Source organism: Pseudophryne corroboree, chromosome 6 (genome assembly GCF_028390025.1).
Source record: "Pseudophryne corroboree isolate aPseCor3 chromosome 6, aPseCor3.hap2, whole genome shotgun sequence".
NCBI lineage: Eukaryota > Metazoa > Chordata > Amphibia > Anura > Myobatrachidae > Pseudophryne > Pseudophryne corroboree.
The window spans coordinates 813746330-813890508 of record NC_086449.1 but is presented as its reverse complement, the minus strand read 5'-3'; the positions used below and the strand labels follow the sequence as shown (position 1 = coordinate 813890508).

The following is a 144179-nucleotide window of genomic DNA, read 5'->3' as shown; positions in this document are numbered from 1 at the left end:
TGTTTCATTCGAGTCAGTTCTCTGGAGGCATTACGGATGTTTCCCAGGTGTTCCAATATTCTCTCCTTCAATTTGCGTGTGGTCATGCCTACATACTTTAAATTACACTCACAGGTTATGCAATAGATCACAGCCTGCGTATTGCAGTTAAAAAAATGTGGTAACTTGACCACCTGGCCATACCTGTCAATGACCGTGTTGGTTTGCAGGATCTGGGGGCATGATTTACATTGTCCGCAGGGGAAAGAACCTGTGATAGAAGGTTTTTTGGTGTTTGAGGTAATCAAATGGCTGTGCACTAGGTGGTCTTTCATATTTTTTGATCTGCGCCAGCTCATTTGTAATGGGGAATCAAAAAGAGGTGCCAGATCTGGGTCCAGCTGTAAGATGGAAAGATGTCTGGTTATAGCTCCTTTCAGCTTTCTCCATTCGGGACAGAAAGTGCCAATGAAGCGAATAGTGTCCTCATGTTCAGTGCTCTTGCTTTTCTTTCCAAAAATCAGGTTCTCTCTCTTGGTTGCTGCAGTGGCACTATATGCCCGTTTAAGTGAGCGTTTGCTATATCCTCTGTCCAAGAGGCGGTTAGTGAGTTCCAAACTCTTGGTTTTGAAGATTGAGTCTTCTGAGCAATTACGTCTCAGGCGTAGATATTCTCCTTTAGGGATGTTTTCCACGGTGGGCGGAAAATGTGAGCTTGTTTGGTGAAGGAGACTGTTGGTTGCAGTCTCCTTGCGAAATAATTCAGTTTCCAGGAAGCCTGCATTGGATTTGTAGATACTGAGGTCTAAGAATGGTACCCTTTCTGAACTGATGAAATGTGTCAGAGTGATGTTAAGGTCATTTTTATTAAGGATCTGAATGAACTCCATAAGCAGGCCCTTATCTCCATTCCAAATTAAGAAGACATCATCGATGTATCTCAACCACAGTATTACATGTGTGGTATATTTTTCATTCCAAGTGTTGAAAACGTGGAAGTGCTCCCACCACCCTAAGAAAAGATTTGCATATGTTGGTGCACATGCTGCACCCATTGCAGTTCCCCTAATTTGTAAGAAAAATTGATCTTGAAATACAAAATAATTTTTGGAGAGAACAAAAGTGAGTAACTGCAAAAGAAAATCAGAGAAGTCATTGGTGCCAATTTGATCCAGAAAGAATTTCACTGCCGTCAGGCCTTGATGATGGTTAATACTGGAATAAAGGGCCTCAACATCTAAAGTTACCAAAAGAAAATCATTCTCAAAATGGATGTCGTGAATTTTTCGCAGTAGGTCGGCAGTGTCTTGTAGGTAAGATGGTAGGTCAAGGACAAAGTCACGTAGGTGTAAGTCCAAAAAACGACTCGGCTGCTCCAAAATACCTCCATTACCCGACATTATTGGTCTGCCTGGTGGCTGCTGGGTGTCCTTATGAATCTTGGGCAGAAGATAAAAGGTGGGAGTTTTGGGATTCTGGACAGTCAGATATGCTGCTTCTTGTTTTGTGATAGTTCCTTGTGTGACAGTCTCTTGTATCAAAGAGGTGTAAGCTGTCTGGAACCTTTTTGTAGGGTCATTGAGAAGTTTTTTATAACATAGGGGGTTGAACAATTGTCTATGTGCTTCCGTGATATACATTTGTAGCGGCCAAAGGACAATGTTACCACCTTTGTCCGAAGGTTTTATAATCACGTCGCGCCATGTTTCCATCTCACGTAATGCTTTTCTTTCTTTGAAATTGAGATTTCTAGATGGGTATTGATGGGCCGTTTTAATTTGGACGTAAATGTCGTCAAATTCTTTTGACACCCTGTTAAGAAAAACCCTAATTTCCGGGCTGGTGTTGTCAGGTGGAAAAAATGAGGACTTGGGTTTACATTTGGGTCGACAGGGAATGTTATCCTCTATGTTTGATTCCAATAGAAAGTCCTCCAGGGTTTGGACTGCTTGAAGGTCGTCTGGGGACAAATCGGTGCTGCTATTACTATCTTGTCTTGCATGGTGTTTTGCAAAAAACTTTTTTAAAAGAAGTTTCCTGCCAAATAATCTAAGATCTTTCTCCCAGGAAAATCTGTTAAACGATCTAGAGGGTAAAAAAGAAAGGCCTTTGGCCAAAACATCCATGTGCACAGGGGAAAGGGGTCTATCAGATAGGTTGATAACCTGTAAATAGGGAGAAGTCAGTTGGGTTACCGCAACGTCTTCCTCTGACGGGCCGGATACCGGGCGGTCTTCGATGTATCCCAATCTGGGTTGCGTCTATCGCCTCTTCTTTCCCCCCCGCCGGGTTTTCCTTGATTTTTGACCCGACCTCTTTGTTTCGAACTCTGATCTAAAAAACGTGGAGAAAAATCTCCTTCTCCCTGATTATATTTGGAGTTGTCGGAAGTCTCACTAGATGAATCCCCACTGTTGGAGGATTCGAATTCTGAAAAAGTCGGGTCGTCCCTCTGTCTTCGATTCCTGCTCGGGAGTATGGGATTCCACCTGAAAATATCCCCACGTGAGAAATCTCGTTTGTCCCTGATAAATTTATTCCGCTTCCGATCTACTATGGTCTGTTCATACAGTTTTAATTCTTTTTGGTGTTTCTCAAAAGCTGTCTGAAAAGACAAATCTTTTTCCCAAATTTCAAAATTATGACCCAAATCATCTATTTCTTTTTCCACTTGATCTATGAGTAGTGTGTCATGTTTGACTAAAAGATGTAATAATTCGTGTGAGCACTTCAGGAGTGCTGCCTCCCACTCGGTCTTCAAATTCTCCGTAGCAATATGTACCATCAGTTTAAACCTCATCATTCCCCCATCTAAGATGGCGTCCGTTATCTCGCGATTTCTCAAGCACCATTAGTCCTCCGTCGTCATAGCTTTTTTAACTCCGTCTCCTAGCAACCGCGCACACGAGCGGTAACTACATTTGTCATTTAACACTCCCGGATTGGCTCATTTGACTTCTTGCTGCTACAAAAAGCCCACTCCCCAGACCGGACCATACGGAACCCGGAAGTGAACAAGCCTAAGGGCGAAACGCGTTTTCCGCATTCCGCAAGGGGTCTCGTCGACACAGCTTCATCCTGGCATCAGCCTTACATACCACCTTGATCTCCTTGGCTCTCTCATCTCATTGGTGAAACCGTAAGCCCCACCATCTTGTGGCTGCATGCCACGGATGGTAACCCTCTCTGTAAACGTAGGCAGAAGTGCCTTGATTATCTCACATTAAGTGTGTATTACAGTGTTGTTAAGGGGTCCCGATAGCATACTAAACATACAGCACCCTCTATTTATTTACCTGAGGTTAAGCTGAAATGTCAAATGATTTGAATAGCAAATGTATAAAATCAGCATATACCTTTCATATCTGTGTGATATTTAGGATTTGATGATCTTCTATTCTTTATTTATTTATTGCTTTCCCGCAACTGACATACGCCAATATGTCAATAACCGCATCCTATCTATAGGGATTTCTTTTCCCCTTTTCGGTATATGTCTCTCCTGTTGTGTGCATTATGAAATTCACTGATTTAAAGCTTCTATTATCTAATTAAGAATCTAATGCATCTGCAACTGTTGTGAGTCTTTTCCATTTTCCATCTGATATCCATTACAGAGAATTATTCCTCTTGGATAAATCACAACATGTGCGGCAGTCAGGGGGTTTTTTGATTGCAAATAACAGTGCCAATACTGACCATTGAATTATCCTATGATCACTAACCTCGTGGACTCTCATTCACGATTCCCGTAACATTGCACCACGCGAGTGGGAATTTTGGGATCGGGTCTAACGTGGAAAGCAGATCCACACATTTTCACTATTCCTTTTTCTATCCCTTTTCTGTCGGTCTTTCTAAATTTCATTACTCCTATATAGGTGCACTCTCATTGGTGTACACATAAAAATTCTCTACTACCATACCACGCTGCCAGCGCCCGATCTCGTCTGATCTTGGAAGCTAAACAGCGTTGGGCCAGGTCAGTATCAGGAAAGGAGACTGCCTGCGAATACCTGGTGTTGTAGAGCAGGAATTTCCGAACTTATGTGATAATAACACCAACAGCAGTATCACCACTAATTCTATTCAATAATCCCCTTATTTCAGTTTTTTCAGTTTTTACACTAACTTCAGGATGTCTATTATTTCCTGGTTAGTATTTCTTCAAATCATAACATTTGTATGCTAATTATGTGTATCATCCCTAGAGGTGTGACTTCTGATCATTACTCTAGTCACCTATAGCCAAGGAGCTCAGCTTCATATATAATTGTGTCTTGACCATCCTGTGGTTCCATCAATACAGAAATCCTGTACTGGTCAGGGGAATGGGGGTATGACCAACCCATGTCTATAACCCTTCCAAATACTCTTTACCTTAAAGAGACCAGAACAATTTCATTTTATTAAAAAAAGATACTTTCTAATTTGTATCTATAAGGATAGATTTCCGGGAAGAACCTTTTTGTTATAATAATGCTAATAAAAGTTATGTTTTAAATATTCCTTCAAAATTGTTATAATAACCTACTTTTTCTACAAGAGTGCGCCCACACAAGAGCCTTCCTTTTCCTTCCAATTTCTCGAGAAGCGTAAACTTGCCAATATGCCATTTATGACACGGAGTGGCAAGGAACGGCTGAGGCCCTGGCCTATTTTCATGGCTAGAAAAAAGAAAAGACTTAAGCTGGCAAAAGCACAGCAAAGAACTAAGCGTTCTTCTAAATCACAAATCCCCAAGGAGAGTCCAATTGTGTCGGTTGCGATGCCTGATCTTCCCAACACTGGACGGGAAGAGGTGGCGCCTCCCACCATTTGCACGCCCCCTGCAAGTGCTGGAAGGAGCACCCGCAGTCCAGTTCCTGATAGTCAAATTGAAGATGTCACTGTTGAAGTACACCAGGATGAGGATATGGGTGTTGCTGGCGCTGAGGAGGAAATTGACAAGGAGGATTCTGATGGTGAGGTGGTTTGTTTAAGTCAGGCACCCGGGGAGACACCTATTGTCCGTGGGACGAATATGGCCATTGACATGCCTGGTCAAATTACAATAAAAAAATCACCTCTTCGGTGTGGAATTATTTCAACAGAAATGCAGACAACTGGTGTCAAGCCGTGTGTTGCCTTTGTCAAGCTGTAATAAGTAGGGGTAAGGACGTTAACCACCTAGGAACATCTTCCCTTATACGTCACCTGGAGCGAATTCATCAGAAGTCATTCACAAGTTCAAACACTTTGGGTGACAGAGGAAGCAGTCCACTGACCACTAAATCCCTTCCTCTTGTAACCAAGCTCCGGCAAACCACACCACCAACTCCCTCAGTGTCAATTTCCTCCTTAGACAGGAAAGCCAATAGTCCTGCAGGCCATGTCACTGGCAAGTCTGATGAGTCCTCTCCTGCCTGGGATTTCTCTGATGCATCCTTGAGTGTAACACCTACAGCTGCTGGTGCTGCTGTTGTTGTTGCTGGGAGTCGATCGTCATCCCAGAGGGGAAGTCTGAAGACCACTTGTACTACTACCAGTAAGCAATTGACTGTCCAACAGTCCTTTGCGAGGAAGATGAAATATCAGAGCAGTCATCCTGCTGCAAAGCGGATAACTCAGGCCTTGGCAGCCGGGGTAGTGTTAAATGTGTTTCCGGTATCCACCGTTTATTCACAGGAAACTAGAGAATTGCTTGAGGTACTGTGTTCTCAGTACCAAATACCATCTAGGTTCCATTTCTCTAGGCAGGCGATACCAAGAATGTACACAGACCTCAGAAAAAGAGTCACCAGTGTCCTAAAAAATGCAGTTGTACCCAATGTCCACTTAACCACGGACATGTGGACAAGGGGAGCAGGGCAGACACAGGACTATATGACTGTGACAGCCCACTGGGTAGATGTATTGACTCCCGCAGCAAGAACAGCAGCAGCGGCACCAGTAGCAGCATCTCGCAAACGCCAACTCATTCCTAGGCAGGCTACGCTTTGTATCACTGCTTTCCATAAGAAGCACACAGCTGACAACCTCTTACGGAAACTAAGGGCTCTCCTGGGGATATGTGACATCGGACAACGCCACCAATATTGTGCGTGCATTACATGTGGGCAAATTCCAGCACGTCCCATGTTTTACACATACATTGAATTTGGTGGTGCAGAATTATTTAAAAAACGACAGGGGCGTGCAAGAGATGCTGTCGGTGGCCCGAAGAATTGCGGGCCACTTTCGGCATTCAGCCACCGCGTGCCGAAGACTGGAGCACCAGCAAACACTCCTGAACCTGCCCTGCCATCATCTCAAGCAAGAGGTGGTAACGAGGTGGAATTCAACCCTCTATATGCTTCAGAGGATGGAGGAGCAGCAAAAGGCCATTCAAGCCTATACAGCTACCTACGATATAGGCAAAGGAGGGGGAATGCACCTGACTCAAGCGCAGTGGAGAATGATTTCAACGTTGTGCAAAGTTCTGCAACCCTTTGAACTTGCCACAAGTGAAGTCAGTTCAGACACTGCCAGCCTGAGTCAGGTCATTCCCCTCATCAGGCTTTTGCAGAAGAAGCTGGAGGGATTGAAGGTGGAGCTAAAACAGAGCGATTCCGCTAGGCATGTGGGACTTGTGGATGGAGCCCTTAATTCGCTTAACCAGGATTCACGGGTGGTCAATCTGTTGAAATCAGAGCACTACATTTTGGCCACCGTGCTCAATACTAGATTTAAAACCTACGTTGTATCTCTCTTTCTGGCAGACACAAGTCTGCAGAGGTTCAAAGACCTGCTGGTGAGAAAATTGTCAAGTCAAGCGGAACGTGACCCGTCAACAGCTCCTCCTTCACATTCTCCCGCAACTGGGGCTGCGAGGAAAAGGCTAAGAATTCCGAGCCCACCCGCTGGCGGTGATGCAGGGCAGTCTGGAGCGAGTGCTGACATCTGGTCCGGACTGAAGGACCTGCCAACGATTACTGACATGTCGTCTACTGTCACTGCATATGATTCTGTCACCATTGAAAGAATGGTGGAGGATTATATGAGTGACCGCATCCAAGTAGGCACGTCAGACAGTCCGTACGTATACTGGCAGGAAAAAGAGGCAATTTGGAGGCCCTTGCACAAACTGGCTTAATTTTACCTAAGTTGCCCCCTCTCCAATGTGTACTCCGAAAGAGTGTTTAGTGCAGCCGCTCACCTTGTCAGCAATCGGCGTACAAGGTTACTTCCAGAAAATGTGGAGAAGATGATGTTCATCAAAATGAATTATAATCAATGCCTACGTGAAGACATTCACCAGCAATTGCCTCCAGAAAGTACACAGGGATCTGAGATGGTGGATTCCAGTGGGGACGAATTAATAATCTGTGAGGAGGGGGATGTACACAGTGAAAGGGGTGAGGAATCGGAGGATCAGGAGGAGGTGGACATCTTGCCTCTGTAGAGCAAGTTTGTGCAAGGAGAGATTGATTGCTTCTTTTTTGGTGGGGGCCCAAACCAACCAGTCATTTCAGTCACAGTCGTGTGGCAGACCCTGTTGCTGAAATTATGGGTTTGTTAAAGTGTGCATGTCATGTTTATACAACATAAGGGTGGGTGGGAGGGCCCAAGGACAATTCCATCTTGCACCTCTTTTTTCTTTCATTTATCTTTGCATCATGTGCTGTTTGGGGACTATTTTTTGAAGTGCCATCCTGTCTGACACTGTAGTGCCACTCCTAGATGGGACAATTCTTTGTGTCGGCCACTAGGGTCGCTTAGCTTAGCCATCCAGCGACCTTGGTGCACCTCTTTTTTTCTTTGCATCATGTGCTGTTTGGGGACTATTTTTTAAATCTGCCATCCTGTCTGACATTGCAGTGCCACTCCTAGATGGGCCAAGTGTTTGTGTCAGCCACTTGGGTCGCTTAGCTTAGTCACACAGCTACCTCATTGCACCTCTTTTTTTCTTTGCATCATGTGCTGTTTGGGGAATTTTTTTTTAAATCTGCCATCCTGTCTGACACTGCAGTGCCACTCCTAGATGGGCCAGGTGTTTGTGTCGGCCACTTGGGTCACTTAGCTTAGTCACACAGCGACCTTGGTGCACCTCTTTTTTTCTTTGCATCATGTGCTGTTTGGGGACTATTTTTTGAAGTGCTATCGTGTCTGACACTGCAGTGCCACTCCTAGATGGGCTAGGTGTTTGTAATGGCCACTTGGGTCGCTTAGCTTAGTCATCCAGCGACCTCGGTGCAAATTTTAGGACTAAAAGTAATATTGTGAGGTGTTCAGAATAGACTGGAAATGAGTGGAAATTATGGTTATTTAGGATAATAATACTATGGGATCAAAATGACCCCCAAATTCTATGATTTAAGCTGTTTTTGAGGGTTTTTTGTAAAAAAACACCCGAATCCAAATCACACCCGAATGCGACAAAAAAATTTTCAGGGAGGTTTTGCCAAAACGCGTCCGAATCCAAAACACGGCCGCGGAACCGAATCCAAAACCAAAACACAAAACCCGAAAAAGTGCACATCTCTAATATGGAGGTGTCAGTAAACAGTGCATCCTCCACAGACTGCCTCCAATATTTAGTCTGTTGTTCAGACTCAGAATTTCTTTGCAAGCATTGACATATTCTTTTGCAAGATTCTCACCCACTCCGGCTCCTTCTGAGAGGGAAGGGCCATCACATTACCCTCTTGTGCATCTAAAATGGGTTCTTCCTGGGAAGAACCCTCCCCAATGTCTGACATGTTACACACTTGTGTACACACACACACACACACACACACACACACACACACACACACGGGAGCTATTGGGGACAGACCCACACTAAAGTCTGTCAGAGAGACACAGAGGGATTTCCCAGTCCACACACTGCACCTTATTGTGAATTGTGGAAATATTACCCACTTACAGTGCATATACCAATAATAGTCCCACTCACCTAATTATAATAAACACTCTCTGCCCCTTCTATATCATGTACTTGTATATATTGATAAAGCTAAATATTTATCTTATATAAAACCCTTTAAGAGGTCTAAGAACACTGTACGCTATTTACGTATGGAGTACCGTAAGGGTACGCACGTTGCGTAACAATCGCTTAGCCGTAGTCGAGACGCTCAAGCGTCACGTTCGCTCACGGCCAAGAGATCACAGGCAGGCACGCTATTGGCTGCCGACTAACGTAATGGTTCGCTATAGCGTAGCGGACGCTCGGGACCACGAGGAGATCACCAGCGGCGCAGACGCTCACAATGTTAAACCTTTATATCTAAACCATCAACAATGTATTATGCAGTAAAACCTTAGTGTAGTGATAGGGTGTAAATGCAACACAGTATAACCTTATTAACTCTAAAGCTGTTCGAGCGTCACCGACGCTCTGAGAATACTTAACACTATAAGAAATACACAGATACCGTGCTTTAGGGTCTAACGCCTTATATGAATGTTATTACTTGCAAAAAGAGTAATACAGTACAAGTCACACACTACAGTATAACATAGACTAACTAACCAGATAACTACACAGGAAATACAATACAATACAATTACGTTTAAGGGAAAATAAGAGAGAAAGAGGAGAAGGGAGAGAGAGAGAGAGATGGCTCACAATAACAATAAAGACAATATGATTGCGGAGAAAACTTACGCACAAAGGGAAACGATCGCATGCGCCTCTGGATATCCAGCTCCCGATTATCAGCAATGAGAACCGTTGAAGAGAGTGAGCTGGATACCATCGGCTTGTCTATTTATGCCCCACACACAATACAATTCAATGGTCCCTACAATCTCATTGTTCATTGGACACAGGAATTCGTCTTCGCATTATAACAAAAGGTCATAGGTTGATTCATACAGGTGGGCTTTGTCTACTTCCAACTGCTCAGGTGGGTGGGAAACTAGGTTTCCCGCCGCATGGCTAAGTAAGTGCAAATAATAGTAAATGGACATAAACTTCTTATGTCCATAACTATTCGCACGAGCGATTAATCCGCTTCAAACCAACACCGGAATATTGCTAATTAAATACTCTTCCGATGGATACTAAACACCACTGTATGACCCCTGTTGGACCCTTCGTATTAAACAAAGAGGGATCTCTTTGTCCAGGAACATGCTACATTAACTAAACTCCCAGAATCTATCAAAGGGACCATGATCTACAAAATACATTATATAGTTAAAATGTGTAACGATTGAGTCGCACGCTACGAACACATAAACTCTACCGTAAATACGCATACCGTGCACCTGCGGGTGCACGTAACAGCGGGTATGCGCACGCACGGGAGAGCGCACGCATGCGCAGCGCGGACATGTATGAGGTGCAAATATGGCAGTGTGCATAGTGATATTTTTCTGACTTTGACAGTATATATATATATATATATATGTACTTGTATCATCGTTGTCATGAGGAGAAACAGCGTTCAGGAGCTTCACACTGGAGTTCCTGCAAGAGAAAATGGCACCCAGTGAGTGTTCTGGCAAGTCTGAGGAGAAGCCCCGCCCTTCAGCCCCAACAATGTAATATTTATACTGGCTGGGGATGGCACATCAGCGGCTGTACATGTATGTACCCTTTTTGTCAGTGAGAGTAAGGTTTTAAAACATGCCCTCAGAGCGCCCCCCCCCCCCCCCGCGCTCTGCACCCTTGTGCTGAGAGACATGGCGTGCAGCGTCCCGCCGCTGCGCGTGTACCTGTATGCCGCCAACGATGACCGGAGGATCCCCTCTCTGCAGGACTCCGGTAATATACTCACCAGCCTTCTGACTTCCCCTACACACACAATTGCCAACCTTACACATAATGCCCACAGTAGTGCTCCTTACATGCAGTGCCACCAGTATATTGCCAGATACACGTAATACCCCCAGCAGTGCCAGATACTTGTAATGCCTCCAGCAGTGCCAGATACACGTAATACCCCCCGCAGTGCCAGATACACTGTAATGCCCCCAGTAAAACCAGATACATGTAATGCCCCAAGCAATGCCAGTTACTCGTAATGCCCCAAGTAATGCCAGTTACACATAATACATGAAATAAATAAGAACCAATTGGGCCATCTAGTCTGCTCCTTTTTTACCATATTTTTACCTCAAACCTTATTTGATCCTTATTTCTTTGTATAGATATCCTTATGTCTATCCCATGCATGCTTAAATAGCTGTACTATCTTAGCCTCTAACACCTCTGATTGGAGGCTATTCCACTTGTCTACTACTCTTTCTGTGAAGTAATTTTTCCTCAAACTTCCTCTGAACCTCCCCCCTCCAGTTTCAGTGCATGTCCTCATGTTCTAATACTTCTCTTCATTTGAAGAATAATTCTCTCCTGGACTTTGTTAAAACCCTTGATATATTTGAAAGTTTCTATCAAATATATCAAGGGTTTTAACAAAGTCTAGGAGTGGACTTTTCATCCAGCAGTGCCAGATACACGTAATGCCCCATGTAATGCCAGTTACACTTAATGCCCCCTGTAATGCCCAAGTACACGTAATGCCCCCTGTAGTGCCAGATACACGTAATGCTCCAGCAATGCCAGATACACGTATTGCCCAAAGTAGAGTCAGTTACACATAATCCCCCAGCAGTGCCAGATACATGTAATGCCTCCTGTAATGCCAGATACACGTAATGCCCCCTGTAATGCCAGATACACGTAATGCCCCAGCAGTGCCAGATACACATAATGCCCCCTGTAATGCCAGTTACACATAATGCCCCATGTAGTGCCAGATACACGTAATCCTCCAGCAGTGGCAGATACATTTAGTACCCAGCCCTGCCAGATACACGTAATGCCCCCAGTAATGCAAGTTACATGTAATTCTCCAGCAGTGCCAGATACACGTAATGCCAGTTACACGTAATGCCCCCTGTAATGCCAGTTGTATGTTATGCCCCCTGTAGTGCCAGATACCTTTAATCCTCCAGCAGTGCCAGATACATGTAATACCCAAAGTAGTGCCAGTTACACGTAATCTCCCAGTAGTGCCAGATACCTGTAATGCCCCCTGTAATTCCAGATATACGTAATGACCCCTGTAATGCCAGTTACATGTAATGCCCCCTTTAATGCCAGTTACACATAATTCTCCCAATAGTGCCAGATACAGGTAATGTCCAATGTAGTGCCAGTTACATGTAATGCCCCCTGTAATGCCACATACTCATAATGCCCCATGTAATGCCAATTACGCATAATGTCCCCCTTAATGCCAGTTACACACAATGCCCCCTATAGTGCCAGATACAGGTAATGCCCAAAGTAGTGCCAGTTACATGTAACGCTACCAGCAGTGCCAACTACACATAATCCCTCAGCAGTGCCAGACACACGTTATGCCCCGTTATGCCAGTTACACATAATGCCTCCTGTAATGCCACCTGTAGTGCCAAAAACACGCAATCCTCCAGCAGCGCCAGATACATGTAATTTCCAAAGTAGTGTCAGTTACACGTAATCTCCGAGCAGTGCCAGATACATGTAATGCCAGATAGACGTAATGCCCCCTGTAATGCCAGTTACATGTAATGCCCCCCTTAATGCCAGTTACACATAATGCCCCCTATAGTGACAGATACAGGTAATGCCGCCAGTAATGCCATTTACATGTCATGCTACCAGCAGTGCCAACTACACATAATCCCCCAGCAGTGCCAGATACATGTAATGCCCCTGTAATGCCAGTTACACATAATGCCGCCTGTAATGCCAGTTACACGTAATGTCCCCTGTAGTGCCAAATACATGCAATCCTCCAGCAGTGCCAGATACATGTAATGCCGAAAGTAGTGTCAGTTACACGTATTCTCCCAGCTGTGCTAGATACTTGTAATGCCAGATAGACGTAATGCCCCATGTAATGCCAGTTACACATAATACCCCCTATAGTTCCAGATACAGGCAATGCCCAAAGTAGTGCCAGATACACGTAATGCCCAATGTAGTGCCAGTTACATGTAATGCCCCCTGTAATGCCAGATACACATAATGCCCCCTGTAATGCCAGTTACACATAATGCCCCCCTTAATGCCAGTTACACATAATGCCTACTATAGTGCCAGATACAGGCAATGCCCAAAGTAGTGCCAGATACACGTAATGCCCAATGTAGTACCAGTTACATGTAATGCCCCCTGTAATGCCAGTTACACATTATACCCCCCTCAATGCCAGTTACACATAATGCCCCCTACAGTGCCAGATAAAGGCAATGCTCAAAGTAGTGCTAATTACATGTAATGCCCCAGTAATGCCAGTTACATGTAATGCTCACAGCAGTGACAATTACACATAATCCCCCAGCAGTGCCAGATACATGTATTGCCCCCTGTAATGCCAGATCCACATAATGCCCCAGTAGTGCCAGATACACATAATGTCCCCTGTAATGCCAGTTACACGTAGTGCCAGATGCATCTAATTCTCCAGCAGTGCCAGATACACATAGTCCCCCAGCCCTGCCAGATACACATAATGCCCCCAATAAACTCCTGTTACACGTAATCCTTCAGCAGTGCCAGATACACATAATGCCCCCTGTAATGGCAGTTACATGTAATGCTCCCTGTAGTGCCAGGTACACATAATCACCCAGCAGTGCCAGATACACATAATACCCAAAGTAGTGCCAGTTACATGTAATCTCCCAGCAGTGCCAGATACATGTAATGCCCCTATAGTGCCAGGTACATGTAATACCCCCTTTAATGCCAGTTACATATAATACCCCCTATAGTTCCAGATACAGGCAATGCCCAAAGTAGTGCCAGATACACGTAATGCCCAATGTAGTGCCAGTTACATGTAATGCCCCCTGTAATGCCAGATACACATAATGCCCCCTGTAATGCCAGTTACACATAATGCCCCCCTTAATGCCAGTTACACATAATGCCTACTATAGTGCCAGATACAGGCAATGCCCAAAGTAGTGCCAGATACACGTAATGCCCAATGTAGTACCAGTTACATGTAATGCCCCCTGTAATGCCAGTTACACATTATACCCCCCTCAATGCCAGTTACACATAATGCCCCCTACAGTGCCAGATAAAGGCAATGCTCAAAGTAGTGCTAATTACATGTAATGCCCCAGTAATGCCAGTTACATGTAATGCTCACAGCAGTGACAATTACACATAATCCCCCAGCAGTGCCAGATACATGTATTGCCCCCTGTAATGCCAGATCCACGTAATGCCCCAGTAGTGCCAGATACACATAATGTCCCCTGTAATGCCAGTTACACGTAGTGCCAGATGCATCTAATTCTCCAGCAGTGCCAGATACACATAGTCCCCCAGCCCTGCCAGATACACATAATGCCCCCAATAAACTCCTGTTACACGTAATCCTTCAGCAGTGCCAGATACACATAATGCCCCCTGTAATGGCAGTTACATGTAATGCTCCCTGTAGTGCCAGGTACACATAATCACCCAGCAGTGCCAGATACACATAATACCCAAAGTAGTGCCAGTTACATGTAATCTCCCAGCAGTGCCAGATACATGTAATGCCCCTATAGTGCCAGGTACATGTAATACCCCCTTTAATGCCAGTTACATATAATACCCCCTATAATGCCAGATACAGGTAATGCCCAAAGTAGTGCCAGTTACACTAATCCCCAAGCAGTGCCAGATGCACTTAATGCCCACTGTAATGCCAGTTACATGTAATGTTATTATTATTACATTTTATTTATAAGACGCCACAACTGTCTCACAGCACCGTACAAAGGCCCTCATTCCGAGTTGTTCGCTCGGTGTTTTTCATCACATCGCAGTGAGAATCCGCTTAGTGCGCATGCGCAATGTTCGCACTGCGACTGCGCCAAGTAATTTTACAATGTAGAAAGTATTTGTACTCACGGCTTTTTCATCGCTCCGGCGATCGCATTGTGATTGACAGGAAATGGGTGTTACTGGGCGGAAACACAGCGTTTTATGGGCGTGTGACTGAAAACGCTACCGTTTCCGGAAAAAACGCAGGAGTGGCCGGAGAAACGGTGGGAGTGCCTGGGCGAACGCTGGGTGTGTTTATGACGTCAACCAGGACCGACAAGCACTGAACTGATCGCACAGGCAGAGTAAGTCTGAAGCTACTCTAAAACTGCTAAGTAGTTTGTAATCGCAATATTGCGAATACATCGGTCGCACATTTAAGAAGCTAAGATACACTCCCAGTAGGCGTAGGCTTAGCGTGTGTAACTCTGCTACATTCGCCTTGCGAGCGAACAACTCGGAATGAGGGCCAAAGGACAGTACAGGGAGACAAAACTTAGCATTAGAGTAAATAAATAACATTGAAGGAAAAGAGTGCTGGCCCTTTAAGGGCTTCGGGCAGCCCAACTACCCTCGGCGTGATCTATTCTCGAGATCGTCGACCTTATTAAGAAGCTGGTAATGGGATTTCTGAAAAAAGGCGCACTGTTCCTTTAAATCAGCAACGTCATGAAAAGTCTCCCCAAGGCGCTGTTCATTAGCCTGCACCCATTTGGAAAGCTGTTTAAATTGTGATTTAATGTCATGCACTGCCTGCGTGACTTTGGCAGCATGAGATTCCATAATAGGGTTGATGGAGTCTTGAATTGCTTTTACCATATCAGAGTATGTAATGGGGCCCTCAGTCTGCTCTGTAGTCTTATTAGACTTCTGTGTAGAGGGGGCAGCATGTACAGGGAGAACTGTGTTCATAGAGGAGTCAGAGGAGGAATGTAACTCACGATCTGTGTGCACTTGCTGCTGCTGCGGCTGTATCAGCTGTCCGGCGGCCATCTTGGAATCCCCTTTCGTTTTTGCAGAACGTTTTTTAAGGGGCTTAGCCGCTTCTGGGGCGGCCAGGAAGCGCTCCATTGAGTGCCAGAGGTGTTCCCACAGGCAGGTGAGGGGTCCGGGAGCGGGCTGTATCGCTATGTGCAGCGTGAGGGCTAGCGCGGGCTGGGGCGGCACACGGAGCTCACACTGCTGCTGCTGCACGCATCGGCGCCGTACCCGGAAGGCCGGACATGCACACTTTAACAAACCCATCATTTCAGCGACAGGGTCTGCCACACAACTGTGACTGAAATGACGGGTTGGTTTGGGCCCCCACCAAAAAAGAAGTAATCAATCTCTCCTTGCACAAACTGGCTCTACAGAGGCAAGATGTCCACCTCATCATCATCCTCCGATATATCACCATGTACATCCCGCTCCTCACAGATTATCAATTCGTCCCCACTGGAATCCACCATCTCAGCTCCCTGTGTACTTTGTGGAGGCAATTGCTGCTGGTGAATGTCTCCACTGAGGAATTGATTATAATTCATTTTAATGAACATCATCTTCTCCACATTTTCTGGAAGTAACCTCGTACGCCGATTGCTGACAAGGTGAGCGGCTGCACTAAACACTCTTTCGGAGTACACACTGGAGGGTGGGCAACTTAGGTAAAATAAAGCCAGTTTCTGCAAGGGCCTCCAAATTGCCTCTTTTTCCTGCCAGTATACGTACAGACTGTCTGACGTGCCTACTTGGATGCGGTCACTCATATAATCCTCCACCATTCTTTCAATGGTGACAGAATCATATGCAGTGACAGTAGACGACATGTCAGTTATCGTTGGCAGGTCCTTCAGTCCGGACCAGATGTCAGCACTCGCTCCAGACTGCCCTGCATCACCGCCAGCGGGTGGGCTCGGTATTCTTAGCCTTTTCCTCGCACCCACAGTTGCGGGAGAATGTGAAGGAGGAGCTGTTGACGGGTCACGTTCCGCTTGACTTGACAATTTTCTCACCAGCAGGTCTGTGAACCTCTGCAGGAAAGAGAGATACAACGTAGGTTTTAAATCTAGGATCGAGCACGGTGGCCAAAATGTAGTGCTCTGATTTCAACAGATTGTAAGCGAATTAAGGGCTCCATCCACAAGTCCCACATGCCTAGCGGAATCGCTCTGTTTTAGCTCCTCCTTCAATGTCTCCAGCTTCTTCTGCAAAAGCCTGATGAGGGGAATGACCTGACTCAGGCTGGCAGTGTCTGAACTGACTTCACGTGTGGCAAGTTCAAAGGGTTGCAGAACCTTGCACAACGTTGAAATCATTCTCCACTGCGCTTGAGTCAGGTGCATTCCCCCTCCTTTGCCTATATCGTAGGCAGATGTATAGGCTTGAATGGCCTTTTGCTGCTCCTCCATCCTCTGAAGCATATAGAGGGTTGAATACCACCTCGTTACCACCTCTTGCTTCAGATGATGGCAGGGCAGGTTCAGGAGTGTTTGCTGGTGCTCCAGTCTTCGGCACGCGGTGGCTGAATGCCGAAAGTGTCCCGCAATTCTTCAGGCCACCAACAGCATCTCTTGCACGCCCCTGTCATTTTTTAAATAATTCTGCACCACCAAATTCAATGTATGTGCAAAACATGGGACGTGCTGGAATTTGCCCAGTTGTAATGCACGCACAATATTGGTGGCGTTGTCCGATGTCACAAATCCCCAGGAGAGTCCATTTGGGGTAAGCCATTCTGCGATGATGTTCCTCAGTTTCCATAAGAGGTTGTCAGCTGTGTGCCTCTTCTGTAAAGCGGTGATACAAAGCGTAGCCTGCCTAGGAACGAGTTGGCGTTTGTGAGATGCTGCTACTGGTGCCACCGCTGCTGTTCTTGCTGCGGGAGGCAATACATCTACCCAGTGGGCTGTCACAGTCATATAGTCCTGAGTCTGCCCTGCTCCACTTGTCCACATGACCGTGGTTAAGTGGACATTGGGTACAACTGCATTTTTTAGGACACTGGTGACTCTTTTTCTGAGGTCTGTGTACATTTTCGGTATCGCCTGCCTAGAGAAATGGAACCTAGATGGTATTTGGTACCAGGGACACAGTATCTCAGTAAAGTCTGTAGTTGCCTGTGAATTAACGATGGATACCGGAAACACATTTCTCACCGCCCAGGCTGCCAAGGCTTGAGTTATCCGCTTTGCAGCAGGATAACTGCTGTGATATTTCATCTTCCTCGCAAAGGACTGTTGGACAGTCAATTGCTTACTGGAAGTAGTACAAGTGGGCTTACGACTTCCCCTCTGGGATGACGATCGACTCCCAGCAGCAACAACAGCAGCTCCAGCAGCAGTAGGCGTTACACTCAAGGATGCATTTGAGGAATCCCAGGCAGGAGAGGACTCATCAGACTTGACAGTGACATGGCCTGCAGGACTATTGGCTTTCCTGTCTAAGGAGGAAATTGACACTGAGGGAGTTAGTGGTGTGGTGTGCAGGAGCTTAGTTACAAGGGGAAGGGATTTAGTGGTCAGTGGACTGCTTCCTCTGTCATCCAAAGTTTTTGAACTTGTCACTGACTTATGATGAATGCGCTGCAGGTGACGTATAAGGGAGGATGTTCCGAGGTGGTTAACGTCCTTACCCCTACTTATTACAGCTTGACAAAGGCAACACACGGCTTGACACCAGTTGTCCGCATTTCTGTTAAAATAATTCCACACCGAAGAGGTTATTTTTTTTGTAATTTGACCAGGCATGTCAATGGCCATATTCATCCCACAGCCAACAGGTGTCTCCCCGGGTGCCTGACTTAAACAAACCACCTCACCATCAGAATCCTCCTTGTCAATTTCCTCCTCAGCGCCAGCAACACCCATATCCTCATCCTGGTGTACTTCAACAGTGACATCTTCAATTTGACTATCAGGAACTGGACTGCGGGTGCTCCTTCCAGCACTTGCAGGGGGCGTGCAAATGGTGGAAGGCGCCACCTCTTCCCGTCCAGTGTTGGGAAGGTCAGGCATCCCAACCGACACAATTGGACTCTCCTTGGGGATTTGTGATTTAGAAGAACGCACAGTTCTTTGCTGTGCTTTTGCCAGTTTAAGTCTTTTCATTTTTCTAGCGAGAGGATGAGTGCTTCCATCCTCTTGTGAAGCTGAACCACTAGCCATGAACATAGGCCAGGGCCTCAGCCGTTCCTTGCCACTCCGTGTCGTAAATGGCATATTGGCAAGTTGACGCTTCTCCTCAGACGCTTTTAATTTTGATTTTTGGGTCATTTTACTAAACTTTTGTGTTTTGAAGTTTACATGCTCTCTACTATGACATTGGGCATCGACCTTGGCAGACGATGTTGATGGCATTTCATCATCTCGGCCATGACTAGTGGCTGCACCTTCAGCACGAGGTGGAAGTGGATCTTGATCCTTTCCTATTTTACCCTCCACATTTTTGTTCTCCATTTTTTAATGTGTGGAATTATATGCCAGTATCAATAGCTATTGCCTACTACTATATATACTGCGCACAACTGAAATGCACCACAGGTATGGTTGGATAGTATACTTGACGACACAGAGGTAGGTAGAGCAGTGGCCTACTGTACCGTACTGTTATATATTATATACTGGTGGTCAGCAAACTGTGCAAAACTGAAATGCACCACAGGTATGGATGGATAGTATACTTGACGACACAGAGGTAGGTAGAGCATTGGCCTACTGTACCGTAATGCTATATATTATATACTGGTGGTCAGCAAACTGTGCAAAACTTAAATGCACCACAGGTATGGATGGATAGTATACTTGACGACACAGAGGTAGGTAGAGCAGTGGCCTACTGTACCGTACTGCTATATATTATATACTGGTAGTCAGAAAACTTAAATGCACCACAGGTATGGATGGATAGTATACTTGACGACACAGAGGTAGGTAGAGCAGTGGCCTACTGTACCGTACTGCTATATATTATATACTGGTGATCAGCAAACTGTGCAAAACTTAAATGCACCACAGGTATGGATGGATAGTATACTTGACGACACAGAGGTAGGTAGAGCAGTGGCCTACTGTACCGTACTGCTATATATTATATACTGGTGATCAGCAAACTGTGCAAATCTTAAATGCACCACAGGTATGGATGGATAGTATACTTGACGACACAGAGGTAGGTAGAGCAGTGGCCTTCTGTACCGTACTCCTATATATTATATACTGGTGGTCAGCAAAATTATGCACTGTACTCCTACTATATACTACAATGCAGCACAGATATGGAGCGTTTTTCAGGCAGAGAACGTATAATACTGGTGGTCACTGGTCAGCAAAACTCTGCACTGTACTCCTCCTATATAATACTGCTGGTCCCCAGTCCCCACAATAAAGCAGTGTGAGCACAGATATATGCAGCACACTGAGCACAGATATGGAGCGTTTTTCAGTCAGACAACGTATACTGGTGGTCACTGGTCAGCAAAACTCTGCACTGTACTCCTCCTATATAATACTGCTGGTCCCCAGTCCCCACAATAAAGCAGTGTGAGCACAGATATATGCAGTACACTGAACACAGATATGGAGCGTTTTTCAGGCAGACAACGTATAATACTGGTGGTCACTGGTCAGCAAAACTCTGCACTGTACTCCTCCTATAATACTGCTGGTCCCCAGAATAAAGATATGCAGCCCCCTGAAACAAAGTGAGAGGACGCCAGCCACGTCCTCTCACTATCATTTCCAATGCATGAGTGAAAAATGGCGGCGACGCGTGGCTCCTTATATAGAATCCGAATCTCGCGAAAATCCGACAGCGGGATGATGATGTTCGGGCGCACTCGGCATAACCGAGCCATACGGGAGAATCTGAGTATGCCTCGGACCCGTGTAAAATGGGTGAAGTTTGGGGGGGTTCGGTTTCCGAGGAACCGAACCCGCTCATCTCTAGCAGATTTACATACAAATGCAGAGATTAGAGGGAAAAGTGCTGCGTTTCCTCAGGCACCGGCCCTGATCTTCTTACAGCTGGCTGCGAGTGATGTTTACACAGTGAAGGGGAGGGATGGGGGCTACTCGCTATGTCCTAAGTGCAGAGTGTTCAGTAAGTTCCTGATGGCTCACAGAAACAAGATGGCGCTGAATGAAGGTTCTTATGTTGTTCTACTGTAAATGATGGGCATAAGATGCCAGTGATCAGCTTTGTCACGTACGCCCCAGAGAGGGTGGGTGTCTGTTAGTGATGAGCGCCGGAAATTTTTCGGGTTTTGTGTTTTGCTTTTGGGTTCGGTTTCGCGGCCGTGTTTTGGGTTCGAACGCGTTTTGGCAAAACCTCACCGATTTTTTTTTTGTCGGATTCGGGTGTGTTTTGGATTCGGGTGTTTTTTTCAAAAAACCCTAAAAAATAGCTTAAAACATTGAATTTGGGGGTCATTTTGATCCCATAGTATTATTAACCTCAATAGCCATAATTAACACTCATTTTCAGTCTATTCTGAACACCTTACATCTCACAATATTGGCCCTCATTCCGAGTTGTTCGCTCGGAGTTTTTCATCGCATCGCAGTGAAATTCCGCTTACAGCGCATGCGCAATGTTCGCACTGCGACTGCGCCAAGTAACTTTACTAAGAAGTTTGTATTTTTACTCACGGTGTTTTCATCGCTCCGGCGATCGTAATGTGATTGACAGGAAATGGGTGTTACTGGGCGGAAACACGGCGTTTTATGGGCGTGTGGCTGAAAACGCTACCGTTTCCGGAAAAAACGCAGGCGTGTCCGGAGAAACGGTGGGAGTGCTTGGCCGAACGCTGGGTGTGTTTATGACGTCAGCCGGGACCGAAAAGCACTGAACTGATCGCACAGGCAGAGTAAGTCTGAAGCTACTCAAAAACTGCTAACTCGTTTGTGATCGCAATATTGCGCATACATCGGTCGCACATTTAAGAAGTTTAGATTCACTCCCAGTAGGCGTAGGCTTAGCGTGTGTAACTCTGCTAAAATCGCCTTGCGAGCGAACAACTCGGAATGAGGGCCATTATTTTTAGTCCTAAAATTTGCACCGAGGTCGCTGGATGACTAAGCTCAGAGACCCTGGTGGCCGACACAAACACCTGGCCCATCTAAGAGTGGCACTGCAGTGTCACGCAGGCTGGCCCTTCAAAAAACACTCCCCAAACAGCACATGACGCAAAGAAAAAAAGAGGCGCAATGAGGTAGCTGTGTGAGTAAGCTAAGCGACCATAGTGGCCGACACAAACACCTGGCCCATCTAGGAGTGGCACTGCAGTGTCACGCAGGCTGGCCCTTCAAAAAAGACTCCCCAAACAGCACATGATGCAAAGAAAAAAAGAGACGCAATGAGGTAGCTGTGTGAGTAAGCTAAGCGACCCTAGTGGCCGACACAAACACCTGGCCCATCTAGGAGTGGCATTGCAGTGTCACGCAGGCTGGCCCTTCAAAAAACACTCCCCAAACAGCACATGACGCAAAGAAAAAAAGAGGCGCAATGAGGTAGCTGTGTGAGTAAGCTAAGCGACCCTAGTGGCCGACACAAACACCTGGCCCATCTAGGAGTGGCACTGCAGTGTCGCGCAGGCTGGCCTTCAAAAAAGACTCCCCAAACAGCACATGACGCAAAGAAAAAAAGAGGCGCAATGAGGTAGCTGTGTGAGTAAGCTAAGCGACCCTAGTGGCCGACACAAAAACCTGGCCCACCTAGGAGTGTCACTGCAGTGTCACGCAGGATGGCCCTTCAAAAAACACTCCCCAAACAGCACATGACGCAAAGAAAAAAAGAGGCGCAATGGGGTAGCTGTGTGAGTAAGCTAAGCGACCCTAGTGGCCGACACAAACACCTGGCCCATCTAGGAGTGGCACTGCAGTGTCACGCAGGCTGGCCCTTCAAAAAAGACTCCCCAAACAGCACATGATGCAAAGAAAAAAAGAGGCGCAATGAGGTAGCTGTGTGAGTAAGCTAAGCGACCCTAGTGGCCGACACAAACACCTGGCCCATCTAGGAGTGGCACTGCAGTGTCACGCAGGCTGGCCCTTCAAAAAAGACTCCCCAAACAGCACATGACGCAAAGAAAAAAAGAGGCGCAATGAGGTAGCTGTGTGAGTAAGCTAAGCGACCCTAGTGGCCGACACAAACACCTGGCCCATCTAGGAGTGGCACTGCAGTGTCACGCAGGCTGGCCCTTCAAAAAAGACTCCCCAAACAGCACATGACGCAAAGAAAAATTAAAGAAAAAAGAGGTGCAAGATGGAATTGTCCTTGGTCCCTCCCACCCACCCTTATGTTGTATAAACAGGACATGCACACTTTAACCAACCCATCATTTCAGTGACAGGGTCTGCCACACGACTGTGACTGAAATGACGGGTTGGTTTGGACCCCCACCAAAAAAGAAGCAATTAATCTCTCCTTGCACAAACTGGCTCTACAGAGGCAAGATGTCCACCTCATCATCATCATCCGATATATCACCGTGTACATCCCCCTCCTCACAGATTATCAATTCGTCCCCACTGAAATCCACCATCTCAGCTCCCTGTGTACTTTGTGGAGGCAATTGCTGCTGGTCAATGTCTCCACGGAGGAATTGATTATAATTCATTTTAATGAACATCATCTTCTCCACATTTTCTGGATGTAACCTTGTACGCCGATTGCTGACAAGGTGAGCGGCGGCACTAAACACTCTTTCGGAGTACACACTTGTGGGAGGACAACTTAGGTAGAATAAAGCCAGTTTGTGCAAGGGCCTCCAAATTGCCTCTTTTTCCTGCCAGTATAAGTACGGACTGTCTGATGTGCCTACTTGGATGCGGTCACTCATATAATCCTCCACCATTCTTTCAATGGGGAGAGAATCATATGCAGTGACAGTAGACGACATGTCCGTAATCGTTGTCAGGTCCTTCAGTCCGGACCAGATGTCAGCATCAGCAGTCGCTCCAGACTGCCCCGCATCACCGCCAGCGGGTGGGCTCGGAATTCTGAGCCTTTTCCTCGCACCCCCAGTTGCGGGAGAATGTGAAGGAGGAGATGTTGACAGGTCGCGTTCCGCTTGACTTGACAATTTTCTCACCAGCAGGTCTTTGAACCCCAGCAGACTTGTGTGTGCCGGAAAGAGAGATCCAAGGTAGGTTTTAAATCTAGGATCGAGCACGGTGGCCAAAATGTAGTGCTCTGATTTCAACAGATTGACCACCGGTGAATCCTTGTTAAGCGAATTAAGGGCTCCATCCACAAGTCCCACATGCCTAGCGGAATCGCTCAGTGTTAGCTCCTCCTTCAATGTCTCCAGCTTCTTCTGCAAAAGCCTGATGAGGGGAGTGACCTGACTCAGGCTGGCAGTGTCTGAACTGACTTCACGTGTGGCAAGTTCAAAATGTTGCAGAACCTTGCACAACGTTGAAATCATTCTCCACTGCGCTTGAGACAGGTGCATTCCACCTCCTATATCGTGCTCAGTTGTATAGGCTTGAAAGGCCTTTTGCTGCTCCTCCAACCTCTGAAGCATATAGAGGGTTGAATTCCACCTCGTTACCACCTCCTGCTTCAGATGATGGCAGGGCAGGTTCAGGCGTTTTTGATGGTGCTCCAGTCTTCTGTACGTGGTGCCTGTACGCCGAAAGTGTCCCGCAATTCTTCTGGCCACCGACAGCATCTCTTGCACGCCCCTGTCGTTTTTTAAATAATTCTGCACCACCAAATTCAAGGTATGTGCAAAACATGGGACGTGCTGGAATTTGCCCAGATTTAATGCACACACAATATTGCTGGCGTTGTCCGATGCCACAAATCCAATTGGGGTAAGCCATTCTGCGATGATCTTCCTCAGTTGCCGTAAGAGGTTTTCAGCTGTGTGCGTATTCTGGAAAGCGGTGATACAAAGCGTAGCCTGCCTAGGAAAGAGTTGGCGTTTGCGAGATGCTGCTACTGGTGCCGCCGCTGCTGTTCTTGTGGCGGGAGTCCATACATCTACCCAGTGGGCTGTCACAGTCTTATAGTCCTGAGCCTGCCCTGCTCCACTTGTCCACATGTCCGTGGTTAAATGGACATTGGGTACAGCTGCATTTTTTAGGACACTGGTGACTCTTTTCTGAGGTCTGTGTACATTTTCGGTATCGCCTGCCTAGAGAAATGGAACCTAGATGGTATTTGGTACCAGGGACACAGTACCTCCAACAAGTCTCTAGTTGGCTCTGCAGTAATGATGGATACCGGAACCACGTTTCTCACCACCCAGGATGCCAAGGCCTCAGTTATCCGCTTTGCAGCAGGATGACTGCTGTGATATTTCATCTTCCTCGCAAAGGACTGTTGGACAGTCAATTGCTTGGTGGAAGTAGTAAAAGTGGTCTTACGACTTCCCCTCTGGGATGACCATCGACTCCCAGCAGCAACAACAGCAGCGCCAGCAGCAGTAGGCGTTACACGCAATGATGCATCGGAGGAATCCCAGGCAGGAGAGGACTCGTCAGAATTGCCAGTGACATGGCCTGCAGGACTATTGGCATTCCTGGGGAAGGAGGAAATTGACACTGAGGGAGTTGGTGTGGTGGTTTGCGTGAGCTTGGTTACAAGAGGAAGGGATTTACTGGTCAGTTGACTGCTTCCGCTGTCGCCCAAAGTTTTTGAACTTGTCACTGACTTATTATGAATGCGCTGCAGGTGACGTATAAGGGAGGATGTTCCGAGGTGGTTAACGTCCTTACCCCTACTTATTACAGCTTGATAAAGGCAACACACGGCTTGACACCTGTTGTCCGCATTTCTGTTGAAATACTTCCACACCGAAGAGCTGATTTTTTTGGTATTTTCACCAGGCATGTCAATGGCCATATTCCTCCCACGGACAACAGGTGTCTCCCCGGGTGCCTGACTTAAACAAACCACCTCACCATCAGAATCCTCCTGGTCAATTTCCTCCCCAGCGCCAGCAACACCCATATCCTCCTCATCCTGGTGTACTTCAACACTGACATCTTCAATCTGACTATCAGGAACTGGACTGCGTGTGCTCCTTCCAGCACTTGCAGGGGGTGTGCAAATGGTGGAAGGCGCATGCTCTTCACGTCCAGTGTTGGGAAGGTCAGGCATCGCAACCGACACAATTGGACTCTCCTTGTGGATTTGGGATTTCGAAGAACGCACAGTTCTTTGCTGTGCTTTTGCCAGCTTGAATCGTTTCATTTTTCTAGCGAGAGGCTGAGTCCTTCCATTCTCATGTGAAGCTGAACCACTAGCCATGAACATAGGCCAGGGCCTCAGCCGTTCCTTGCCACTCCGTGTGGTAAATGGCATATTGGCAAGTTTACGCTTCTCCTCCGACAATTTTCTTTTAGATTTTGGAGTCCTTTTTTTACTGATATTTGGTGTTTTGGATTTTACATGCTCTGTACTAAGACATTGGGCATCGGCCTTGGCAGAAGACGTTGATGGCATTTCATCGTCTCGGCCATGACTAGTGGCAGCAGCTTCAGCACGAGGTGGAAGTGGATCTTGATCTTTCCCTATTTTTGGAACCTCAACATTTTTGTTCTCCATATTTTAATAGGCACAACTAAAAAGCACCTCAGGTAAACAATGGAGATGGATGGATACTAGTATACTTATGGATGGACGAGCGACTGCCGACACAGAGGTAGCTACAGCCGTGGACTACCGTACTGTGTCTGCTGCTAATATAGACTGGATGATAAGATAATGAGATAAAATTAAAATATATATATATAATATCACTAGTACTGCAGCCGGACAGGTATATATATTTATTATGTAATGACGGACCTGCTGGACACTGTCAGCTCAGCACTGCAGACTCCTAAAGTAAGCTACTAGTATGTATCAAGAAGAAAGAAAAAAAAAACACGGGTAGGTGGTATACAATTATGGATGGACGAGCGACTGCCGACACAGAGGTAGCTACAGCCGTGGACTACCGTACTGTGTCTGCTGATAATATAGACTGGATGATAATGAGATGAAATTAATATATATATATATATATATAATATCACTAGTACTGCAGCCGGACAGGTATATATATTTATTATGTAATGACGGACCTGCTGGACACTGTCAGCTCAGCACCGCAGACTCCTAAAGTAAGCTACTAGTATGTATCAAGAAGAAAGAAAAAAAAAACCACGGGTAGGTGGTATACAATTATGGATGGACGAGCGACTGCCGACACAGAGGTAGCTACAGCCGTGGACTACAGTACTGTGTCTGCTGCTAATATAGACTGGATGATAATGAGATGAAATTAATATATATATATATATATAATATCACTAGTACTGCAGCCGGACAGGTATATATATTTATTATGTAATGACGGACCTGCTGGACACTGTCAGCTCAGCACCGCAGACTCCTAAAGTAAGCTACTAGTATGTATCAAGAAGAAAGAAAAAAAAAAAAACACGGGTAGGTGGTATACAATTATGGATGGACGAGCGACTGCCGACACAGAGGTAGCTACAGCCGTGGACTACCGTACTGTGTCTGCTGCTAATATAGACTGGATGATATTGAGATGAAATTATTAAATATATATATAATATCACTAGTACTGCAGCCGGACAGGTATATATATTTATTATGTAATGACGGACCTGCTGGACACTGTCAGCTCAGCACCGCAGACTCCTAAAGTAAGCTACTAGTATGTATCAAGAAGAAGAAAAAAAAACCACGGGTAGGTGGTATACAATTATGGATGGACGAGCGACTGCCGACACAGAGGTAGCTACAGCCGTGGACTACCGTACTGTGTCGGCTGCTAATATAGACTGGATGATAATGAGATGAAATGAATATATATATATATATATATATATAATATCACTAGTACTGCAGCCGGACAGGTATATATATTTATTATGTAATGACGGACCTGCTGGACACTGTCAGCTCAGCACCGCAGACTCCTAAAGTAAGCTACTAGTATGTATCAAGAAGAAGAAAAAAAAACACGGGTAGGTGGTATACAATTATGGATGGACGAGCGACTGCCGACACAGAGGTAGCTACAGCCGTGGACTACCGTACTGTGTCTGCTGCTAATATAGACTGGATGATAATGAGATAAAATTAAAATATATATATAATATCACTAGTACTGCAGCCGGACAGGTATATATTTAATTATTTATTATGTATGACGGACCTGCTGGACACTGTCAGCAGAATGCGTTTATAAAAACACCACACGACGAGTGTTTAACTTTTTCAGGCAGACAATCACAATATACTGGTGGTCAGCAGACAATCACAATATACTGGTGGTCAGTGGTCACTGGTCAGTCACACTGGCAGTGGCACTCTGGCAGCAAAAGTGTGCACTGTACTTAAAATATGTACTCCTGCTCTCTAACTGCTCCCCAGTCTCCCCCACAAGTCAGATATACAGTCACACTATCAGCAAGTAGTAGTACTCCTCCTAATGCTCCCCAAAATTACTAAATAGTGTCTCTAACTCTCTACTCTAGTCTCTTCTCTATAAACGGAGAGGACGCCAGCCACGTCCTCTCCCTATCAATCTCAATGCACGTGTGAAAATGGCGGCGACGCGCGGCTCCTTATATAGAATCCGAGTCTCCCGATAGAATCCGAGCCTCGCGAGAATCCGACAGCGGGATGATGACGTTCGGGCGCGCTCGGGTTAACCGAGCAAGGCGGGAGGATCCGAGCCTGCTCGGCCCCGTGTAAAAAAAGCTGAAGTTCGGGCGGGTTCGGATTCCGAGGAACCGAACCCGCTCATCACTAGTGTCTGTATGGGAGAGGGGGGCTGTTTGTGACTGTAATGTAAACAATATGGAGACAATGTAGAAAGGAGCTTCTGTCCATTTGCGTATATGGTGACACTCCAGAATAAAGCACACACAAGCATGGAGCGGCGCTGAGTCCAGGGGCACCCCCATGACACTACTTAGTCCAACTAATTGAGGACCCAACTAGGTACAATGCAATCTTAGACCTGGTATTAACAAACAATGGGGATTTGGTATCAGGTATTATAGTAGGGGAACCCATAGGAAACAGCGACCACAATATGGTCACATTCAATATCAGTTTCTACAAACAGCCCTATACTGGCTCAACTAGGACTTTAAACTTTAGCAAAGCAAATTTTGAAAAGATGAGAGTATTTTTCAGGGATATTGAATGGGAAGGTTTGTTTTTAGGAAAAAATACTACGGAGAAATGGGAGGTACTAAAATTCCTGCTAGCTAAAAATACACTCAAATATATTCTTATGAGTAGCAAAAAAAGGAATAAAAATCATAAACCGATGTGGCTTAACAAAAAGATTAAGGAATTTATGGGCAAGAAAAGGCGAGCATTTAAAAAATACAAATCTGACGGGGAAGCAGAGTCATTTCAGCACTATAAGGAATGTAACAAAATTTGTAAAAAGGAAATAAGAGCGGCTAAAGTAGAAACTGAAAAACTAGTAGCAAAGGAAAGCAAAGCGAATCCCAAAAAATTATTTAAATACATTTATAGCAAGAGATTAAAGAAGGAGTGTATAGGCCCTTTAAAAGACAAGTTGGGAGTCTTAAGCAAAAATGATAATGACATAGCGGACACACTAAATTAGTTTTTTTCAACAGTATTCACTAGAGAGGACCCAATTCAGGGACTGACACACAATCTCAATAATGAGAATATCACACTGATAGGTACTTACTTAAGCGAGGAAGTAGTCTGTGACTGATTAAAACATGTAAAGATTAATAAATCACCAGGGCCCGATGGTATTCATCCAAGGGTTCTAATGGAGCTTCACTCTGAACTGGCAAAACCGCTATCTTTGATCTTTGAGGATTCAGTTATATCAGGTATGGTTTCCAAAGACTGGCATATAGCGGAAGTAGTGCCTATTGTTACGATTCCTGTACTCCAGACTGGAGAAGATCTTATGGCAGAGATCTGAGTACAGGAATGAAATACAGGTTGTGGGAGCTGGAGAGCCTAGTAACCCCTGGCGCCCTAACTCCGTTGTCTCGCCCGTGTTATCAGAAATCCCCTGCGAGACTATGGTTGCTTGAGCCCATGGCAGCCGCGTTCGAAGGGCGGATTATGTCTGCCCAACCCCGATGCCCCCGCAGGTCTTAATGGGAGACAAGGGGAAGTCCGAGACAGGGTGATAACAAGGGGCCCTCTGACTAAGCAACCAAGCCAGGGATTACAAGCTAACTAAACTAAATCAAAAGGTATGTGCGGACTAGCCGCCAGGGAAAAGGACAACCAAAGATCCACGGATCCGACACTCCTATCCGGCACCGCTGGACACCAGAGTGGATCTTGTGGAAGCGGAATCCTCCGCAAAGCTCCAGAACTCAAAATAAACACAATAATAAATAGTAGCGGACAAGCCGCAACACACGGCTGCGCCGCGACTCACGAACGCCACCAGATGTTAAAGGTGCTCGATCAGACTCCAGGAACAGATGGTAACTTCCGAGTACAGGATCACTGAGAACAGGAACAAACGAACAGACCGGGACTGGGAACTCTCTCTGCAGCAGAATCAGGCAAACAGGAAGCTATCACCGGCGTCTGTGAGGAGTCCTGGGAGTGCTTTTAACAGAGAGTCTTCCAATCAGCTGTTTGGAGGCTGATTGGATTAAATGCCATGCAGCTGACAAGCTGCATGGCCAGGGAAACAGATGAGTGATAATTACAACATGCCGTGCAGCTGCATGCTACACAGCCAGGAAACCAGTGATGATATAAACTTAGACCCAGCAACGGGGAACACGATCCGACAGTGGCGTCCCCGTTGCTAGGCGCCGGCCGCACTGACGAGCGGACCCTCGGCGCCTAACAGTACCCCCCCCTTGAGGAGGGGTCAAGGAACCCTTAAATCCGGGTTTCTGAGGAAATTCTTGAAAAAATGCCCTTTTGAGCCTTGGGGCATGAAGGTCCTCATCTAGGACCCACGACCTTTCCTCAGGACCATAACCTCTCCAATGCACCAAAAAATAAAGCCGACCCCGGGACAACTTGGAATCGAGAACCTTCTCAACCACGAACTCCTGCTGACCCTGTACATTAACTGGTGATCTCCCCTGAGGTTTTTTACGAGGAAATCTGCTAGATGAAACATATGGTTTGAGCAAAGAGCAATGGAAGGTATTTCCGATCCGTAACGTTTTTGGTAGCTGTAACCGGAAAGCAACTGGATTGACTTTTTTGATAATGAGAAATGGTCCAATAAATCTAGGACCCAATCTGGCTGAGGTTTGTCGAAGTTTGATATTGCGAGTCGACAGCCACACCCTGTCTCCTACTCTAAAAGTGCACGGCCGCCGGAACCTGTCCGAAAAATCTTTTTCCCTGAAAGCTGCTTTTCTGAGAGCTATGTGCACTTTTTTCCAAATAAGTTTAAGATGAGAGGTCAGGGCCAGAGAGGAGACAGAGGAATGTTGGAAAAATGAATTAGCTCTGGGGTGAAAACCAAAAACTGCAAAAAATGGAGACACATTGGTGGAGGAATGACAGGCATTATTATAAGCAAACTCTGCCAATGGAAGAAACTCAGACCAGTCATTTTGGAGTTTGGCCGAGTACAAACGCAAATATTGTTTTAAGGATTGGTTCACTCGCTCAGTCTGTCCATTTGATTGTGGATGATAACCGGAGGTTAAAGATAATTTCATTTTTAACGAATCACAAAAAGACTTCCAAAACTGTGCAATGAATTGTGGACCCCTGTCAGAAACAATATCAGTGGGTAACCCATGGAGTCTGAAAACATGACGGAGGAACAAGACTGCCAATCCCTGGGCAGATGGCAATCGGGGAAGACCAATAAAATGAGCCATCTTACTAAAACGGTCCACTACCACCCATATGACTGTGCATCCAGCTGACAGAGGGAGATCCACCACAAAATCCATGGAGATATGCGACCATGGTCTAAGGGGAACATTCAATGGCATAAGTTGACCAATAGGCAAAGAACGGGGAACTTTATGCTGTGCACAGACCTGACACGAAACAACAAACTCTTTAATGTCTTTAGAAAGACCAGGCCACCACACTGAGCGGGATACCAATTCAAAAGTTTTAGCGACTCCCAGATGCCCTGCAACTTTGCTATCATGAAATTCCTCCAAAACAGTTGCTCTCAAAAACTCAGGAACAAAAAGACGGCCAGCAGGAGTATTTCCCGGAGCTTGATGTTGAAGCAGCTTCAATTGAGAAAAAACATCCTGTGTGAGACCTGCCTGAATGACTGAAGGCGGAAGTATGAGAGTAACCGGACTGTTGTCTTGAACGGGAAGAAAACTGCGTGAGAGGGCATCTGCCTTGGTATTCTTGGAACCAGGTCTGAAGGTGATAATGAATTTGAAACGAGTGAAAAATAAAGCCCAATGAGCCTGTCGGGCATTCAGTCGCTTAGCTGATTCAATGTATTGAAGATTTTTGTGATCCGTCAAAACAGAAATGGTATGGGTCGCTCCTTCAAGCCAATGTCTCCACTCCTCAAAAGCCCATTTAATAGCCAGCAACTCCCGATTACCAACATCGTAGTTGGATTCAGCAGATGAGAATTTCCTGGACATAAAGGCACAAGGATGTAACTCAAGGGAATCTGGATCCTTCTGAGAAAGGATAGCCCCTACACCAACCTCCGAGGCATCTACCTCAACGATGAAAGGCAATTCTGGGTTGGGATGTCTAAGGACAGGGGCTGAGACAAAGGCTTGTTTCAAGGCCTGAAAAGATACTTTAGCTTCACATGACCAATTGGTAGGATCTGCTCCCTTCTTAGTGAGTGCCACAATGGGAGCAACTATGTCAGAGAAAGAGTGAATAAACCTTCTATAGTAGTTTGCAAACCCTAAAAAGCGCTGAATTGCTTTTAAGTTGGTGGGTTGCGCCCAACTCAGGATGGCTTGGAGCTTCTTAGGTTCCATTCGGAATCCCCGAGGGGAAATAATGTACCCTAAAAAGGATACCTCCGTGACGTGAAATTCACACTTCTCCGGTTTGGCATACAAGTGATTTTCACGTAATTTCTTAAGTACCTGACGCACCTGGTTAACATGTTGTTCTATAGAGTCAGAATAAATCAAAATGTCGTCTAAATAGACCACAACGAATCTTCCCAGAAACTCACGGAGCACATCATTAATGAGATCCTGAAAGACTGCCGGAGCGTTAGATAGGCCGAATGGCATGACCAGATACTCATAGTGACCTGATTGAGTACTGAATGCCGTTTTCCACTCATCCCCTGATCTGATTCTAATGAGATTATATGCTCCTCTCAGGTCAATCTTAGAAAAAATAACAGCCGAACGTAGCTGATCAAAGAGGACAGAGATCAGAGGCAGAGGGTAAGTATTCTTTACTGAGATTTTATTCAGGGCTCGAAAGTCAATGCAGGGTCTGAGGGAACCATCCTTCTTCTCTACGAAGAAAAAACCTGCACTTAAAGGGGATTTAGATGGCCTGATAAACCCTTTCTCAAGACTTTCTTTCACATACTCATTCATGGCCACAGTTTCAGGACCAGACAATGCATATAACCTTCCTTTAGGCAACGTGGCACCAGGAATTAACTCAATGGTACAATCATAAGGCCTATGGGGAGGCAAAATATCCGCATTGCCCTTGGAAAACACATCCAAAAAATCTTGGTATTCTCCAGGAATATGTGCGGACCTGGCAGCAGCTACTCGGATAGGAAGTGTAATACATTCTTTATCACAGATGGTACTCCATTGTAGGATCTCCCCAGACTGCCAATCTATGATGGGATTATGAAAGGCCAGCCAAGGGTGACCCAGAACCACAGGAACTGCTGGACAATGGGTAAGAAAAAACTCAATCTTTTCAGAATGTAGAGCTCCCACCGAGAGCAAAACAGGAGGTGTACATAGAGAAATAACCCCATTGGATAAGGGACTCCCATCTAAACCATGCATGGTGATACACCTACTTAAGGTTAACTGAGGAATACCTAAGGCCTTGGCCCATGTTAAGTCCATAAAGTTTCCTGCAGCTCCACTGTCCACAAAAGCAGAGACCGAGGAACAGAGGCTGTCATAAGAAACTTTAGCAGGAACCAATAGTGAATTATTTGAGGAGATGAGCTGTAGACCAAAGTGAACCCCCTCACTATTCACTTGGTCAGAAAGTTTCCCGACTTGTTTGGGCAACTACGGGCAAAATGTCCCTTACCTCCGCAGTACAAACACAGACCAGAATTTTGCCTCCTGGTTCTTTCTTCCGGAGACAATTTGGAGAGACCAATCTGCATAGGCTCCTCCATGTCTACCGGAACGGAAGAAACACAGGGAAAAGAAACTACAGATGCCCCTTTCTCAGTCCTCCGCTCTCTGAGCCTACGATCTATTTTAATAGAGAGCTCCATGAGTTTATCAAGGTTCTCAGGAGCGGGATACTGAAGGAGGCTGTCTTTTATAGATTCAGATAAGCCGAGGCGAAACTGACTGCGCAGGGCAGGATCATTCCAGCCACAGTCGTTCGACCAACGGCGAAACTCTGTACAATAATTCTCTGCAGGATTCCTACCCTGTCTTAGAGCACGCAACTGACTTTCTGCGGATGCCTCTCTATCAGGGTCGTCATACAATAGCCCTAAAGATTTCAAAAAGGCGTCTACAGACGATAAGGCCGGATCGTCTGTCTTTAAACCAAAAGCCCAGGTCTGAGGATCCCCCTGAAGCAGAGAAATTATAATTCCAACCCGCTGAGCCTCCGTACCTGAGGAAACTGGTCTTAAACGAAAATACAGTTTACAAGACTCTTTAAAATTAAAAAACTGTTTTCTATCCCCAGAAAAACGGTCAGGCAGATGCATTTTTGGTTCAGGGATGACCCTCGGGGAAGTCCGTAACAGATCTTCCTGTGAGCTTACCCGGAGGGACAAATCCTGAACCATCTGGGTAAGTTCCTGAATCTGACTAACCAAAAACTGGCCAGGATTTGGCCCAACACCGGTGGGATTCATGAGGCCGACAAAATTCTCCCAACTGGATAAGTGAAAAAATTAACTCCTGTTGAAAATTTTTTTCTTTTGTCTGGCCGGTGATAATGTTACGATTCCTGTACTCCAGACTGGAGAAGATCTTATGGCAGAGATCTGAGTACAGGAATGAAATACAGGTTGTGGGAGCTGGAGAGCCTAGTAACCCCTGGCGCCCTAACTCCGTTGTCTCGCCCGTGTTATCAGAAATCCCCTGCGAGACTATGGTTGCTTGAGCCCATGGCAGCCGCGTTCGAAGGGCGGATTATGTCTGCCCAACCCCGATGCCCCCGCAGGTCTTAATGGGAGACAAGGGGAAGTCCGAGACAGGGTGATAACAAGGGGCCCTCTGACTAAGCAACCAAGCCAGGGATTACAAGCTAACTAAACTAAATCAAAAGGTATGTGCGGACTAGCCGCCAGGGAAAAGGACAACCAAAGATCCACGGATCCGACACTCCTATCCGGCACCGCTGGACACCAGAGTGGATCTTGTGGAAGCGGAATCCTCCGCAAAGCTCCAGAACTCAAAATAAACACAATAATAAATAGTAGCGGACAAGCCGCAACACACGGCTGCGCCGCGACTCACGAACGCCACCAGATGTTAAAGGTGCTCGATCAGACTCCAGGAACAGATGGTAACTTCCGAGTACAGGATCACTGAGAACAGGAACAAACGAACAGACCGGGACTGGGAACTCTCTCTGCAGCAGAATCAGGCAAACAGGAAGCTATCACCGGCGTCTGTGAGGAGTCCTGGGAGTGCTTTTAACAGAGAGTCTTCCAATCAGCTGTTTGGAGGCTGATTGGATTAAATGCCATGCAGCTGACAAGCTGCATGGCCAGGGAAACAGATGAGTGATAATTACAACATGCCGTGCAGCTGCATGCTACACAGCCAGGAAACCAGTGATGATATAAACTTAGACCCAGCAACGGGGAACACGATCCGACAGTGGCGTCCCCGTTGCTAGGCGCCGGCCGCACTGACGAGCGGACCCTCGGCGCCTAACACCTATAATCAAAAAGGGAAGTAAAGCTGAACCAGGTAATTATAAACCAGTTAGTCTAACATCTATCGTGGGGAAAGTATTGGAAGGTATTCTAAGAGATAGTATTCAGAAGTTCCTTGAAACCAATAAGGTCATTAAAAGAAATCAACATGGGTTTATGAAGGACAGATCCTGTCAAACCAACTTACTTGGCTTTTATGAAACAGTAAGCGCAAACCTAGATCAGGGTAAAGACGTGGATGTAATCTTTTTAGACTTTGCCAAAGCGTTCGATACTGTACCACACATGAGACTTATCTACAAGCTACAAGAATCAGGGCTAGGAAGCACAATATGCACTTGGGTCAAAAACTGGTTAGATAATAGGAAGCAGCGCGTTGTGGTTAATGGATCTTTTTCAACTTGGACTGAAGTGCTAAGTGGTGTGCCGCAAGGCTCAGTATTAGGACCGCTATTGTTCAATATTTTCATTAACGACCTAACAGAAGGTCTAGAGAGCATGGTGTCAATTTTTGCAGATTATTCCAAATTGTGTAAGGCTATAAATACAAAGGAGGATGCCAAGTCTCTTCAGAACGACTTAGTTAAATTAGAAGCATGGGCAGCCAAATGGAGAATGCGCTTCAACATAGACAAGTGTAAGGTAATGCACTGTGGTAACAAGAACAAAAATTACACCTACCTACTAAATGGGGTAAAATTAGGGGATTCTGTACTGGAAAAGGACTTAGGTGTCCTCATAGATAGCAAGCTAAGCAGTAGTACCCAAAGTAGGACTGCAGCAAAGAAGGCTAATAAGATATTAGCATGCATAAAACGGGGTATTGATGCTAGGGACGAGAGTATTATACTCCCGTTATATAAATCACTAGTGAGGCCACACCTTGAATACTGTGTACAATTCTGGGCACCGTACTACAAAAAGGATATCCTGGAGCTTGAAAAGGTACAGAGGAGGGCGACCAAACTAATTAAGGGCATGGAGACGATGGAATACAAGGAAAGGCTTGAAATACTAGGCATGTTTACCTTGGAAAAGCGGAGACTAAGAGGGGAAATGATCAACATCTACAAATATATAAGGGGACAATACACAGAGCTTGCGCGGGACCTGTTTTTGGTTAGATCAACGCAGAGGACTCGTGGACACTCGCTCAGGTTAGAGTAGAGGAGATTCTGCACAATACGGCGTAAAGGCTTTTTCACGGTAAGGACAATACGTGTTTTGAATTCCCTGCCCGAGGGAGTTGTAATGGCGGAATCTGTCAACACCTTTAAGAATGGGTTAGATAAATTCCTAATGGATAAGGATATCCAGGGGTATGGTGCATAGTCAAGCACTATAGTTACTATAAATAGGGATAAAATGCAACGGCTGACAGCAGCATCAGTCAGAAATTTTAGTCATATCATCATGCATCGGAGACCACAAATAGGTTGAACTCGATGGACAATTGTCTTTTTTCAACCTCAGATACTATGTTACTATGTATGACGCTGGAGAGATAGAGGCTGCAGAATGCTGAAGAGGGGGCACGGGAACCTCTGTTGTATGATGATGACATTGGCTGTGTCAAAGTCAGAAAAATGTCTCAATGCACGTTGCCATATTTGCACCGCACACTGGTCCGTGCTGCGCATGCGTACGCTCTCCCGTGGAAGCGCATACCCGCAAACGCGTGCACTCGCACGCGCAGTATGCGCATTTACGGTAGAGTTTATGTGATCGTAGCGTGCGACTCATTAGTTACAAATGTTCACAATTAATGTAGTTTATAGATCATGATCCCTTTGATAGTTTCTGTAAGTTTGGTTAAAGTACAATGTCCCAGAGCTGAGGAATCCCTCTTTGCATCGTACGAAGGGTCTAACAGGAATCATACTGCAGTGTTTGGTACCCATCGGAAGAGTATTTAATTAGCAATATTCCGGTGTTGGTTTGGAGCGTATTAATCGCTCGTGCGAATAGTTATGGACATAAGAAGTTTATGTCCATTTCTATTAATCACACATACTCAGGTATGCGGCGGGAAACCCAGTTTCCCACCCACCTGAGCTGTTGGAAATCGTCACAGCCCACCTGTATGAATCACCCTATGACCTTTTGTTATGATGCAGGGCCGAATTCCTTCGGCCAATGGACAATGGGATTGTAGGACCAGGAGATTGCATTGTGTGTGGAGCATAAATAGGCAGGCCGACCACATCCAGCTCTCACTCTCTCATCAACGGTTATCTGCTGATAATCGGGAGCTGGATATCGAGGCGCTGGCGATCATACCCTTTGTGCGTAAGTTCTCTCCATAATCATTGTCTTTCTGCGAGCCAATCTCTCTCTCTCTCTCTCTCTATCTCTCTCTCTCCTCTTTTCTCTTAAATACCTTATAGTATTATAGTATTGTATTGTATTTCATTTAGGTCAGCGTAGCATTGTCTTATTGTATTTATTGTTTAGTTCTGTGGTTAGGAGGTCTCTGTTATATTGTAGTGTATCATATGTACTGTTATCCCCTTTTACAAGTATATTAGACATAATACAGTTAATAGGCTTTGGAAACCTAAACCAGTATCAGTGTATTTACTATAGTGTTAAGTGTTCACTTGAGCGTCGGTGACGCTCAAACAGCTTTGTAGGTAGTCAGGTTACACAAGGTTGCATTTACACCCTGTACTCACATTAAGGTATTCTGTGTGTTTCATCGGTATAAGGTTTAATATCAAGGTATAGTGTTGTGAGCGTCTGCACCGCTGGTGACCTCCTCGTGGTCTCTAGCGTATGCTACGTTACAGCGAATCTTTCCCCTAGACATAACCAATAACGTGTCCTGTGATCACTGGGCCGTGAGCGAACGTGACGCTTGAGCGTCTCGCCTACGGCTGAGCGATCGTTACGCAAATAGCGTATCATTACGGTATTTCTTAAGTAAACAGCGTACAGTGTTCTTAGCTTCATAAGGGTTGTTTATACGACAAAGGAATTTAGCATTGTCAATTGCGGGCTCGTCCGGTCCTTTTCACATCTGCACTAGGTAGATCAGCAGACATTATCCCCCAGCAAAAGGGTGGGAGGTTGTCTCGCAGTTGCTGACGGGATAAGCGTCTGCTTCGCTTAGATAAAGAGTGCTGAAGGAACCCGGTAACCGGAAGTAAGAACAAAACGCTTGTGTCTTTTTAAAACTGTTTATTTTTCTTTTGTCTTGCGTACGCATACATACCTGCATTTCTTTTCACTTGTGTATTTCATTTTTTCGTATATCACTATTCCTGTTTGCCAAATTTTATAGTTGATAGAAAGTGCTAAAAAGAGATTTGCTGTTATTTAATAGTAGAGGTGATAGTTAAAGTATAGAACAAACACACGGTTTGTCTGAGATACAAGGCAGTCAGTGTGGATTGCGGTAGATGATCAGGGATCACCTACATTGATAAATAAATATATTGTGTTACGGTGGATCCTTTGCATTGCGTACACGTGTCGCTAACAAAGACTAGCGTACGCAATCCAAAAGGCAGACGCACGCAGCGTACATTACGCAACGTAGCGTCCGGTTACGCTCACGTAGCTCAAGTCACGAAAAAGTTGAATTAGCGCAAAGCGATAATTAGCGCAAGGCGATAATTAACGCACAGCGGTAGATAACGCGAAGCGGAAAATAACGCAAATCTATTTTTGGAAAAAATCTGAAATTTAGTTTAACAGATCCTGCTCCTAATTGGTAACACTCTTGGCCTGAAGACAATTTCTGCGCAGAAATAGATATAGAAACAAAGTGTACATGTGTTGAGTGAGTGTGTTTTGTATACAAAAGTTTATATAACTTTAAGGTGGAACCAAAAGGAAAGCCGGGTACTCGTCAAGGGACATACGTGTAAGTGACATATACGGTGGCCAGGGAGGCATCCCTGGTTAAATAATATTTGAGCATTAGAGTATAGCGGACCATAAGGTAACAAGACCAGGAGGTCATAAGGTAACAAGACCAGGAGGTCGTAAGGTAAAAGGTCCGCTATAAAAGTCCAGTGGCACAACGCCTGGGGTGTTGGTGCAGAACCCATATAGGCCATAAGCTCTTGCTGAAGGAATCGCGGCCGGAAACATCGATTCCATTGGTCTTTCAGTACATGACAAGTAGTGCTCGTGTACTGAACGATTGGACCGCACGTAATTGTGTGCAGTAGTTAGTGATCTGACCTAATACCATTAGAGTAAAGTGGTCACAAACGCTATTTGTACATTCTGACGTGATTTGTGTAATTTTTTATTTTTGGAAGGGAAGTTCGCTGGTCACTCAGGAACTATCTAACAACCCCACCTTTACTGGAAAGAGTAAGTGTCCTGCGGGTAACCCTCATATGTTCCAGTAAACTGAAGGTTCCATAGGGGCCCTGTATCGAGTACGCCAGCACCACGTCGGTGTGATCAGGTCGTATTGGTCGAGGTGGGCGAGTGAGTGGGGTACTCGGTAAACCGCCACCGCCGGCCTACTGTGGAGTAATTTGGTTGTCTGAAAAGGCTTGCTGAAAACCTTGATACAGAAAATCCAAGGAGGACTAAGCAACACCTACAGACTATGGGGGCCAGTTGCTCAGGTAGGGGGCGATCAACCCTGGTTCAGGTTGATTCTGTGAACCGACCAGTTGGGTCGGCACGATATGTAATGTGTGAAAAATATGGAATTCACACCGAATCTTTATGTGATGAATGGGAGAGAATGACTGTACAAGACAGGGACAAATTCCCAAGAATAGGTAGCTTCAGTCCAGAAGTGTTACAAAATTTAAGGAGGAGGATATGTCTCGTAAAATCTGCAAAGAGACGAATTCAGCATCATGATTATTTACAGTTATGGCACCAGGAAGGTGAGATACAGAGAGGTTTGGCTCTGGCGGCAGGATCTGGGGCAGTCAGGAAGTTGATTGCCACAGCTCCTCCCCCACCATACATTGCAGGAGAGAAGTTGATTGCGGAGAGAAACGCACTGGGTTGTAAAACACAAACTCTTAGTAACACTGTGAATGTTAATGATGTTAACCAAATAACTCATGCAAGTATTAACCCGTGCAAGATGTACCCTGTTTTGAACCTTCCTCAGGAGTGTGATCAAGAAGACGATTCAGCAACAATTTCAGCTCTCTCTCTTGCAGCCACCATAGCAGAGACCACAGTAGGCACAGCGACACCCACGAGATTAGTGAAAGCCCCTAGCGGAGGGATAGGTGAGGTCGTGTCAACGGGTAAGTACGGCACCATGCACTACACTGAAACAATTGTACCACAACAAGCTGTAGAATCTACACAGGAAGAGGCTGTTAGAATTGCTCCTGTAAGGGTAATAGCAGTTCCCAATGGAAAAACAGATGTGTCTGGAGCCACTCCCATAAGGAACATTGCCATGTACACTCCATTTTCCAGAATGGAATTAAGAACAATAGTGTCCGAATTTCCTGACCCCAGGAAGGATTTAGTTGCTAGCCAAAAATACATCAGGGATTTAGGTAACACGGTAGAACCCAACAACAAGGATTGGCAGATACTGCTAAGAGCTTGTTTACCTTCCAATGTTGATGCAACTCAGTTTTTAGCTGATTGTGCATTGGATAAAGATGTACCGCTTACAGACGTGTACAACAAGGATAATGTAAAAAGGATAAATTTACAGCTAAAAGAGTATTTCCCAGCCGTTGTTAAATGGAATAAAATATTTTCCATTAAGCAAAAGGAGTCCGAAACGGCAACAGAATATTTTCACCGGGCACTATTAGAAATGGCAAAGTACACTGGTATAGAAGACATTAAGACCAACCCAAACCATCGAGAAGTAGCAGTATCTGTACTGATGGATGGTTTGAAAGAAACATTAAAAGCTAGGGTACAGACCACGCAGCCATGTTGGCGAGGTCTGTCAGTGTCCACCTTGAGAGAGGCTGCTATTGATCACGACAGAAACATCACTAGGCACAGGGAATCGCAAAGTGATAAGTTGATGTCCGTAAGTATACAGGCGCTGACCACAAGGCAGCCTGCGTATGTACCACCGAATCCTGTGGGTAAGGCAAGTGTAATAACATGTTTTTCTTGTAACAGACCGGGACACTTTGCACGAGAATGTAGAACAAAGAATGTACAAAGATCTTTTCAGCCCCCTAGACAACAACACAACACACGACATTGGGAGCAGGGTCCACAGAGGCGGAGTTTTGAGCCACATACAGGGGAAACAAAAAGATATCCCCCGAACAGAGATTGGCATGCCTCTGGTAGTTCCCAGCTAACTCCCTCACAAGTAGTTGCTGCCAGCGGGATTCAGGGAGGTCAGCATACCCAATAGGGGTGTGGCCATACCTGTAATCTGCAGCCAGTTAAGTTGATTGCTAGTCTTGGAAACGAACCAGAAATTGCAATCAATGTAGCTGGTAAAACTTTAAACTTTCTTGTAGACACAGGGGCGGCCAAGTCAGTGATAAATTCGACAGTGGGCATGAGAACCACTGGTAGGACAATTCCAGCCATGGGAGTAACAGGAGTAGTCCAGCACTACCCGGTTAGCAAACCAGCCGAGATTACAATAGGGCCTTTGCATACCAAGCATTCCTTTTTGCTGGCTGCATCTGCACCAACTAATCTCCTGGGAAGAGACTTACTATGTAAAATGGGTTGCGTCATTTATTGTACTCCTGAAGGTGTATTCTTGGACATCCCTGAGAATCACGCTCAGGAAGTACGAGACATGTTAGACTCCCCATCAAAATTAATGTCACACACCATTATGACAAATAGGAACCCATCCCAGGTAGAAGAGATGACATCTCAGATACCAGAGTCGCTTTGGACAAAAGATGGACAGGACACTGGATTAATGGCAAACGTAGCTCCAGTAGTTGTGCAAGTAAAAGATGGTAGGATAGCTCCAAAAATCCCACAGTATCCTCTGAAGCCAGAGGTGGAGTTAGGAGTTTTTCCCGTAATAGAGCGCTTGCTACAACAGGGCGTTCTAGTAAGAACGTCCAGCACCGCAAATAGTCCCATCTTCCCTGTTAAAAAGAGTGGGGGGAGGGGTTACAGACTAGTGCAGGATCTAAGGGGGATTAACAAAATAGTTGAGAGTCAGTTCCCCGTAGTGCCTAATCCAGCTGTCATCCTAATGCAAATTCCTCCCACTGCCAAATTTTTCACTGTTATTGACCTCTGCTCCGCTTTCTTTTCGGTACCTCTGCACCCTGACAGCCAATATTTGTTTGCATTCACATACAGAGGAGTCCAATACACGTGGACTCGGTTACCCCAAGGTTTCATAGATAGTCCAAGTATATTTTCTCAGGCTTTGCGTGATTGTTTACAGTCTTTCCAACCAGACAGTGGATCAGTATTGATACAGTACGTGGGTGATCTACTACTGTGTTCTGATTCATTGGAGGCATCCCTGAAGGATACGAAACAGCTCCTGTTTCATCTTTCAGACACAGGTCACAAGGTCTCCAAAGACAAGTTGCAATTATGCCAAGCTAAGGTAAAATACTTGGGACACTGTCTAACACAAGGACTGAGACACCTGACCGCTGATAGAATCCAAGCCATTAGAGACATGACACTGCCACAAACCCAGCAACAGATCAGGACGTTTTTAGGAATGTGTGGGTATTGCCGTAATTGGATCCCAGGGTTTTCCATATTGGCGCTACCTTTGCAGGAAATGGTCTCCTCAAACAAACCTGATCGGATTTCGCATACAGACGAATCCGAAACAGCATTTGAGAGACTCAAACAGTGCCTAACGCAGGCACCAGCACTAGGTATGCCAGACTATGGGAAACCCTTTGAACTATACGGAACAGAAAGTGCTGGGTGCGCAGCAGGTGTACTAACACAAAAACACGGTGATGCCAGCAGGCCAATTGCATACTACAGCGCTCAGCTAGACACGGTAGCGCGATCCCTCCCCACATGCTTGCGTAGCGTTGCGGCGATAGCATTGCTAGTGACAAAAAGCGAAGATGTCGTGCTAGGCCACAACCTCACAATCCATACACCACATGCGGTATCGGCCTTATTGAATTCTGCCCAAACCAGACATGTCTCATCAGCAAGGTTTACGAGATGGGAATTGGCATTAATGGCCCCAGTAAACATCACCATAAGGAGATGCAGCGCATTAAACCCTGCAACATTTCTCCCAGGTGTGCCTGGACAGGCACAAAGGGTGGGAGGTGAGAGTGATGGGGAAGGAGGATTTAATGCAAAGGAAGATACACATGATTGTATGGAATATTTGACCCAAAATTTTTCCGCAAGGCCTGACATCAGTGACAATCCACTAGAAAATGCAGAACTCACGTTCTACACGGACGGTAGTTGTCACAGACAGACAGACTCGGGAGACTTGTGTACTGGATACGCAGTCGTAGATGACCAAGACACCATAGAAGCGGAACCGCTAGGCCCACCTCACTCAGCCCAGGTTGCTGAACTGGTCGCCCTAACCAGAGCATGTGAATTGGCTAAGGGTAAGTCTGCCAATATCTACACCGATTCTAGATACGCGTTCGGGGTAGTCCATGATTTCGGAGCGCTATGGCGTCTCAGAAATTTCATGACGGCAGCTGGTACACCGATAGCGCATGCAGCTCACATAAAAAGGCTTCTAACAGCGATACAGGAACCCGACAGAGTGGCTGTTATCAAATGTAAAGCACATACATATAGTCAAGACCCAGTATCCCTTGGTAACAGCCGAGCAGACGAAGCTGCAAAGCTTGCAGCTGCTACCCCCATACGGACAGACACCACACAACTGATGGTATTTAATACCATCAACACACAAAAGTTGTGTGAAATGCAGAATTTGTGTTCCACTCAGGAGAAGGCAGTCTGGAAGGCAAAGGGATATGGCCAGGAGTCCTCAGGGCTCTGGACGGATGGACATGGTAAACCAGTGGCCCCCAGGGCATACCTTCCGTGTCTGGCTGAAGCAGCTCACGGGCTGACTCATCTAGGCAAGGAGGGGATGTGCAAATTGGTAAGAGCATACTGGTGCGCCCCAGGATTCTCCTCTCATGCTAGTAAAAGAGCAATGTCATGCCTTACCTGTCTGAGAAAGAATATTGGAAAAGCAATACCTACAGAACCATCCCATATCCCACCTGCCGGCGGCCCTTTCCAAGTAATACAAATTGACTTCATTCAATTACCCCCATGTAGAAATTTGAAATATGTACTTGTTTGTATAGATGTTTTCTCGAATTGGGTTGAGGCTTTTCCAGCAGCTACAAATACCGCTATGTTTACAGCTAAGAAAATTGTGCAGGAATTTGTATGTAGATATGGTATCCCTAGAATCATTGAAAGTGATAGGGGTACCCATTTTACAGGTGATGTCTTTCAAGGAATGTGTAAGTTGATGGGAATTGATAGTAAGCTGCACACTCCGTACCGTCCACAGGCGAGTGCGAAGGTCGAAAGAGTGAACAGCACTATTAAAAATAAATTGAGTAAAGTAATGGCAGAGACAGGATTGACGTGGCCAGAAGCTTTACCCATTGTTTTGTATAGCATCAGAACCACTCCCAGGTCCCCTCTTAATCTGTCTCCTTTTGAAATTCTGTTTGGTCGACAACCGCATGTCATAATTAACCCTCAGGATGATTTGAAATGTAACAATGAAGTAACTGTAAAGTACTTAATTAATATGAGTAAGCAGTTGAGGAATCAAAATGATAATCTGAAGTTGGTGATTCCTGATTTACCAGATAGTAATTGTCATGACATTGAACCTGGGGATTATGTAATGATACGAAATTTTCTACGCTCAGGTTGTCTTATTGATAGATGGGAAGGACCATACCAGGTCTTATTGACTAGCACCACAGCATTGAAGGTTGCTGAGAGAGAGACTTGGGTCCATTCGTCCCACTGCAAGAAGGTTGCTGATCCAGAGAAGTCCCGTGATAAGGAACAGACGGTAGAGGTTGTATCACTGGAGTGTCTGTTCCAGGAGGACTGAGGCGGCACCTGAGCCTTGAAGACCGGAAGCAGTTGTCGACTCCCCTCTCCCTTTTATTGTTTTTCTCCACTTCCCATCCCCTCTCCCTTAAAATTTCTGTTTCCCCCTTCTCAATCTTCTCCATTTCCTCCTCAAAGATGGACTTGCCCAAAGAGACTGTGATCCGGATTTTGATGTTGACCATGATGTTGACCAGAGCAGTCTATTCCGGCGAGAGTACCATAGAGGTCGAGAGAGGTTCTGGAATGGGTTCCGATTATGATGATGGAGGCGTAGTTTTCCAAGATCAACCAATCCAACAAGCAAAGGCGAGTATCAGAAAACGATCCGATAGAAGAAATTGTGATGGATTGTTAGCTGAGGAAAATTGTATCTGTAGGCTCTGTGATAATCTGGTTGAAGATGGATGCATAAAGAAATGCCAATCTAGTTTTAATATCCATATAGACCGGCATCCATTGAGTGACTATCACTCTCTAGTGGGTAACGTATTAAACCAAACAGATTGTTGGGTATGCTCTCAAGTACCTCAGGGTCACAGTAAATCAGGGCTAGTACCATTTCCTTTAACGTTAGGGGAGGTACTTGAGCTAAGTGGTGGGAGACCGGTGGACCGGAGGTTTAACATCTCCAGCCCTCCTAGTTTGAAGCTCCACCAATACCATGTGGATAGGTCCCTCATATGTTTTAACATCTCCAATCCCAGAAAACCGGGAAATTGGGAAGTGTCATGGAGCAACCTTACCATGACCTTTTCACACAGAGCAGATAGAATGCCTACAGATACAGAGCTCGTACGCCACATAGCCAGTAGAGGAAAATCTTTCCGGTATCGATATACCTTAGGAAATAGGATTACTAAAGTTGGAGAGGTATCACCAGGATACTGTGCACATATCGTACAAACCGATACGTGCATTAGGCAGATGGAAGAATTAGGGTCAGGAGATTTCACCTGGAAGGTTTGTAACATGGTCATGTCCTTCTCCGTCCCATATGTTCTCCCCGATGATGCATATTTCATATGCGGGAGAAAGGCGTACAAGTGGCTTGCCCCAAACTCTGAAGGATTGTGTTATATTGGAAAAGTATTGCCTGAAGTGATGACTGTTACACATGACAAAATGAAGGACATACACCGTGGTGCCCAAGCTCCTTATACTCACACTCACTACGAGCACCTTGTTAAAAGACAACTGTCAGAAAGGTTAGAGCATCCGGCCTCTGATCTTATCCATGAATCCACCGGGATTCAGGTTCTGGTAGCGTTAGATTTCACTCGTACCGCTCGAGGAGTGATGAATTATAGATACATTTCCGCACTCGCCAATTTGTTAGATAATATCACTGAAATGTATGATGACACGTTTAGATACACTGGAAGAGAACTTCAAGCTTACAAAACAGAACTAGTTCAGCATAGGATGGTTCTTAATTATCTTACAGCAGTAACAGGCGGATATTGTGTTACATTGGCAACACAGTACGGCATAAAGTGTTGCACGTATATCACAAATAGCACCGAGGATCCGGTAGAGGTCATAGACCAAAAGATGGACGATATTCTCCAACTAAAGTGGGAATTTCGTCAAAAACACAATCTCACCCTTGCTGCTGTAGGTAATGAGCTGACTGGTTGGGTGTCATGGTTGAACCCGCGAAATTGGTTCTCCGGTTTAGGAGATTGGGCTCAAGGAGTCATAATGGATGTTGGAAAGTTTCTACTATGTATCTTGGGTGTCGTTATATCGATTGGATTGATATTTAGATGCGGGCAGGCTTTAATGAGGTGCAAACAAAGTACAAAAGTGATGAGCTTGAGGAGTGAGGAAACTGTAATTAACCTGGATTTGATTTATGACCCAATGCTAGAAACCATGACGTAATGATGTAATGAGTATACGGTCCGTCTTTCACCCATTTCTATGTTTTCCTCCGAGGTACAAAGACCCACGTAGACGAAGGATTTGATGAGCCAAGGGGCCGACAACGGAAAGATGGAAAGAAGAAGAGCAGACGACCTGATATACAAGATTTTGATGGACAATGCCATGGGTACCCCAGTTTCCCTAGGAACTTTAAAATCACGCAAGCCCAACAGTTTTTGTAAATCCATGGACGTTGTTTGCTTTACTCACGATTTATGAGCAAAAGCACAAAGAAGAAGACTCCGATCAACCGACACCAATCAAGACCTCAATCGACGAACGTACATTAACCTGACATAGGATATCATTGCATTTCCCATAAGTGTTCTTTATCTTCATCTCTGCAACCCTCAGGTAATAACACACATAGTCGATAGGGAATACAGGCACAGATAGCAGCAACCACATACCCCCCCAATTCATGTATCATCAACTAAAATGTGCATCCCCATTGTGTTACAACCACAGCCGAAATGAGCTCGGTAGAGTTTGACAGCCCATCCACAGACCTGTACCACAGGATAAGAAGGAATTCAAATGTATACTTCGCAATACCTCGAAGCTTGATTTACCACACGTACGGCACGATGATACATGACCCTCCAAACATGGACTCATACACACATGCTTCTGCTTTCTCACTAGGTCATACCCTCTTCACACCTTCTCCTCTCTCCTCCCCTACCCAACCATGGAAATCAATTAACCCCTGACTTACATTTTTCTCCTTAAATGTTTTGTGGCAGTTATTATTGACTGCCAAAGGGTGGACTGTCAAAGTCAGAAAAATGTCTCAATGCACGTTGCCATATTTGCACCGCACACTGGTCCGTGCTGCGCATGCGTACGCTCTCCCGTGGAAGCGCATACCCGCAAACGCGTGCACTCGCACGCGCAGTATGCGCATTTACGGTAGAGTTTATGTGATCGTAGCGTGCGACTCATTAGTTACAAATGTTCACAATTAATGTAGTTTATAGATCATGATCCCTTTGATAGTTTCTGTAAGTTTGGTTAAAGTACAATGTCCCAGAGCTGAGGAATCCCTCTTTGCATCGTACGAAGGGTCTAACAGGAATCATACTGCAGTGTTTGGTACCCATCGGAAGAGTATTTAATTAGCAATATTCCGGTGTTGGTTTGGAGCGTATTAATCGCTCGTGCGAATAGTTATGGACATAAGAAGTTTATGTCCATTTCTATTAATCACACATACTCAGGTATGCGGCGGGAAACCCAGTTTCCCACCCACCTGAGCTGTTGGAAATCGTCACAGCCCACCTGTATGAATCACCCTATGACCTTTTGTTATGATGCAGGGCCGAATTCCTTCGGCCAATGGACAATGGGATTGTAGGACCAGGAGATTGCATTGTGTGTGGAGCATAAATAGGCAGGCCGACCACATCCAGCTCTCACTCTCTCATCAACGGTTATCTGCTGATAATCGGGAGCTGGATATCGAGGCGCTGGCGATCATACCCTTTGTGCGTAAGTTCTCTCCATAATCATTGTCTTTCTGCGAGCCAATCTCTCTCTCTCTCTCTCTCTATCTCTCTCTCTCCTCTTTTCTCTTAAATACCTTATAGTATTATAGTATTGTATTGTATTTCATTTAGGTCAGCGTAGCATTGTCTTATTGTATTTATTGTTTAGTTCTGTGGTTAGGAGGTCTCTGTTATATTGTAGTGTATCATATGTACTGTTATCCCCTTTTACAAGTATATTAGACATAATACAGTTAATAGGCTTTGGAAACCTAAACCAGTATCAGTGTATTTACTATAGTGTTAAGTGTTCACTTGAGCGTCGGTGACGCTCAAACAGCTTTGTAGGTAGTCAGGTTACACAAGGTTGCATTTACACCCTGTACTCACATTAAGGTATTCTGTGTGTTTCATCGGTATAAGGTTTAATATCAAGGTATAGTGTTGTGAGCGTCTGCACCGCTGGTGACCTCCTCGTGGTCTCTAGCGTATGCTACGTTACAGCGAATCTTTCCCCTAGACATAACCAATAACGTGTCCTGTGATCACTGGGCCGTGAGCGAACGTGACGCTTGAGCGTCTCGCCTACGGCTGAGCGATCGTTACGCAAATAGCGTATCATTACGGTATTTCTTAAGTAAACAGCGTACAGTGTTCTTAGCTTCATAAGGGTTGTTTATACGACAAAGGAATTTAGCATTGTCAGCTGTATTCCTATTTCCTACACGAACAGGCATCATCCGTACCATGTGATTTCCTGCATGAATAGTGAATACTGACTGAAGATGCTGTCTGACCAGGCGAGAAACAATTTATTCGGATGTTCCTTGTTGCAGAGAGACCACCATATAGGTAAGGTGTGTTTTTATTCGGTATAGGTTGAGTCTCTTATATACAAAAATCCAACATTTGCCTGGTTCAGTACTTAGTTTCATGCAAAAAAGTATAAAAAATATTGCATAACGTGACCTTCAGGCTGTGTGTATAAGGTGTGTGAAGCATAAATTAATTTCATGTACATAAACTTTGTTTCAGGCACAAAATAATTAAAAGTATTGTATAAAATAACCATCAGGCTGTGTGTACAGTATAAGGTGTATGTGTAGCATTAGTTAATTTTGTGTATGTACATAAACCTTGTTTCAGGCACAAAATGCTTAAACATATCTCATTATAGGTGTGCCAAAGGTACTTTTCACCCTTTGTTCTGCTTGGTCCAGAACCATCCCTGCCTAGACCATAAGGTATAATGTATGAACATCTATGTTCCAGCCGCTCAGGTTAGGTAGCATCTCAGAAGTTCAACAGCTGCCATCTGCATTAAGTTTAACAAGGATGCATCTCTCGGAGTTACCCTTAATTCCTTACTTTTGTGATAACTAGACTCAGGTAGAGCCGGCCCTGTTTGGTGTTAGTAAACTCACTGAGGACTAGGCGCGACTAGATGGGCAGCAGGGCCGTAACTACGTGTGTGCCAAGGGGGCTTGGCACACAGCGCAGTTGCCCTGGGGGCGCACGGCCAGCGGCATGTAATGAGTCAAATTGACTCATTACATGCCGCCTCTGTGACTGCGCCGTGCGCCGCGCTGGAGGAGAGAAGACAGGAGCGCCGGGCAGCGGAGGAGGAGGGAGGGGGAGCAGAGAGCCGCAGCAGCGCTATTTGATTGGTAGTAAGCGCTGCTGCAGCATCCCCCTCTCCTTCTGTATTGGCTGCCTGGCGCTGCTGTGGATGCATCCCAGCATCCACAGCAGCGCCAGGCAGCCAATACAGAAGGAGAGGGGGATGCTGCAGCAGCGCTTACTACCAATCAAATAGCGCTGCTGCGGCTCTCTGCTCCCCCCTCCCCCCTCCTCCTTCTCAACTGACTTCACACTGCACGGAGAGGAAGCTGCACGAGGAGCCTGTCAGCGGGGAGAAGGTAAGTATGTCTCTCTCTCTCTCTCTCTCTCTCTCTCTCTCTAAAAAGGGGTCCCATCTGCTGCAATGTGTAAAAAGGGGTCCCATCTGCCGCAATGTGTAAAAAGGGGTCCCGTCTGCCGCAATGTGTAAAAAGGGGGACTGGCTGCCGCAATGCGTAAAAAGGGGTCCCGTCTGCCGCAATGTGTAAAAAGGGGGACTGGCTGCCGCAATGCGTAAAAAGGGGTCCCATCTGCCGCAATGCGTAAAAAGGGGTCCCATCTGCCGCAATGCGTAAAAAGGGGTCCCGTCTGCCGCAATGTGTAAAAAGTGGTCCCGGCTGCCGCAATGTGTAAAAAGTGGTCCCGGCTGCCGCAATGTGTAAAAAGTGGTCACGGCTGCCGCAATGTGTAAAAAGTGGTCCTGGCTGCCGCAATGTGTAAAAAGTGGTCCTGGCTGCCGCAATGTGTAAAAAGTGGTCCTGGCTGCCGCAATGTGTAAAAAGGGGTCTGGCTGCCGCAATGTGTAAAAAGGGGTCCTGGCTGCCGCAATGTGTAAAAAGGGGGACTGGCTGCCGTAATGTGTAAAAAGGGGTCCTGGCTGCCGCAATGTGTAAAAAGTGGGACTGGCTGCCGCAATGTGTAAAAAGGGGGACTGGCTGCCGTAATGTGTAAAAAGGGGTCCTGGCTGCCGCAATGTGTAAAAAGGGGGACTGGCTGCCGCAATGTGTAAAAAGGGGGACTGGCTGCCGCAATGTGTAAAAAGGGGGACGCTGTCTATTGTAATGTATAAAAGGGGCTCTACCTGGTGTAGTGGCGCTACTGTGCAGCGTAATTTGAATAATGGAGACTACTGTGCACCGTAGTGTGAATTGCTATTATTTTGTTGCCACGCCCCTTCCCGTGAAGCCACGCCCCTATATATTTTTCGCGCGCCTACGGCGCGCACTGTGCCTGTCTTGTACGGGGGGGGGGGGGGGGGCGCCAATGTCAGTTCTTGCACACAGCGCTAAAATGCCTAGTTACGGCACTGATGGGCAATTTAATGTGACTGAAGCAACGACAGAGGACACATCTGTATATACCTTAGCCCTGCCTCACTGCTGTCAGTCAGAGTTTCCCATTGTGCTAGTTGGTCTGCTGCGATCCTGCAAACATAATGTTGCCTTTGACTTCTATTAAATGCGACGCTTCCTTGTGTTCCTTGCTATGTATGTTAGTCCATAGCTGTTTTGTCTCCTCCATGGTGGTGGCCATTTTGTCGAGGATATTTTTATACAGTTATGCCCTAGCCCACAACTGCAGAGGCAGGCCCAATCTCTGATCGGGCCCAGGGCAACAGTCCCGGCAGCCCCTCCCCCTTCCCCCCTGATGGGCGGCTCTGCTCCCCCCTATCTGTCTCTCTCTCTTATTCATCTCAGTCTCCCACCCTTTCTCCTCTTGGCTCTCTTTCTCTCTACCCCACACTCTCTGTCTCTCCTTCTCTTCCTTTCCCTCTTCCCCCAACTCTGTCTCTATTCCTCTTTTTTCCCATTCCTACTCTTTTTTTCTCTCCCCTTCTTTTATCTCTCTCTCACAGTGTAAGTGTTTTCTCACTGGGTCGGCTGCCAGGGCCAGATTGGGAAATAAAAGTGGCCCTGGAAAAATTTCTAGAAGTGGACTTATGTGGGTGGCACCAAATCACCTGTAGGCGGAACCAAAGTAGGTGGGATTATTACATCAAAAAATAATGGTAGGCGGAGTTACACCATCAAAAGGCAAATCAAGTGACAGTAGTTGAACCTAACACAAAAAAAGTTTAGAAAGTATTGTGTTGTATCAAAAGTAGGTTCCCATACAAATAGCTCATGTGACCGATGAGTATGCTGTGTACTATCGATAACAATCAATTCCTCGGACTGGAGTAGGTGGTGTTTAATTTAGAGATGAGCGGGTACGGTTCCTCGGGATCCGAACCCCCCCAAACTTCACCCATTTTACACGGTTCCGAGGCAGACTCGAATCTTCCCGTCTTGCTCAGTTAACCCGAGCGCGCCCGAACGTCATCATCCCGCTGTTGTATTCTCGCCAGATTCGTATTCTATATAAGGAGCCGCGCATCACCGCCATTTTCACTCATGCATTGGAGATGATAGGGAGAGGACGTGCAGCGTTCTCTCAGTTGTGTTCAGTGTGCTGCAAATATCTGTGCTCAGTGTGCTGCAAATATCTGTGCTCAGTGTGCTAAAAAATATCTACGTTCTCTGCCTGAAAAACGCTCCATATCTGTGCTCAGTGTGCTGCAAATATCGCTTTATTGTGGGGACTGGGGACCACCAGTATTATATAGTAGGAGGACAGTGCAGAGTTTTGCTGACCAGTAACCACCAGTTTTATACGTTCTCTGCCTGAAAAACGCTCCATATCTGTGCTGCATTGTAGTATATAGTAGGAGTACACAGAATTTTGCTGACCAGTGACCACCAGTATTATATCAGTACGGTACAGTAGTCCACTGCTCTACCTACCTCTGTGTCGTCAAGTATATTATCCATCCATACCTGTGGTGCATTTTAGTTGTTGTGCGCAGTATATATAGTAGGAGGACAGTTCATTATTTTGCTGATCACCAGTATATAATATATAGCAGTACGGTACAGTAGGCCACTGCTCTACCAACCTCTGTGTCGTCAAGTATACTATGCATCCATATCTGTGGTGCATTTTAGTTGTTGTGCGCAGTATATATAGTAGGAGGACAGTGCATCATTTTGCTGACCACCAGTATATAATATATAGCAGTACGGTACAGTAGGCCACTGCTCTACCTACCTCTGTGTCGTCAAGTATACTATCCATCCATACCTGTGGTGCATTTTAGTTGTGAGCAGTATATATAGTAGGAGTACAGTGCATAATTTTGCTGACCACCAGTATATAATATATAGCAGTACGGTACAGTAGGCCATTGCTATTGATATATTACTGGCATATAATTCCACACATTAAAAAATGGAGAACAAAAATGTGGAGGGTAAAATAGGGAAAGATCAAGATCCACTTCCACCTCGTGCTGAAGCTGCTGCCACTAGTCATGGCTGAGACGATTAAATGCCATCAACGTCGTCTGCCAAGGCCAATGCCCAATGTCATAAGAGAGAGCATGTAAAATCCAAAAAACAAAAGTTCATTAAAATTACCCAAAAATCTAAATTAAAAGCGTGTGATGAGAAGAGTAAATTGCCAATATGCCATTTACACACGGAGTGGCAAGGAACGGCTGAGGCCCTGTCCTATGTTCATGGCTAGTGGTTCAGCTTCACATGAGGATGGAAGCACTCATCCTCTCGCTAGAAAAATGAAAAATCTTAAACTGGCAAAAGCACAGCAAAGAACTGTGCGTTCTTCTAAAACACAAATCCCCAAGGAGAGTCCAATTGTGTCGGTTGCGATGCCTGACCTTCCCAACACTGGACAGGAAGAGGTGGCGCCTTCCACCATTTGCACGCCCCCTGCAAGTGCTGGAAGGAGCACCCGCAGTCCAGTTCCTGATAGTCAAATTGAAGATGTCACTGTTGAAGTACACCAGGATGAGGATATGGGCGTTGCTGGCGCTGAGGAGGAAATTGACAAGGAGGATTCTGATGGTGAGGTGGTTTGTTTAAGTCAGGCACCCGGGGAGACACATGTTGTCCGTGGGACGAATATGGCCATTGACATGCCTGGTCAAATTACAAAAAAAAATCACCTCTTCGGTGTGGAATTATTTTATCAGAAATGCGGACAACAGGTGTCAAGCCATGTGTTGCCTTTGTCAAGCTGTAATAAGTAGGGGTAAGGACGTTAACCACCTCGGAACATCCTCCCTTATACGTCACCTGGAGCGCATTCATCAGAAGTCATTGACAAGTTCAAAAACTTTGGGTGACAGCGGAAGCAGTCCACTGACAACTAAATCCCTTCCTCTTGTAACCAAGCTCTTGTAAACCACACCACCAACTCCCTCAGTGTCAATTTCCTCCTTAGACAGGAAAGCCAATAGTCCTGCAGGCCATGTCACTGTCAAGTCTGACGAGTCCTCTCCTGCCTGGGATTCCTCCGATGCATCCTTGAGTGTAATGCCTACTGCTGCTGGCGCTGCTGTTGTTGCTGCTGGGAGTCGATCGTCATCCCAGAGGGGAAGTCGGAAGACCACTTGTACTACTTCCAGTAAGCAATTGACTGTCCAACAGTCCTTTGCGAGGAAGATAAAATATCACAGCAGTCATCCTGCTGCAAAACGGATAACTCAGGTCTTGGCAGCTTCGGTGGTGTTAAACGTGTGTCCGATTTCCAGTGTTAATTCACAGGGAACTAGAGAATTGCTTGAGGTAGTGTGTCCCCGGTACCAAATACCATCTAGGTTCCATTTCTCTAGGCAGGCGATACAGAGAATGTACACAGACCTCAGAAAAAGAGTCACCAGTGTCCTAAAAAATGCAGTTGTACCCAATGTCCACTTAACCACGGACAAGTGGAGCAGGGCAGACTCAGGACTATATGACTGTGACAGCCCACTGGGTAGATGTACGCACCAGTAGCAGCATCTCGCAAACGCCAACTCGTTCCTAGGCAGGCTACGCTTTGTATCATCGCTTTCCATAAGAGGCACACAACTGACAACCTCTTACAGAAACTGAGGAACATCATCGCAGAATAGCTTACCCCAATTGGACTCTCCTGGGGATTTGTGATATCGGACAATGCCACCAATATTGTGCGTGCATTACATTTGGGCAAATTCCAGCATGTCCCATTGTGGCCGGAGAGGCTCCAGCCCACGTGGAAAATGGCCGCCGCAGCACTGAAGGGGTTAACCCCTAGTGCCGACGCCATTATCTGGACAATGGGCGCTTGGCGTCACTGTTAAACATACTTACGGCGCTGGCCGCGGACTGTTTAAAAGTTTGTTTAATGTGCTCTATGCACAATTGCAGGAATGCATGTTTAACTGTATCTATTTTATATTCAAGATATGGTCAGCTGTATCTTAAGGGGGGAAATTGCACTTACTATAGATGTCTGAATAATCATCTCCTGTCAGTAGGAAGTGGCATGCTAATGGCCCTGTCCTAGCAGAGAGGTGTGAATGACAATACTTTTTGATGTGTAAATTCCTTAGAGAGAGGTGCTAATCACGGGGAATCTGGGCTTGCCTGGAGATGTGAATGGTTCAGAAACATTTGTATTTTGAAGCTATGTGATAAATTTATCAATAGTGAATGTTAATCTGATACCAAACGTTGTCTGGTGACAGGAAGGAGGATATTGTTTTATTGCACTTATATCCTTGTAAAATGTAATTTATTTATATTTTGTGCGATAACCTGATTGGTTGGAGAAAACAGGGAGGACATGACCCCCCTGTGAGACTGTGTGGAAAACTGACATAAAAAGGAGACTTGCGTGCCTCCAAAGTTGGATTGAATTGTACCATCTTATTCTGCTGGAACATCTGATTGTATGCTGTTGCCCCTAGCAATAGGAAGGAGCCTTTTTAAAGGTTATTACTTTGAGCAAATAAACATCATTGCCTCAAGAAGACTGCTTCATCTTGTGACCTACAGGGTTAGGCCAAACCTAGCCCCGTCCTCCGGTTGTCCAGGGAAGCACCTAACGTCTCCAAGTTCCGCCTTCCGCCAGCTACCGGTAGAGGCCTAGCAAGTGGCTAGTGGGGATTCGTCGACACCACACAGGTGTGGTAAAGCAGTGCGTCGGCACATACAGAGCAGAACCGTGTTTCCAAACGCCACGGCAGGTTAGGAGTTTGGTGGTGGCAGCATAAACCCGCCCACAGCGCAGTGGGTGGAGTCAGTAACAGGCGGTTACTGACGGTACGCGGGAATCCCCTATATGGTCAGGCCTCGTGTGACTTGACCTTCCAATCTGTGCGCAGCCAACGGGATGCGAAAGCGGCGAGCGCTTTCGTACGGGACCGTCCTGTCACAGAAATTGGTGGCATAGCGGTGGGATATTCCCAGGCGGCTTTTCATCACCCGATTGGAGAAGCCGAGTTACTCAGGAGAGGAGTAACTGCAGCGCAGGAGAACGCACAAGATGGCGGAATTCAGTGGAATGTCTAAGGATGATCTGGAGATCGTGTGCCAGGAGAAAGGTGTGGATATCCCTTTCAACGCATCCAGAAGCGTCATGAAGGCGGCTCTCATGAGCTTGGAGGAGTCCCATCGGGTGGAGGTGGAAAGCACTGACGGCGTCAGCATCGCAGAGGACGGCCCAACAGTGGACCTTTGTAAGGAACCGATGAGAACCACAAGCCCCGCCCTCTCTCACAGCTGCAATGTTTCTCAGCAATCCCTAGCAGGGCCACGATCCCAACGTCCCAGGGGGGGTGGCCCGGATACCCTAGCAGATCGGTTAGCGGAATTGGGGGAAAGGGCAACGGAGCAAGAACGCTTGATCATCATCCAGATGTGGCGTGATGAGCGGGCACCACAGGCCGTGGTACCCCGTGAGCCGTTGTCAGCTGTTGTACACAGATCAGGACGTATTCAGTTTGCCAAGTTTGCAGACAGTGATGGGGACATTGATGGACATTTGCAAGTTTTTGAAAGGACTTGTAAACTACACGATCTACCCAAGTCAGAGTGGGTGAGACACCTTGTGCCCACTCTGCATGGAGAGGCCTTGGAGGCCTATCGAGGAGTGGCCACGGAGGACTGTTTGGGATTACGACGAAGTCGCGAAGGCCCTCCTGCAGCGATTCTTCATCACTCCAGAGTCTTACAGGAAGAAGTTCAGAGACTTGCCCAAGAATCCTAGCAGCACCCATGAGCAGTTCGCCCCCCAGCTGCAGCAGTACGTGGTGAAGTGGGTGAAGGATTCTGAAGCCACTACATGGGACGCACTGATTGACCTGATCTGCAGGGAGCAGTTCTACCGCAGGTGCGCCCCAGAAGTGAAGGAGTGGGTGCTAGATCGGGAGCCACCCAGCTTAAAGATGGCTGCCCAGTTAGCAGACAAGTATGTGGCAATTCGGCCACAGGGGCAGAAGCGCCCAGCCAGCAGCCAGCTCCAAAAGACTGTACCACCAAGGGGACCCTCCTCTTCAGCTCATCACCCCCAAAGACAAGCATCTTCCAACCCGGGTGCTCTTGGCCAGCAACCGCACCGCAGCGTCCCTGCAACTGATCAGAGATCATCGGTGCCACGACTGGAGAAGAAGTGCTATGGCTGTGGGAAAATCGGACATCTGAGGATGAACTGTCCTGCATCCCAAGCACCCCAGACTCGTGCCCCAAATCCGGGTGCTGGAGCCCGGCTCGCTTGTTTGGCGAGAGGAGATGAGCCTACAGAGACTGTTCCCCCTCCAGTCAGTCCGATGGAGTGTGGCGAGAGACAGGTGCACTCTGCGGAGAGAATCACCTGCATGGCCAAACAGCCCCTACACAACATGTGTGTCAGGTCTCTGGATTTGTCTGTCCCCGGCGGGGGTGCTAGTGGGTCAGTGTTGGTGCGATGTACAAAGCGGGGAGGCAATGTGAAAGTCCGGCGCATAAGCGCTGATGTTTATTATACAGGAATCACAGAGTAGATGGTATAGCAGTGAATGACAAACTGAAACCAGGCAATAAAGTAACAGTGATTGGTATTGAATCCAAAACAACTGAAAAGTCTCTTGCAACAGAAATATAAAGTGACTTGATGCTGAATGTGAATGTAAAACTTGTAAAACACACAGTCTCTGTATAACAAAGTCCTTATGGCCACACTAGGCCCAAGCAGGAGACAGTCTCTTTGCAATGAGATGATATACTTGCAGAGATGCACAGATGGTATGCAATTAGCAGTGCACAGGTAATAATGAATGCAACACCTGAGGAGAGTCTCTTACTGCTTGATGAGCTGATAACTGGCTGTGGATGAAGTCTGAAGAAAACAGGAGAGCTGCAGTGAGATGAGATGACAGGAGGTAACCACGGGGAATCGCTGGAAACAGGAACACAGGAGTCCGGAGAACAAGGCACACCGAATGTGACTCGTTGTCTGAGGCAATGTGAGTGAGCCACGGACTGGGAGTTATACCCATGGCTCTGCAGTGATTGGTCACTGAACTCTGGGTGGAGACATAGTGCTGGATTGCACACCTGGGTCAGCTGAGTGCAGGAGTCATGGCAACGACCTCACAGGCAGGACACCGGCACACAGCAGAATGCACATAGGACCGGACTCAGGGGTACTCAGCAAGGCGGAAGATGACGCTTGCGGTCCATACACACCTGCAGCCGCACCTGGGGCCATGACCTCCGGAGGCCCACACACCAGCGCACTGGTAGGTGAGACGTAGCAGAGCGCCGATTCCTGACAGTACCCCCTCCTTTATGGGTGGGCACCGAACACCCACGAGGCTTGGCAGGGAAGAGTCTGTGGAAGGTTTGGACCAACCGTGGAGCATGGACATCCATGGCGTTAACCCAACTTCTCTCTTCAGGACCATATCTAGACCAGTCAATCAGGTATTGCAAATGACCATAACGATGTCGAGAGTCTAAGATCCTTTCCACCTCGTATTCCACGCCCCGATGAGTTTGTACTTTTGGAGCTGCTGGAAGCGTTCTCTGGAAACGATTGAGAATTAGTGGTCTGAGGAGAGAAATATGGAATGAGTTGGGAATTTTCAAAAAAGCAGGCAGTTTTAACTTATAGGCCACTGGATTTATAACACTTTCCACCGGGAATGGCCCAATGAACCGTGGAGCAAATTTCATTGATGGAACTCTGAGACGGAGATTTCGGGTAGATAACCAGACTTTGTCGCCCGGTTTTAAACTAGGAACTGCTCGTCTCTTTCGATCCGCAAACATTTTATACCGTTGAGAAACCTTTTTAAGAGATAAATGAATCTTCTTCCAAATTTGAGCGAACCGCTGAAGAGCAGAAGCAGCCGCAGGCACATCTATGACGGGTAACTCTTGGAAATCAGGTACTCTAGGATGCTGTCCATAAACTGTGAAAAAAGGAGTTGTATCTGTAGAAGTATGATAACGAAAATTATGAGCAAACTCTGCCCTGGGCAATAATTCTACCCAGTCATCCTGTGAAGAAGAGATATACAGTCTCAAATAGGTCTCAAGCTCTTGATTTACCCTCTCTGTCTGCCCATTTGTTTGAGGGTGATAGGCCGTAGAGAATTTTTGTTTTACTTGTAGCGCAGAACACAGAGCCCTCCAGAACTTGGCCACAAATTGTACACCTCGGTCAGATATAATTTCTGTTGGAAGACCATGTAACCTAAATATTTCGTGACAAAACAACTGTGCCAATTTTGGAGCAGAGGGTAACCCCATGAGTGGAATGAAGTGCGCCATTTTTGAAAATCTATCGACTACTACCCAGATGGTGTCATACCCTTTAGATGGAGGGAGATCTGAAATAAAATCCATCGATAGGTGAGACCAAGGGCGCTTGGGAATGGAATTGGGTAACAATTGGCCTGCGGGAGCTTGACGAGAAACTTTATGCTGAGCACATTTGGGACATGAAGCTATAAATTCTTGGATATCTATTTTCATTTGAGGCCACCAATACGTTTGGGACAGGAACTTGAAAGTCTTGAGAACCCCAGGGTGACCATTAAATTTGGACGTATGAGCCCAGGACAGGAGATTTGAACGAAGCTCTGGAGAGACAAACATCTTGCCTGGAGGTGGAACTTGCGACACCCCTGTAGCTGCGAAAACCACAGGATTTAATACTGGTCGAGCAGCCTGTTCGGAAGATTCCTCATTTGAGCTCATAGAGCGAGACAAAGCATCTGCTTTAACGTTTTGTGAGCCAGGCCTAAACATTAACTTAAAGTCAAAACGGGAAAAGAATAGGGCCCACCTTGCTTGCCGAGGATTCAGGCACTGCGCAGCTTTCAGGTAAAGAAGGTTCTTGTGATCCGTGTAGATGGTAATAGGAAATCTCGTACCCTCTAGCAAATACCTCCATTCTTCAAGGGCCAATTTGATTGCCAACAGCTCCTGGTCACCGATGGTATAGTTAATTTCAGCGGGTGAGAACCTACGAGAGAAAAACCCACAGGGGTGAGTCTTACCATCAGCGCCCACCTGGGACAGGACTGCGCCCACGCCAACCGTTGAGGCATCTACTTCCAGGATGAAGGCCTTATTGACATCCGGCTGTTGTAACACAGGAGCTGAAATAAAAGCTTGTTTTATTTTATGAAAAGCAGACAGTGCAGCGTCAGACCATTGGGAAGGATTCCCCCCTTTCCGGGTAAGGCAGGTGATTGGAGCTATTAACGTAGAGAAGCCTTTCATAAACTTTCTGTAGTAATTAGCAAAGCCTATGAAACGTTGAACTGACTTGAGTGTTGTTGGAAGAGCCCAGCTCTCTATAGCTTCCAGTTTAGCTGGGTCCATTTGAAGATCTGTTCCGGAAATAATGTATCCCAAGAAAGATATTGAAGAAGCTTCAAATATGCATTTGGACAGCTTGCCATACAGATGATTCTGTCGAAGACGTCGAAGAACCTCTTTTACTTGTTGGCGATGAGAAACTAAATCACGAGAGAATATCAAGATGTCATCGAGGTAAACTACCACACATTTATACAGGAGATCTCTGAATACTTCGTTGACAAAGTTTTGAAACACGGCCGGGGCGTTACTCAAGCCGAAGGGCATCACTAGATATTCATAGTGGCCGTCACGAGTATTGAAGGCGGTTTTCCACTCATCACCACTTCGAATCCTGATAAGATTATAAGCCCCGCGAAGATCCAGTTTCGTGAAGATGGACGCACCTCTAACTCTGTGGAACAACTCTGTGATGAGAGGTAACGGGTAGCTATTTTTAATCGTGATGTCATTTAAACCCCGATAATCGATACAGGGACGAAGTCCTCCATCTTTCTTCTTGACGAAGAAGAATCCAGCACCAGCTGGGGAAGAGGATGGACGGATGAATCCTTTCTGTAAATTTTCTTTAATGTATACACTCATTGCTTGGGTCTCTGGAACTGAAAGAGGGTATGTACGCCCTCTAGGCGGCTTGCTCCCTGGAACCAAATCAATGGGACAATCCCACTCTCGATGGGGAGGCAAGACATCGGCTGCTTTCTCACTGAAGACGTCAGTGAATTCCTGATAGGCCTCCGGAAGGCCAGACTGAGACTTTATAATTGAAGACTTGATTGGAAATACTTGAGCCAGACATGACTGATGACAAGAGGAACTCCATGCTGTTAACTGTAACGTAGCCCAGTCAAATTGTGGATTGTGCAATTGAAGCCAAGGCATACCCAGTACGATCTCATAGCCAGCTTTAGGTATAACCAGGAACTCAATAAGCTCGGAATGCAGGAAACCTACTCCCAGAACCACTGGCTTGGTTTGCTGAATGATGGAACCTTCAGGAATACGGCTTCCGTCCACGGCAGTGAGATATACTGGACGACACAGTTTAGACACTGGGAGATGAAGTCTATCCACTGCAGCTTGTGTGATAAAATTCCCAGCAGCACCACAATCCACTAAGGCGGACAGAGACTGGAGTCCATCTGGCATTTCCAAAGTGACAGGTAATATAAGGTCTTAAAAAGAAGGAGCTTTATTCAAGGTCCCTAACTTGACTCCTCCTCTACAAGTTAGGACCTGGCGTTTTCCCGACCGAGCAGGACAGGAAGCAATCAGATGACCAGCAGCAGCACAATAGAGACACAGTCTTTCCTTTAATCTTCTGGACCGCTCCTCAGGTGTTAAACGAAACTTGTTTACCTGCATGGGTTCATCAGCAATAATAGGTAGAGACTGTACAGGAGGCATAGCTCGGTGCTTGCGAAGATCACTTCGAGAGCGTTCACAGGCTCGCTCGCGTAAACGTAGATCCAACTTGACGCATAGGGAAATCAGGGCTTCCAGTTGCTCTGGTAAGTCTCGGGTAGTCAACTCATCCTTTATGCGGTCAGAGAGACCATGCCAGAAGGCGGCAACCAATGCCTGGTTGTTCCACTTCACCTCTGATGCCAATGTCTGGAACTGGATAACGTACTGACCCACAGTACGTGTTCCCTGGCGGATCTGAAGGAGGTCTGAAGAAGCAGAGGTCGTACGCCCAGGTTCGTCAAAGATGCGTCGGAATGCGGCAACAAACTCTGTATAGTTATTCAACAAAGCATCTGCTCACTCCCACAGCGGAGAGACCCAGTTCAGGGCAGAGCCGGCTAAAAGAGAAACAATATAAGCAACCTTTGTTCTAGGTGTTGGAAAGTTCTGTGGTTGCAATTCAAAATGAACCTCGCATTGATTCAAAAATCCACGACACATCTTAGCATTACCATCAAATTTACTTGGAGTAGGTAGATGGATGCGAGACATTGGAACAGGAGCAACTGGAGAATTAGAAACTGTGGAACTAGGAACAGGAGCAGAAACTGATGAGGACACTGAAGAGACTGAGGTTGGAAATGACTGTTGCAGAGTATCTAAGCGAGAAGACATTTCTTGCAGAAATTGTATAATCTGCTGCTGCGCAGCCTCTTGACCATCTAGTCGTGACACTAAGCCTTGGAGTGTCCCTGACCCCACACTCTGACCGCCGTCCGGGTCCATGGGCCTCAGACAAACTGTCAGGTCTCTGGATTTGTCTGTCCCCGGCGGGGGTGCTAGTGGGTCAGTGTTGGTGCGATGTACAAAGCGGGGAGGCAATATGAAAGTCCGGCGCATAAGCGCTGATGTTTATTATACAGGAATCACAGAGTAGATGGTATAGCAGTGAATGACAAACTGAAACCAGGCAATAAAGTAACAGTGATTGGTATTGAATCCAAAACAACTGAAAAGTCTCTTGCAACAGAAATATAAAGTGACTTGATGCTGAATGTGAATGAAATAAACAGAACTCCGGTAAAACTTGTAAAACACACAGTCTCTGTATAACAAAGTCCTTATGGCCACACTAGGCCCAAGCAGGAGACAGTCTCTATGCAATGAGATGATATACTTGCAGAGATGCACAGATGGTATGCAATTAGCAGTGCACAGGTAATAATGAATGCAACACCTGAGGAGAGTCTCTTACTGCTTGATGAGCTGGTAACTGGCTGTGGATGAAGTCTGAAGAAAACAGGAGAGCTGCAGTGAGATGAGATGACAGGAGGTAACCACGGGGAATCGCTGGAAACAGGAACACAGGAGTCCGGAGAACAAGGCACACCGAATGTGACTCGTTGTCTGAGGCAATGTGAGTGAGCCACGGACTGGGAGTTACACCCATGGATCTGCAGTGATTGGTCACTGAACTCTGGGTGGAGACATAGTGCTGGATTGCACACCTGGGTCAGCTCAGTGCAGGAGTCATGGCAACGACCTCACAGGCAGGACACCGGCACACAGCAGAATGCACATAGGACCGGACTCAGGGGTACTCAGCAAGGCGGAAGATGACGCTTGCGGTCCATACACACCTGCAGCCGCACCTGGGGCCATGACCTCCGGAGGCCCGCACACCAGCGCGCTGGTAGGTGAGACGTAGCAGAGCGCCGATTCCTGACAGTGTGGAGGCACCTGCAGCCGGTCCACGTGGGACCCCTGCAGGCGGAAGGCCTAAGAGACTCTGGGGCCTCAATCACTGTGGTGAGCCCCCAGCTTATAGATCCTGCTGCAGTATTGCAGGGTCGCACTGCCAAGGTCACCCTGGCAGATGGAATGGAGAAAGCGGTTCCCATGGCAAGAGTCTACCTGGACTGGGAAGCTGGACCAGAGTTGCAAGAAGTTGCCGTCATGGATGGTCTCCCAACTGCTGTGGTCCTAGGAAATGATCTGGGTGGTGGGATCGTCACTACGTTTGTTGGCGCCATTCCCCGGAGTCAAGTTCCACAACCACCGTTGACATCAGCTGCTCCAGCACAGCCCAGCCCAGAGGAAAAGACTACAGCTGCTAGACAACTGCCAGCACAGCCAACCACAGCATCAACCAGCCCAGAGGAAAATATTACAGCGGCTAGATCGGTACATCGACCCTGCATGCCTTTTGCCTCTGGTATGCCTACGTCCACTAGCAACGCAGAGGATGTTGGTTCCAGCTCGTTTGATCCTGTGGGGGTGCCCAATGATGCTCCTGACCCAAGTGGTTTGCCAACTCCGGCGGTGAGTATGAGAAACCACACTGACTTTTCCATGACTGATCCCTACCAGACTGACCCTAGTAGTCCCCACCTAAATCCCCCTGTAGAGTGTCCCAATTTAGGAGAGATTGAGGGCCACAGGCAGGAGTTTAGGGAGCCAACCTAATTACAAAATAAAGCGCTGCATACCGGAAATCAATTAATGCTTATTTAATAATACATTAAAAGTAATCAATTACAACACATAAACATAATGCATACACATGGACCCATTAATAGTAAAATTATTATTAAAATTAATTATCCCAAAAATAAATCTGTAACATAACCTATCAATGATGCATCACTGGTAAATTAGCCAACTAATATCTGCTTAGCTTTCGCTGGGGGGCCCCCTGATCTCCGTTATTCTGTCACAGTTATGTCCGTTTAAGCCATTAGTTGCCAAGATGTTAGTTTCCAAATGACCAGTTAGTGAGTTAGTGTAACAAGTATAGTTAGTATAGCCAGCAATGTCCGTTCACTGATATTAGTATGTCAGTTTAGTCCTCCAAGGTTAACATGGACATATAACCATAATGTTAGACAGCTCTATTGCAAATCACATAAGCTGTCCTGGGCACTGGTTGCCGAGTGGGCTTTGATAGTCAGGGAATCTCACCGACCAGCTGATTGTCTGCTCCGGCAAAGTTTCTGCTGTCGACTCCTCCTTGGACCGTGCCTCACCTCAGACCCGCTCGAATAGATGTGTCCCAGAAATCAATGTGGCTCAGTCCGGTTGTTAACCTCCTCGTTCTCAACGCGTTTCTCCGCCTTTGAATTCAGCGGCTTCCTCAGGATTCCACAATTCTCCTGAGGAAGCCGCTGAATTCAAAGGCGGAGAAACGCGTTGAGAACGAGGAGGTTAACAACCGGACTGAGCCACATTGATTTCTGGGACACATCTATTCGAGCGGGTCTGAGGTGAGGCACGGTCCAAGGAGGAGTCGACAGCAGAAACTTTGCCGGAGCAGACAATCAGCTGGTCGGTGAGATTCCCTGACTATCAAAGCCCACTCGGCAACCAGTGCCCAGGACAGCTTATGTGATTTGCAATAGAGCTGTCTAACATTATGGTTATATGTCCATGTTAACCTTGGAGGACTAAACTGACATACTAATATCAGTGAACGGACATTGCTGGCTATACTAACTATACTTGTTACACTAACTCACTAACTGGTCATTTGGAAACTAACATCTTGGCAACTAATGGCTTAAACGGACATAACTGTGACAGAATAACGGAGATCAGGGGGCCCCCCAGCGAAAGCTAAGCAGATATTAGTTGGCTAATTTACCAGTGATGCATCATTGATAGGTTATGTTACAGATTTATTTTTGGGATAATTAATTTTAATAATAATTTTACTATTAATGGGTCCATGTGTATGCATTATGTTTATGTGTTGTAATTGATTACTTTTAATGTATTATTAAATAAGCATTAATTGATTTCCGGTATGCAGCGCTTTATTTTGTAATTAGGTTGGTTTTTCACTTTTTTGGGAGAATCAGTGATCTCCCATATAGAGCTGCAGCATATCGGGATATTTCTTCTTTTTGGAGGGATTCCTTTGCTTAGTCAGCGCCGAGGTATATATATATGTGTGTGTGTAGTTTATATACACATACATATATATTGTATTTTCCTTTTTAGGAGTTTAGGGAGGCTCAACCCTCTGACCCATCCCTGAAAGGCATGAGGCGCCACTCTGGCAGCGGCCTTGACAGGGTTGGGGCGGCAAGTTTGACCTGGTGGGAAGGGTTAAGGTACAGGGTAGACAGGAAAGTGGGAGGGGATAGACCAGATAGGGAATGTGTCCAACTGGTCCCCCCAGGGAACGTTCCTGCGCAACCGGTGTCGGTTGCCAGCGAAACCCCGTTGGACAGTAACCCGGAGACAGACCGTACCCTGAAGTGCCCGACACAGAGCTTACCGTGGTCTGGAATGTCGGATGACGCCCAGACACCCTGTAAGGCTGGTGCCATGCGTTGGCAGCTGGGGCACTCCAGCGGTTGTGTTGTCTCTGGGCCTCTGCCCATAGGAGAACCCTTGCAGCAAGTTGCTGTGGAGATAGCAGGTCCCTTGCCTGTGCACAGTAGATCGGGGAAGACACGCAGCCTCCCTGTAGTGGATGCCACACAGGATCCAGAGGCTGGTGGTCTGGCCACCATCACTGTGGCACAGGTAGCGGACGAGGAGGGAAGAGTAGGCCTAGGTGACAGGGTAGGTTTCCCGAGTCAAAGGTCGACAGAGGAGGATGGGAGGGCAGGTCTGACGGTTAGGGCAGACAGTTGCCAGATAGGTATGATGGAGGTGCAGTGCCTGGGGCACCATGTGGGAGGAGACAGGGGTAGGCCCAAACCAGAGGGGGTGGAGGCAACCAGAGGCTGTCCCCGACCCACATCACCCAGACCGGTACTGACCTTAAAACCTGTAAGGCCCTACGGACATGTTGTCATTGACTTTAGTCCTGTAGTGAACACCTTGACAGAGATGGCTAGGAAGGGCATTCCCAAGTCAGTGGACTTTGCACCCGCTTGCGAGTTGGCATTCCAGTCATTGAAGGAGGCTCGGGTACCCGCTCCAGTGCTGATGGCGCACATTCTTGACCAGGGCTGTGCGTTACGAACTACTGCGCCACTGCACGGACTGGGAGCAGTACCGAGCCAGAAAGAGCCATATGAGCAGGAGCACCCTGTGGCCTTTTTGAGCAGAAAACTGCTATGGTGGGAGGTGGGGTATGCCACAATTGGAACACCTTGGGTGGCACTTGTTTGTAACCGGCCCCCCACCGTGGTGACTTACCACCCACCTGTTAGGTGGCGGCAACCTACCTTGGGGAAATTGGACAGACTGTTGTGGTGGAGCCTTGCTCTTCAGGTTTATGACTCTCATATTATCCACATGCAAGGCAAGGCTCATAGCAAGGCGGATGGACTGTCACGTCAGGAGGAGCCTGAACCCCCAAAGAACTCCCGGTAACCTCATTAAGGACTGCGGGACCAGGACCCAAATCGTTGGGACATGGGTCCCTGGTTGACCAGCTTGAATGGGGGGGAGGAGTGTGGCCGGAGAGGCTCCAGCCCACGTGGAAAATGGCCGCCGCAGCACTGAAGGGGTTAACCCCTAGTGCACGACGCCATTATCAGGACAATGGGCGCTTGGCGTCACTGTTAAACATACTTACGGCGCTGGGTGCGGACTGTTTAAAAGTTTGTTTAATGTGCTCTATGCACAATTGCAGGAATGAATGTTTAACTGTATCTATTTTATATTCAAGATATGGTCAGCTGTATCTTAAGGGGGGAAATTGCACTTACTATAGGAGGTACTATACAGGTTAGGAGTTTGGTGGTGGCAGCATAATCCCGCCCACAGCGCTGTGGGTGGAGTCAGTAACAGGCGGTTACTGACGGTAAGCGGGAATCCCCTATGTGGTCAGGCCTCGTGTGACTTGACCTTCCAATCTGTGCGCAGCCAACGGGACGCAAAAGCGGCGAGTGCTTTCGTACAGGACCGTCCTGTCACACCAATGTTTTGCACATACATTGAATTTGGTGGTGCAGAATTATTTAAAAAACGACAGGGGTGTGCAAGAGATGCTGTTGGTGGCCCGAAGAATTGCGGGACACTTTCGGCATTCAGCCACCGCGTGCCGAAGACTGGAGCACCAGCAAACACTCCTGAACCTGCCCTGCCATCATCTGAAGCAAGAGGTGGTAACGAGGTGGAATTCAACCCTCTATATGCTTTAGAGGATGGAGGAGCAGCAAAAGGCCATTCAAGCCTATACAGCTACCTACGATATAGGCAATGGAGGGGGAATGCACCTGACTCAAGCGCAGTGGAGAATGATTTCAACGTTGTGCAAGGTTCTGCAACCCTTTGAACTTGCCACACGGGAAGTCAGTTCAGACACTGCCAGCCTGAGTCAGGTCATTCCCCTCATCAGGCTTTTGCAGAAGAAGCTGGAGAGATTGAAGGAGGAGCTAAAACAGAGCGATTCCACTAGGCATGTGGTACTTGTGGATGGAGCCCTTAATTCGCTTAACCAGGATTCATGGGTGGTCAATCTGTTGAAATCAGAGCACTACATTTTGGCCACCGTGCTCGATCCTAGATTTAAAACCTACGTTGTATCTCTCTTTCCGGCACACACAAGTCTGCAGAGGTTCAAAGACCTGCTGGTGAGAAAATTGTCAAGTCAAGCACAACGTGACCCGTCAACAGATCCCCCTTCACATTCTCCCGCAACTGGGGCTGCGAGGAAAAGGCTAAGAATTCCGAGCCCTCCCGCTGGCGGTGATGCAGGGCAGTCTGGAGCGAGTGCTGACATCTTGTCCGGACTGAAGAACCTGCCAACGATTACTGACATGTCGTCTACTGTCACTGCATACGATTCTGTCACCATTGAAAGAATAGTGGAGGTTTATATGAGTGACCGCATCCAAGTAGGCATGTCAGACAGTCCATACGTATACTGGCAGGGAAAAGAGGTAATTTGGAGGCCCTTGCAGAAATTGGCTTTATTTTACCTAAGTTGCCCCCCCCCCCTCCAGTGTGTACTCCGAAAGACTGTTTAGTGCAGCTGGTCACCTTGTCAGCAATCGGCATACGAGGTTACTTCCACAAAATGTGGAGAAGATGATGTTCATCAAAATTAATTATAATCAATTCCTCCATGGAGACATTCACCAGCAGCAATAGCCTGCAGAAAGTACACAGGGACCTGAGATGGTGGATTCCAGTGGGGACGAATTAATAATCTGTGAGGAGGAGGATGTACACAGTGAAAGGGGTGAGGAAACGGACGATGAGGAGGATGTGGACATCTTGCCTCTGTAGAGCCAGTTTGTGCAAGGAGAGATTGATTGCTTCTTTTTTGGTGGGGGCCCAAACCAACCAGTCATTTCAGTCACAGTCGTGTGGCAGACCCTGTCGCTGAAATGATGGGTTTGTTAAAGTGTGCATGTCCTGTTTATACAACATAAGGGTGGGTGGGAGGGCCAAAGGACAATTCCACCTTGCACCTCTTTTTTCTTTAATTTATCTTTGCATCATGTGCTGTTTGGGGACTATTTTTTAAATATGCCATCCTGTCTGACACTGCAGTGCCACTCCTAGATGGGCCAAGTGTTTGTGTTGGCCACTTGGGTCGCTTAGCTTAGTCACACAGCCACCTTGGTGCAAATTTTAGGACTAAAAATAATATTGTGAGTTGTGAGGTGTTCAGAATAGACTGGAAATGAGTGGAAATTATGGTTATTGAGGTTAATAATACTATGGGATCAAAATGACCCCCAAATTCTATGATTTAAGCTGTTTTTGAGGGTTTTTTGTAAAAAAAAACACCCATATCCAACAAAAAATTTTCAGGAGGGTTTTGCCAAAACGCATCCGAATCCAAAACACGGCCGCGGAACCGAATCCAAAACCAAAATACAAAACTCAAAAAATTTCCGGTGCACATCTCTAGTTTAATTAGAGTATCTGGTGTGTGTAAAGATTTGGAGGACTCTATAAAGGTATGGAAAACAGCAATGCCAGTAATATAGGTATGGCATACAAGTTACAGGCAGTCCAGTGTTCACAATGAACAACATCTAACATGCAGTAAAACACACTTAGCAACATATTCTCACAGTCAACCCAGCAAGAAATACTGTATATGCTTAGGGTTGAATTCACACAAGGTCAAATTGCATTTGGAAATGTTCAATAGCATCATCATACTGTAACTAATGAAGAAAACAAAATCAGCAATATTTTTTTCTTTCTGATCCATCTGCTTGAAAATGATGTGTAGATGACTTGGCTGATTTTTATTTTCTATTGAGTAGAACACTCAGGCAACATTTTACGCTACGCTGCAACACGTTAATGCATTCCGAAGCCTGCCGTAGGCATTCAGAGGATATTATTTTTGCAGTCATTAATGCAAACACAGCTGCTGTAGTGCAATTTTAATACATTTTAAAAAGTCACATTACATTTTAATGCCTGTAATGTATTGTGAATTCAAATGATCTTTGTTGGCGGAAATATAAAGTTACTAAGGAATGTTATTAGAACATAATTTGACCTCCATTGCCCCCCAAAAATACATTAGGGATACATTTTATTATGTGAAATTTGCTTAGCATTTTCTGATTAATAAATTCTCCAATTCCCTTCATATATCACCTTGTAGAACTATTGAACTTATCGTAAACTTCACAAACTACAATAATTTATCATTACATGCAGTGGCGGGCTGGGCCGGGGGGCAGGGTGCCATCTGGGCAGTGCAATTTTGATACTCTGGTGGCACGGGCTGCCCATGGCCGTGTCTTGCCCATACACTGCGGGTGGCCAAGAGGCAGGCACAGGCAGGGCCTTAAGCACCCAGCTCCTTCTCTAAAGTACACTCCTACATACCCGCCCAGCTCTATACCCTTGCAATATAGTAAACCATGTTATGCTGCTCGGCTCCCCTCCTCTTGAGTCACACACCCATAGCAGCTGCAGCCTGCATTACCGTGCTCACCCCACCTGCTGATTGCTGTCTTCCTCCAGCTGTTAAGATGCTCTTTCCTGGCATAGCTAGAACAGCAACCAGGGGAGTAGCCCTAATGCTCAGCAGGCTGACTGAAGGATATGTGCCAGCTAGGAGTTTATGAGGCTGCCACTATAGCGGGTCACTGGTTCCTGGTATAGACGGTTCCTGGTGCCTGAGTGGTGAGCAGGGAGAGCTGCAAGGCTGGGGTGGTTATTGCTAGGCACATTGAGGTTTGCATATGGGGTGGGGGCCATTAGAATATAGTCTATATTAGAGGGGTAGGTTATTAGATAGAGGAGTGCGTTAGGAGAGGGGGTTGGCAATGAGACAGAGGTTTGCATTAGGTTGGAGGTGATTAGACAGGGGTCTGCATTTGGACTGGGTGTGTGTATGTACATGTGGTAGGGAATATAGATTGTAAGCTCCACTGGTGCAGGGACTGATGAGAATGGTCAAATATTCTCTGTAAAGCGCTGCGTAATATGTGTGCGCTATATAAATAACTGGTAATAAATAATAAATAGAGAATAGAAACATTAGTCATATTGCCGTTTGTAAACTAATCCCATACTATATATAAAGGCTATAGGAAGGATGCTATGTCTAATCCTTCATTCAGACATTTTGGTGTCAATGTATAGGGTATAGATCCAGAAAGACTCCATTTTCGACAAGTGACACTCCCTGTTACTTCCCCTTTGATTTTCTCTTACATGCACAAGTATTGTAAACTTTAAACTGCTCACATCAGAGTTATGATATTACAGAAAATGTCTTGGCAGCATTTTGTTTTAATACTTCTGAGGTGTTCCCAGTGGCAAACGCAGGATTTGCATGGGGGGGTTTCCAGAACTGGGCGGAGCCAATCACGGGGGTGGGGACTGAGGTGACCCAGTATATGCTAGGTCCGTAAAACTAGTGTGTCTCTGTGTGTGTATATATATCTATATCTATATCTATATATATCTATATATATATATATATATATATATATACATATATCTACACACACACATATATATACACACATATATATATATATACATACATACATACACACACATACATATACATACATAGCATATTAAACATGCATACATACATATATATATATGTGTACACACATACAGTCCACATATATATATATATATATATACACACACATGTATGTATATATATATATATCATATGTGTGTGTGTGTGTGTGTGTTTAGGTGTATGTATGTATATACATGTGTATATATGTATGCACATGGATATATATATGTACTATAATTAAAATAATGTAAACTTATGTTGCACTTACAAGTGCCACCAGGAAGACGGCAGGCTGCAGAGGACGCTAGACAGCCATTAATAATACTCATGCAGCTAAAAAAAAATAAAAATATATATTTTTTTTAGTGGAGGGGGGTTCTTGGGTGCTCGGAACCCCTCCCCCCCCCCTGGGTGCGCCATTGGTTCCTGTATTCTTAACTTAAGACTTCTTTTTGTTTTCCTTACATAGCGAAGGTTACAGCCATAGGTAATCCAATCAATGACATAATTAGTATTACAGGAATGCAAATCTCTTAAATTTAAAACTTTTGTTTTCATCGTCACATATCTCTGGCGATGTTTCCATATACTTGCAACAAATGCATTTATTGCATGGATAGCAACCTGTTCTTTTAGTCAAATTTGTAGTTATTTATCTGGCTGTTGATCTTTTCGGTCCAAGTGTAGCTCACATGGGGCCAGGATACTTTTGAGATTTGCTGCTATCCTAAATGTTACTATGGGCTTCTCTGGGATGTGGGTTTGAAGTGCTGAGTCTCTTTGTAAAATATATCAGTGATTCTCCAAAATCCTTGTGATGGTCCTGTTATCTGTATTAAATTGCGTTATAAAAGGTCTATCTCTATTGGTTTCTGTCTTTAAAGCTCAGTTATTCCTTCCTATCTCTACCAAATGTATTATTTGGGCTTCACTTTTCTCTCTAGTGTAACCCCTTTCTAAAAATCTGTTCAACAGTATCTCCGATTGTCCCCAATACCTATCAGGGTTACTGCTAATTTCCTTCTTATTCTTAAAAGTTGAGCAGCTGGATACATGACAACGGGTAGCAGGGATATAACTGTTAGTATCAGTTTCTCTGGAGAAAGTTGATGAACTTACAGGGCCTACTCTTTGCCCATCCAAATAATTTCTAACATTTGAATGGCTTTTATAAGAAAATTTTAAATTAAAATTGTTAATGTTAATAAAGGATAAAAACTGTTCAATACTTGCTGTTTCACCTGCCCATATGAAAAATAAATTGTCAATGTATCTACGATAAAACTTTATATTTTGATTATTTTGTTGTAAATAAACTCCTCCTCCAACTCATCCATTAAAATGTTTGCGTGTGTTGGTACAAATTTTGTGCCCATGGCACTCCCCTTCCTTTGAAGGTAAAAATCAAATCTAAAACAATTATGTTCTAGTATTATACTGTCAATTTTTAATTTTTTGAGCTAAGAAGGACCTTTTTGTCTTGAGTAAGGGCTTCTTCAACTGCAAATAGTCGTTTTCTGTGAGGAATAGAAGTATAAAATGCTTGTACGTCAATTATGAGCCGAGAATAACTAGGGTCCCAATTAACCTCCTGGATTTCCCTTAATATATACATTATTATAATGTATAATGCAAGTGCATAGTCTGGAACCCGATTTCTAGTGGAGGGGGTGGGACCTCAGGAAGTGGGGCCCATCAGGAGTTTCCCCTGTAGCCCTATGGGCCAGTCTGACCCTAAGGAGGACTGAGCACAAATTGGGTTTGAGAGTGTTCTTTGAAGAGGGCAACAGACTGATAAAAGCTGATAGGTATTCTTTTTTCAGTGGCTTAAAATTTGGGTCTCATCTTTGGCACGATTGTTAAATAAGCATCTAAACATAATTTCACATTATCAGACCCTCTAAAGCTTCTGGAAGTGTATATGTGTTTGTATGTATTGATATTTTGACTTGCTCTTGTGTTTCTCTAATTTGTGTTTTCAGTATATGTTTATTTAAATACGAACTTAAGAATTCATCCATAAATTAACATAAATTAATTTGGTTAATGATGTGCTCACAGTCACATGTTGTTTTCTCATATGGAGCGTTCATTAAACTAACACCTAGAAATTAGAGGGAAACGTATTCATCTCCTTTGGGTTCTTGCGCTGTTGTTAGAACATGGTAATGCTATACACATTAGATAATGATGCAACTAAGGAGGAGGGGTTAAAATGTTCCTTAAAATAATGAACAATTAGGTGGAGAGTGTTCAGTAAGTCTCTGACGGATCAGAGAAGTAAGATGGCACTGAAGGAAGATTCCTACGTTGTCCTGAATGATGGGCATAGGATGCCAGTGATCGGCTTTGGCACATACGCCCCAGACACGGTGGGTGACTGGATGGGAGATGGGGGGCTGATTTCATAGCTGTTAATGGAGGAGATGTATCAATCCTTGAAGAGTGATTAAAGTGGAGAAGTTGCCTAAAGCAACCAATCAGCTTCTGCCAGCTATCCAGCACAGTCTTTAAAATGACAATTAGAAGTTGATTTGTTGATTTGGGAAAAACGTCTTCCACTTTCTCTTACTCCAAGGCTTCATATATCTAACCCTGGATGTGGTAATAACACATCCTAAACATTTGAACAAACAGTCTACAGACTGTGTAAATTGTGCATAATTCACATGTAAATGATTTAATGTATCTTTAATGAGAGAATGTGTGGTAGATGCTGGAGCTGCACTTGTTATCTAAGTTACTTTTTGCAAGACAAACCAGTGGGCAGTATTCATTTATTAAGTTGTTGAAAAGCTTGCCAACAGCGTAGGCCACCAGTGGCCATCAACTGCTGGATATATGATCATGTTTTTGAAAAAAAAGCAGATAAATCACACATGGCACTATGTAATACCCACAGTATTCAACTGAAAAAATTGGTTGTGCATTTTTTGTGGGCAAAACCTGCATGCAATTTTTTTTGAAAGTGAACAATCTGTACCCCTAAACAAAAGTTTTTTTTTTAAATTGGTTAACAGTAATAATGTTTATTACTGTCACAAATACATTTTTCTTTAAAAATTCATCAAATATGTCATGTGCAATTTTTTAAAGTAAAACATTTATACAAAGCAAACTTTTTTCATTTCATTCCAAACAAATAAAACAAAAAAAGTAGATTTTGGTCTAATTTTAAGTTAATTAAAAATATATACAGTATATAATTAAAAACAAATATATAAAGCGATTATTTAAATTAAAAATTACATTTGGGGTCCATAAATTAACAAATAAAGTTGATTTTGGAGTAATTTGAAGTAATTTTTTATTTTAACAATCAATAATGACATGAAATTATTGGACTGATTGAGGTAATTGGAAACATCCAATTGCTTAATTAGTCATTAGGCAAGTCCCAATAATTTTTCCTTGAAATAATGATTTTTGGAAAAATTGCACTGGCTCTGAAGATGTTCAAAATAAATTGAGCGCTGTGTGAAAAAAAAAAATAAAACCTCACCAAATTTTCGATACCAAAAATCTTCCACCTGCTGGAAAAACCCGGTGGCGCGAGTTTTTTAAAAAAATGTGCTCCTAAATTGGTTATGGATTTGCACAGTCACATAACCTCAAGGCTACCCCAGTTGTTCTCTTGAACGGCCGATATATCACGGGACCGTCGGCCAGTGTGTACGGCCGATACGTCTGTGAACTCCGTTGTTCACAGACATATCGCGTTGGCCGCGCAGCACAGCCGACGCCCAATATATCTACCGATATATCGGCGCGTCGCAGTGGGTGTACGGGGCGGTCGGCCGACTGCCCGTACACATGCTGCGGCGGCCGGCGGTGATTGACAGCTGAACTGGGTGGGCACGTGTACACGCCCGCCCAGTTCATGACGTCAGTCCCCGACGGATCGGGCAGTGTCTATGCTCAACACACTGCTCGATCCGTCCATAGATATATCTGCAGATCAATTGATCTGCAGATATATCTTTTAGTGTGTACCCACCTTAAGTTATACTGATCTTTGTTTGTGCAAACTTATACTGTAATTATGTAAGGACTAAAGGCCCATACACACTGGTCGATGTATCGGCCGTTCTCTTGAACGGCCGATACATCGCGGGACCGTCGGCCAGTGTGTACGGGCGATACGTCTGTGAACTCCGTCGTTCACAGACGTATCGCGTCGGCCGCGCAGCACAGCCGACAGCCAATATATCTAACGATATATTGGCGCGTCGCTGTGTGTGTACGGGGCGGTCGTCCGACCGCCCGTACACATGCTGCGGCGGCCGGCGGTGATTGACAGGTGAACTGGGCGGGCGTGAGCGCCCGCCCGCCCAGTTCATGACGTCAGTCCCCCGACGGATCGGGCTGTGTGTATGCACAGCACACTGCCCGATCCGTACATAGATATATCTGCAGATCAATTGATCTGCAGATATATCTAATGGTGTGTACCCACCTTAATATAGCTTAAAGGTATCCTTACACAGACCCAAAGTCACATGGTCATAGCTTCTGTGAGATAACCCGAGGGCCCACATTTTTTAGTTGTACCAAGAAATAAAAAAAACTAAAACTGATGCTTCAATTGTTCTTAGGTTCCCAAGAGCTTGGCGGAAGAGGGTGTGAAAGTGGCTCTAGAGGTTGGATATCGTCACATTGACTGTGCAAGTATTAACGACAATGAGGTAGAAGTTGGGCGGGCCATCTGTGAGAAGATTGCGGATGGGACAGTGAAGAGAGAGGACGTGTTCTACACTGGGAAGGTAATTACAGACTATAGGGTAGATTTACTAAACATAGTTTGGGCTCCAATTACAAACCAATGTGCAGTGACAGTGAATTGCAGTCTAAAAAAACAGTATTCACTATGCATCAGTTTTGACTGTCATTTTCATCAGCTGTTGACACCTTTCAGATATCCAACCCACTATTCCTCCATACATCCTCCAACAATCTGCGTCAGATTCAAAGCACTGCACAAATCACTATGACGTGTGTCGGCAATGTTCATGTAGTAAGCTTTAAAAAAACAGTGTTGGGGGTCCTCTCTGAATCATTAACCAGTCTCGGTCCTCTGAGGCTAGGCTGGTATTGAGATATAGGAGTGAAAATTGGCGTGGGGTCCCCCCTATTTTACAATAACCAGCACTAGCTGAACCTTCCTGGGCAGCTGATGCTGTAGCACGAGGACAAATAGTGTGGGATCACCCTGTCATAATGGCAACCAGCCCTCAGCTTGTCACGCTCCCCAAGGACAGTGTGAAGTTCCATTATTTCTAATAATTATTTAAATGCCAGTATTAATATTGAGAATTTCAGATAATTTCTAATAAATATTTAAAATGCCAGCGTTAACATATGTTGCGGACGCAAGGCACATCTTATTACCATATACGATAAAAGTGTGCTGTACGTCGCAAACACTACATCCCTTAAGAGAAAACAAGCACTCGCACACATTGTCTGAGTTCCAATGCTCAGTAATGTATATATTTGATATTAAAAGGATATGTATACTATATATCACATGTACAGTATATATATATATATATATATATATATATATATATATGGTTACATGGTTAAAATTACACAAGAAGCAGATAGTTACAAAAGAATCCATTACAGCCAGCATACGTTACCCTGTCCCTCAATGCACACTCCGTTCCATAACAGCATACAACAGCAACTGGACTAGCAACCAGCAAAACAGAGCTTCTTGTGTGTCTGCAATCACCTATACACTGTGTATATTGGGGGAGTACAGGTCTGGGACTGAGTCTTCTGTTATTGGTCCAGGGGAGGGAACTTTCTCATTCATGATGTGTCATTGGTCAGTTCATATACAAGGAATGTCAAGCCTTGAAGAAGACATCATAGGGGTTTGCCACTGGTTTCCTGTCCATCTGCTTTCCTTTTTTCTCATTAGAATTGTGGCTTCATAGTCATACATTCAATCATAACTACTCATTGCAGTGTGCTACAACCTATTCACAGGTATCAAATTAACACACTCATTCCCCTGATTATTTTGACACCAAGCATGACATGTTTAACTTGTTCCATTCCATTAATACATATACATGATGTTATACTCCATTATATAATTTAAAACATTATAATGTCTGGTGCTTGACATGTTTAATTAATGAGTGGTATGACATATGTGTTGAATATATCTTTGTGGCTTGTCTGTGTGAATGTGTATGCTACCATATATCGCTGTGCACGCTGCATGTATTCGCGTGAACGGCGACTCATCTGTTTGGAGTTTGTATGTTTTCTGTATGTAATATTTTTGACTTCGACAGTATATATTGCGGACACAAGGCACATCTTATTACCATATAAGATAAAAGTGCGCTGTACGTCGTAACATTACATCCCTTCAGAGAAAACAGTCACACACGGTATACTGAGGTCCAATGCTCAGAGATATATATGTATTTGATATTAAAAGGGTATGAATACAAAATAACATATATACAGTATATCATTAAGTATAACATGTGTAAATATGGTTACAGAGTTACAATTACACAAGAAGCAGTTACATTAGAATCAGTTACAGCCAGCATACTTCACCCTATTGCTCAATGCACAGTCGTCTCCATCTCTCTCTCAGCAAGCAACTAACTAACTAACTAACTAACTATATCTTAGAAAATTGCCTATATCAAAACAGTGGGAGTTAACAGTCTGTTGGTTTTGGTCTCCTTCCATTGGTCCAGAGGCCAGACCTCTCAAGAACTCAACGGCTCATAGGTCAGTGTGAGGGCTTTTGTCCTATGTTGCTACCATTTATTGAGGTGAGATAATCCGGATCTATTTCACCTTTTTTGAATGGTATTAACATCTTCTGGTTGGCCTATTAGAGTTTTTTTCTGCCCCATTGCTGATATTTTTATTGTTTGAATCCAATAAACTCCTTTTTTATTAAACTTCCATTTTCGATATATATTTCCATTATACCGAGATTGGGAGCATTCGATAGTGGAGTTCCACTTCCTGGGAAGAAAGTAGAAAAAGAAACCGCTACGGGCCAGACAACATCATAGAAGATTGTAAGTGGGGTACGCCTGCCCATCTACGTCTTTTTATTTTATCTGTTGGAGTATGAATTACAGTTAAAGATACCTTTATGGGTATATTGAATACACTTTGAGCGTGAGTACGGTACGCTAGTCCATCTCTCCGGTCGATAGTGTGATTGACTGAATATACTCTACCGTGGGGTATTCACTAATTAAGATATTCTTCTCCTCGGTACTTCTCATGTTGGGACACCACTTGGCGAGGATTTGAGAGAACACGACTAATTCTAGTCAGGAGAAATCTTTTCCAGAAAGAAACCTTTATGTGCGTGAATCCCACCGTTCAGACGTGAGTACGGTACGAACCATCCTGTCAAACCAGATAACTCAGAGAATCACTCAAATCCAGGACCTGCTACACAATATTGTTCTTTCCTTGTTTTTGAGGGACATTCGATAAATTTGAAGGGGATTCCTCGGAATTAAGAAGGAAAAATAGAAGGAAAAATAGAAGAAGAGAGGAACATTGGTCCATAACCTCCTGATCATCATTATTGACTGACATATTCACTTTTATAAGCTGTGCGCAGTTTGATAGTTCCCATTTTTCAGCTAATGTTCAGGATATATGGTGTTGAGTGACACCAGGGTTCTACAAAACTGCAGCCGCGGTGAGCGCAGTGGTCCACTATCCTTGTATTTCTTGTACAATTTATATTTCACTCTTTTAGTAGATCACAGCTGCCCCATTTCAGTATGTTTGCTCACAGGAATTTCCGTAAGGATAAATATGAGGAATTGTTTAATAACCGACAAGATTCGGTTGATCTAGCAGACGAAGACTTAGAAGGTATCATGTCCAAATTAGAGACAGCCTTACTCAAAGAAGGTAGAATTTGGTGGGAAGTCATCTCCTTAGAAAGGTACCTAGCAGAGGAAATTATCCCCAGAGGCCTTAGAATAGATAAAATGCCCACCTTCTCCAACAGATCCCAAATCTTCGAGGAAGAATGGTTGAGGATCATAGACACATGTTCTATGTCCCTCATGAGACTAATCGTTCGGGAAAGAGGAAAAGAACTTAAAGAATTAGAGACAGAAATAGACTCACTAAAATCGTCAGTGGAACCATTTCAGGATCTACAGGACTTTAAAGAAATGGAGAAAGATATAGTTAAGAAAATTGCTGATAGTGAAAAAGATCTCATGCAAAGGAAGAAAAAGAAGTATACTAGGGATCTAAATGATTTTAAAGATGGAACCCAACATCGAATTACAAAAAAAGAAAATTATTTCTTTGGAGGAAGAGAACCCAATAGGAAAAATCAGGGGGTGGGATTCCGTCAAAATAACATCTTCTCACAAAGAAAAGAACAATACTCCCGAGGGAGAAAACCGTCAGCAGACATAGAATGGAGGAAACAACCATTGAGAGAGGTAGGACGAAGAACATCCCACTGGGGTACAAGATATGATGATAAATCAAGAGAAGAAGGCCACAGAAATAGCGATGGATATGACTACAGGAGAAATTGGGAAGAAGAAAGAAGGTCTTTTCGGGATAACAGAATGAGGAATAGGGATCAGAGAGATGAGACGACCAGAGATAGGAGATGGAATAGACCATCAAGGAGATATCAACCCTCGGTCCATGAAGAAGACGACGAGATTTTTTTAGATCAGGCAAGATCAAACAGAAATCGAAGATAACCAGACGAGGCCGTAGGGGATTGAATTCCTCCAAAAGACATCAAATATCACATAATAGGATTAGGAGGATGAAAAGAATGAACAATGAGACCACAGTTATCGAGAAAAAACATGAAGAATTCACCAAAATTTACAACCTTAGTAGCCATGCCCTTACAAGAGAGGAAGAAGATGTTCTGAAAAAGGGCCTAAAATATGCACCCTCAAGTAATCTTGATAGATTTGAGGTATACATTGACCTCCAGCGCTTCATCAGGAAACTCACCCTAAAAAAATTCTTCCATGATCAAGAACAAAGAGAAAATGAACCAACCACTTCCACAACTGCTTTCAAACCGAAGTCTGTATTTTATCCCACGTTTAAAAAAGGGTGTTACATTGAAAGTTTCGAAAAAATGGTGAAGAAGGATTTGGAAAATACGGAATTTAAGAAGAAATTTCATCACAATATGACCAAAAAAGAGAAAGAAGTTTTGAGAGGTTTAGAGGAAAACAAGTTGATCGTTATCAAACCTGCGGATAAAGGAGGTGCAGTGGTCATTCAAAACCTAGATGACTACAAAAAGGAGATTGAACGGCAATTAGAAGATGGCAAAACATACAAAAAATTAAGAAATAATCCATCGGAGAATATTAGTAAAAGGATGTCAGACCATGTTGATAAATATGTACGGAAAAACATCATCACTGAAACGGAGAAGAAGTTCATCATCATTTCCCATCCATCAATACCAGTTATCTACACTCTACCCAAGATCCATAAAGATCAGGACCATCCACCAGGGAGACCCATTGTCGCAGGAACCAATTCCATAACTTCAAATTTGTCCATGTATGTCGATCATGTATTACAACCATTAGTACAAAAAACGCCCTCCTATCTAAGGGACTCTAGGGATGTCATTGTGGCACTGGAATCCATCAAATGGCAACCGGATTATCATCTGGTAACTGCTGACGTGACCTCCCTATACACGGTGATTGATCATCAACATGGCCTAGATGCCATCACATCGTTTTTGGAAAAGGAACAGATGGTGGGGGATTATAAAACATTCATCATTGAAAGTATACGATTCATTCTTCTGAACAACTTCTTTTGGTTCAACGAGACTTACTATTTACAGCAACATGGTACAGCGATGGGCACCAGGTTTGCCCCAAGTTACGCAAATTTGTTTATGGCACACTGGGAGGAAAATTCTGTATACAGTGGCCATGAATTCGGGGTGAACCTGGTGCTATGGAAGAGATACATCGACGATATCCTCTTCATCTGGAAAGGAGATTCAGATAGCCTAAACGTCTTTTGTGAACATCTTAACAACAACAGCAAGAATATCCATCTAACCTTTGAGAACAGTCAAGAATCTGTCCATTTTTTGGACCTATCAATATTCATTGAGGATAATCAATTGAATACACATACATACATTAAACCTACGGATTGTAATTCCTATATCCCTTCTTCTAGTAACCATCACCCTAATTGGCTCGCCTCAGTCCCGAAAAGTCAGTTCCACCGATTACGAAAAAATTGCTCCAAGTTGGATGACTACAAAGATCAAGGAGAGACCCTCATGAAACAGTTTGAGGGAAAGGGTTATGGTAGGACACGACTTGAGGAACCCTATCAGGAATATGAAACAACTGACAGAAACATGATGCTGAAACCTACAAAAAAGAATAGGAACAAGAAGAAAGAAGAAAACAAGATTGTGTTCATAACCAAATTTAATAGTCAGTATAAGGAGGTGGAACAGATCATCAAGAAAAACTGGGGCCTTCTACTCCATGATCCCATCGTAAAGGAATATCTAACAGAAAAACCACATTTTGTCTACCGGAAAGCAGACAATATCAGAAAAAAGGTGGTCAACAGTGTGGTTGAAGGACCAAAAACCCTAAGGACTATTCACTCAAAGGGATTCTACAGATGTGGTATGTGCCAAATGTGTAGGAGTTGTAAAAGTAAAAATTCTACCATTACCCAATACACATCCACATCCAATAATAAAACCTTTGAGATCAAGGACTTTATCACCTGCGACAGCAAGAATGTCATATATCTGGTTCAATGTACGTGCAAGAAACAATATGTTGGAAGGACCACACGGAAATTAAAAGAAAGGATGAGTGAACACCTTAGAAATATTAAGAAAGGGGTGGAAACCCATGGAATCTCAGCGCATTTTAAGAAAGACCACATGTGCAAACCTTCTGAGATTGCCCTATTCTGTGGAATACAACTGGCTCCAAGGAATTGGAGAAGTACGGACATTGAAGAGAGACTTGCAAGGACAGAAATGCGGTCCATCTTTAACCTGGGAACCTTACAACCAAGAGGAATGAACCTGGATTTTGAGATCAAATGGTTCTTGTAGAAAATTAGAGAGATTAGGGTACCCATGTAGACCCATTTATTCCGTTAAAAAGATTGGGATATAAATGAGTCAAAAAGAGGGTATTCTTTATACATAATCCCTTCCCATAGGCAGATTCTCTTTTGGTTATGCACGTATAAGATTTATTCATATTTCTTCATTTTTTCATATTTGTTCTTATTTTAATTCATTATCGAGTATTGTTATACCTTAAATTCGAGTAATGCAGGATTTAATATTGAAAACAGAAATTATTCCCCCTCACAGCGCTGGTAATCAGCTGCTCAACTCCAATCCCAGGTATACACCAACACCTGTAGTTAACACTGCACAAAAAAGAGATTTGGAGAGGAGTGTACAGCGCTAAAAAAACTTTTAAAATCCGGATAGTGTCTATATATAAAACACAAAAAGGATTATTCTATCCTTTGTACAAAAAAATGGGCAGTAATACAAGTAGAGATGAGCGCCTGAAATTTTTCGGGTTTTGTGTTTTGGTTTTGGGTTCGGTTCCGCGGCCGTGTTTTGGGTTCGAACGCGTTTTGGCAAAACCTCACCGAATTATTTTTGTCGGATTCGGGTGTGTTTTGGATTCGGGTGTTTTTTTCCAAAAACACTAAAAAACAGCTTAAATCATAGAATTTGGGGGTCATTTTGATCCCAAAGTATTATTAACCTCAAAAACCATAATTTACACTCATTTTCAGTCTATTCTGAATACCTCACACCTCACAATATTATTTTTAGTCCTAAAATTTGCACCGAGGTCGCTGTGTGAGTAAGATAAGCGACCCTAGTGGCCGACACAAACACCGGGCCCATCTAGGAGTGGCACTGCAGTGTCACGCAGGATGTCCCTTCCAAAAAACCCTCCCCAAACAGCACATGACGCAAAGAAAAAAAGAGGCGCAATGAGGTAGCTGTGTGAGTAAGATTAGCGACCCTAGTGGCCGACACAAACACCGGGCCCATCTAGGAGTGGCACTGCAGTGTCACGCAGGATGGCCCTTCCAAAAAACCCTCCCCAAACAGCACATGACGCAAAGAAAAAAAGAGGCGCAATGAGGTAGCTGACTGTGTGAGTAAGATTAGCGACCCTAGTGGCCGACACAAACACCGGGCACATCTAGGAGTGGCACTGCAGTGTCACGCAGGATGTCCCTTCCAAAAAACCCTCCCCAATCAGCACATGATGCAAAGAAAAAGAAAAGAAAAAAGAGGTGCAAGATGGAATTATCCTTGGGCCCTCCCACCCACCCTTATGTTGTATAAACAAAACAGGACATGCACACTTTAACCAACCCATCATTTCAGTGACAGGGTCTGCCACACGACTGTGACTGATATGACGGGTTGGTTTGGACCCCCCCCAAAAAAGAAGCAATTAATCTCTCCTTGCACAAACTGGCTCTACAGAGGCAAGATGTCCACCTCATCTTCACCCTCCGATATATCACCGTGTACATCCCCCTCCTCACAGATTATCAATTCGTCCCCACTGGAATCCACCATCTCAGCTCCCTGTGTACTTTGTGGAGGCAATTGCTGCTGGTCAATGTCTCCGCGGAGGAATTGATTATAATTCATTTTAATGAACATCATCTTCTCCACATTTTCTGGATGTAACCTCGTACGCCGATTGCTGACAAGGTGAGCGGCGGCACTAAACACTCTTTCGGAGTACACACTTGTGGGAGGGCAACTTAGGTAGAATAAAGCCAGTTTGTGCAAGGGCCTCCAAATTGCCTCTTTTTCCTGCCAGTATAAGTACGGACTGTGTGACGTGCCTACTTGGATGCGGTCACTCATATAATCCTCCACCATTCTATCAATGTTGAGAGAATCATATGCAGTGACAGTAGACGACATGTCCGTAATCGTTGTCAGGTCCTTCAGTCCGGACCAGATGTCAGCATCAGCAGTCGCTCCAGACTGCCCTGCATCACCGCCAGCGGGTGGGCTCGGAATTCTGAGCCTTTTCCTCGCACCCCCAGTTGCGGGAGAATGTGAAGGAGGAGATGTTGACAGGTCGCGTTCCGCTTGACTTGACAATTTTGTCACCAGCAGGTCTTTCAACCCCAGCAGACCTGTGTCTGCCGGAAAGAGAGATCCAAGGTAGGCTTTAAATCTAGGATCGAGCACGGTGGCCAAAATGTAGTGCTCTGATTTCAACAGATTGACCACCCGTGAATCCTTGTTAAGCGAATTAAGGGCTGCATCCACAAGTCCCACATGCCTAGCGGAATCGCTCCGTGTTAGCTCCTTCTTCAATGCCTCCAGCTTCTTCTGCAAAAGCCTGATGAGGGGAATGACCTGACTCAGGCTGGCAGTGTCTGAACTGACTTCACGTGTGGCAAGTTCAAAGGGCATCAGAACCTTGCACAACGTTGAAATCATTCTCCACTGCACTTGAGACAGGTGCATTCCATCTCCTATATCGTGCTCAATTGTATAGGCTTGAATGGCCTTTTGCTGCTCCTCCAACCTCTGAAGCATATAGAGGGTTGAATTCCACCTCGTTACCACTTCTTGCTTCAGATGATGGCAGGGCAGGTTCAGTAGTTTTTGGTGGTGCTCCAGTCTTCTGTACGTGGTGCCTGTACGCCGAAAGTGTCCCGCAATTTTTCTGGCCACCGACAGCATCTCTTGCACGCCCCTGTCGTTTTTTAAAAAATTCTGCACCACCAAATTCAAGGTATGTGCAAAACATGGGACGTGCTGGAATTTGCCCATATTTAATGCACACACAATATTGCTGGCGTTGTCCGATGCCACAAATCCACAGGAGAGTCCAATTGGGGTAAGCCATTCCGCGATGATCTTCCTCAGTTGCCGTAAGAGGTTTTCAGCTGTGTGCGTATTCTGGAAAGCGGTGATACAAAGCGTAGCCTGCCTAGGAAAGAGTTGGCGTTTGCGAGATGCTGCTACTGGTGCCGCCGCTGCTGTTCTTGCGGCGGGAGTCCATACATCTACCCAGTGGGCTGTCACAGTCATATAGTCCTGACCCTGCCCTGCTCCACTTGTCCACATGTCCGTGGTTAAGTGGACATTGGGTACAACTGCATTTTTTAGGACACTGGTGAGTCTTTTTCTGACGTCCGTGTACATTCTCGGTATCGCCTGCCTAGAGAAGTGGAACCTAGATGGTATTTGGTAACGGGGGCACACTGCCTCAATAAATTGTCTAGTTCCCTGTGAACTAACGGCGGATACCGGACGCACGTCTAACACCAACATAGTTGTCAAGGACTCAGTTATCCGCTTTGCAGTAGGATGACTGCTGTGATATTTCATCTTCCTCGCAAAGGACTGTTGAACAGTCAATTGCTTACTGGAAGTAGTACAAGTGGGCTTACGACTTCCCCTCTGGGATGACCATCGACTCCCAGCGGCAACAACAGCAGCGCCAGCAGCAGTAGGCGTTACACGCAAGGATGCATCGGAGGAATCCCAGGCAGGAGAGGACTCGTCAGACTTGCCAGTGACATGGCCTGCAGGACTATTGGCATTCCTGGGGAAGGAGGAAATTGACACTGAGGGAGTTGGTGGGGTGGTTTGCGTGAGCTTGGTTACAAGAGGAAGGGATTTACTGGTCAGTGGACTGCTTCCGCTGTCACCCAAAGTTTTTGAACTTGTCACTGACTTATTATGAATGCGCTGCAGGTGACGTATAAGGGAGGATGTTCCGAGGTGGTTAACGTCCTTACCCCTACTTATTACAGCTTGACAAAGGGAACACACGGCTTGACACCTGTTGTCCGCATTTCTGGTGAAATACCTCCACACCGAAGAGCTGATTTTTTTGGTATTTTCACCTGGCATGTCAACGGCCATATTCCTCCCACGGACAACAGGTGTCTCCCCGGGTGCCTGACTTAAACAAACCACCTCACCATCAGAATCCTCCTGGTCAATTTCCTCCCCAGCGCCAGCAACACCCATATCCTCCTCATCCTGGTGTACTTCAACACTGACATCTTCAATCTGACTATCAGGAACTGGACTGCGGGTGCTCCTTCCAGCACTTGCAGGGGGCGTGCAAATGGTGGAAGGCGCATGCTCTTCACGTCCAGTGTTGGGAAGGTCAGGCATCGCAACCGACACAATTGGACTCTCCTTGTGGATTTGGGATTTCAAAGAACGCACAGTTCTTTGCGGTGCTTTTGCCAGCTTGAGTCTTTTCAGTTTTCTAGCGAGAGGCTGAGTGCTTCCATCCTCATGTGAAGCTGAACCACTAGCCATGAACATAGGCCAGGGCCTCAGCCGTTCCTTGCCACTCCGTGTGGTAAATGGCATATTGGCAAGTTTACGCTTCTCCTCCGACAATTTTATTTTAGGTTTTGGAGTCCTTTTTTTTCTGATATTTGGTGTTTTGGATTTGACATGCTCTGTACTATGACATTGGGCATCGGCCTTGGCAGACGACGTTGCTGGCATTTCATCGTCTCGGCCATGACTAGTGGCAGCAGCTTCAGCACGAGGTGGAAGTGGATCTTGATCTTTCCCTAATTTTGGAACCTCAACTTTTTTGTTCTCCATATTTTATAGGCAGAACTAAAAGGCACCTCAGGTAAACAATGGAGATGGATGGATTGGATACTAGTATACAATTATGGACGGACTGCCACGGTTAGGTGGTATAAAAAAACCACGGTTAGGTGGTATATAATACAATTATGGATGGACGGACTGCCTGCCGAGTGCCGACACAGAGGTAGCCACAGCCGTGAACTACCGCACTGTACACTGGTTGATAAAGAGATAGTAGTATACTCGTAACAACTAGTATGACGACGGTATAAAGAATGAAAAAAAAACCACGGTTAGGTGGTATATATTATAATACAATTATGGTTGGACGGACTGCCTGCCGAGTGCCGACACAGAGGTAGCCACAGCCGTGAACTACCGCACTGTACACTGGTTGATAAAGAGATAGTAGTATACTCGTAACAACTAGTATGACGACGGTATAAAGAATGAAAAAAAAACCACGGTTAGGTGGTATATATTATAATACAATTATGGTTGGACGGACTGCCTGCCGAGTGCCGACACAGAGGTAGCCACAGCCGTGAACTACCGCACTGTACACTGGTTGATAAAGAGATAGTAGTATACTCGTAACAACTAGTATGACGACGGTATAAAGAATGAAAAAAAAAACCACGGTTAGGTGGTATATATTATAATACAATTATGGATGGACGGACTGCCTGCCGAGTGCCGACACAGAGGTAGCCACAGCCGTGAACTACCGCACTGTACACTGGTTGATAAAGAGATAGTAGTATACTCGTAACAACTAGTATGACGACGGTATAAAGAATGAAAAAAAAACCACGGTTAGGTGGTATATATTATAATACAATTATGGTTGGACGGACTGCCTGCCGAGTGCCGACACAGAGGTAGCCACAGCCGTGAACTACCGCACTGTACACTGGTTGATAAAGAGATAGTAGTATACTCGTAACAACTAGTATGACGACGGTATAAAGAATGAAAAAAAAACCACGGTTAGGTGGTATATAATACAATTATGGTTGGACGGACTGCCTGCCGAGTGCCGACACAGAGGTAGCCACAGCCGTGAACTACCGCACTGTACACTGGTTGATAAAGAGATAGTAGTATACTCGTAACAACTAGTATGACGACGGTATAAAGAATGAAAAAAAAACCACGGTTAGGTGGTATATATTATAATACAATTATGGTTGGACGGACTGCCTGCCGAGTGCCGACACAGAGGTAGCCACAGCCGTGAACTACCGCACTGTACACTGGTTGATAAAGAGATAGTAGTATACTCGTAACAACTAGTATGACGACGGTATAAAGAATGAAAAAAAAACCACGGTTAGGTGGTATATATTATAATACAATTATGGATGGACGGACTGCCTGCCGAGTGCCGACACAGAGGTAGCCACAGCCGTGAACTACCGCACTGTACACTGGTTGATAAAGAGATAGTAGTATACTCGTAACAACTAGTATGACGACGGTATAAAGAATGAAAAAAAAACCACGGTTAGGTGGTATATAATACAATTATGGTTGGACGGACTGCCTGCCGAGTGCCGACACAGAGGTAGCCACAGCCGTGAACTACCGCACTGTACACTGGTTGATAAAGAGATAGTAGTATACTCGTAACAACTAGTATAACGACGGTATAAAGAATGAAAAAAAAACCACGGTTAGGTGGTATATATTATAATACAATTATGGATGGACGGACTGCCTGCCGAGTGCCGACACAGAGGTAGCCACAGCCGTGAACTACCGCACTGTACTGTGTCTGCTGCTAATATAGACTGGTTGATAAAGAGATAGTATACAATACTACTAATATACTGGTGGTCAGGCACTGGTCACCACTAGTCACACTGGCAGTGGCACTCCTGCAGCAAAAGTGTGCACTGTTTAATTTTAATATAATATTATTTATCATGTACTCCTGGCTCCTGCTATAACAACCTGCAGTGCTCCCCAGTCTCCCCCACAATTATAAGCTTTATATACAATACATTGATGTGCAGCACACTGGGCTGAGCAGTGCACACAGACTGAGTCACTGTGTGACTGTGTATCGTTTTTTTCAGGCAGAGAACGGATATATTAAATAAAACAAACAACTGCACTGTCTCTGGTGGTCACTGGTCACTGTGGTCGTCAGTCACTAAACTCTGTCTGCACTCTCTTCTAATCTACAGTATCACAGCAATCTCTCTCTCTCTCTCTCTTCTAAATCTAATCTAAATGGAGAGGACGCCAGCCACGTCCTCTCCCTATCAATCTCAATGCACGTGTGAAAATGGCGGCGACGCGCGGCTCCTTATATAGAATCCGAGTCTCGCGAGAATCCGACAGCGTCATGATGACGTTCGGGCGCGCTCGGGTTAACCGAGCAAGGCGGGAAGATCCGAGTCGCTCGGACCCGTGAAAAAAAAAGTGAAGTTCGTGCGGGTTCGGATTCAAAGAAACCGAACCCGCTCATCTCTAAATACAAGCTCTAACAAATAGCTTAGTGGATAATTAGTGAAAAAGCATATGATATAGAGAGCATTAATTAGAGCAGTTGGTAATCGTTATGCAAACTTCTATCCTTTGTACATAAAATTGGGCAGTAATACAAGCTCTAATAAATAGCTTAGTGGATAATTAGTGAAAAAGCATATGATATAGAGAGCATTAATTAGAGCAGTTGGTAATCGTTATGCAAACTTGATATCCAGCTGATTGTCAGTAGTGAGATCGGTTTAAACAGAATCTCTGTTTTTTGCTGTGCTCACTGTGAAACTGACACTCACTTTAAAAAAACCAATACCGTTCACTGAAAGGTATCTTTGTATTCCTTAATCCCATCTGGTGTCATCAGGATTCAGGACTCCAACAGACCAATCACAAATGGATAAAAAGAAGTACCCCTTAGGGAATTTATTCACAAAGACGTAACAAATTTTTCTTTAAAAAAGAAGGAGAACACGGAACGCATACCCGCTCCCAAACAGAGGCTGTGCTTCACCACTGAGATGTCCGGAATATCTCAGTCCGCTGTAACGGCAAACAGCCTCAGGCGTGCGGGTAAGTTGCGGCTCTCTCCTGGATCAGCTCCCACGTCACTACAGCATCAACCGGTTTCGGGGGTCCGCCCCCTTTCTCAAGACCGAAACCGGTTGATGCTGTAGTGACGTGGGAGCTGATCCAGAAGAGAGCCGCAACTTACCCGCACGCCTGAGGCTGTTTGCCGTTACAGCGGACTGAGATATTCCGGACATCTCAGTGGTGAAGCACAGCCTCTGTTTGGGAGCGGGTATGCGTTCCGTGTTCTCCTTCTTTTTTAAAGAAAAATTTGTTACGTCTTTGTGAATAAATTCCCTAAGGGGTACTTCTTTTTATCCATTTGTGATTGGTCTGTTGGAGTCCTGAATCCTGATGACACCAGATGGGATTAAGGAATACAAAGATACCTTTCAGTGAACGGTATTGGTTTTTTTAAAGTGAGTGTCAGTTTCACAGTGAGCACAGCAAAAAACAGAGATTCTGTTTAAACCGATCTCACTACTGACAATCAGCTGGATATCAAGTTTGCATAACGATTACCAACTGCTCTAATTAATGCTCTCTATATCATATGCTTTTTCACTAATTATCCACTAAGCTATTTATTAGAGCTTGTATTACTGCCCATTTTTATGTACAAAGGATAGAAGTTTGCATAACGATTACCAACTGCTCTAATTAATGCTCTCTATATCATATGCTTTTTCACTAATTATCCACTAAGCTATTTGTTAGAGCTTGTATTACTGCCCATTTTTTTGTACAAAGGATAGAATAATCCTTTTTGTGTTTTATATATAGACACTATCCGGATTTTAAGGGTTTTTCAGCGCTGTACACTCCTCTCCAAATCTCTTTTTTGTGCAGGATTTAATATTGTATCCCACCATTAATATGGTGTATATTGTCTTTTATGTATATCCAATTTTTTATGTATATTTTATTCATGTCCAATTATTCTTGTGTATGTTCAAAGTTTTATTTGTGTCCAATTTTTAACCATTGTATTCTAATTTGATGTACCATCACATATGGGGTCATACTATTCCCAACCATGCACTTTATTATATTTTCCCTATATATTCCCCCTAATATACCCAACTTATCCATTTATTCAGGTACTATTACCATTTCTCCCCGCCATGCGAGCATTTTATATAACTACAGTGGAAACATTATATATGCTCCACTAGGGCCGTATTTCCGGCTTCAGTGCGTTCCACCAAGAACTAGTGGAGCACACGCTCTTTCCGGCCCCTCTCGTCCGGCGGAAGCGGCGCGTTCCACTTCAGATAGGTGGAACGCACATCTTCCGCATATTATCCTCCTGGCACGCCACTTCCGATTACTCGTCCGGCGGAAGCGGTGCGTTCCACTTCGGACAGGTGGAACGCACGATATCCGGCGGAAGCGGTGCGTTCCACCTCGGACAGGTGGAACGCATAGCGCATTATAACTGCAAATATGGTGTTAAAACCGTTTCCAACTCGTAAAGACGTCCCTTAAATATATGAGGGACAGATTAGATGACTATAATAATTTATTATAAGTTTCAGAGACCCCAATTTTTAAAGTTTGTCATTTAGACTAACCACACCCACATTATGACTATTTCCTGTTTAGGGGTATAAATAGAAGTACAATTTCCCTCATAACACACCTTGAAAAAGACCCTCTGGTCGAAACGCGTTGGTGTGAGGGACAGACATCACCTACAGACCTTCCAGACTACCATTTATTGAGGTGAGATAATCCGGATCTATTTCACCTTTTTTGAATGGTATTAACATCTTCTGGTTGGCCTATTAGAGTTTTTTCTGCCCCATTGCTGATATTTTTATTGTTTGAATCCAATAAACTCCTTTTTTATTAAACTTCCATTTTCGATATATATTTCCATTATACCGAGATTGGGAGCATTCGATAGTGGAGTTCCACTTCCTGGGAAGAAAGTGGAAAAAGAAACCGCTACGGGCCAGACAACATCATAGAAGATTGTAAGTGGGGTACGCCTGCCCATCTACGTCTTTTTATTTTATCTGTTGGAGTATGAATTACAGTTAAAGATACCTTTATGGGTATATTGAATACACTTTGAGTGTGAGTACGGTACGCTAGTCCATCTCTCCGGTCGATAGTGTGATTGACTGAATATACTCTACCGTGGGGTATTCACTAATTAAGATATTCTTCTCCTCGGTACTTCTCATGTTGGGACACCACTTGGCGAGGATTTGAGAGAACACGACTAATTCTAGTCAGGAGAAATCTTTTCCAGAAAGAAACCTTTATGTGCGTGAATCCCACCGTTCAGACGTGAGTATGGTACGAACCATCCTGTCAAACCAGATAACTCAGAGAATCACCCAAATCCAGGACCTGCTACACAATATTGTTCTTTCCTTGTTTTTAAGGGACATTCGATAAATTTGAAGGGGATTCCTCGGAATTAAGAAGGAAAAATAGAAGGAAAAATAGAAGAAGAGAGGAACATTGGTCCATAACCTCCTGATCATCATTATTGACTGACATGTTCACTTTTATAAGCTGTGCGCAGTTTGATAGTTCCCATTTTTCAGCTAATGTTCAGGATATATGGTGTTGAGTGACACCAGGGTTCTACAAAACTGCAGCCGCGGTGAGCGCAGTGGTCCACTATCCTTGTATTTCTTGCTGGCACATGTGTTTGCCCCCAGGGTCATGACTGTGAATCCAGTTTCAAGTCTCAGAGAGTCCTTTGTATTCATACATTTGGTCATAACTAATCGTTGCAATGTGCTACAATCTAACCACAGCTATCAAATCTATTCACACATTCTCCTGATCATTTTGACACTAAGCATGATATAATTAACTTGTTCCATTCCAATAATACATATATATCTGATGTTAAACTCTATTATATAAATACAATTATAATGTCTGATGCGGGACATGTTTTGTCTATGTGTAATTTATGTGTTGTATGAAATATGTGTCTGTGTGCGTCTTTAATGGCGTTTCTCAGTGATTGCACCTTTTACCGTATATATACATCCACCACGCTGCAACACGCACGCTGTGCGACTCTATGCATGATGTACGGTAAAGAAGCATGTTGCATCCATATACGTCAATTGCGTCCTTACGCTACCACAGAGTAGCGCTCAGTGTGTGTGGTTTGTATTGTCTTCTTTTTCCGACTTCGACAACAGCCAGCCCTGGGCTTTTCTACCTGACCCCAGGGCTTTGGGTGCAAAGGAAATAGTATCATAAAATTGTATTAAATATAGTTTTTCTTACAGATGGACTATAGGTCCCAGCAAAGAACTTGTAGTTTGACAAGTGCCATCATGCACGGATATCAAGGGCTCACTAACAGCTGTACTCCACCTGCAAATATTAACCACTTGACTGGCACAGTCGCATGGGATGCGGCTGTAGCTCGCTGATTTAGCTAACATGGTCTCATCCCATGCAACCGTGCTGTTCTGCTGCATACCCCTGGCTTTTAAAGAGGAAATCCATTCTGCACACGTGCAGACTGGGTTTCCTCCTGCTCGTCCATCCTCCTGCAGTGACGTGGCGGTCTGTGACTGTGTAACTACTGTGTCAGTGGGATAGTGGAGCATATGCATCAAGGGCAGAAGTGCAAAGAGGGGTGCAAGATCAACCGTAGCAGCGGTGGACCCTAAACCATGCTCCCCCATCTAAACATGAAATGCAATTTACACCTTACGGGGGTCATTCCGAGTTGATCGCTAGCTGCATTTGTTCACTGCACAGCGATGAGGCTAAAAAATGGCACTTCTGCGCATGCGCATGCGGCGCAATGCGCATGCGTGACATACTATTACAATGAACGATGTTTCACACAGGGTCTAGCAATGCATTTCAGTCGCACTGGCTACCGCAGAGTGATTGACATAAAGTGGGTGTTTTTGGGTGCCAACTGACCGTTTTCAGGGAGTGTTCAGAAAAACGCAGGTGTGCAAGGGAAAACGCAGGCGTGGCTGGGAAAACGCAGGGCGTGTTTGTGACGTCAAATCCGGAACTAAATGGTCTGAAGTGATCGCAAGCGCTGAGTAGGTTTTGAGCTGCTCTAAAACTGCACAAAATATTTTCGTAGCCGTTCTGCGATTAAAGCATTCATACTTCTGCAAAGCTAATATACACTCCCAGAGGGCGGCGGCTTAGCGTTTGCACGGCAGCGAAAATCTGCTAGCGAGCGACCAACTCGGAATGAACCCCAATATACACAGCCTGAAGGTACGTTTATACAATATTTTACATTTTGTGCATGAAACAAAACTTGTGTACATTGAACCATCTCCAAAGTTGTCACCATCTGAGACTGAGCCTGTATTTTTTAAATATTGAGGGGCCATTATTATTTAGGATGAAATAACAGGGGCAATAATTATTTTTGATTGATTAAGGCTATATTAATTACTGGTGTTGGCTCCAGTTACCGTACATTGTGCATTGGTTAATTATTTATTAATGCTCCATTGCTCATATTTTATTCCAGCTGTGGTCGACCTCCCAAACCCCGGACCGAGTCCGTCCAGCTCTTGAAAAATCTCTGAAGGACCTGCAGCTGGATTACATGGATCTGTTTCTTATCCACACCCCTCTAGAATTTATGGTCAGTTCTTCCACATCTGCGCAAACGTGTTGTGATGTCATTTCTTGTAATCTATGTCTTATGATGTCATCATTTCAATGTTCGTTAGCAAAATTTTAGCTTTTTGAGGAATAATCCACCACATTGTGAGGAACAGAGACTAACCAGAACCCTCGCAGTAAATACAATAAACGTATAAATTCTCAGATATTGGTACAAATGGGAGCAGGACACTGCAACCTGTAGGAATATTTATATATATATATATATATATATATATATATATATATATGAATAAATAAAGCTGCCAACTTTCCATACGAATATCAGACTTCCATCGCGACTAGCTTCCTGGAGCTTTATAACAGTAATAAGTGGACACTTTAAGGTCTTCTAATACCCATACAGTCTGTACGGGATCCGGTCTCTAGGTCGACAATGTTTGGGTCGACCACTATTGGTCAACAGTAATTAGGTCGACATGTTTTCAAGGTCGACAGGGTTTCTAGGTCGACATGTTCTAGTTCGACAGGTCAAAAGGTCGACATGAGGTATTATTATTTTTTACATCTTTTTTTGAACTTTTTCATACTTAACGATCCATGCGGATTACGATTGGGAATAGTAACCTGTGCACTAATTGGGGTTCCTGGTCACTGTACGGAAAAAAACAACACCAACAAACCCTGAAAAACTCATGTCGACCTTTTGCCCTGTCGACCTAGAACATGTCAACCTAGAAACCCTGTCGACCTAGTTACTGTCGACCTATAGTGGTCGACCCAAACATTGTCAACCTAGACACAGTCGATCCAATGATCCACACCCATCTGTACTAGCATCTCTATGATAGTAACATCATGGTTTAATATTGGATTATCGTCTTGTTACTCCACAGCCTGGAGATGATCCATTACCTGTGGATGAGAATGGAAAATACATCTATAACAACACAGACATCCGTGATACTTGGAGGGTACAGTATGATGTGTACAGTATATACCAAGCCAGTGACTTGCTGGGTGTTATAGGCATACTGTAAGTGGCTTGGAGAGCCCGGAAATGACACTTGTTGAGTAGAGGTAGGGACTGGCATCACAATACTTGCCAGCACCCAGTGTGAGAGTGGCGTTTTCATGGCAGATTTGGAATAATTGGATGCTTGGCATTACCCGAGCCCCCGAGAAGAAGTCAATCATTGTGTGACTGGTCAATTCCTCCTATAACAATGTGTGACACATTGCCTAAATCTCCTTCCCACAAGTGTCCACCTATGAGTAACGAGGAGTGCCAGGAATGTCTTCACAAGCAGCCAATAACAGCTGGGTGTCCACTGTCTTCGTAGGGTGAGAGATAGATTCTTTGGATCTCACTTTGTCAGCCTTTCACATGGGTGAGAAGGGCGAGCCCTTTCGGGGTTGATCTTGCGGATCCTACCTGCGTGGCCACAAGCCCATTGCCAGTGTGGTAAGGAGTGGCTGCCAGTCACCCCATTCCAGTGGGCACACCAGGGTCACCGGTCCACAGGCAGCTCCCGATGGAGCTACCTAGATGGAGAATACTCTATCTCGCTGCTGGTGGACAATGGAACTGTCCGGGCACAAGCAGGAAAGTCTATACACCTAGAACTTTTATTGAACACCCCAAAAGTTGCTCTGTCCTTACTTCTGTTCCCTGTTCCCCTCGTTTCAGGTACAATGACACGGGCAGTAAATGACGGTTACCATTGGACAGTTTAAATAAAGTCGCTCACTAGAAAACTGTTATCAAAACTATATTCTCCTCCTGTCCTCCTGGTGATGTGGTGCCACCAAGTCTAACAGGCTACCACTACCCACTTTACAACAATGACCAGTTCATCATGTCAACTAAATGGCTCAGCTTTCCATCAGGGGTGAAGCTCCCCCAGTTATCCCTTTGAAACTGGCATCATAGTGTCTCCAGCTGATCCAAGCTTCTTGCAGGATTGCAAAGGAGGGAGCTGGGAGAAGTTGAGGGAGTAGCTGACCGGTATGAACATAAGTCCCATAAGAACAGAGGAATGTCACCGAAGTGACCAGGATGTCTTATATCAATGTACATTGTATAGCACATACATTACTGACACAGCAGAAATCCAAGTCACCTGGTTACAGATAAGCCATACGCTGGGCATTTTGACAGTCATTGGGCGGAATTCAAATCCTATCCCGCCGGCAGCCACTAGGTGGCACCCAACCAGAGCTATTCAATTCTAGCTCCGTTCGGGCGCGATGGTTGCCGACTTCTACAAATCGGCTTGCACCCCCCCCTCCCGGTGCGATTACAATTGAATAATTCCACCCATTATATTTCATGGTGTCACGTTCCAGTACTTTAGGTTGCTAATACCTTACATGGGACATTGACCAAGGACACTTGTGCCCTGCTTTGCACCAGAATGCCTCTTTCCTTGCCATAAAGGGGAATATTTATTACAATCCGCATTGTTAATGCAGGTAAATATTTCCGCCCAAACTCACAATGTGTAAATTTACCATTATTCTCTTGTCAGCAGAGAGCTGTCCTGGGGAAGATCTGGCAGCAGTGTGATAGTGACCTCTAAAAACTGTGTTTCGGGTCCTGCACAGCTTATATGCATGCACGGCTGTCAATCGGTGCATGGGTCACCAGGGGCCAACCAGTGGTGTCGAGAGGGGGGGGGGGGCAGTACAAATTACAAAGGCCCAGGTCTGATGGAGGGGCCCAGTGAGAGTCCAGCACCTGGGCCCAGCCCGGCTCTCGACTGCCCTGGGGCCGACAGAGAGGGATCCGAAGACACCTTTTAAGAAGAATTTGAAAAAAGAAGAATTTAATAATCAGTCTCGTCCACTCCTTAGCCTATACCTAAGATACCTGGGGAACATTGAAAGGCCTTGAAAAGCACTGTGTTCAATTCGATGTAGAGGGAGAGACGAGATGCATTAACATATAAATAATTATAGACTCCTCAACTCAGCACATAATATAAACCAATTTTGCAAACATAACCTCCTAAAGCAGCCAATAAGTCTTCATAATGTATTATTACTTTGGTTCTGGGCGTGGCCAAGACACAGGAAGTAGTCACACCTATGACTCATGTCACAGATTTGGGTAAAGGAGGAAGAACTGAAGACAGAAAATGCATTAAGAGGTCTATTCATGAAGCAGTGAAAAGAGTGGAGAAGTGAGTCAGTGGAGAAGTTGCCAATGGCAACCAATCAGCTGCTACGTATAATTTTATAGAATGCATTTTGGAAATGTTACCTCAACACTGATTGGTTGCCAAAGGCAACTTCTCCACTGGCTCACTTCTCCACTCTTTTCACTGCTTCATGAATAAACCCCAAACTGTCTTACTTCCCCTTTATGTTAGGAAGCTGAAATGTAACTATGGTATTCTGCAGGTGGGAAATCGGAAAACTACGTGATTAGAATATTAATAAACCTGTGGATGGACATCGGGTTCCGATAGTTCATTGATGTTTTTCTTTCAGTTCTTTCACACAGTATTGTGCCCGTAACTGAGATGGAGCCATGTTCTCTGCGGGCAGGATTGCATGCACTGGCTAACCCCCCCTCTCCAAAAAAAAGTGGTTGCGAAATGCCCGCATTTTTTGATGCCAATCCCCATTACCACCCACAAGACTATTATACAAATGAGGAAATGTACATACCACACACCGTATGGAGGTTAATAATTAAAACCACTAATTATAACCTAATACTCTTGTTCAGGCTATGGAAGAGTGTAAGGACGCCGGGCTGGTTAAATCCATCGGAGTTTCCAATTTCAATAAACGCCAAATAGAACTGATCCTCAATAATCCGACACTGAAATACAAACCGGTCTGTAATCAGGTAACGATTATTATTGATCCCTGCCAATGTAACGTCTCTGTGGAGGTTAATGCACAAGTAACTACTGTTTTTATTACGTATTAGATTCCTTACAAGGGTTGTATTGGGATCTTTCCTATTCTTCCTTTCACTCTTGATGACCTCGGGCTCTCTGTATGGTACAAAACGTTAGCTAGACCAATCTCAATATTGACCGTGAACATATTTAGTCATATTAATTAGGCAGTGGTGTGTCCAGAGGCAGAACTCTGGGAGGCAACGGAGTCATCTGCCGCCAGGCTCCTGCTCTGAAGGGGGGCACCTCTCCTCCCATTCTATGACACCAGTGAATTACGTTAATTGATAGCTGCCACTGTCTTTTCAGTCGTCGACTTCCTCACTGGTCCCTGCACCTTGCAAATCACACCCTCTTTATTATACTGAATATACACATTTTACAAGTGTCATACCCAGGATTAGAAACCACAACCTATTACACTGGAAGCAGACACCTTACTGATGAAGCTTTTTGCCCCTGTATAGAAAATATGAGAATTTTAACTACATGAAGATACTTCTATGACAATTACACGTAACTTCATATAGTTAGAATTCTCATGCTTCCTCTAAAGGAGCAAATAGCTCCATCAGTAAAGTGTCTGCTGTTAGTGTAACAGGTCATGGGTTCTAATCCTGGGTATGACTGCTAAGAAATGTGTGATTTAAAATAAAAGACAATTAAATGTATAAATACAGTATATACATTTTTTTCAGAACACTCCATACGCACGCACGCACGCACGCACGCACACACACATATATTTATCTTGATATAGGAAATAGGGGGGCACCAATATTTATCTTGCCTCCGGGCAACTGAGATGAATTTACGCCACTGGGTGTGTCTCCAGTATAATGGGAATACGAGATATGGTGACCCATTTAGTCATGGAGGTCCCACACCACCCTGCTCCCGGAGCTGTGACAGCCAGCGCTGTATTTATGGTAATGAGACTCAGACCACAGTGCAATTTGCGCCAAGTCAGGACTATAAAGATCTAATTCTATGGGAGATGAGAAACATTTATGGGCCTTCGGGATTCCGCGATCCTGTGATCACTTAATGCAGAAATAACTATTTTCACTTAAGCAGATGTAAAACAAGCACAACTTGCGCTAATGTAATAAATATATATAATCAGGGATTTGAGAAAGATTCCATAAACCTCCACAGATATTTATATAAGAACTGAATAGGTATATACTATTCTAAACTGCTGCTTCGCTTCCCCTGTAGGTAGAATGTCACATTTACAAAAACCAGAGTAAAATGCTGGCGTTCCTCAAGTCACATGACATAGCGCTGGTGGCGTTCTGCGTGCTGGGGTCCAGCAGGGATGAGAAATGGTAAGAAGAAGCCTGAAGTTACATTATTATTATTATTATTACACAATTGGAGCATGATTTAAAAAAATAGGACATCACTGTAACCAGTAGGGTTAATGTTAAAATATATGTATTTTGTCCCACATTAATAGTCTGTATAAAACTGTGTAACATTTACATATTATCTTTGTTGTTGGAAATTATTCTGTTGTATAGAAGTTACATGGGTTTTGCTCAGACTGACATGTTCTTATGGGTTATAAGTAAGGATGGCTGAATTAGCAGAATGATGAAGTTCTCCTAATATTACACTAGCCAGGTGCATCCTTGAGCTATAGCTTAAGTAAATAAATGGATTTTATGTTATTATTTAGTCATAACCATAAATGGAGCAATACTGCCCTCTACTGATAACAAAGTAGTGCATCAATGTATGAATACTATATAGTTTGCATATATTTCGGGGGAGACACCTTCCCTAATTTCAAGGGCGATAAAAAAGTTGTGATGTGTGACACATGTGGTTGGTGATGAAAACCACAAGGTTAATAGAGGTTAGCCTTGTAGTTAACATCATAGGATACAATGTAGCCGTTTCCACAATAGACTTCAATGGTGTGGTTTTTTTTTTTTTACTACCATTGAAGTCTAATGTAGTGGGTTTGAGTGACAGGCTGCCACTAACAGCTAATAATAGGGCAGCACCTACGGAGGTGACCTGTGATTGGCTGGTGGGTCTTTTAATGACAGGAGTCAGCAGGGTCCCATATATTGGACTTCTTTACAGGCTATCAGGGTGATGCATGAAATTAATATAGTCAATGGTAGGCTATGTAACCTAAGAAAGTGAGACAACTTGTAGTAACAGCAGGCACTGAACTGAAACTATAATACACTGGATTGGAAAGCACAATAGATATACAGGAACCAGTTAGACAGTTAGGAGCTGATTGGCTGGTAGTTTTTCACTCTCCATTTTATCACTTTCCAATTGATGACGCATCTGGCTCACTATAACAAATAAAAATCATTTACTATCACTGCAGTATGCAGCAATAGCAAACAACACTTTGCAAGGGCGAAATGCATTATTTGTTAAATAGGCCCCCAAGTGCTTCTAGATATGCATATAATGACCAGATAAGCACTAGGTTTTCATCCTCTGTCATGTTAAATGTATATTCTTTGCAACAGGTCTGGCTTGCCATTGAGAAGGCACACAATGCCAGATTGGGGAACACTTACTGAAACTGATTACAGATACTGTATATACTGTATAAATGATGGTTTTCTCCAGCCGCTGATCATGCTTGGGATACGCATATGAACATCCTTACAAAGAATTAAGGTTTAAAAAGGGTTGAGATTACCTAAAGGATAAAAAAAGGGGCAGACTAGATGGGCCATGTTTCTATGTTCCATGGAACCCGTGTGCTTGAGTTTTGAATATTAATATTCCCAAATGGAACCTTGTAGGGGAAGTAAATTCCAGCAGACTGCAGCAGTCAATATGTTCATAATATTACAACATACAATATTATTATATTGTAGGATTGATCAAAGTGCCCCTGTGCTATTGGAAGATCCGGTACTAGTCAATATAGCGGAGAAGTGCGGCAGGACCCCCGCTCAGGTGGCAATAAGATACATGCTGCAGAGGGAAATTGTCGTCCTGGCAAAGAGCTTTGACCCAGCTAGGATTAAGCAGAACCTTCAAGTGAGTACATACCGTAGGGCCTGATTCAGTGGTGAACGCAACAGGAGACATCTGAGGACAAAAGATACCTATCTGAGAAAGCCTGATCTTACACAGACTGACTGCCAGAATTCCTCTGTTCCTTGGAATACGTAGACACTGGCCTCGGCAATATCAGAAAAGGGGAAACACCCCCTTCTTTAAAAAAAAACTGACTAACTTTTGGCTGGCGAGTTTGACAGAAGCATGCAAAACTCAGCGAGATATGGACAAAAATCCAAATAGTTAAAAATAAAAAAGCATAACCAGTCCCAGGCTCTTCGAGCCAGTCCTGGTTGAAAAAATACAGGAGGAATAATTGGGTAGGAACCACCTGTATTTTAACAACCAGCACTGTGCTCTTGGACTGGTCCTAGTTCCAAAAATACTGGGAAAAGCTCCAGGGCAATCCCCTGCATCCCTGGGCGGTGAGTGCCGTGTTGATAGCAGTATAACTACAGCAGTGACGTGCGGTGGGGTGAGGCAGGTGAGGCAGAGCCTTTCCTGTCATACTAACGTTTGCACCAGAGTTTTGACTGCGTAAAGTATATGAAAAATACAAAAAATATGTTTGAAATATCTTCTTTGCATTATTCTAATGATTTTTATTGCCAAAACTCTGGAGTAAAAAGTCTATGAAAGTCTTTTCCGCACATCTCTGATCAAAACTCACCAAATTTCCAGGAGTTTATACTGCTGCACATGTGTATAATGCCCAGGTGTATGTTTTGGCTCATATATTGCATGTATATCTGGCTCTGGTGCTAGTCGGTGCCTCCTGAGCTATTTAGCTCACTGCATGTCCTTGAACTACAGGTCCCAGCAAGCCTCCTTGCATGCTGGTAAGTGGACAAGTACTAGCATGTGGAGCATTAAAGGGCCTGTAGTTCTACTGTAAAAGAAATATTGAAATGAAGACAGTACACACACACACACACACACACACACACACACACACACACACACACACACCATGAAAGTAAAAGTTTATTAAACACTTGCACACTCACTCTCACATAGTACACATACAGTACTTACCTACATTGCCTTTAGCCATTCACATCCACTTGTCCAGTAGAAATCCACAGTAACCTGTAAAAAAAAAAAAAATCCATACTCACCTATTCCAGTGTAGATTGGTCCTCTTCGTTCCAAAATAGGCATCTGAGGGGTTAAAAAAAAAAGCAGGACACGTGAACCACCAGACTGAGGGGCAGAGGATACATTGGTGCGCTTCCCATGGGGTAATTCTGGAAGTATTAACAGTGTTATTGAAGGAAATGTAAAAGCCTCCTCCAACTGGCATTTACAGTAAGAGGCTGACAATGATTGGTCATTACATTTCTAGTGCCAGGGCCAGGAAGCAGGGATTGGCATAGCAAGCTGCAACGAGCTGGGTGCGTAATCCAAGTCAGTAATCTGGCCAATAGTGGACTAACGTAGCAAATCAAGGGATTTCAGAATGATGAAGAAATAGTTTATCCTTGCGTAAGAATCTATCCTTGCGAAAGCCTCCAGGGATCTACTAATTAAAAATCATGGAGAAGCCTTCTCACTTTCATGGCATCCTTAAGGGACAAGACAGGTGTCTCTGAGGAAGTGTCCATCATTGGATCTAAGGCCCAGATAAGATCCTCTCTCAATAGTAAGATGCCTTCCAATTGGCCTTCCACATGCTCCAGGGGCCTGTGCATAAAAAGAAAATAGGCATATAAAAGTTAACAAATTAAATTCTCTTCTTAGCAATAGTGGCCTTAACTAAGAGGCTCTCCCATCATATATATATGTTAAGAAATCAGAGGCCTGGAGGTATCAAGAGTAAAGAGTAGCCGTTCCCCTATTCTTACTGTAGCTCCAGTGAAATCATTAGAGAATGACTGGGGGTAGGGGCTGTTCTGCAAGGACAGGGCAACTCTCCTCTTAAAGTGTGTCTCTTGAATGAAAGCAACATCAACCCTTTCTATATGTAATGTGTTTAGCAGACTGGACATCTTCTCTGGGACATTTAAAAAAAATTGCAACAAATTGCACCTTAGCTATCACAGGGGAAGGGGATGACATCACTGGTCCATAGCTCCTCACTCCATATAGGCAGCAACAGTTTCAAGATCCAGAACAAAGGGATAGGAAGGAAGAGAGAGTGAGAGAGGGAAAAGTGAGAGAGAGTAAATGGAAATAAAACAGGAGAAGGGGGGGGGGGAGCATAGCAAAGAAACAGAGAAAATTCAACAAACAATATAGAAATAATTCTGCATGAGAAGACGTGGAGACCGCCACAGGGTCCAGGGACAAACCTATTAACAGTGGCAGCAGGGGGAGCCATGGTGCAACAGTGATCTGAAGGCTCAGCGGAATAAGTGAAGGTAACAGCCAATCGAAGGCCAACAAACGAGAAACAGGGCAAACTGTAATATGACTGACCTTGCAATCACGGTATCTCAGTGATTTTCAACCTTTTTTTACTCGCGACACACCGACAATATTTTAAAATTCCCAAGGCACACCATGAGTTCCCCACAGAAAAAAAACCCACACACTGGCCCTCACAGTAAAAAAAAAATCCAAACATACATTGGCCTACACAGAAAAAAACAATCACATTGCTCCCCACATAAATCATATTGCTCCCCACATGAATTATTCACATTGTCCCCCCCCATAAATCCTTATTCTCCCCACATAAATCCTACAGGAGAAATAAAATAACAAATATTAGCCCCTACCGGTCAGCTGTCCTCCTCCCTGTCCCTCAGTGGCGGGGGTTGTTCATAGTGGAGTGCTGCGAATACTTGGCAGCGGGTGGTCGGGCAGGTGTGGATGTGGGTGGGCAGGGAAAGTTGTGTATGCAGGCGGGAACTGGAAGATGTGTATGCAGGCGGGTGGGCTGGCTGGGTGGTGAGATGGGATCCGGTCTGAAGATCAACAGTATCTAGGTCGACAATATTTAGGTCGACCACTATAGGTCGACAGTCACTAGGTCGACATGGATGGAAGGTCGACAGGGTTTCTAGGTCGACATGTGCTAGGTCGACAGGTCTAAAGGTCAACATGAGTTTTTCAATTTTTTTTTCTTTTTTTTCTTTTTTTATACTTAACGATCCACGTGGACTACGATTGGAATGGTAATCTATGCCGAGTGAAGCGGTAGCGGAGCGAAGGCACCATGCCCGAAGCATTGCGAGCGAACGCGGTGCACTAATTTGGGATCCCGGTCACTCTACGAAGAAAACGACACAAAAATAAATAAATCCTCATGTCGACCTTTAGACCTGTCGACCTAGCACATGTCGACCTAGAAACCCTGTCGACCTTCCATCCATGTCGACCTAGTGACTGTCGACCTATAGTGATCGACTCAAACATTGTCGACCTAGATACTGTCGATTTGATGAACCACACCCGGTGAGATGCGGTGGGCGTGACCTTTTGATATCACACCGCCGCGTCTTCAAGGCATAGGTCACGGCCGGAGCATGACTGATCCTGTAAAAAGAGCCTGGGCCAACAGTTCACTCTGAAGGTGCAGGAAGCGGCTCCGGCTCCGCGGCACACCTAGCAACTGGTCGCGACACACTAGTGTTCCTTGGCACACTGGTTGAAAAAGCCTGTGGTAGGAAAGAAGAAACACTATAACTAAATTAAGGCATAGTAAATCAGGTTGAAGTGTATCAGGCCTTAAAATTTGACCAGGGGACACTAAAGTGTTTAAGTATGAAAGTGGATGAACTAGTCCGCGATCGGCAAACAATGTGGCTTAAGGGATGTAGCAGGGCCGGCGTGATTTAAGCGGAGAGCTGCATTCACGGTACAACTGAGGTGGCAATATAAGTCGCCATAGGACAGGCCACACCAATCCTGCAGACTTAAGGCCAGGGTTCATGCCGAGATCTGGGCATCTCAGAGGGAGTCAAGGGTCATAACCACTTGGAGACGGAAGGTGTCTGAGGACCAAGTGCCTCACAAAATGGGGACAAGTCCTCAAATTGTTAAAGGATATGCAGCCAACTCTCATAAGTAACCAGGGTGCTTAAAAGGAAGCCCTAGCAAAATGTTATGTCCTTACATAGAAACATAGAATTTGACGGCAGATAAGAACCACTTGGCCCATCTAGTCTGCCCCTTTTTTTTTATCCTTTAGGCAATCTCAACCCTTTTTGAACCTTACTTCTTTGTAAGGATATTCATATGCCTATCCCAAACATGTTTAAATTGCCCTACAGTCTTAGCCTCTACCACCTCTGATGAGAGACTATTCCACTTATCCACTACCCTTTCTGTGAAGTAATGTTTCCTTAAATTTCCCCTGAACCTCCCCACTCCAGTCTCAGTGTATGTTCTCGAGTTCTAATATTTCTCTTCCTTTGAAGAATGTTTCCCTCCTGAACTTTGTTAAGACCATTGATATATTTGGAAGTTTCTATCATGTCCCCCCTTTCCCTTCTCTCCTCCAAACTATACATGTTAAGATCTTTTAGCCTTTCCGGGTACATTTTGTGATGTAGGCCATGCACCATTTTAGTTGCCCTTCTTTGTACACTCTCTAATGTATTTATATCCTTTTGGAGATATGGTCTCTAGAACTGGACACATTGAGGCAGATGTATTAACCTGGGAAAAGCATAAGGAAGTGATAAACCAGTGATATGTGCAAGGTTGGTTAGGATCTGATTGGCAACAGCAGGTTCTGCTATTGCCTTGTCACCCTCCACCAAATGCTCACTCTCTGTCTTAAGTCTTATTATTCCTCCATTTGATTTTCTCCTTTCACTTATATACTTAAAAAAAGTTTTGCCCCCTTTATCTACTGACTGGGCCATTTTCTACTCAGCTTTTGCCTTTGCACGTCTGATCACTTTCTTAGCATCCTTCCGTCTGTCAAGATACACCTCTTTGTCATTATTATTTTGAGTCTGTTTGTATTTCCTAACAGCCATCTTTTTTGCTTTAACACTAGTTGATACTTCTTTTGTGAACCACACTGGCTTCCTTTTCTTGGTGCTTTTCCTAACCCTTTTGATACAAAGATCAGTTGCACTTAGTATTGCACTTTTCAGTTTTTCCCACCTTTCCAAGTTCCACCAGTCCGCCAATGAATCACTTAAACATCTCCCCATTTTTGCAAAGTCAGCATTTCTAAAAATCCAACACCTTTGTTTTTGTGTGACAGGAGTTGGATCCTGTCTTTATACTAAACCATACTGCTTGATGATCACTGGATCCCAGGTGCTCACCCACATATATGTCGGAAATCACCATTTGTAAGAATTAAATCTAATATTGAATCTTTGCGAGTGGGCTCCGTCACCAATTGCTTGAGAGATGCTCCCCTTAAGGAATGTAGAAATTTGCCACTTGTAGCTGAACTTGCAAAAGACCCCTCCCAATTTACATAGAGTAAATTAAAGTCTCCCATGATTATGACTTCTCCCTTTAAAGCCATTTTAGTGATGTCCAACAATAGGTTCCTGTCCAAATCCTGCCCCTGGCCTGGTGGTCTATAGATCACCCCTATGCGAATAACATCTTTCTTCCCGGATTTTATGGTGACCCAAAGGGCCTCAGTTTTGTCTTCAATATTTTCTATTAAAGTAGCATTTATGCTTTTTTTTCACATACATTACTATCCCTCCTCCTATTCTGCCTATTCTATCCTTCCTAAAAAAATTGTATCCTGGTATAGCTATGTCCCAGTCATGATTTTCATTGCACCATGACTCTGTAATTGCCACAAAATCCAGTACTTCACCATAAGGCATATTTTTCTCTTTAATTTCCTTACATGTACATGAGGATTATATCCACATATGCAAAATGTGGAGGAGAAAAAAGTGGTGCACGTATCCAGTTTTATTCTTATTTCATCACACCCTCTTAGCGCATTCTTGTCTGTTTCTGTCACTTCTGTTTTAAAATTTCTCTATGTGGTGGAGGTTGAGAGTCCCCTCCAAGATGGAATATTGACAGACTTGCTGCTATTTTTAAGCGCACCCTATACCCTTTCCTCTACCCCGTGGTTATATAGTTCATCTGTGAATGGTCGAATGATCCACCTCCGCTGCACAGTGTTTCAGAAAAGATCTGGGAAGATTTGAAGCCGTTGCCCATTGAACTTGATGACCTCCATGTAGCTTTCCGCAGTATATCATCCCTAATAGTATAATAATGCAGCGTACATATATCATCTCGGGGCTGTTCAGCATGGAGACCTTGAGGCCGGAGTGCCCTGTGTACTCGGTCAAATATGGTTTGGTGTCAGGGTCATTATCAAAAAGATCAAATAACTTGGTTTTGCTCATGTCCAGGGACGGATTGGGAACAAAAAGTGGCCCTGGAAAAATTTGTACTAGTGGCCCCACATGAGCAGCACCAGAGGTGTAAGGTCTAGCCATGAGCCATGGCAGCAGCACCCTCCCCCCAAGACTTTCCAGATAGTGGGGATGTCCAGCATCAAGGGGTAAGTTAAAAATAAATAAAATTAAATATTATGAGCACATTATATGATACACCTTCAGAATTTAGGAAACTATATCATTCTTTAGAAAGATATATTTTCTTGCTTATTACACCAACCGTATCCCAATCACTATTCACTCAATCTAATATGTCAGCCAAGCAGGCAGACAGAGCATACACTAGAACATCTGCAATCACAGGATAAGTGGCAAAGTCATTTTCATATATGCAAATTATTTTGCATCTTATTCATTATGTCTATAAAAATGACATGTCCTCAAACAAAACAGGCCCCACGGGTGCATCGGCCCACCGGGAATCTTCCCTGTAAACCCTATGGCCAATCCGCCTCTGCTCATGTCCCATAAAAGTGTAAGAAAGTACCATACAAGAATTCCTCTCACGATAACTCCATGCAAACGCAGTTACCGTCGCACTCATTATATCTGCCCCTATGTGTAACCAGGACTTCTGTTATATGAGGGCATTAATCCCAATTCTCTACAACATATACACTTATTTTCGCCTCACAGACAGGCGTGTCTCAGTCATTTTACAGTCTTTACATCTTGCACATTTCAGGTCTATGACTTCCAGTTAAGCAACAAAATAATGAAGACTTTGGATGCGCTAGACAGGAATATGCGCTATATAGTTACTGACAAGTAAGTATTGTGCTATCTGAATTGTTTGTAACTGTACAGTTGGCCGTTCATTGCACCACAAGGATTCAAGGTCTTGGCAGACAGAGATTAATGTTTGCATGGACAGTCCAGAGCCAGCCTTAGGCATAGGCAAACTAGGCAACTGCCTAGGGCATTTGGTATGCTTAGGGGCACCAGCAGCTTCTGCTGATTAAAATGATATGCGGCATGCCTATATTCTATGTGTGACTGCGGTTGTATCTGCATACGAAATGCTACGTTGCAGTGTATTCCTGGAAACCACTGTAAGTAATGTAGCATTTCGTATGCAGATACAGCTGCAGTTGCACACAGAATATAGGCATGCTGCATATCATTTTAATCAGCAGAAGCTGCATGTGCATCCTAGCCACATAGTAATGCAAATAAGATGCATTTTCATAAACAAAAGGCACCCGACGTTAGCAGAGCTGCCAGCTTACTCATGCCAGGCATGTCCTGCAGAACTAGCGGTGGTGCTAGGGGGCACCTGCCAAAATCTTGCCTAGGACATCATATTGGTTAGGGCCGGCTCTGGGACAGTCCATACTGTATAGGCATGGGAGTTGCTATGTAATGAAAGGATCATTTCAGTGATGCCTCAGTGATGCCTGCTTTATATAGTGAACTGTGTTGTCATGGATAGACTCACTAAAGTCTGCAATTACCTCCATGCTGCTAAGGGCCACTACTCTCTTCTTGACCTCTCTGCTGCTTTTGACACTGTGTGGACCACCCTCTCCTTCTGCAAATCCTTCACTCCATTGGTCTGCATGATACTGCCCTCTCCTGGCTGTCCTCCGACATCTCTGACCATTCCTTCTCTCATAACTCCACCTGCCCCCCCACTTCCTTTAACAGTGTTCTCCACCGCTCTGTTCTTGGGCCTCTACTTTTCTCTTTCTCTGTACATACTCTTTAGGTGAGGTAATTCGCTCTTTTGACTTCAAATATCACCTTTATGCTGACGATACTCACATCTACCTCTCCTCCCCGGACCTCTCCCTCTCTCCTCACTCATATTTCCAACTGTCTCTCTGCTATCTCCTCCTGGATGTCCCAGCGCTTTCTTAAGCTTAACATGTCTAAGACTGAGCTGATCATCTTCCCTCCCTCCCGCACAACCTCACCTCCCACAATCTCATTATCTATTGATGGCACTACTATCTCTTCTAGCCCCCAAGTGCACTGTCTTGAAGTTATCCTTGACTTCTCCCTCTCCTTCAAACCACACATTCAGCACCTAAACTGCCATTTCTATATCAAAACAAAAATATTTCCAGGATCAGACCCTTTCTCACCATGGATGCCACTCACTAGCCATCTCCAGATTGGCCTACTGTACAGTAATCTCCTCCTTTCTGGCCTCCTTAACAAATGCCTCTCTCCACTCCAATCTTTCCACAACGCTGCAGCCCGGCTCATCTTCCTCACCAAACGCACTACGTCCACCTCCCCTCTCCTACAAGCCCTACACTGGTTCCCCTTCCAAATACAATTCAAGCTTCTTACACTAACTTACAAAACCCTCACCCACTCCTCTTCCATTTACATATCTGACCTACTCTCCTTTTACACTCCCACCCGCCCTCTTCACTCCATAAAATCATGCCTCCTGTCTACTGATTACATCCTCTCATTCCTGCTTCCAAGATTTTGGTTGGGGTGCTCCCTACCTCTGGAACTCTATCTCTTTCCCTATCAGACTCTCCACCTCTCTACAAAACTTTAAACGGGTTCTCAATACCTACTTCTTCACCAAACACAGCCAACGCTCATCCTAGCCCTCTGTCACATGCTCACTTCTACCTCATCTGTGTCACCCCTGTATGTCTGCCCCTCCCCTTTAGAATGTAAGCTCTCATGAGCAGGGCCCTCTTCCCTCTATTAGACTATTTTCTACTCCATACGCCCTACAATGGCACCTAACCCTCTGTTTCTGCCACCCTAACTATTATTTCAGTGTCCTGTCCCCTAATGCAGCAATGTTTATATATCATGTACCTGTTCTGTATTGTCTTGTACTGTAAGTCGCTGTATTCTTGTTTTGCTCAGTTGTTTATATATTCTGTTAGGCACTGCAGTACCCTTGTGGAGCTATATATATATATATATATATATATATATATATATATATATATATACACAATAATAATAATATTGGTTTGACCCACTGTAAAATACAAAATCTATGTTGATGAAGGTCACAAGGTTTAAAATTGGGTGACAGACAAGGATTGATTTGAGTCCTCTGGATGCATTTTAATCACAGGCGTATCCATAATGGGTACAATCATGCATTATATTTTCCTTTCCCAGTGCCGCAAACCGCTGAGAAAATGGCACATACGCCATCTTCCCTAAGATCTGCACATGCAGAGTAGATAAATCACTGGGAACATGGCACGGAAGCCATGTTCCTGGAGACTTGCACAGTGGACTTTTGTGCAGTGTCTAATTGGCAGATGCCCCCATGAGAGGGTGAGGGGCTGCAAGGAAGTTACACACACAGCCTCTCCTCTTTTAAGACAACCCTGGTACTAATGCTCAATAGAATGGGTGCTAAGGAGCTGATACAGAGTATATAATACGACCAATGATTATGATTAGGCATATGGGAGGTTAGGGTTAGGCCTTTGGGGGGTGGTTAGCCATAGCCCCCCCCAAATGTAGCCTTAGACGGGACTGCAGAGAAGATCCCGGTCTCTGTGCCTTTGGATACTAATCTCCCTATGTTGTATGTTCCACAGAGTAAAGGACCATCCCAAGTACCCATTTCATGATGAATATTAAAGGTATGAAGCCAAGGCCTGAAGAGATGTGACAACTAAGGGACTTTATCTGGGAGGACCAATAGATGTGAGAATTACTGTCCAGTATTCTGAGCTAGTAAATATAGTATAATAAACAGCCACAAAGCATTATAGTTCATAGTAAAAAAGATCACACAATACAGTTCTTTGGGAAAATCTGGGGGTGACCATATGATAAAAGGGATGAGATTGTAAAAAAAAATACCTCATCGGTTCTAACATATAGGCAGACGCAAGAAATGCCAACCTTTATTTCACATCCAGATTTGGGGAGAACATGGGGACAACTGCTTTTGTGTTGTCTGCTCTTATACTGTTCATTAAAGAGTGTCACAAAATGTATTTTTCTAAGTTTCTTGTTTCAAAAGATTGTCCAAAAGATTTGCTGGCGCTAGGCGGAATCGCCAACATGTTTTGATAATCTCAGCAGGTGATACATATCGCTGTGTTGCATCAGGGGCAAACGTAGGATTTGCTGTGGGGGATTTCTATCTAAATATATATATATATACTAGGTGCTTCATCGCGCCCTACGGGCGCTCTTCACACCGTCGCAAGGGGCTACGCCCCCTTAACCCTTGCATGCCTTTCTGGGGTTCAATATTTGTATTATATGTAGTATTACCTGCATTCCTTTGTTAGTGGTTAAATATTGCATAATGAAAGGGCGTGCGATGGTGAAGGAGGCGCAGCCCCTTGCGACGCCGTGAACAGCACCTGCAGGGCACGATGTACAGAATGTAGCGGGTGCTGGGGGGACTGCGGATGGTGTCTGTAGATGCTGCAGGTGGAGGGGCGGCGGAAGTGGGGGTGGGGCGGCGGATGGGAAATGTGCTGCAGGTGGTGAAGGGGCAGGTGCGGGGGTGCGATTGGTGGGGGAGGGTGTCTGCAGATGCTGCGGGTGGAGGGGGGCAGGTGTGGGGGGAGACATATAAGGGGGGTGGATGGTGGAGGAGGCCTGGAGGTGCTGTGGGTGGTGAAGGGGCGGAGGAGTGGGAGCCGCGGGTGGTGTAGGGGGTCTGGAGGCACAGCGTGTGGGGGAGGGGTGGAGTGCCGCATGTGGTGGAGGGGAAGGTGCGGAGGTGTGGTGCATTGGGGAGAGGTCTGGAGGCGCTGCGGGTACTGTACCTGCCAAAAAGGATAGGGGTGACAGGGCCAGGGTAGGGGCGGCAAGGCCAGGACAGGGGTGACAGGGCCAGTATAAGGGTGAAAGGGCCAGGATAAGGGTGGCAGGGCAAGGCCAGGGGTGACAGGGACATGACAGAACACAGGGCACGGGAGAGATTGGTATTAGGGACAAAACAGTGGTGACAGACAGATATGTCTTACCGGAGTCACTGCTGCTGTTCCACTCCAATCTGTTGGGATCTGCTGCTGCTGGAGACTTGGCATGGCTGACTCTCTTAGGCTGGAGTCCTGCTTCCTCTGCCCGTCCGCATCCCTCCCCCCCTCCTCAGTCACACACCGCAGACCTCGCGCAGCTGCCGGGCACTGTGGTAAGAGGAGACTGGGAGTGACTGGTTAGCCCCCAGGAGATGCTGCGGCTGGAGGGAGGAGGGGGTCATAGCATGCATGTGGCGCGGACCTCGCGGCTGCTGGGCACTGTGGTAAGGGGAGACTGGGAGTGACTGGTGAGCTGCCAGGAGACGCTGTGGCTGGAGGGAGGAGTGGGTCGGAGCCTGCAAGCAGCTCGGACTTCTGCAGCGCTACCCGCCGGCTAAAGTGTGTGAAAGAGCTGGGTGCACCTCACTGCGGGTGGCAGCGCTGCAGCTAGCGGTGGGGTTGCTGGGGCTGGAGATAACAGAGGCAGTATGGAACCTGCACAGCGGCAGGTGCCCCACAAAACTGCAGCTAAGAAGTGTGGAGTGTACCAGAAAGTGATGCTCCTCCGCGCCAGAGAGACCCTAATGAGTATGCTGATGTGGGGGGTCAAGCACACAGTGAGCCGGTGCCCGTCTGTCTGTACGTCATACCCCCTCACACACCCCCATACCCCCCAAATGTCCCGATTTTTGTGGGACAGTCCCATTTTTGGGGGTCTGTCTCGCTGTCCCACCCGCAGGTTGCAGTGTCCCGCGGTGGTGGGGGAGATGGGGGGGGGGCAGTTGGAAAGCTCCTGCAGCAGTGAATAGTGGGGACAGAGGGAGAGGGGGCATCAGGGAGTACGGATTAATGGGGGTTCCAGCAGCAGAGCCAGATTAAGAGGGGGGGGGGGGCAGGGGGTACGTACTGTTAACCCCACAGTTTTAGGGGCCCCCCCGGCTGGAGTAGCTCTGTCCCAGCTCAGAAGCTCCCCCCGTCCTGCCAGCAACAGCGGCAGCATTGTGCTACAGTCAGCACACGCTGCTGCGTGTTGGCAGGTCTGTGGTGTTGCAGGGAGGCAGCAGTCTCCCTGCTTTCTTCTGCCTGTGCGGGTGTGTAGGGGGGAGCGACCACCTCCTCTGGATTTACCCCTAGCTGAGGGGCCAAAATTCCATAAAAAATAAATAAATCCTGGAATTTGCATAAGGGGGCGTGGCCTCGCGTCCCGAGATTTGGCCACGCCCCAAGCACACAGCAGGCACAGCAATGATATAGGGCTCCCCTGTCACAAGTGCCCTGGGCCCCCCGGATTCATAATCAGCCCCTGGGGGCATGCCAGCAGCTCACAGAGCGCTGGGCATGCCCCCTCACTGACGAAAACGGGGGCCCTCCCGTGAAGCCACGCCCCCTTTTCGCAGAGAGTGTGTGTGTGTGTGTGTGTGTGTCCCTCCTGCCTGAAGAAACCTCCTGCAGAAAGCTGGGAGGTATGCACCCCTGCCTGTGCCATGCCCATACTATCTGCTTCTGCTCCTAGTCTCCTGTAGATTTGCCCAGATCTGTGACTCATTTGACTAACTCCGCCCAGTGTTGTGACTCCGCCCAGCGTTAGCAAATGAGTCACAAAGTCACAGAAAAGGGCTATTATATCGGAGATTGTCAAAAAAATGGAGAGCGCACTCTTGATTATATAGAAAGTAACAACTTTTACTAGTAGCATTTGATTACATACATCAAAGTTAAAATTCAACAGCAAGGTGTTTCCACCGCAGCTTAGCCGATAACGTCTCCGGAACCACGGCTTGTCTCGCCTCCGGCTCTGAATCCGAGGGATGACGTCACAGCGTCTACGTCACTCAGCCACGCCCAACGCGTTTCGTACGTCAGGTACTTCGTCAGGGGGTGTGGTTAATCAACAACTGGATCCCTTTATATACCCATTCTGGGTGTTGTTCTCAATTAATCAATTAAAACATAATTTCACTTAAAAATGAACATTTCATATGACTTATATATCATTGACATTTCACAATCATATATAAAAACAAGCTCAAATTATACCTTTAGAAATTTGCGATTACCAAAGAATTTAATAATAACCTTAAAAGACTTCTAATCAATCAACCTCTTAATAGACGTGTCAGCTGAAGTAAGTCTCACACACATATGATCTGCAAGTCAATTTATATACTCCATTCTAAGCTAAGCGACACAAGTGGCCGACACAAACACCTGGCCCATCTAGGAGTGGCACTGCAGTGTCAGACAGGATGGCACTTCAAAAAAATAGTCCCCAAACAGCACATGATGCAAAGAAAAAAAGAGGCGCAATGAGGTAGCTGTGTGACTAAGCTAACCAAAACTAAAATGCACCACAGGTATAGAATCTAGATGGATAGTATACTTGACAACACAGAGGTAGGTAGAGCAGTGGCCTTCCGTACCGTACTGCTATATATACTGGTGGTGACTGTCAGCAATACTCTGCACTGTACTCCTCCTATATAATACTGCTGGTCCCCAGTCCCCACAATAAAGCAGTGTGAGCGCAGATATATGCAGCACACTGAGCACAGATATGGATTGTTTTTCAGGCAGACAACGTATACTGGTGGTCACTGTCAGCAAAACTCTGCACTGTACTTTTCCTATATAATATACTGGTGGTCCCCAGTCCCCACAATAAAGCAGTGTGAGCACAGATATATGCAGCACACTGAGCACAGATATGGAGTGTTTTTCAGGCAGACAACGTTTTCGGTGGTCACTGGTCAGCAAAACTCTGCACTGTACTCCTGCTATATAATACAGCTGCTCCCCAGTCCCCACAATTAAGCAATAAGCACAAATATTATTTTGCATCAACATTAATAAACGGAGAGGACGCCAGCCACGTCCTCTCCCTAACATTTCCAATGCACGAGTGAAAATGGCGGTGACGCGCGGCTGATTATATAGAATCCGAATCTCGCAAGCATCCGACAGCGGGATGATGACGTTCGGGCGCGCTCGGGTGAACCGAGCCATACGGGAGAATCCGAGTATGCCTCGGACCCGTGTAAAATGGGTAAAGTTCGGGGGGGTTCGGTTTCCGAGGAACCGAACCCGCTCATCACTAGTGTTAACCTTTAGAGAAGTCCACGGAGGGCTTCCCTAATATAGTGGTACGTTCCTACTTGGTAGGAGAAAAGGCACTCTCCAAATAGTCCAAAAAGGTCAATTTTTATTCAATATTGCATGCTTGAAATCCACTTCATCTATTCTTGCCAACGTTTCGATTCTATTGAAGAATCATTATCAAGGCTTAAAATAGCATCATTTACATCCGTGTCAGCCTGGCGTGCACAAGCAACCTTTTTGGACTATATGGAGAGTGCTTTTTCTCCTACCAAGTAGGAACATACCAATATATATCATATATATATATATATATATATATATATACACAGTATATGAAAAGATTCACAGACATAGACTGCACACACATACATGCAGGGCCGGCAACAGAAAATTTGGGGCCCGGTACACTGATATTTCTGGGGCCCCCTTAACCCCCCATGGTCACCCACTCTTAAACCAGAGGCTGTCTTTAAAAAAAAGTGTGTGTATGTATATATATATATATATATATACACATATATACACACACACACACACACACACACACACACACACACACACACACACACACACACTGTGTTATATTAACATATATGACACACTATATCTATCTATATGTATATATATGGCACTTACTTTCCAACATTAACAACCTGGGTGCTTTCCTTGACAGATACAGGAATAAATGGGTTCCCTGGGGTGACTTGCATGTCAATCACTAGCAACATAAGAACCAGATGGCACTGCATGGATTTTTTTTAGTGCAAATAAGGTGTATTCCAGAGCATTACATCATCCTGCTGGAGAGCCGAGCACGCCGGCACTGCACACACTTGACTTACTAGCAACACACAGCCGCCGGCGCTGCTAATCATCCAGGCTCCGAGTGTCAGTGACGTCCATGCAGCAACAAGCTGACAGCACTCCTGCATTCCCGCTCCTGCATTCCCGCTCCTGCTTTGCCGCTCACGCTCCTCACAGCAGAGACAGGGTGGGCGGGAAGGACTCAGGGGCAGATTTATTAAGCCTGGTGAAGTGATACAGTGGAAGGTGATAACGCACCAGCCAATCAGCTCCTAACTTCCATGTTACAGGCTGGGTTTGCAAAATGACAGTTAGGAGCTGATTGCCTGGTGCGTTATCACCTTCCACTTTATCACTTCACCAGGCTTAATACATCTGCCCCTCAGAGAGGAGGGACGGTCCAGACGCAGTGTCCTGTGTGACTAGTGCAAGATCATTGCACTGCACAGGGACACTGGCTGAGTGACAGATGACCTGGGGCTGGGCTGGGGGCACTGAGGGGTGACAACAGGGCCAGGGAGGCGCGCTAGGGGAAAAAAAGGGAGTTACTGATTTCCTTTAAATACACAGCAGGCGGCCCGCAGCTTGTGCGATGCTGCGATTTATATAATTATTTAACTCTGACATGCTGCCGCCGCTGGACCTTGGGGCCCCTCACATCGATGGGGCCCGGGACTGGAGTCCCCTTTGACCCCCCCTGTCGCCGGGCCTGCATACATGCAGTACATAACACAATACACTGTGCAACCAGAACCCCCCCCCCCCCCCCATCCCCCTGCGTGCACTACTGTGTTACATATTGTAGGTGTACATCCAGTTATCTGTGCTGTGCCACCCGAGTGTGGCATTCTCTCTGGAGGAAAAGAAGGTGGTTACGGCGATTCATAATCGTCAGTGTTGAAAGATCCGGGAGATATAAATGAATATATGAGAAGGAGGATAAAAAATATGACGATAGTAATAGCAGCTCCCCCTCTCCTTCCAGCCATTCCCGGTCCGGGCCGCAGACAGCACAGCAGTGTTCAGCATTACTGTGGGAGAGGAGAGTCAATGCGACTCATTGTAATGCCAGCAGCTGTGGGCCTCTTCACTGCGACGGACCCCGGTGCAATGCACCAGCTGCACCGCCGCTAGTTCCGCCTCTGGTAGGTAATAAATCCCCTTTCTTGTATACTCGGATATCCATTGCTTGTAATTCGTCAAATGCATGTAATTGCCCTGACTATTCCTTGCACTGCATATAGGTGCTATTAAATATCATCTTATTATCTAAAATGTATTAAATTATATTACATGATAATGATATACATAAATTCTAATATAAAAAAAATGTAAAATAAAATCACAACGTAAAAGCACAATATAAAAAGCAGTAGCAAATTCAAGAGCTTAATAAATGAAACCAATAGGCATTATACCAGGAAAACCAGCTACGCGTTTCTCAGATATCCTATCAGCTTCTTCAGCTGGTGTGATGAGCCTGACAAGAACGAGATGTAAGGTTGGGTGATGATGATAGACAGGTCACGTGACTAAAGGCCCGTACACACTGGTCGATATATCGTCCGTTCTCTTGAACGGCCGATATATCGCGGGAGCGTCGGCCAGTGTGTACGGCCGATACGTCTGTGAACTCCGTCGTTCACAAACGTATCGCATCGGCCTCGCAGCACAGCCGACGGCCAATATATCTACCGATATACTGGCGCATCGCTGTGTGTGTACGGGGCGGTCGGCCGACCGCCCGTACACATGCTGCTGCGGCGGCCGGCGGTGATTGACAGCTGAACTGGGCGGGCGTGTGTACACGCCCGCCCAGTTCATGACGTCAGTCCCCGACGGATCGAGCAGTGTGTATGCTCAATTGATCTGCAGATATATCTATTAGTGTGTACCCACCTTTACTCACAGATGTCTCAATATAAGTTCATTATATGACTCTCGGGGGTAAATTTACTAAGGTGGGAGATTTTTAGAACTGGTGATGTTGCCCATGGCAACCAATCAGATTATATCTATTATCTGCTAGAAGCAGCTAGATAAATGGTAAGTAGAATCTGATTGGTTGCCATGGGCAACATCACCAGTTCTAAAAATCTCCCACCTTAGTAAATTTACCCCTTGGTGTGATGTGAGGGGATAAGGCTGCTGCTGCCAGTGACTGTGCTGAAGAAACGGAGAGAATTTCCGATATTCCAGCGGTTTTTAAAATGGTAATGTTGGTTAATAAAGGTCATGGTATTGGTATCCGTTTGGCAGGTTGACCCTACTTGGGTCGTCAGTCACTAGATATACCACTATTGGTCGACATTGACATGGTCGACGTGGACAAATAGTCAACACGTGACAGGTCGACGCATAAAAAAGGTTGACGTGGCTTTTTAAAAAAAATATATTTTTTTACTTTTTCATACTTTACCGTCTACGTGGACTACGAAGGGGACGCAGTACACTAATTGAGGTTCCTGGTCATGTTACGGAAAAAATGACACCAAAAACAGTTCAAAAATCCATATCGACCTTTTTATGTGTTAACCATTTCCCTGTGTTGACTATTTGTCCATGTCGACCATGTCAATATCAAGCAATAGTGGTCGACCTAATGACTGTCAGCTTTAACATGGTCAACCATTCATACCGGAACCCATGGTATTAAGGTGTAAATGATTAAGTTCCAGTATAAGGATCCGCTGCCCTTCTGGTGATGGTGCTTAGTAGTGCACTATTTACTTGTGCTGGTGAGTGCACAATACGCCATAGATTGCTCGGAGGGGGAAGGGTAGCTGTTCATAGGCAAACACAGGGGGGTTTCCAGTTGCCTGGAAACCTCCCTTCCCCACAGCCTGGCCAGCGGCCACTACATGCAGTATAAAGGGGAGAATAAGGAGCTGCTGCTGATGCCCAGTGGTAGAAGATTTTACTTTGAAGTCTGCTGGGGATGTAGTTATGTGACCGGTCACATTACCGACGGCTACATCCCGCACCACTCTAAATCCCGCCAGTCGGCATGCCGACTAGCAAGGACTATTCCCACTCGTGGGTGTCCACAACACCCACACAGCGGGAATAGAACCTGTGGCAAGGGGCTTTTTGGGCTCACCGCCCCCCCCCCCCCCACCCGTTGGCATTCCACCGCCGGGATCCCGTGGTCGGTATACTGACCGCCGAGATCCCCAGCGGCGGTCACGCATACCCAACCCATCTGCTGTGTGTGTCTGTGGATCTGTGCACTCAATCATGCAGCACAGAATCTAGTAGGTGACTTACCATGATCATTGGGCCTGCATATGTCTGATGTACTGTATTATATATGTGTAAAAGTGAGTAAAAACCACTAGGGCGCACAAAGCAGCCCGTATAGTCCCTTCATTTCCAGAAGGTTTTCCTTAACCCTTCACCAAATGTAAACACCAAACAGAAATAAAGTTGGGGCTTAACTGGCACTTAACAGTCACATTCATCTCCCGTACGGAAACTTTTTCAGAGTCATGAGTTTCTTTCACTCCAACAATTTGCATGAATGAAGGGGGAGAAATTGGCACATACAGTGAAGGGGATCCGGTCTGAAGATCGACAGTGCCTAGGTCGACAATGTTTAGGTCGACCACTATTGGTCGACAGTCACTAGGTCGACATGGATGGAAGGTCGACAGGGTTTCTAGGTCGACATGTGCTAGGTCGACAGGTCTAAAGGTCGACATGAGTTTTTTTATTTTATTTTTTCATTTTTTCATACTTAACGATCCATGTCGACTACGATTGGAATGGTAAAGTGTGCCGAGCGAAGCGGTAGCGGAGCGAAGGCACCATGCCCGAAGCATGGCGAGCGAAGCGAGCCATGCGAGGGGACGCGGTGCGCTAATTTGGGATCCCGGTTACTTTACGAAGAAAACGACACCAAAAAAAAATAAAAAAACTCATGTCGACCTTTAGACCTGTCGACCTAGCACATGTCGACCTAGAAACCCTGTCGACCTTCCATCCATGTCGACCTAGTGACTGTCGACCAATAGTGGTCGACCTAAACATTGTCGACCTAGGCACTGTCGATAAAACGAACCACACCCACAGTGAAGCACAGTTTAATGCAAATAGCAATAGCAACATAATAATAGCATCATGAACACGTGTAAATGGTAATTTAAAATATGAAAATCCACACAGGCAGTGGTTTCCTAAGGCTTAGTAAGGAGTAATTACCAGCTTTTCAGAACTGTGTTGACACTTGACACAACCCTTCATACATGCAAATTGGTGGAGTGAAAGAAACTCATGACTCCGTACGGGAGATGAATGTGACTGTTTAAGCGTCAGTTAGGTCCTTTCTGGTTGGTGTGTACTGTATTACATACACTGCACTGTGTTTGGGGCAGCCTAAAGCTTGCAACATGCTAATTATGCGTCATTCATGGGCTGGTGACAATCGCTGTAAAATCAAACATTTGGAAACCCCGCCTCCGGATAGCCTGCGTTTGCCCCTGCCAGAGCCGGCCCTAACCAATATGATGCCCCAGGCAAGATTTTGGCTGGTGCCCCCTTGCACAGACGCTAGTTCTGCCTCTAACCCTGCACCCCTTTCCCAGCACCATCACCCCTCACTCATAGCAGTCCTCATTTTGGTGCTCCTACCCCTATATTTTAAATAGGAAGTGTGCATATTCAGTGCACAGCCCACAACGGGGCGTGTTCTTGCTGGGAAGGGGCATGGCCACACAATAATACCCCCAGCTGAAATTGCGCCACACGGTAGTGCAACTTTATTCACATTATATAATGCAATAGTACAGTGACGTGGCTGGGGAGGCACTGGCAGCTAACACCCCCCACCCCACCTCCCCATTGAGGGGGAAAAAAAGTGTAGTCCCCCACACATCACTACAACCAGCACCAGGCAGAACCAGCCAGGATGGGGGGGTAATGCCATAGCAGGGGAGACAGTGTGGGGACCCCTGCCATAACATTAATCACCCCCCAAGCCAGTCAGCCCTGGGCTGGAATTCTTCGGAAAGTGGGGCCCCCAAAAAATGAAAATGGGCTTCCCCCTCCCGAGCACCCCTGGTGGTGGTGGGTGCGGGGTTCATTGTATGCTAATATTGTTCTTTACAGGTGGCCTACATGTCCCAGCATGCCTGCCCCAGCATGCTGCCACTTGGAGAACCACAAGTGCCAGCATGCCTGGACATAAAGGGCCCGGTGGCACCTGTAGTCCACCTGTAAAGTAAATATAAAAAACAACAACAACACAGTCTTTAAAACAGTTTTATTACTAGTGATGAGCGGGTTCGGTTTCTCGGAAACCGAACCCCCCCGAACTTCACCCTTTTTACACGGGTCCAAGGCAGGTTCGAACCTTCCCGCCTTGCTCGGCTAACCCGAGTGCGCCCGAGCGCCTGCTGTCGGATTCTCGCGAGATTCGGATTCTATATAAGCAGCCGCGCGTCGCCGCCATTTTCACTCGTGCATTGGAGATGATAGGGAGAGGACGTGGCTGGCGTCCTCTCCGTTATTGTTGAACTTTATTGTGCTGTGCACTATTGCTTAATAGTGGGGAGGACTGGGGAGCAGCTGTATAATAAAGGAGGAGTACAGTGCAGAGTTTTGCTGATCAGTGACCACCAGTTATCCGTTCTCTGCCTGAAAAAAATGCTCCATATCTGTGCTGTGTGCTGCATATATCTGTGCTCAGACTGCTTAATTGTGGGGACTGGGGAGCAGCTGTATTATATAGCAGGAGTACAGTGCAGAGTTTTGCTGACAGTGACCACCAGTATACGTTGTCTGCCTGAAAAACACTCCATATCTGTGCTCAGTGTGCTGCTTTATTGTGGGGACTGGGGACCACCAGTATAATATTATATAGGAGGAGTACAGTGCAGAGTTTTGCTGACCAGTGACCACCAGTATATAATATATAGCATCGGTACAGTAGACCACTGCTCTACCTACCTCTGTGTCGTCATAAAGTATACTATCCATCCACATTCTATACCTGTGGTGCATTTTAGTTTTGCAGTTTGCTGACACAGTGACCACCAGTATACTATATATAATAGCAGTACGGTACGGAAGGCCACTGCTGTACCTACCTCTGTGTCGTCATTAAGTATACTATCCATCTACATTCTATACCTGTGGTGCATTTTAGTTTTGCAGTTTGCTGACACAGTGATCACCAGTATACTATATATAATAGCAGTACGGTACGGAAGAACGCTGCTGTACCTACCTCTGTGTCGTCATTAAGTATACTATCCATCTACATTCTATACCTGTGGTGCATTTTAGTTTTGCAGTGTGCTGACACAGTGACCACCAGTATACTATATATAATAGCAGTACGGTACGGAAGGTCACTGCTGTACCTACCTCTGTCGTCATTAAGTATACTATCCATCTACATTCTATACCTGTGGTGCATTTTAGTTTTTCAGTTTGCTGACACAGTGACCACCAGTATACTATATATAGCAGTACGGAAGGCCACTGCTGTACCTACCTATGTGTCGTCATTAAGTATACTATCCATCAAGTGGGCTTGGCACACAGCGCAGTTGCCCTGAGGGCGCATGGCCAGCGGCATGTAATGAGTCAAATTGACTCATTACATGCCGCCTCTGAAGTCTGCGCTGTGCACCGCGCTGTGAAAAGAGAAGACATCAGCGCCGGGCAGCGGAGAAGGAGGAGGGAGGGGGAGCAGGGAGCCGCAGCAGTGCTATTTCATTGGTAGTAAGCACCGCTGCAGCATCCCCCTCTTCTTCCGTATTGGCTGCCCGGCGCTGCTGTGGATGCTGGGATGCGGTTCCTCCATCCCAGCATCCACAGCAGCGCCGGGCAGCCAATATGGAAGGAGAGGGGGATGCTGCAGCGGTGCTTACTACCAATAACATAGCGCTGCTGCGGCTCCAGTCCCCCTCCCTCCTCCTCCTTCTCAACTGCCTGCACCGAGGGAGCTGCCAGCATGAGGAGCCTGTCAGCGGGGAGATGGTAAGTATCTTTCTCTCTCTCTCTCTCTCTCTCTGGGGGACACCGTCTGCCATAATGTGTAAAAAGGGGTCCTGGCTGCCGCAATGTGTATAAAGGGGTCCTGGCTGCCGCAATGTGTAAAAAGGGGTCCTGGCTGCCGCAATGTGTAAAAAGGGGGACTGGCTGCCGCAATGTGTAAAAAGGGGGCCTGGCTGCCGCAATGTGTAAAAAGGGGTCCTGGCTGCCGCAATGTGTAAAAAGGGAACTGGCTGCCGCAATGTGTAAAAAGGGGTCCCGGCTGCCGCAATGCGTAAAAAGTGGTCCCATCTGCCGCAATGTGTAAAAAGGGGTCCCGTCTGCCGCAATGTGTAAAGAGGGGTCCTGGCTGCCGCAATGTGTAAAGAGGTGTCCTGGCTGCCGCAATGTGTAAAAAGGGGTCCTGGCTGCCGCAATGTGTAAAAAGGGGACTGGCTGCCGCAATGTGTAAAAAGGAGGACTGGCTGTCGCAATGTGTAAAAAGGGGTCCCGGCTGCCGCAATGTGTAAAGAGGGGTCCTGGCTGCCGCAATGTGTAAAGAGGGGTCCTGGCTGCCGCAATGTGTAAAAAGGGGTCCTGGCTGCCGCAATGTGTAAAAAGGGGACTGGCTGCCGCAATGTGTAAAAAGGAGGACTGGCTGTCGCAATGTGTAAAAAGGGGTCCTGGTTGCCGCAATGTGTAAAAAGGGGACTGGCTGCCGCAATGTGTAAAAAGGGGACTGGCTGCCGCAATGTGTAAAAAGGGGACTGGCTGCCGCATTGTGTAAAAAGGGGACTGGCTGCCGCAATGTGTAAAAAGGGGGCCTGGCTGCTGCAATGTGTATAAAGGGGGACTGGCTGCCGCAATATGTATAAAGGGGGACTGGCTGCCATAATGTGTAAAAAGGGGGACTGGCTGCCGCAATGTGTAAAAACGGGGACTGGCTGCCGTAATGTGTAAAAAGGGGGACACCGTCTGCCGTAATGTGTAAAAACGGAGACGCTGTCTGCTGTAATTGTAAAAAGGGTACGCTGTCTGCCGTAATGTTAAAAAAGGGGACGCTGTCTGCTGTAATGTGTAAAAAAGGGGGACTGGCTGCCGTAATGTGTAGAAGGGGGACGCTGTCTGCCGCAATGTGTAAAAAGGGGGAAGCTGTCTGCTGTAATGTATAAAAGGGGCTCTACCTGGTGTAGTGGCGCTACTGTGCAGCGTAATATGAATAATGTAGACTACTGTGCACCGTAGTATGAATTGCTATTATTTTGTGGCCACGCCCCTCCCTTGTGAAGCCACGCCCCTATAATTTTTTTGTACGCCTACGGTGCGCACTGCCCCTATCTTAAATTGGGGGGGGGGGGGGGCGCCACTGTAGTTTCTTGCACACAGCGCTAAAATGCCTAGTTACGGCACTGTATACTGTATGTATGTATGTATATATATATATATATATATACTAGGTGCTTCATCGCGCCCTACGGGCGCTCTTCACACCGTCGCAAGGGGCTATGCCCCCTTAACCCTTGCATGCCTTTCTGGGGTTTAATATTTGTATTATATGGAGTATTACCTGCATTCCTTTGTTAGTGGTTAAATATTGCACAATGAAAGGGCGTGCGATGGTGAAGGAGGTGCAGCCCCTTGCGACGGCGTGAACAGCACCTGCAGGGCACAATGTACAGAATGTAGCAGGTGCAGGGGGGGGGGGCTGTGGATGGGGGAGGGTGTCTGTAGATGCTGCGGGTAGAGAGGGGGTGGAAGCGGGGGGGCCCGGATGGGGAAGGGTCGGGAGATGCTGCGGGTGGGGGAGGGGCAGAGGAGTGGGGGGTGCAGATGGGGGATGGGGTCCCGAGGCACTGCCAGTGGGGGAAGGGCAGGGGTGCCAAGGGTGGGAGAGGGGCAGGTGCGGGGATGTTGCGGATGGGTGAAGGGTTCCGGAGGTGCTGTGGGATGGGAAGGGGCGGGGGTGGGGTAAGGGGTCCGGAGGTGCCGTGAGTAGGGGAGGGGCAAGTACAGGTGGTGCGGCGGATGGGGAAGGGGGTCCGGAGGTGCTGCAGGTGGTGGAGGGGCAGGTGGGGGAGGGGTGGATGAGGGGGGCACCGCGGATGGAGGAGGGTGTCTGCAGATGCTGCGGGTGGAGGGGGGGCAGGTGTGGGGGGAGACATATATGGGGGTGGATGGTGGAGGGGGTCTGGAGGTGCTGTGGGTGGTGGAGGGGCGGAGGAGTGGAAGCCGCAGGTGGTGTAGGGGGTCTGGAGGCACAGCGTGTGGGGGAGGGGTGGGGTGCCGCATGTGGTAGAGGGGAAGGTGCGGAGGTGTGGTGCTAGTCTGGAGGCGCTACGGGTACTGTACCTGCCAAAAAGGTAGTTGGAGGGTATGCAGTAACCGGGCCAGGACAGGGGTGACAGGGTCAGGACGGGGTGACGGGGCCAGGACAGGGGTGACAGGGTCAGAATATGGGTGACAGGGTCAGAACAGGGGTGACAGGGCCAGGACAGGGGTGACGGGGCCAGAACAGGGGCGACGGGGCCAGGACAGAAATTACAGGGACAGGATAGGGGTGACATGGCCATGGTAGGGGCGGCAGGACCAGGACAGTGGTGACAGGGCCAGTATAGGGTTGACAGGGCAAGCACAGGGGTGACAGGGCCTCAGAGCCGGCCCTAACCAATATGATGCCCTAGGCAAGATTTTGGCTGGTGCCCCCTAGCACCGCCGCTAATTCTGCAAGAGATGCCTGACATGAGTCAGCTGGCAGCTCTGCTAATGTCGGGCGCTTTTTGTTTATAAAAATGCATCGTATTTGCTTTACTATGTGGCTAGGATGCACAAGCAGCTTCTGCTGATTAAAATGATATGCAGCATGCCTATATTCTGTATGAAAATGCGGCTGTATCTGTGTATGAAATGCTACATTACAGTGATTTCCAGGAATACACACAGAATATAGGCATGCCGCATATCATTTTAATCAGCAGAAGCTGCTGGTGCCCCTAAGCATATCAAATGCCCTAGGTATTTGCCTAGTTTGCCTATGCCTAAGGCCGGCTCTGCAGGGCCTGGATAGGGGTGACAGGGCCAGGATAAGGGTGACAGGGCCAGGATAACGGTGACAGGGACATGACAGAATACAGGGCACGGGAGAGATTGGTATTAGGGACAGAACAGTGGTGACAGACAGATGTGTCTTACCAGAGTCACTGTTGCTGGCTGCTGCTGTTCCACTCCAACCTGTTGGGATCTGCTGCTGGTGGAGACTTGGCATGGCTGACTCTCTTAGGCTGGAGTCCTGCTTCCTCTGTCCGTCCGCATCCCTCTCCCCCTCCTCGAGCAGCTGCCGCGCACTGTGGTAAGGGGAGACTGGGAGTGACTGGTTAGCCCCCAGGAGATGCTGCGGCTGGAGGGAGGAGGGGGTCATAGCATGCACATGGCGCGGACCTCGCGGCTGCTGGGCACTGTGATAAGGGGAGACTGGGAGTGACTGGTTAGCTCCCAGGAGACGCTGCGGCTGGAGGGAGGAGGGGGTCAGAGCCTGCAAGCAGCTCGGACTTCTGCAGCGCTACCCGCTGGCTAAAGTGTGTGAAGGAGCTGGGCGCACCTCACTGCGGGTGGCAGCGCTGCAGCTAGCGGTGGGGTTGCCGGGGCTGGAGATAACAGAGGCAGTACGGAACCTGCACAGCGGCAGGTGGCCTACAAAACTGCAGCTAAGAAGCGTGGACTGTGCCAGAAAGTGACGCTCCTCTGCACCAGAGAGACCCTGCTGAGTATGCTGATGTGGGGGGTCAAGCACCCAGTGAGCCGGTGCCCGTCTGTCTGTACGGCATACCCCCTCACACACCCCCACACCTCCCAACCGTCCGGATTTTCGCGGGACAGTCCCATTTTTTAGGGTCTGTCCCGCTGTCCCACCCGTGGGCCACAGTGTCCCGCGGTGGTGGTGGTGTTGGGGTGGGGGGCAGTTGGGAAGCTCCTGTACTCACTGTTCTGCTTAGAGCAGCGGTGAATTTAGTGGAGACAGAGGGGCATCAGGGGGTACGGATTAAGGGGGGGTTCCAGCAGCAGAGCCGGATTAAGGGGGGGCAGGGGGTACGTACCATGGGCCCCACAGTTTTAGGGGGCCCCCCGGCTGGAGTAGCTCTGTCCCAGCTCAGAAGCTCCCCCGTCCTGCCAGCAACAGCGGCAGCATTGTGTTACAGTCAGCACACGCTGCTGCGTGTCGGCAGGTCTGTGGTGTTGCAGGGAGGCAGCAGTCTCCCTGCTTTCTTCTGCCTGTGCGGGTGTGTAGGGGGGAGCGACCACCTCCTCTGGATTTACCTCTAGCTGAGGGGCCAAAATTCCATAAAAAAAAAAAATCATGGAATTTCCATAAGGGGGCGTGGCTTCGCGGGTGCGATTAGGCCACGCCCCCAACCCCACAGCAGGCACAGCAATGAGATAGGGCCCCTTGTCTTAAGTGCCCTGGGCCCCCCAGACTCATAATCTGCCCCTGGGGGCATGCCAGCAGCTCACAGAGCGCTGGGCATGCCCCCTCACTGACGAAAACGGGTGCCCTCCCGTGAAGCCACGCCCCTTTCGTTGACCACGCCCCCTTTTCGCTGTGTGTTGTTGTTGTTGTGTGTGTGTGTGTGTGTGTGTGTGTGTGTCTGTGTGTGTGTGTGTGTGTGTCCCTCCTTCTGCCTGAAGAAAGCTGGGAGGTATGCACCCCTGCCTGTGACATGTCCATACCATCTGCTTCTGCTGCTGCTCTCCTATAGATTTGCCCAGTTCTGTGACTCATTTGAATAACTCCACCCACCACTGTAACTCCGCCCAGCGTTACAGGCACAGAGTCACAGATTTAGACAAATATATAGGAGATATATATATATAATATACAGCATTTTCTTTCTTACTATCACTGATGCCAACATACAAGAAAGTGCTGTATAAGTTTTCTGCAGTCAGTGCTGACAGAATTAATATCCATATACAGGAGTGTAAATATATAATGCATATAAACCAGAGGTTGCTTATCTATATACATATTATACAGAAAAGAATAGGGAAGAGGGACAATGAATCCAGTTATTAGTAGTCAGCACCTATCCGGACCAGTGATCTGGAACCCATATAGCACGATCTACTAGGACTTCCCTGGAGTATGTTTACTATCTATCCTAGATGTAATAATAGATAGTGATTATTAGCAAGGATTGGAATATAAAATTGGTGGACTGAACAGTTAAACACCTGATCAAAGTGACACCTGCAAACACCCCCTGAGGAAACCGCTATTACAGAACGGAGAAACGCGTCAAGCGCTGTGGTTACCACTCTCACTGACACCGGAGGTCTGCAACTGCTTCATGCCTGGGACCACACCTGGCATCGGCCGCGTTCTCCCTCCCCGTGCTGCTGTGAGCTCCTGCATTACTGATAAGAGAGCCGGTTCCTCGCCGTGAGCAATATATCACACACCATACAATAGTGCAAGATGTCGGCGGTGAATGTAATCTTTTACCGACAAGTATGGAAAATTGTCCCTCATTATAATTGGTGAGCTACTGCACACAGGTAATTATAGAGGAGGATGGAGCATAGCGCTGGCTGGGCGCCTTGTGAGGAATTATACCACAATCTACTGCTTGTGTCTTCATTGTCCATTCAGTGATAGACCAAGCTTCATCTAATCTATAATTTTATATAATAAAAATATATATTTTATACTGGTAATTTCATCTGTATAATGGGGGTAATTCCAAGTTGATCGCAGCAGGATTTTTGATAGCAATTGGGCAAAACCATGGCCCTCATTCCGAGTTGATCGGTCGCAAGGCGAATTTAGCAGAGTTACACACGCTAAGCCTACGCCTACTGGGAGTGTATCTTAGCTTCTTAAAATTGCGACCGATGTATTCGCAATATTGCGATTACAAACTACTTTGCAGTTTCTGAGTAACTTCAACCTTACTCTGCCTGTGCGTTCAGTTCAGTGCTTGTCGTTCCTGGTTTGACGTCACAAACACACCCAGCGTTCGCCCAGACACTCCCCCGTTTCTCCGGCCACTCCTGCGTTTTTTCCGGAAACGGTAGCGTTTTCATCCACACGCCCCTAAAACGCCGTGTTTCCGCCCAGTAACACCCATTTCCTGTCAATCACACTACGATCGCCGGAGCGAAGAAAAAGCCGTGAGTAAAAATACTTTCTTCTTAGCAAAATAACTTGGCGCAGTCGCAGTGCGAACATTGCGCATGCGTACTAAGCGGATTTTCACTGCGATGCGATGAAAAAGAACGAGCGAACGACTCGGAATGAGGGCCCATGTGCACTGCAGGGGAGGCAGATATAACATGTGCAGAGAGAGTTAGATTTGTGTGGGATATTTTATTTCTGTGCAGGGTAAATACTGGCTGCTTTATTTTTACACTGCAAATTAGATTGCAGATTGAACACACCCCACCCAAATCTAACTCTCTCTGCACATGTTATATCTGCCTCCCCTGCAGTGCACATGGTTTTGCCCAATTGCTATCAAAAATCCTGCTGCGATCAACTTGAAATTACCCCCAATGTTCCTAATTCAGACCCGATCGCTGCAACGCCAGCAATCGCAGTCTGAAGCCCTTTGACTATTGAGCCCGCACACCCAGTGAGTGACTATTGCGCCCGCACACCCAGTGAGTGACTATTGCGACCGCACACCCAGTGACTGACTATTGCACCCACACACCCAGTGAGTGACTATTGTGCCCGCACACCCAGTGAGTGACTACTGCACCCGCGCACCCAGTGAGTGACTATTGTGCCCGCACACCCAGTGACTGACTATTGTGCCCGCACACCCAGTGAGTGACTATTGCGCCCGCACACCCAGTGAGTGACTATTGCGCCCGCACACCCAGTGAGTGACTATTGCGACCGCACACCCAGTGACTGACTATTGCACCCACACACCCAGTGAGTGACTATTGTGCCCGCACACCCAGTGAGTGACTATTGTGCCCGCACACCCAGTGAGTGACTATTGTGCCCGCACACCCAGTGAGTGACTATTGTGCCCGCACACCCAGTGAGTGACTATTGTGCCCGCACACCCAGTGAGTGACTACTGCACCCGCACACCCAGTGAGTGACTATTGCACCCGCACACCCAGTGAGTGATTATTGTGCCCGCACACCCAGTGAGTGACTATTGCCCCTGCACACCCAGTGAGTGACTATTGTGCCCGCACACCCAGTGAGTGACTATTGTGCCCGCACACCCAGTGAGTGACTACTGCACCCGCGCACCCAGTGAGTGACTATTGTGCCCGCACACCCAGTGACTGACTATTGTGCCCGCACACCCAGTGAGTGACTATTGTGCCCGCACACCCAGTGAGTGACTACTGCACCCGCACACCCAGTGAGTGACTATTGCACCCGCACACCCAGTGAGTGATTATTGTGCCCGCACACCCAGTGAGTGACTATTGCCCCTGCACACCCAGTGAGTGACTATTGTGCCCGCACACCCAGTGAGTGACTATTGCCCCTGCACACCCAGTGAGTGACTATTGCACCCGCACACCCAGTGAGTGACTATTGCACCCGCACACCCAGTGAGTGACTATTGCACCCGCACACCCAGTGAGTGACTATTGCACCCGCACACCCAGTGAGTGACTATTGCACCCGCACACCCAGTGAGTGACTATTGCGCCCGCACACCCAGTGAGTGACTATTGCACCCGCACACCCAGTGACTGACTATTGCCCCTGCACACCCAGTGAGTGACTATTGTGCCCGCACACCCAGTGAGTGACTATTGCACCCGCACACCCAGTGACTGACTATTGCCTCTGCACACCCAGTGAGTGACTATTGTGCCCGCACACCCAGTGAGTGACTATTGTGCCCGCACATCCAGTGAGTGACTATTGCCCCTGCACACCCAGTGAGTGACTATTGCCCCTGCACACCCAGTGAGTGACTATTGCCCCTGCACACCCAGTGACTGACTATTGCACCCGCACACCCAGTGAGTGACTATTGCACCCGCACACCCAGTGAGTGACTATTGCCCCTGCACACCCAGTCAGTGACTATTGCGCCCGCACACCCAGTGAGTGACTATTGCACCTGCACACCCAGTGAGTGACTATTGCCCCTGCACACCCAGTCAGTGACTATTGCGCCCACACACCCAGTGAGTGACTATTGCACCTGCACACCCAGTGAGTGACTATTGCGCCCGCACACCCAGTGAGTGACTATTGCCTCTGCACACCCAGTGAGTGACTATTGCCCCTGCACACCCAGTGACTGACTATTGCACCCGCACACCCAGTGAGTGACTATTGCACCCGCACACCCAGTGAGTGACTATTGCACCCGCACACCCAGTGAGTGACTATTGTGCCCGCACACCCAGTGAGTGACTATTGCCCCTGCACACCCAGTGAGTGACTATTGCCCCTGCACACCCAGTGAGTGACTATTGCACCTGCACACCCAGTGAGTGACTATTGCACCTGCACACCCAGTGAGTGACTATTGCCCCTGCACACCCAGTGACTGACTATTGCGCCTGCACACCCAATGAGTGACTATTGTGCCCGCACACCTAGTGTGTGACTATTGCCACTGCACACCCAGTGAGTGACTATTGCCCCTGCACACCCAGTGAGTGACTATTGCCCCTGCACACCCAGTGAGTGACTATTGCCCCTGCACACCCAGTGAGTGACTATTGTGCCCGCACACCCAGTGAGTGACTATTGTGCCCGCACACCCAGTGAGTGACTATTGCCCCTGCACACCCAGTGAGTGACTATTGCCCCTGCACACCCAGTGAGTGACTATTGTGCCCGCACACCCAGTGACTGACTATTGTGCCCGCACACCCAGTGAGTGACTATTGTGCCCGCACACCTAGTGTGTGACAATTGCCCCTGCACACCCAGTGAGTGACTATTGCCCCTGCACACCCAGTGTGTGACTATTGCCCCTGCACACCCAGTGAGTGACTATTGTGCCCGCACACCCAGTGAATGACTATTGTGCCCGCACACCCAGTGAGTGACTATTGCCCCTGCACACCCAGTGAGTGACTATTGCCCCTGCACACCCAGTGAGTGACTATTGTGCCCGCACACCCAGTGAGTGACTATTGCGCCCGCACACCCAGTGAGTGACTATTGCGCCCGCACACCCAGTGAGTGACTATTGCGCCCGCACACCCAGTGACTGACTATTGCACCCGCACACCCAGTGACTGACTATTGTGCCCGCACACCCAGTAAGTGACTATTGTGCCCGCACACCCAGTGAGTGACTATTGTGCCCGCACACCCAGTGAGTGACTATTGCCCCTGCACACCCAGTGAGTGACTATTGTGCCCGCACACCCAGTGAGTGACTGTTGCCCCTGCACACCCAGTGAGTGACTATTGCCCCTGCACACCCAGTGAGTGACTATTGCCCTGCACACCCAGTGACTGACTATTGCACCCGCACACCCAGTGAGTGACTATTGCACCCGCACACCCAGTGAGTGACTATTGCGCCCGCACACCCAGTGAGTGACTATTGCACCCGCACACCCAGTGACTGACTATTGCCCCTGCACACCCAGTGAGTGACTATTGTGCCCGCACACCCAGTGAGTGAGTATTGCACCCGCACACCCAGTGACTGACTATTGCCCCTGCACACCCAGTGAGTGACTATTGTGCCCGCACACCCAGTGAGTGACTATTGTGCCCGCACATCCAGTGAGTGACTATTGCCCCTGCACACCCAGTGAGTGACTATTGCCCCTGCACACCCAGTGAGTGACTATTGCCCCTGCACACCCAGTGACTGACTATTGCACCCGCACACCCAGTGAGTGACTATTGCCCCTGCACACCCAGTCAGTGACTATTGCGCCCGCACACCCAGTGAGTGACTATTGCACCCGCACACCCAGTGAGTGACTATTGCACCCGCACACCCAGTGAGTGACTATTGCCCCTGCACACCCAGTCAGTGACTATTGCGCCCACACACCCAGTGAGTGACTATTGCACCTGCACACCCAGTGAGTGACTATTGCGCCCGCACACCCAGTGAGTGACTATTGCCTCTGCACACCCAGTGAGTGACTATTGCCCCTGCACACCCAGTGACTGACTATTGCACCCGCACACCCAGTGAGTGACTATTGCACCCGCACACCCAGTGAGTGACTATTGCACCCGCACACCCAGTGAGTGACTATTGTGCCCGCACACCCAGTGAGTGACTATTGCCCCTGCACACCCAGTGAGTGACTATTGCCCCTGCACACCCAGTGAGTGACTATTGCACCTGCACACCCAGTGAGTGACTATTGCACCTGCACACCCAGTGAGTGACTATTGCCCCTGCACACCCAGTGACTGACTATTGCGCCTGCACACCCAGTGAGTGACTATTGTGCCCGCACACCTAGTGTGTGACTATTGCCCCTGCATACCCAGTGAGTGACTATTGCCCCTGCACACCCAGTGAGTGACTATTGCCCCTGCACACCCAGTGAGTGACTATTGCCCCTGCACACCCAGTGAGTGACTATTGTGCCCGCACACCCAGTGAGTGACTATTGTGCCCGCACACCCAGTGAGTGACTATTGCCCCTGCACACCCAGTGAGTGACTATTGCCCCTGCACACCCAGTGAGTGACTATTGTGCCCGCACACCCAGTGACTGACTATTGTGCCCGCACACCCAGTGAGTGACTATTGTGCCCGCACACCTAGTGTGTGACAATTGCCCCTGCACACCCAGTGAGTGACTATTGCCCCTGCACACCCAGTGAGTGACTATTGCCCCTGCACACCCAGTGAGTGACTATTGTGCCCGCACACCCAGTGAATGACTATTGTGCCCGCACACCCAGTGAGTGACTATTGCCCCTGCACACCCAGTGAGTGACTATTGCCCCTGCACACCCAGTGAGTGACTATTGTGCCCGCACACCCAGTGAGTGACTATTGCGCCCGCACACCCAGTGAGTGACTATTGCGCCCGCACACCCAGTGAGTAACTATTGCGCCCGCACACCCAGTGACTGACTATTGCACCCGCACACCCAGTGACTGACTATTGTGCCCGCACACCCAGTAAGTGACTATTGTGCCCGCACACCCAATGAGTGACTATTGTGCCCGCACACCCAGTGAGTGACTATTGCCCCTGCACACCCAGTGAGTGACTATTGTGCCCACACACCCAGTGAGTGACTGTTGCCCCTGCACACCCAGTGAGTGACTATTGCCCCTGCACACCCAGTGAGTGACTATTGCCCTGCACACCCAGTGACTGACTATTGTGCCCGCACACCCAGTGAGTGACTATTGTGCCCGCACACCCAGTGAGTGACTATTGTGCCCGCACACCTAGTGTGTGACTATTGCCCCTGCACACCCAGTGAGTGACTATTGCCCCTGCACACCCAGTGAGTGACTATTGCCACTGCACACCCAGTGAGTGACTATTGTGCCCGCACACCCAGTGAGTGACTATTGTGCCCGCACACCCAGTGAGTGACTATTGCCCCTGCACACCCAGTGAGTGACTATTGCCCCTGCACACCCAGTGAGTGACTATTGTGCCCGCACACCCAGTGAGTGACTATTGCGCCCGCACACCCAGTGAGTGACTATTGCGCCCGCACACCCAGTGAGTGACTATTGCCCCTGCACACCCAGTGAGTGACTATTGCCCCTGCACACCCAGTGAGTGACTATTGTGCCCGCACACCCAGTGAGTGACTATTGCGCCCGCACACCCAGTGAGTGACTATTGTGCCCGCACACCCAGTGACTGACTATTGCACCCGCACACCCAGTGACTGACTATTGTGCACGCACACCCAGTGAGTGACTATTGTGCCCGCACACCCAGTGACTGACTATTGTGCCCGCACACCTAGTGTGTGACTATTGCCCCTGCACACCCAGTGAGTGACTATTGCCCCTGCACACCCAGTGAGTGACTATTGCCCCTGCACACCCAGTGAGTGACTATTGTGCCCGCACACCCAGTGAATGACTATTGTGCCCGCACACCCAGTGAGTGACTATTGTGCCCGCACACCCAGTGAGTGACTATTGCCCCTGCACACCCAGTGAGTGACTATTGTGCCCGCACACCCAGTGACTGACTATTGTGCACGCACACCCAGTGAGTGACTATTGTGCCCGCACACCCAGTGACTGACTATTGTGCCCGCACACCTAGTGTGTGACTATTGCCCCTGCACACCCAGTGAGTGACTGTTACCCCTGCACACCCAGTGAGTGACTATTGTGCCCGCACACCTAGTGTGTGACTATTGCCCCTGCACACCCAGTGACTGACTATTGTGCCCGCACACCCAGTGACTGACTATTGCACCCGCACACCCAGTGACTGACTATTGTGCACGCACACCCAGTGAGTGACTATTGTGCCCGCACACCCAGTGACTGACTATTGTGCCCGCACACCCAGTGAGTGACTATTGTGCCCGCACACCTAGTGTGTGACAATTGCCCCTGCACACCCAGTGAGTGACTATTGCCCTTGCACACCCAGTGAGTGACTATTGTGCCCGCACACCCAGTGAGTGACTATTGTGCCCGCCCACCCAGTGAGTGACTATTGCCCCTGCACACCCAGTGAGTGACTATTGTGCCCGCACACCCAGTGAGTGACTGTTGCCCCTGCACACCCAGTGAGTGACTATTGCCCCTGCACACCCAGTGAGTGACTATTGCACCCGCACACCCAGTGACTGACTATTGTGCCCGCACACCCAGTGACTGACTATTGTGCCCGCACACCCAGTGAGTGACTATTGTGCCCGCACACCTAGTGTGTGACAATTGCCCCTGCACACCCAGTGAGTGACTATTGCCCTTGCACACCCAGTGAGTGACTATTGTGCCCGCACACCCAGTGAGTGACTATTGTGCCCGCCCACCCAGTGAGTGACTATTGCCCCTGCACACCCAGTGAGTGACTATTGTGCCCGCACACCCAGTGAGTGACTATTGCCCCTGCACACCCAGTGAGTCACTATTTCCCCTGCACACCCAGTGAGTGACTATTGCCCCTGCACACCCAGTGAGTGACTATTGCACCCGCACACCCAGTGAGTGACTATTGCACCCGCACACCCAGTGAGTGACTATTGTGCCCGCACACCCAGTGAGTGACTATTGTGCCCGCACACCCAGTGAGTGACTATTGTGCCCGCACACCCAGTGAGTGACTATTGCACCCGCACACCCAGTGAGTGACTATTGTGCCCGCACACCCAGTGAGTGACTATTGGGGGGGGAGGGGGTACGTACCGTTGGCCCCACAGTTTTAGGGGGCCCCCCAGCTCGAGTAGCTCTGTCCCAGCTCAGAAGCTCCCCCGTCCTGCCAGCAACAGCGGCAGCATTGTCCTACAGTCAGCACACGCTGCTGCGTGTTGGCAGGTCTGTGGTGTTGCATGGAGGCAGCAGTCTCCCTGCTTTCTTCTGCCTGTGCGGTGTGTAGGGGGGAGTGTACGGAATTTGCATAAGGGGGCGTGGCCTCGTGGGCGTGATTAGGTCACGCCCCCAACCCCACAGCAGGCACAGCAATGAGATAGGGCTTCCCTGTCTCAAGTACCCTGTGCCCCCCGGACTCATAATCAGCCCCTGGGGGCATGCCAGCAGCTCACAGAGCGCTGGGCATGCCCCCTCACTGACGAAAACGGGGACCCTCCCGTGAAGCCACGCCCTCTTTTGCTCTCTGTGTGTGTGTGTGTGTGTGTGTGTGTGTGTGTGTGTGTGTGTGTGTGTGTGTGTGTGTGTGAAAGCTGGGAGGTATGCACCCCTGCCTGTGCCATGTCCATACTATCTGCTTCTGCAGCTGCTCCTAGTGTCCTATAGATTTGGCCAGATCTGTGACTCATTTGACTAACTCCGCCCACTGTTGTGACTCTGCCCAGCATTAGCAAATGAATCACAAAATCACAGATCTGGGCTATTATATAGGAGATATATGCCTTTAAGAGTGATCAGATTATATACTTGACCATTTTTAAAAATCTATTTGTGCCTGATATTTTACTTTATATAAATCTGGAATACGTCTACTGGGGAAATACATCATCCCAATATTACTTATTTATTACATTATTTATATAGCGCACACATATTACGCAGCGCTGTACACAGCATATTTCAGTCACTTATGTCAGTTCCCGCCCGGTGGAGATTACACTCTATATTCCCTATTACATGTCCACACACACACACTGTGGGGGTCATTCCGAGTTGATCGCTCGTTTTTTTTTCCGCAACGGAGCGATCAATCGCTAACGCGCATGCGCAATGTCCGCAGTGCGACTGCGCCAAGTAAATTTGCTATGCAGTTAGGATTTTTACTCACGGCTTTTTCATCGTTCTGGTGATCGTAATGTGATTGACAGGAAGTGGGTGTTTCTGGGCGGAAACAGGCCATTTTATGGGTGTGTGCGGAAAAACGCTACCGTTTCCGGGAAAAACGCGGGAGTGGCTGGAGAAACGGGGGAGTGTCTGGGCGAACGCTGGGTGTGTTTGTGACGTCACACCAGGAACGACAAGCACTGAACTGATCGCAGATGCCGAGTAAGTCTGAAGCTACTCAGAAACTGCTAAGAGGTGTGTAATCGCAATTTTGAGAACCTTTCGTTCGCAATTTTAAGAAGCTAAGATACACTCCCAGTAGGCAGCGGCTTAGCGTGAGCAATGCTGCTAAAAGCAGCTTGCGAGCGAACAACTCGGAATGAGGGCCTGTGTCACATCCCAATTACCCTACCAGTATGTGTATGGAGTGTGGGAGGAAACAAAGAAAATACAAACTCCACACAAAGAGTGCTCAGGTCAGGAAGGGAACTCATAACCTCAGGTCATTGTTACTTTGTATAACAGGACATTCTGCACAATTGTACATCCCCCGCCATCCTCATTCTTTCTTAGTGGTAGTAATAAGTTTAACTGAGCTATATGAGATTCTGTATTACCCTAGTCAGGCTATGCCCCCAGATGTGGGGGACTGGGTCACATTGGGCCCATATAAAGCAGATGGTACCCTGTACACAGATTACTGTGACTCCTGCATTGGGAACCCATGTGTGGGTGACTGTGGGGCAGAGAGGTGAGGGTACAGGATGGTATACTATAAGTACCAGCTCTATGGTATACTGCCAATACTAACCAGCACCTTTATTGTGTGACTTAAATGTATCTGACACCCAACAGTGATACACAAACACACAACACCCAGACCGGCCTGAGAGAGTGACACAATTACAGGATAAATAATAGTGACTTCTAAATCATTTATTGTACAACGGATCCATCACTGATTTATTACTGATATCTTTATATAGGAATGAGCTTGTAAATGAAAAAAAGACAGTATTGTGTATACATATCTTCATTCTGACATGTGTACAGCTGCTCCTGGGAGTATACAATAGACATGTGTACAAGCTGTACTGCACCTGGGAGTGTACAATTGACATGTGTACACAGAGCCGGCCCTAACCAATATGATGCCCTAGGCAAGATTTTGGCTGGTGCCCCTAGCACCACCGCTAGTTCCGCTTCTCAGACCATGCACCCCTTTCTCAGCACAAGGCCAAAAAGGTATGTGTTTTTGCTGGCAAGGGGCATGGCCACACAATAGTACCCCCAATTCAACTTATGCCTCACAGTAGTGCAACTTTATTCACAATTTATCATACGATAGTGTCCCTTATTCACATTACATCACACAGTAGTACCACTTTACCTTATATACGTTACTCCTCACAGTAGTGCCCCTCATTCACATAACATTATACTGAATTGCTCCTTATTCACATTACACCACACCATATTGCTCTTTATTCTCATTATACATATTACACCACTCTATATTGCTCTTTATTCACATTAGACCACACAGTAGTGCCCTTTCTATACGTTACGCCACACAGTAGAGCACCTTATACACATAATGCCACACATTGGTAATGCATTTATACACATAATGATACACATAATATCCCTTACACATATGCCGCACATTATTAGTGCCCTTATACACATAATGACACACATAGTGCCCCTTACACATATGTTACACATTATTACTGCCCTTATACACATAATGACACATATAGTTCCTGGCGTGAATCATCTGGCAGCTTTGCTAACGTCGGGTGCCTGTTTTTTATGAAAATGCATATTTGCATTGCTATGTGGCAAGGATGCACAAGCAGCTTCCGTTGATTCAAATGATATGTGGCATGCCTATATACTGTGCGACTGTGACTGTATTTGCATACAAAATGCTACACACAGAATATAGGCATGCCGCATATCATTTTAATCAGCAGAAGCTGCTTGTGCCCCTAGGCATACCAGATGCCCTAGGCAATTGCCTAGTTTGCCTATGCCTAAGGCCGGCTCTGTGTGTACAAGCTGTACTGCACCTGGGAGTATACAATAGACATGTGTACAGCTGTACTACACCTGTGAGTGTACAATAGACATGTGTACAGCTGTACTGCACCTGGGAGTGTACAATAGACATGTGTACAAGCTGTACTGCACCTGGTAGTATACAATAGACATGTGTACAAGCTGTACTGCACCTGGGAGTATACAATAGACATGTAGCTGTACTGCACCTGGGAGTATACAATGCACGTGTGTACAAGCTGTACTGCACCTGGGAGTATACAATAGACGTGTATACAAGCTGTACTGCACTTGGGAGTGTACAATAGACATGTAGCTGTACTGCACCTGGGAGTATACAATAGACATGTGTACAAGCTGTACTGCACCTGGGAGTATACAATAGACATGTAGCTGTACTGCACCTGGGAGTATACAATAGACATGTGTACAAGCTGTACTGCACCTGGGAGTATACAATGCACGTGTGTACAAGCTGTACTGCACCTGGGAGTATACAATAGACGTGTATACAAGCTGTACTGCACTTGGGAGTGTACAATAGACATGTGAACAAGCTATACTGCACCTGGGAGTGTACAATAGACATGTAGCTGTACTGCACCTGGGAGTATACAATAGACATGTGTACAAGCTGTATTGCACCTGGGAGTATACAATAGACATGTGTACAAGCTGTATTGCACCTGGGAGTATACAATAGATGTGTGTACAAGCTGTACTGCACCTGGTAGTGTACAATAGACATGTAGCTGTACTGCACCTGGGAGTGTACAATAGACATGTAGCTGTACTGCACCTGGGAGTATACAATAGACATGTGTACAAGCTGTACTGCACCTGGGAGTATACAATAGACATGTAGCTGTACTGCACCTGGGAGTATACAATAGACATGTGTACAAGCTGTACTGCACCTGGGAGTATACAATGCACGTGTGTACAAGCTGTACTGCACCTGGGAGTATACAATAGACGTGTATACAAGCTGTACTGCACTTGGGAGTGTACAATAGACATGTGAACAAGCTATACTGCACCTGGGAGTGTACAATAGACATGTAGCTGTACTGCACCTGGGAGTATACAATAGACATGTGTACAAGCTGTATTGCACCTGGGAGTATACAATAGACATGTGTACAAGCTGTATTGCACCTGGGAGTATACAATAGATGTGTGTACAAGCTGTACTGCACCTGGTAGTGTACAAGGGCCCTCATTCCGAGTTGTTCGCTCGTTCTTTTTCATCGCATCGCAGTGAAAATCTGCTTAGTACGCATGCGCAAAGTTCGCACTGCGACTGCGCCAAGTAACTTTACTATGAAGAAAGTATTTTTACTCACGGCTTTTTCTTCGCTCCGGCGATCGTAATGTGATTGACAGGAAATGGGTGTTACTGGGCGGAAACACGGCGTTTCAGGGGCGTGTGGCTGAAAACGCTACCGTTTCCGGAAAAAACGCAGGAGTGGCCGGAGAAACGGTGGGAGTGCCTGGGCGAATGCTGGGTGTGTTTGTGACGTCAACCAGGAACGACAAGCACTGAACTGATCGCACAGGCAGAGTAAGTCTGGAGCTACTCTGAAACTGCTAAGTAGTTAGTAATCGCAATATTGCGAATACATCGGTCGCAATTTTAAGAAGCTAAGATTCACTCCCAGTAGGCGGCGGCTTAGCGTGTGTAACTCTGCTAAATTCGCCTTGCGACCGATCAACTCGGAATGAGGGCCAATAGACATGTAGCTGTACTGCACCTGGGAGTGTACAATAGACATGTAGCTGTACTGCACCTGGTAGTGTACAATAGACATGTAGCTGTACTGCACCTGGGAGTGTACAATAGACATGTAGCTGTACTGCACCTGGGAGTGTACAATAGACATGTCTACAAGTTGTACTGCACCTGGGAGTGTACAATAGACATGTCTACAAGTTGTACTGCACCTGGGAGTATACAATAGACATGTGTACAAGCTGTACTGCACCTGTTAGTGTACAATAGACATGTGTACAAGCTGTACAGCACCTGGTAGCGTACAATAGACATGTGTACAGCTGTACTGCACCTGTGAGTGTACAATAGACATGTGTACAAGCTGTACAGCACCTGGTAGTGTACAATAGACATGTGTACAGCTGTACTGCACCCGGGAGTGTACAATAGACATGTGTACAAGCTGTACAGCACCTGGTAGTGTACAATAGACATGTGTACAAGCTGTACTGCACCTGGGAGCATACAATAGACATGTGTACAAGCTGTACTGCACCTGGGAGCGTACAATAGACATGTGTACAAGCTGTACTGCACCTGGGAGCGTACAATAGACATGTGTACAAGCTGTACTGCACCCGGGAGTGTACAATAGACATGTGTACAAGCTGTACTGCACCTGGGAGCGTACAATAGACATGTGTACAAGCTGTACTGCACCTGGGAGCGTACAATAGACATGTGTATAAGCTGTACTGCACCTGGGAGCGTACAATA

The 144179-nt window shown here is 46.3% G+C and overlaps 2 protein-coding genes and 1 pseudogene across 2 annotated transcripts in view; 2 read left to right on the top strand and 1 right to left on the bottom strand.

Annotated features, from left to right (window-relative positions):
- Positions 1-3891: 3891 nt before the first annotated feature.
- LOC134937433 (5S ribosomal RNA) lies at positions 3892-4010 on the top strand (annotated as a pseudogene).
- Positions 4011-50015: 46005 nt separating this feature from the next.
- On the top strand, positions 50016-113378 carry LOC134934701 (estradiol 17 beta-dehydrogenase 5-like). Its single transcript, XM_063930072.1, has 10 exons — positions 50016-50047; positions 51018-51114; positions 77416-77583; positions 96031-96147; positions 97025-97102; positions 99865-99987; positions 101264-101373; positions 102904-103069; positions 110123-110205; positions 112974-113378. The coding sequence occupies exons 1-10, from the start codon at positions 50016-50018 to the stop codon at positions 113014-113016; spliced, it is 1017 nt and encodes a 338-aa protein (XP_063786142.1). The 3' UTR covers positions 113017-113378.
- Positions 113379-140531: 27153 nt separating this feature from the next.
- LOC134933692 (E3 ubiquitin-protein ligase TRIM39-like) overlaps positions 140532-144179 on the bottom strand; it is a 5906-nt gene continuing 2258 nt past the window's right edge. Inside the window, exon 1 of the mRNA XM_063929071.1 lies at positions 140532-144179. This exon is cut by the window's right edge and continues 2258 nt beyond it. The gene's annotated coding sequence lies outside the window, so the exon portion shown is untranslated.

Coding starts and splice junctions, on each gene's coding strand:
- LOC134934701 (XM_063930072.1), top strand. CDS start 50,016: ATGTTCCTTGTTGCAGAGAGACCACCATATAG. Junction 77,584..96,030: donor ACGTGTTCTACACTGGGAAG/GTAATTACAGAC, acceptor ATTTTATTCCAG/CTGTGGTCGACCTCCCAAAC. Junction 99,988..101,263: donor ACAAACCGGTCTGTAATCAG/GTAACGATTATT, acceptor CTTCCCCTGTAG/GTAGAATGTCACATTTACAA.